General features: G+C 40.3%; 2 protein-coding genes across 3 annotated transcripts; one reads left to right on the top strand and one right to left on the bottom strand.

Moving 5' to 3' along the window:
* Nucleotides 1–641: 641 nt before the first annotated feature.
* Nucleotides 642–9,897, bottom strand: cdk7 (cyclin-dependent kinase 7). The gene is made up of 12 exons (XM_088335062.1): nucleotides 9,751–9,897; nucleotides 7,078–7,137; nucleotides 6,950–6,983; nucleotides 5,522–5,589; nucleotides 5,356–5,424; nucleotides 4,312–4,422; nucleotides 4,054–4,172; nucleotides 3,819–3,918; nucleotides 3,655–3,741; nucleotides 3,420–3,569; nucleotides 3,204–3,342; nucleotides 642–888 (listed from the first exon to the last, which is right to left on the bottom strand). The coding sequence occupies exons 1-12, from the start codon at nucleotides 9,814–9,816 to the stop codon at nucleotides 863–865; spliced, it is 1,029 nt and encodes a 342-aa protein (XP_088191188.1). The 5' UTR covers nucleotides 9,817–9,897; the 3' UTR covers nucleotides 642–862.
* A 28,767-nt stretch (nucleotides 9,898–38,664) lies between these two features.
* On the top strand, nucleotides 38,665–118,359 carry setbp1 (SET binding protein 1). Of its 2 annotated transcripts, XR_015850495.1 has the most exons (8): nucleotides 38,665–39,395; nucleotides 56,473–57,057; nucleotides 101,253–101,641; nucleotides 104,081–106,027; nucleotides 106,101–106,305; nucleotides 106,395–107,442; nucleotides 113,415–116,519; nucleotides 116,601–118,359. XR_015850495.1 is itself a non-coding variant. In XM_088335977.1 (7 exons), exons 2-7 carry the CDS (start codon nucleotides 56,632–56,634, stop codon nucleotides 113,897–113,899), a joined length of 4,500 nt encoding a protein of 1,499 aa, XP_088192103.1. In that variant the 5' UTR covers nucleotides 38,665–39,395; nucleotides 56,473–56,631; the 3' UTR covers nucleotides 113,900–118,359. The 2 variants fall into 2 exon arrangements, 1 of the variants encoding a protein (XP_088192103.1); XM_088335977.1 differs by having other exon boundaries at nucleotides 113,415–118,359.
* Nucleotides 118,360–144,179: the final 25,820 nt, after the last annotated feature.

Genomic DNA, 144,179 nt, shown 5'->3' with positions numbered 1-144,179 from the left:
TTGAATATTAATATCCATTATAATAAATATACTTATTTTCCTCTACTAGCTCACATATATAAAAATAGTAATCTGCTGGAGTTACCCGAGATGTGCTTCCGCCTGTTTGGCAGGAGCTGAATTACCGACTTGACGTATGCTTTGTCTCAAGCGGTGCTCATATTTTTAGTTATTCATATAATCCACATGCTTTTGAATATCTCATTCAGTTTTGAAAGATTTAATTACATTTGCCTTAACCATGATATTTACATCTCAAAGGATATCACAATTTTTGAAAAACACAGGTTTCCCATTCTTTTTGTCCATTTTATTAATTACATAGAAAACATTTATGTACCATTTGTTGTCTTTTTAGAAAAGAAATCATACTGTACTTTGTTAAATACTAACAATAGTATTGAAAAGAAATCTCAGAACACCAATCAGTGCTGAGTCATCACTGCTTGCTAGTCCACCATGAATATAAATTCCTCATGCTACACATGATTCTGATCTTCCTGCTGAGTGGGGGAGGTTTGAGGAATGGCGTCTGAGCATGACTGAGCCCCAGTGGACAAACACAGCCAGAAAAGGACTGGTAAAGCCTAAGGAGGAGTTTGGTACACAAAAACAATACAAACTGTGATTCTTTGAGTCTATCTGGTAGGTACTAATGTTTTAATACATATTTTCAAAACAGACACCTGGCTTGCTAACGCCGTCCTTTTCATTTTATGTAACAAAAAATTCCAAAATCCAGCTGGAGCTTGGGCATCACGGAGCTGTTGTTGACCAAAGGTCGCACAGTTCATCCCTCGCTGGACTGCAGGATTTTGCAGCACGTCGCAGTACACATCAGCCCTGTGCCGTGTATAGATTATCAGAAGACCAACTTCTTCTTGGTAGCTGAAAAACAAGGACAGAATATTCATAGAATAAATGCATCACGCACCGTCAGATTTCATGTAAAGACAAAAAAATGTGTTTAAATTGTTGCCGTAGTATAAGACAGCTTCAACCGTTAGGAATAGTCAACCCAAGCATTTTCCAAACCGCAGGAGGAGAAGGAAAAGCTTTGAACCTCCCACGAACACCCAAGTAAAGCATGCTCTCCCACAAGCCACTTGAAAAGCAGGAATGCGTTTTTTGTGTCCACTATGTAATGAATCGTGCAGCCAACACCCTTTTGAATTACTACCTTCAATGAAGCGATGTACATCTTTGATATAAATAGCCACCATTGGGGCGTGTTATTGGAAAATATAGTTAGCAAACCACAATTCGCTACTTGTTTTTTTTATACATTCGAAACACTGCGGCTTATAATACAATGCGGCTTATTCCTTTTTCTTTTTCACGAGGTGGATGGGCGCAAAGGTGTCGGCGGCGACTTTGCCGGTGTGCAGGAGGCCCTTTCCACTGATCCCCTCAGCCACAGTGCCCATAAGGGCCCTGTCCAGTGGTGCATCCCCAGTGGATCACCTCAGCCAATGCCTAGCAGCTGGTTTAGAATTGTGGGGACCAGAAACAATGCATCACAAGGGCACGTGGCAGGTGATGACATAACGTGATTTCTGCCGAGTACTCTGAATGTCAAAGTGACTGTGGAAGTTAACTATGACTCTAATTAGTGAAGGCATTCTAATGGAAGAACAAGATTTTCAATGTTCGAATATAGTAAGATCACAATCTTGTTTGGCAGAATCAGCGGGGAAATGGCTAGTAACACGTTGTGCCATGATTAAGGCTAAGTTCACGATGCAGGGAAATCTGATTTTTTTTTGCACAGACGTGACCTGTATCCGATCTGAACGGAACATATCTGCTGTTTTCAAACCAGACCCAGGCCACTTTCATATCTGGTCCTACATCAGATACGTATCCCATCTTTTGGAATGCGACTGCTGCCTGAAAAGTCACGTCACATTAAAACGATCTGCACGTCATTGATGCGCGGCAGACGTCACTATTCTGCCTTGATCCAGGCAGAAGGAAACAGAAAAAATAAACAACAACGGCAGACAAAAACACTTGGACACTGGTTTATTTTGTAACCCATGAAACACGACAACATCGCATGACCGCTTCACAACATGTCGCTCGAGTTTATTCTTTAAACGATTGTATCATCTAGTCGCAGTTAACAATATTTACATTCAAATCCCACCACACAGACAGTATTTAAGGGAGGAAAGCGAGGTTTTGAATGTAATTAACACGTGTCCTCTTGAGCGCATGCGAGACAGTTGTGGAGTGTTTACAGGGGAAGATCAAGTTGCATTCAAGACGTATTTGGTTGGTCATGTGAACGATCTCCCCAAAATATCGTATTTCACCCAAAAGTCTGAATTGAACACGAAGCTTTGCAGTGTGGACTTAGCCTAAGACACTGTGCCCGCAGCTGTCAATCTTAATTAACTATCGCAGGAGTCAATATTCATTACATTGGCATCAACACATACAACATTCTCCAAAGAACTCATTTTACAGTACTGACGAAAATTCAGAAGGTTGTACAATCACACAACATGTGCAATTGCTGTGACATGCGACTAATATTCAATTATCCCATTCCCTGTGCACATAAAGGGATAGAGAGGACCCCAAGTATTGATTCTATTACATAAAACATTATTATACATGCAAACACTAGTTACTAGTTTGTTAACTAAGGCGGAGTACACAATTATTATCAGGCTGATAGTTATCGGACTGATCAGAACCTAATATGACATCACAGTTTTTGGCCCCATATGAAAATATACCTGATGATTATTCATCCGCTGCCACACTAATATATTCAATCAGCCGATATTACTGGTTAGAAACATTCCAAGAATTTATGTATAATGATCATTGTTGCACTTCGCAAATATGTTAATGCCCATTTCATTATAAATGACCGCTGCGCTAGTTGATTGAGATTGACAGATGTGGACACGGTCCGCAAAGGAGTGACTTAATCGCGGCAAAAAGTATTGCTTTTCCCCCTGATTTCTTTAAAATGTAAGAAATTGACATAAATTAGTTCATTTTTTCGGTTGTTTGAGCCTGGGGCTTACAAAAATTAAGTTGAGTTTCTTACTTAAATTTGCACATTTGGCTTTTAATCAGGTGTGCTCTGTAGTTCGGAAATTACGGTAAACATCCCGCCGCCCATAAACGAAAGCACCGATTTACATAAACCAAAATCATCAAGTAAGTGTCTTTGTTTGCATTACTTGTTTCCAAGACTTCCAGTTTCCTCTTGAGCCCGACAGATTCCTTCTCGCGCAAGATTTCGGCCGAGCAGTTGGGTCGGGGAAGTTGGGGCCCATGTGTGGGACCGGGCCGATTGCTGAAGTACTTCATATTCAGAGCCTGTTCAGATAAAACATTACAGTCTCGCTGTGTAAACCAACAAATTAAAAAAATTGTACGATAAAACCAAGATCAACCTGTGTGGCTGTTGTCCTAGTTGAAGGGTTGAATGTAAATAAGCCAAGTAGTAACTCTAATAAATCATCTGTAGCTGCGCTAAAAATATGCTCAAGAGGTTGGCCAGGCATTTTTTTGAAAGGCATATAGTCAGGTAAACTGCTTACTCCCTGTAAAGTGAAACAAACATGAACAATGATATTTTAGAAGGGAATATGGGTGAGTTAGAGGTGAAATTAACAAAACAATGAATACCGGCCATGTCTCTTCTGTAGGTGTCCCGAGGGCCTCAAAGATCTTGCTCAACTGTTCAAGATCAGAGTCTCCAACAAGAAAGGGAACCTATGTATTATAGAAAACGCGCATGCAAGAATTATAACAAAATGTTTACAACGATTGATGAAATAAAATTGCAGTACCCGAAGGAGTAATTCAGCCAGGATGCATCCCACCGCCCACATGTCAACACCTACGCCGTACATTCGGGCACCAAAAAGAAGTTCAGGAGCACGATACCACCTAGGAAAGATCAAACATTTTATCCTAAACCAGCTAACAGCTCTAAAAATGTGGCACTTTATTCAACTTCATTTACGCAGCACTTAAAAAAGCAACCACTTTTCTTCCCCCTTGTCCCCATTAAACAGCACAGACCTGGTTACAACTTGATGAGTGTAGACACGGTTGGGACTGCCAAATGCTTTGGCCAGACCAAAATCTGCCAACTTTAACACTCCGTTACCGTCAAGAAGCAGATTATTGGGCTTTAAGTCCTGGAAATTCAATAGGACTCAGGTTAAGCTCATTCATAGTGTAGCGTTTTCTTAGCTAAATCCCAACATTAAAATTATTGATTTTCCATACATGCAAAACAAAGTGTACATGTGCATATGAAGAGTATTTCATCTTTACCCTGTGTAATACCCAATGTTGGTGCATGTATTCTAATCCCTGTAGAGTCATGAGGATGTAAGCCTTTATGTGGGCCGGAGTCAGGACAAGGCTGGTGTCCTTAATTATCACCTTTGGCAGGAAAAAAAATCCAAATTAAAATAGCATAAAAAACAAATAGACAATACAGATACAGTCACAGACTGAAAGCTCATGAAAGATGATGTCAAAGATGCTGTGTGGCTAAAATACCAGATTCAACTCTAAAATATTGTTGGTTTTACCTACAGTTTAATGAACGCAATCCTTCATCTTTTAAATGCCTGCTATGACAAAGCTTTTAGCATTGGGCTCAAGTATAGCATCATATTTCAGAAGCGCTGCTAATGGGACCGATTTAGTGTTAGCACCAAGCGTGGAAAGTTATTGATTTTTTTTCAAGCACTCTAAATTGGTCATAATTTAAGCATGGTGAGCATTTCTCGAGAGAAATGTATTTAAAATCTGAAAGAATTTTATATTGATCAATATGTATTTGAAAAAATATTTTTTCCTTGCAGTGGTAAACCAAATAAGCCAAAATATGAAACCAATAGTGAAAGCATATTTGAGGAGATGAATGTTTAGCTCAGGGGTTTCCAATCTTTCTCAAGCTGAGAGCTACTTTTTTTGGTCCCAAATTAGCGCAAAGGGCATTCATTTTGATAAGCATTTTGAAAATAACAACTTATGTTATTACTATGTTGTTATTATGTTATTACCAGGTTAATTGTTGAAAGTAAGGTTAAATAGATTAGGTCAACCACACAAAAAATAATTTTACAAGAAAATAATGACCCTGCACTGTGGAACTTTTTTCAGGACATGTCGGCAGGCACCTCAGCTACTCTGAGTGGGGCACTCTGGTGCCCGTGGGAACCAAGTTGGAGACCCCTTGCATTTAATCAATTAGAAAAATATCTTCATTATAAACGCAGAATGTTAAAAATTCTGGTTTCAAAAAACAGTGATACAACAGCTTTTAATTTGAAGGACAAGCTACTGCAAACTGAGCTAAAGATGTACCTCAAGGTCAGTTTCCATGAAATCAAAAACCAGGCTGATGTTGGATTTGTGTCCAAATACATCCAGCAGCTGAAAGACCAAAGTATAGCTTTTAAGTCATTTGCCAATGCCCTCAGGAGTAACAAAAACATGAAAAAATAAAATAAAAACGGGATCAAGTATCTACCCCAATAATATTTGGGTGATGAAGCTCCTGTAGTAGCTTGATCTCTCGTAGAGCAGTCCTGTTTATTCCTATAAACATAAAGGTTTACATTCAAGTTGTGTTCCAAATTATTCAACCCCACAGGTAGTTTTGTGTTTTTGTAAGGTTGACATTTATATTTCAACTTGTTTATAATTACATTAAATAATAAATTATAAATACAAATACCCAATAATGTTTGTAACACACAAATTAAAGGTATCTCTGTCATAACTTTATTGACCAAACAATTTAAATACGGTTAAAATTATTAAAATAGGTCACCGATTACGTTGTCACATAACATGTTTTCCAGCTATATTAACTTTATTATTTCATCATCACATCACTACTTTGATAATCACATTATACATTTTAGTTATTATAAATGGTAAATGGTCTGCATTTGTATAGCGGCGAGACACACCGGAATGTCCTTACGTCTTCAGTACTTAGTACAGCATTGTTGTGCAAAAATAGCATGATTTGGATGTGAAGCATAGCTTGACACAAGTTCCTTTCAGGAATCCACACGTATCTTTTCCCATTTCTCTTGGGCAAAGGGCTCCAGTTCACCAACAATTTTTGGCTTGCATGCAACAACTGCCTTCTCAACTTTCTCCAGAGATTTTAATTAGGGTATAATGTAAATCTGATGATTGTGATGGCCACTCCATAATCTTCAGGTTCTTCTTTTGCCACCAAATTGCGATAGATTTTAAGGTGTGCTAAGGATCATTGTCTTACTGGAAGGCCCAATGTCTTTAAAGCCTAAGCTTTGTTACGGAGTACATGACATTTGAATCCAAGATCTCCTGTAAAAAACTCAACTCATAATACTTTGCACGTGCTAAAGATTTTTTGCACTGAAAGCGGAAAAACCCTAGACTAAAATATTCAACCCCTTCTCTTTGTTTGTATTTATATCCTTTCTTATGAAGTGATATTATATGGTCCTTAAACTTTCTTTCACCATTCCTTAGACTTTACCATGTTGCAACGACGTCATTAAATGTCAAGAAAAGCCATGCTTTTATAATCTTCGTATTTGCTGCTGATAGGGGTTCTGTTCACATCTACTGGTGTTTTAGCGGCTTTTTGACTACACCTGATGAAAACCTCTGTTCCTAAAAAGAAGTCGACTAAATGAGGATGAATACTGTCAAAGAGGTAATCAGAGAGAGCCCATCTAGTGGAATATTCCCCAAAATAGTTTTGTCATTACAGTTGTATTGATCTTTGTTACGTTTGATTATTTTATGTGGTTAAAAAAACAGATGAAAAATGAATGTCAAATTTGCAAAAAAACTTGCTGTGGGGGTTGAATTATTTTAGCACAACCATAAAAGTGGAGAGTTGCTACAGTCCATCATACAAACTGAACAAATTTTAACACAAGTCCTAACTCACCATCTTTGGCTTCAGTTCGGTGGCCAACTTTAATCTAAGGGAAGAAGGGATGTGTGAATGTGGTTTTTGACATTCAGAAGCATGAAACAGCTCAAAAATTTGTCGATATAAAATATGCAAACCTCTACCTTTTTAATGGCGACGATGGTGTCGGTTGTTTTGTCTCTTGCTTTGTACACTGTTGCAAACTAGAGAACAGAGATTGATAGACGGATGATTTTAATAACTCTGAGGTTATTTCATTATATAAGCAAGGTTAAATTAAACTTTTTTCAAATGTATATTAAATGTATCACACTGCATAGATGAACATGCAGCAACGAGATATTCAATTTGGTACTTCCCTTAATGGTATCTTTACCCGTGTGGCACTACAAAAACATGACTAAAAAACTAAATACCATTTTCAGATTTGCCATCAGCAGCACTCAAACAAATGCTCTATATGAAGCAGAGTTACTCCCCCTCCCTTTTTTCTTTTTTTTGTGTTTTACATAGTGACAACAGGTAATTCATTGGTGGGACAGCTTTACATTCACTACCATTTTCAACGTATATGCATACATTTATCTTCATAGGCTGTTGCTATTCCACTTTAATAACTATTAGTATATACAGTAAATAAAAACGTCTCTTTTCTGCAGAGGTAAGTGAATGTCTGATGTAAAACATGATTTGAGCTAGAACTCAACAAGTAAAAATGAAAACAAAGTCATATAGATTGTTTTCTATTACGGATATGAATGCTTTATTAATTGAACGTGTTACTTAATGGGACAATGTCTATTATTTAGCACCCGCTAGTGGTGCAAAAAAAAATAATGTATTGATTTAAATATTAAGCAAAAACAAATGAACGATCCTAAAAAATGTGCATTTTTAAAAATACTCGTAGGTCAAGAAATTTGCATTTATTTTACATTATAACAGACAACTAGAGGAAGGTTATATAATCTTGCTGCTGCAAAAATCTATTGAAAAGCTGTACAAAGAAACTACAAAAAAATTGGTGGTTTGGTCACTTAGTCTCTGTAGTTTGAATTCTTGTGTTTTTGAGCACTTGTTTTCTGTTGCCCGGCACAATACAGCGGCATCAAGTGGTATTATTATTATTAAATAATACACACTGTCCCTTTACTTTTAGAGATGTCTGATAACATATTTTTTGAAGACTGACAACCATACCAGGTCTCAAATTACAAAGGTCAATATAATTTCCTTTAATATAAAACTATAAAGTTTGAAAAGATTGGGGGTTTCAAACCTTTTAAACTGAGAGATATTCTTGTAACTATTTAGCGCAAAGTGCTCTCAGTTTGATATCAATTGCTAAACTTAGCGAGATGGCTTGCTAGATGGCTTACTAAATAGCTGAAAAAATGTAACTTGATAGTTAGCGAGAAATATAAAAATACTAAAAGGGAGCAAGATAGTTGGCTAAAAGAGTAAATAGCCAACTTAAGACCTGGCTAGAAAGCAGGAAAAAATAGAAAAGATCTAGCTAGCTAGCTAGGAGGCCAAATTTTAGCTTGATAACTTGCTAAAAAGTAAAATGTTAGCTAGATAGCGTTCATCCATTATCTACACTGCTTATCTTCAGTAGGGCCGCGGGGTTGCTGGGTTATATCCCAGCTATCTTCGGGCAGTGGGCAGGGGGACACCCTGAACTGGTTGCCAGCCAGTCGCAGGGCACATAGACAACTCACTAACTTGCTTATTCACACCTAGGAACGATTTAGACCGGCCAATTAACCTGACATACATGTTTTTGGATTGTGGGAGGAAAATGGAGTGCCCGGAGGAAACCCACGCGAGTACGGTGAGAACATGCAAACTCCACACAGGAAGGTTCGATCTCATGACCTCAGAACTGTGCCGCACACGTGCTAACCACTGTGCCGCCGTGCTACCTCGTTAGATAGCATGCAAAGTAAAGTAGCTAGATAGCTAAAAAGGTAGCCAAATATTGTTGTAGAATAGAAACTTGCATTTGTAGAATAGACACTGCATATGTTTTGCTCATTTGCTTTATCAAACCCATAAATTGGAATTTACTTTGTGATAATTCCTGTAAAATAAATCAAAAAAATATATAAATGAATGAATTTGCTTAATACATAAACAAATGCTCGTACTTGCTTAGAAATAATTATCATTACTTGAATATATGTTTTATGTTCATGAAGACTGGAACTGATTTATTTGAATTTCTAAAATAACAAACGTATTTTCACTATATAGTTGCTGTGGGATTACCAGGTTAATTATTAAAAAATAGGGTTAATTAGATTTAGTCAACCATTTTACTAGAAAATCACAATGACCCAGCAATGGTATGCTATTTCCAAAACGGGCACCGAAACTGTCCATAGGGGGCACCACGTTGGATACTCCGAAATCCCGTTTTATTATTTTCGTGATTATCATTAACGGTTATTCATACTCATCTAGATATACTTCTTCATGTAAAATGTCAGTCAATACTCAATAATTCAGAAATGAGCACTTACGAAATCTTTGACTTAAATTACTTTTTGCTGCAGCCTCGTCACCAAAAACACAAAACTATCATTACACCAAACCTGATGAAATCAACAGAGAATTGCAGTTCATATTTTGTAAGAACGTTATCTCATTTGAAACAAGTGTTGATCATCAATGACTTCCATTTGAGCTTTTGTTGACATTAACAACCGGATTGCTAGCATGCTATAAGCTAGCTCCAATGTGGGCAAAAATCTAGTGCAAGCAACCAAAAAAGCTTTTAATGGAAATAAAACAGACAGAACCAGATCGCTCACCTGACCCTCTCCCAGGAAAGCTAACTTTTCATAACGCTTGGCCTTAGACTTTACATCAAATGCCATTGCAATAAATTGATACAGCTAACCCCATAAATGTCAACTTCCGTTTTTTTAAAGTGACGCATTAGTGTTTCCGGGTTCAAATAAGAGAAACAGCCTTCATTTGGTGCAGCATTGACACCTGCTGGTTTTTCCATGTCAACACATCGAGTCCCGTACATTGAAACTTGGGTGCTCATTTAGCAAAAGAAAAAAAAAGCTTGTCTGTTATTTACAAAGATGTAACACATTTATTATGACACGTCTCTTTTATTTTTGTAATTATTCATTTATTACTTATTGCCCCTTTTCGAAAGCCATACAATTACATTTGTTTTTATGACTCTTTTCACATCAACATGCTGGTACATTTTGGATCACCGATAGATCAGTAAATAGATTATAAGACTGATTATGTTTTGACTTGTGCTGCTGCATACATATCCTAACAGAAACAGAATTGGAACCATACCACATATTCTAGTGGTAATGTTATTTGTAATCAGGGTTAAGTTTTAATATGAATAAAATGATTACTCACAACACGTGGTAAGCTTTCTCTCCTGGCTTTGATCTCTTTGATCTCCGGCAAAACTAACATAAAATGCGACAGAAACAAAATGAAAATAAATCCAAACAGCTTGCCAACATAGTTTTTGCCGTTCCATGTATTCCGTTACTCCGTAAGCCTGCACAAAATTTAATAATTTTATTCATATTTAGTTTCTTTTGTCTTTTATTAGCATATTTGGTATTGGAGTAATCCAAAATTAATTGAAAGTAATCCAGTTAAAGTAACCCTACTCAGTCCTGTTTGTAATAGTTACTAGAGTAATAGTTGTCGTCGTGCAAGACTAATGGCCCTATCGTTTGTAAATGTCTACATACTGTTTGAATTTTGAAATATGTCAATGTCTACATTTAGTAGGGATGGTATAATTTCCTCTTTCATAAATTCTTCATTCTTTAGTCATTTATAATCATTCAGTGGACACAACTGTAAAGGAGGTGTGTAAACAAGCACATTCCTGAGTGCCAGCACAGACTTGAAGGATCACCCAAAGTCAAGCTCTTGTCACTGTTAACAAAACACAATGGATTTCCATAGGCAAAGGTTGAACAACTTGAGCAAGATTTCCCCAGGGATGACAAGGCTATCAGCAGACACTGAACCCCTAATACCCCCAATAAGCAGGTTAGCGCCTTACATGGCTGCATGGCCGCTATTGGGAAATGTGAAGCACACTGTAAAGCGCTTTGGGAAGTCTTGACTTGAAAAGCGCTATATAAATGCAGATCATTTCATTTCATTTCATTTCATACCCCAAATTTAGGATTTTATTCTCCATCTGCACTCAGTCTTACGCTTTGGGTTTTCCATTCTCATGTGCCAATAACTACCAAAAACAGAATGCCACCTAAAAAGAGTTTCACGTCTCAACGTGAGTGATGCTCTAATGGCATGCAGCCATTACAGACGCTCCCCTCCTTACGACCATTTGACTTGCGTAAAACGGTAGATACGATCATTTTTTTCGGGATGTGGAAAAATATACGGACATTGCTGTGAGCTAGATTTCGTATTGTGTGCACCTTTTTCCGAATACAGTACAGGACAGTACTGTAGTGCTTCTTTCTGCCGCTACCAGCGTGTGGTGGCGCTGTGAGAGGTCATCCAGCATCCACCCCAAAGAAGAAATCCAGCTTCTACTTCCTGGTTCGTGTAAACGTAACAACATGCACTGTATTGCTAGCACGCTAAGAACTTTTTATTGTTTAATATCTAGTGCATCCATTCAATATGGTTGGTGTAAAGAAGAGGTGAGCCGTTCCATTTAAAATAAAAGTGGAATAAGCTTGGTATGGTTGAAAAAATGATCGGAATGCTTTTTTTCGGCCACTTTTTACCACGGAGGAGGAAGTCGCCTAACTCTTGAAGCGCATTTTCCAAAAGTAAGTTAAACTAGTCAAGTCAAGTCATGTTTATTTGTACAGCCCTTAATCACAAAGAGTCTCAAAGGGCTGCACAGATCAAAGACTATTGCAATCTATTATTACAGACTATTATGACACCATCCCCTCATCTAAAACCTACATGAAGGCAAACGATACACAAATTATCAACATAAAATATACATTATTCATACGCTATAGAATAGAAGTGTGTTTTAAGCTTTGATTTAAACTTTTGCACTGAGGTTGCAGATCGAATCTGAGGGGGATGAGCATTCCACAGCACCGGGGCCCGGATGGAGAACGCCCTCGAACCTGCGGATCTCTTCTTGGCTCTTGGGATCACCAGCAGACCAGTGTTTTCAGAGCGAAGGCTCCGGACCGGAACATAGGGGGACACTCAAACTCAAACTTAACTTTATCTATCTTTATAGAGCATATTATTTTATGGAATGTTAATTTTTAGTCCAAAACAATACAGGTTACTTATGAAAAATAATTATATAAACCTTAAACATACAAAATACAGCACTGAAGCAACTTACGAACAAATTCAACTTACAAATGATGGTAAGTTGGGCAGCGTCTGCACAGTGTATTTAATTTTATGTGTATTTTTGTATTTAATTTACCATCAGCTTATAAACCACCATTTTGTATACTAGGCAAAAAGACTATGCACAAGTGAATTCCTAGTGTTTCTGCAGCTCATTTGAGCCCAGAATATTCTGAAATTAAACTTTGAAAGGGACAGCTCGTCCTTTTTTTGATTCTTTTTTAAAACCTACATCTTTGTGGAAGGAAAATAAGACAACTTACCACTGTACACAATACAATGCATTCATTTTCATACTGATTTCCAAACATGAAAGTTCGTAAGCTGATGTACTTATTTTGAAAAGTTAAACCACAATAAACGAATTCCTTTCTGAAAGTGTGAATCAAAACTGTATTGAAATAGAACAATTGTATGAGTAAATAAATTATACACACGCTACATGGCTAATATTAAACATCCTGTTATGGTCCTCAAATTTTGGCCTAAAATGAAATCCCTTTTCTTCCTTTTACAGATTGACATTGCTCTCCTGGGAGGTTCTTCTGTCAGAGGGAACGTTTGTGATCCATGCACCGCTGAACACATCTCTACATCCCATCTCCATACACAGTAGATGCCCTCACATCCCACAGGATTAGGCACGCTTCCTCTCTCATGACCTGCCCTGCTTCTTCCTCTCTCCGCGTCTCCCCTCTCGCATACACACACCCACACCAAGCTTTCATTTTCATGTCGCGTTTGACAAGTGTGAAGGATAAGCGGAGTCTAATACACCCCACACTTTGCCTCCCCTTCTGACAGCCCACCGAGGTGACTGACAGCGCCGTATGTGCTCATGCAAGCATTCCTTTTTTTCACATTTTTTCACGGCAGCTTTCGCCGGCATCCCATTATCAAGCTCTAGAGACACACAAGCAGACATTAATGCGGATCATAACTGTCCAGTGCTCGACATAATTCAAAAACACTTAGATCAGGGACTCTTAAAACAAATGTGACATGTTGATACCCTTGTCTAATTCAGCAATGATTTGACTTTACGCTCTTTCCTCTCACGTCGTCTTTGTGACTGCAGCTGAGTTATAGAGGCCTAAGTGCTTCTGCTGACGTTTATATAGTTTGCCTCGGTAAATCCCGTTATAGCTACGGTAACGATACGTACACTAATTCACTCTTGTTATGTGTCAGTTCAGCAGATGGTGATGCAGTTGAGCTGGTGTGTGTTTGAGTGTGTATATATCGGGCTGGGATGAAACCACCAAACTGTCCATCAAACTTGTTGGAAGTGGCTGTTTTGGAGCGAGCGCTTGTCGTCGGACCACATCCTGTTCAGCGAGGCTGAAAAAGTGGCCACAATAAAGAGACAAGAGTGGTTTCGGTGGGTAGACCCAAGTGAAGGGAAGAAAGAACTGAGGAAGCAGTACTCAAAAAAGAAAGGTATTAGATAACATACATACCAACCTGTATGTTTTAGCCGTATAAAGTATGTTTATTATGCATTTTCAGACGTGTACGACGTACAAGAAAATCTGTATGGAAAAACGCAACTTTGTCAATGATGGGTACCATCCGGTATACACAGACTATCACGCAACGGCAAATCAATCAAGTCTAATGAGTTCGCCGCAGAAGCCTCTATCTCGGTATCGTTTTTTTTCGTTGCAAACGAAGCGAGCGGTTTGATGCTACTGTGCGCATGCGTCCGCCGCCTGGGGATTTCCCGTCATGCATCATTCCGAAAAAAAAATATATGGTGTATGATTATTTTGTATTTTGTAAGGGAAAATATGACAGTTTGTACAGGCATGGCGCCGTGGAGGTTGTGTCATGGTTGCCACGGCGCCCAATTGGCCCCACCAAATGACACCAGCTGAAACGCGTTGACAGATTGCTGCCGGACTACTTAAACGCGGTCTTGCGAGTTGCTTGGGGTCTGAGCGTCTCCGAAACTTCTGCTAGACGCTGTGTGATATGCCAAGTCTTGTGAATCTCCGTTTTTGCCTGTGTTTTAATCCTGTTTTATTTTTGACCTGATCTGTTTGATTTCAATCTACTTCCGCGACCATCGATCCCCGGAATCGAGTGTGCGCGCATTCCTCTTCCCCCCAATAAATTGTGAGTAACGTTACGCGATTGGGTTCTTATTCCTGTTTCCTGTCCTGGTTCGTGACAGAACCTGGCGCCACACGGCGGGGACCAATTGGGCGCCATGGCAACCATGACAGGTTGACAGGTATGAGATAACAAAGTAACAAACAAGGGGCCAGAAAAAGACGAAATGTCTAAGAAAAAGCAAACCTGCCAATAACCCAATCTGAAATGATGACCAAAATGGAAACACATGGAACAAAGTAGCAAACAAAACAAGTGACTATATTACAACTAACAAAATGTCCAATCAAGAAGCAGGAACATAAAACAAATCTGATGTAGCAATGATAGTGGATACCAATTGACCCGATGCCACGCGCCGTCCGAGCAGTCATTATTAGGCGTCAGGATAATTTGGAACAAGTGTGTGGTGATTGGTCATATCTGTGCCCAGGTCTGAACCCGGTTGGCGCCCTCTGGGGATGGTGGTATACCAGATCCTAACAACAAGTACGTCATTGAATTGATCAGCTTTGTTTAGATCAGGGATTTCAAACACATTTAGCTTGGGGGGCACATGGTAGAAAAAACATTCTATAAAAGTGTCCCTAACCTGGAGGGCCGGGGGTCTTTTTGCAGGCTCACAAATTAACTATGGTTCAGGGATGTAAGATTTGATTATAAAACGATTGTCCAGAAATATTTTTCTCCAATATTTTTTTCCTTCATTAATATTTAATCTATTGTAGTGTTTATTAAATATTTGTTTGTTTAAAAAAAACACACAAAATAAGAAATGAATTCATTTACACTCAATAATGGGCTGTGAGGATAAAAAGAGAGAAGCTCAGCCCGACCCCAATCTACCGACCGGGCCTGAAATTCGGATCGGGTCAGGGTTGGGCTCGAGCTTAAGATCTTACCTCTGGGCTGAAATTGGTGGACAAAACATTTTCCCGCTTGCAAAAGGTTTGCTCGCTTTACAGTTTTCTGACCTTTCGCTATCAAATCAACACATCATACTGTGTTTCCTATTGCAGCTCTCCTCTTCAAGTTTAACGGCTGTTGGCGTAATTGTTTTGGTGCATTACCGCCCGCTAGCCATAGTTTGTGAAACTGGTGATGTTTCTCAAAGCCAGCTAGCCTGTGGTAAGACGCCAACTCAGAATCTGATTGGCTAAACCTGTGTCCAAACGTTTCTGAAAGCGGGCCAAATTCCGTTAGATGAAAATGTGAGAGGGACAACTATTCAGCCTGGAATTCTTTGCACAGTCTTTAATAAATTCAAACTCCGCTAAAAATTTGCAGCGCTTGGCAAACAGCGTTGGGACCTCACAGCTCGCCTTTGTAGAATTTTTTATTGACATGCAAGGTCTCATGAAAAAGCGTTGCTTCAGTTGCTTCACCTTTTCAAGGCAATACATTTTCAGTTAGCTTTTTGTAGTCATGATGTTTCATCTGACGGTGCCTCTTGATATTTTTTTGAAAACAGCCACAGTCTCTTGGCAAATTAGGCATACGCATTTTATTTTTCTATTTTGGGTGAAATAAATCCTCCATTTTTCACTTGTCCCGTAAAAATGGCCCTCACAGTCAACTTTATTTTTTTATTTACTGTTTCTATGTCAGAAACGGAGTTGACTAAAATTATCCCAAAAAAACAAGGACATACAAATGGTTACTGCTGTCATCTTTTAAAATTGCGAATTTTTTGGAGGGGGTACAAATTTATTTCATTCTGCAGTCTGTCACAGACCAGAAAAGGACACAGGACTCAATACCGCACGTTTCTCAGTTTTTATTTGAAAAGAGAGGGAGAGTAAGGCTTGCTTGCTTGATTCGAGGACTGACGGACAACAGGAGCGAGCGAGGCGGGAATGACACTTCCGTGTCGGACGGAGACAGGCGGGAATAGTGAGTCGTTGGCCGGGGCTGGAGATCAAAGGCGATGTCGTGTTCGTAAGCGAGGTCCTTGGCAGGAGGCAGGCAGGTAACGGGGCAAAACGGGTCAGGTAACAGGAAGCAGGCAGAATGGGCGTAATCAGGTCCAAAAACAGGTCAATAACGAAGATCATGCAGGAAAAAGGCTTGGCAAAAACGGAGTCGGACGAGAAATCTCACTGAGCGGAATGCAACAGTTCGCAACGATCTGACAGTCACCAAGAGGAAGCCGGGGTTTAAAAAGGGAGTGTCCACCAATCAGCTGTCCGGGCTGTTGGCGCTAATCAAGCCACCGCAGGTGCGCCAAATTGGCAATCACGACACAGTCAACATTACTCACGGGCCACATATTATTAATTTTATGACAGAGGCCGCTGGCCAGAAAAAAATTAGTTAACCAACGCCGGGCCGGACTTTGGACATGCCTGGGCTAAACCAACAGCTTTCTCTATAACTGATATTATGGGACACGGCCCTCAGGATATTTTGTTCATTGTCTCTGTTTATAGAGTCTTGTTTAACTTAATAAATGAAACATTTCTCATGCCCAACATTTTTGTGCTGTGTTTATCTTCATTATACAATAACTCAAGGGGGGAAAGGTTCAATTATTCACCGATCATGACATTTCCAAGTAAAAAGTGTCGGATCAGTATCGATCGAAAATACTAGGTATTGAAGGATTTAATACATTTTACCATAAAGGATTTTATATGATCAAATACAAATTACATTTAAATGCAAAATATATTCACTGGCTGAGCTGTGGGGCGAGGTCAATGCAACCCTAGTGGAGAATGATGTTTACAGGAACGGCGGGTAAATGGGACAAAGGGCCGATAAGATAAACAGCACTTCTCGACGCAGACGGACCTGATGACGTAGACACTCTCTCCTGTTTTAAGTTCCAGACATTGAGGCAAGGGGGTTTGGACCCTACGTGGGGGTTTTCCGGGCACGCCCATGGGAGGAGCCGGCACACTAGCTTGCGGAGAGACGTAGGTCGAGAGAAAAAAGGAAGCGAGAACATAGAGAGAAGAGGCTTGACGGAGACTTGAGCGACACTAATTTGGCTAATTCGATGGAGTTCACTTAATTAAATACTTTAAGAAATTAAATCTGCCCCCGTGTGAAAATGTCGGCTATTTTTGTCCATCTTTTCCCATCAAGAAACGAGCGCGCATTGTTAGGAGAATGCAGGTTGTGTTTGGTTAATGGAGTCAGAAAACCAATTCGAACAATTTGGTAAATGGCACATTTTAATATATTTAAAATCTAACAGTATTTACTCGGATTTGATCGATACATAAATTCCCAATATCGCCCACCCCTAATAGCCGAGCAGTATTTTCGTTAACGGTCGGATATGGGAGGATTTTCACTCAACCCAAATGTAGTTCCCCAGAATGAAATACAATCATTGTTTTAATCACTAGGGCCATAGGGGCAACATTTCCTGTGGTGTGCTTTGGGCAAGAACAGCCTGGTGGCGCCCACAATCATCATACAGCTGCTACACAAGCGCTTTTGTTTGCTGGCTTCTTTGTCCAGAACGGAAACATCCGCACACCCACTTGTGCAAGACTTCAAGAGGAGCCCATTTGATTGAGAGACAGACAGAATTATGATAATGTCTTCATGAGTGGTGGGGGGATGGAAGAGGTGTCAACACTTTAGGTTGATAGACACAGCATGCAGCCCAGTTAGAAGGAGTATTTAAGATCGTGTTTACCGTTGCCTTGGTTACCACCTGCATTGCTTTTGTGGTTCTGGTCTGCAGCTCCTGTCAGACATGGTTAACTCTCTCATTAGGGGGATTTCTACAGCCAAATAGAATCCTCCGTGGGTTAGTGTCTTGTGAGTGTGGTGCACAACACATAGTTTGAATTTTCTATCCTAGTTGAGAGTTTCCATTGTCGTAATGTATTTCTTAACCCCTTACCCTAACTACAGTATAACCATTCAAAGTGATTGTCTAACCCTCAGCCTTACTCTAAACCAGGTGTCTCAAACTTGCAGCCCGGAGACCAATCACGGCCCAGGGATGACAGCTCGGGGCTACTGCTTTAATATTAAAGTTTAAAGGGACAATGTGTAATATTTAGTACTTTGGGGGGAAAGGAGAAGGAAATAGAGAGAGAGTGGAAGGGAGAGAGACAAACAGAGAGAAAAAAGAGAGCACGATAGAGACAGAGAGAGTGAAAGACAGAAAGATTGAAGGAGAAAGAGAAAAAAATGAAGATAACAGAGGGACAGAGAGAGAGAGAGAAAAAGTGTGAGAGAGAGAAAGAGTGAGAGAGGGGAAAAGAGAAAGAGAGAAAGTGTAAGAGAGAGAAAGAGAAAAAGAGAGAGGGAGTAAGAGAGAGGTAAAGAGGGAAAGGGGAAGGAGAAAGAGTAAGAGAAAGAGGGAGAAAGAGATGAAAGGAGAAAGAAATAAAAACAAAAGAGAAAACAGGAGAGAACAAAAGAGAATGAAGTAGAAGAATGAAAGGAATTGGGAAAGAGAGAAAGTGGGAGAGAGAGAGAAAGAAAGAGAGAAAAACAGAGAGAGAGAACAAGTGAGGGAAAGAGAAAGAGAGTGAGAGAGACAGAGAGAAAGAAAGAGAGAGAGACAGAGAGAGAAAGAAAGAGAGAAATATAGCAATAGAGTGAAAAAAAATAAAAGAGGAAAAGGGAGAGAGTGAGAAAGAAAGAAGAAAAAGAGAGCGAGAGTAAAGTCAGAGAGGGAATAAGAGAGAAACTGGGAGAAAGAAAGAGAGAAAGAGAGAGAGAGAGAGGGTGAGAGTAAGAGAGAGAAACAGAAAGAGTGAAAGTGAGAAAGAGAAGGAAGAAAGAAAAGGAGAAAGAAAGAGAGAAAGAAAGTGAGACAAACAGCCTTATTATGAAAGTTAAAATGGGACAATGTGTAATATTTAGCATTAACTAAAAAATATGCAAATATGTATGAAGGGGCATTTAAAAAAAAATACTTTCAAGTAGACACATTTGCAATTATTTTACACAACAAGAGCCCTACCTTGAGGAAGCTGACCTAATTGTCTGACGTCTTGCTGCTACAGGCACCCAAAAAAACCAAGAACTTTGCCAAATAACGGCTAGGCTAAAAAAGGAGTAAAACCATGGTGCGGTTTGGTCACTTTGAGGTTCTTTCGTTTGGATTCTTCCTTTTGCTTTGCAGCACTCGTTTTTGGTTGCACTACACAATACAGCAAAATCTAGTGGTCAAATCGCACACACTGTCTGTTTCAGGTCAAGTCAAGTTATGTTTATTTCAGGTATGTGCAGTACTAATTCTCAATTCTCTGTTTTTAATTTTTTGTCTTATTATGTAACGATTTTTTTAAATGGATAATTGAAGAAAGTGAAATGATTTTATCTTGAGCTTATTTATGGAAAACGTAATTTGGCCCCATCAATTTGGCCTCCAAAGTAAATTGAGTTTGAGAGCCCTGCTCTAAACCCACCATTACTCCTCTTTTCCAAAGTAGAAAGATTTGTTTTAAAAGTTTTTTTTCTTACATCCCTAGTTCGCATATAAATGTATTTTTGGTGGAGCAATTTGAAAAATAATTGAACAACCTCCATTGAAAAAATTGAAGAAAAAGGATGCTTAAAATCCAGGAAGGATGGAAGCAATATATGACAAATTGTCTATTAGATAAGATGTTTGAAAAAAAATGATGGTGGAAAAACAACATAGAGAAGCAGTCCGGGCCCTGGTGCTGTGGAATGCTCCTTCCCCTGAGATTCGATCTGCAACCTCAGTGGAAATGTTTAAATCTAAGTTTAAAACACACTTCTACTCTATAGCATATGAATAACCAATATTTTATGTTGATAATATGTGTATTATTTGCCCTCATGTAGGTTTTAGATCAGGGGATAATAATAGTCTGTAGTTTGCAATAGTCTCAATAAACTGGCTAGGAAAGCGAGCTCTGTTGTGGGCAAAGAGCTGGACAGCCTAACAACAGTAGCTGAGAGACGGGCACTGAAAAAGCTGTGGTCAATCATGGACAATCCATCACATCCACTACACAGCATTATCTCCAGACAGAAGAGCAGTTTCAGCGACAGACTGCTGTCACTGTCTTGTACTACGGACAGACTGAAGAGATCTTTTCTTCCTCATGCCATGAGGCTCTTTAACTCTACCCGGCAGAGTAAAAGCCCACAGTAAACCACACCACCTACATTGCATATTACCGAATCTTACTGCAATATGTATTCTGTGTAGCTCTATTTAGTTATTCTATATAACACGCTACAGTGGGCATTTGCACGTCACACTGGGTATTTGTATATTGTATTCCTTTTGCTTTATTATTGTATTGTTCTCAGCTCAGGGATGCTGCTGGAAATGTGAATTTCCCTTCGGGGATAAATAAAGTATCTATCTATCTATCTATCTATCTATCTATCTATCTATCTATCTATCTATCTATCTATCTATCTATCTATCTATCTATCTATCTATCTATCTATCTATCTATCTATCTATCTATCTATCTATCTATCTATCTATCTATCTATCTATCTATCTATCTATCTATCTATCTAACTCTCTATCTATCTATCTATCTATCTATCTATCTATCTATCTATCTATCTATCTATCTATCTATCTATCTATCTATCTATCTATCTATCTATCTATCTATCTATCTATCTATCTATCTATCTATCTATCTATCTATCTATCTAATCTGTGCTGCCCTTTGAGAGTCTTTGTGATTAAGGGCTATACAGATAAACATGACTTGACTTGACATTATTACACTTACTGAACACGGTGAGAATATCCATAAAATAAAAAAAGTCAGTAGATTTTAAAGTTTTGCTTTGACATTACTATTCTGATCATTTGATGCTGCTCGTTTCGGTTTTAAATATATGGACACCTGCAAAGGCGATTGCACAGGATGCCACAGTTGTTTGTTATTTTTACATGTATTCCTCACTGTCAATTACTATTTTGACTGTTATGCAATGGTTTTTTTTTTATTATGCCTATAATTTTGCTGTTCTTTGATATTCCACACCCTTTAGGGCGGATCTGCTTTATGTAAGCTTGGAGATTTAAAAAAACAAAAGGGATCAGGGTAGGACCTTGAGAACTGATTTGAAATATTGCATCATGAGGTTTTTTTTTTACAGGCCTCTCCTGTTCTCCTTGCAAGTTCAAAATACATGGATGTCTTCTCTCCTTTTTTGAGTGTCTATTAAACCATAAACTTATCACATTCCATTAGGTCATGTCAAGTCAGGTCGTGTTTATTTGTATAGCCCTTAATCACATGGAGTCTCAAAGGGCTGTACAGACCACTGATTATTGCAAACCACAGACTATTATTACACCATCCCCTAATCTAAAACCTACATGAGGGCAGGGAAAAACTCAAAAACCTCAACGTGAGGAAAATGAAGAAACCTTGAGAAGGGACCGCACATGAGATAATCCCCCCTTCTAGGATGACCAGGCAAGAACAAATAAATAAATATAAATATATGTCATTCATATAGAAGTGTGTTTTAAGGCTAGATATAAACCGTTCCACTGAGGTTGCAGATCGAATCTCATCGGGCAGAGCTTTCCACAGCATTGGGGCCAAGACGGAGAACGCTCTCGAACCTGCGGATATCTTCTTGGCTCTTGGAATCACTAGTAGACCAGCATTTTTAGAGCGAGGGCTCCGGACTGGAACATAGGGGGAAATTAAATCTGAAAGATATGAGGGAGCGAGTCCATGCATGATTTTGTATACGACCAACAGAACCTTAAAATCTTAAGCTAACAGGGAGCCAATGCAAGTTAGCTAAAATTGGGGTAATGTGATCAAACTTTCCTTTCTTAATTATTTGGATTTGGATATTGGACTTCGGGAGACCGGAGAGTAGTACATTACAGTAATCGTGACGGGAGGTAACAAAGGCATGAATTACAATCCCCGCATCAGAATGGGACAGCAATGATCCGAAGATGGGAAAAAGCGTATCTAGTAATATTCTCAACATGTGTTTGAAAGGACAGATTGGGGTCAAATGTGACACCTACATTATTGACTGAGTCACTCTGAGTCAGACCTGGGCACTCCGGTCCTGGAGGGCCATACGTCCTGCCAGATTTTGAAGTTTGCTCTTCTTTAACTCAGGTGATACAAATTATAACCTCGTTAGCAAGCTAGCAAGTGCGCGTTAACGATACCGGTGATTGGAATCACCTGTATTGGATCAGAGAAACCTCAAAAATCATGCAGAACATACGGCCCTCCAGGACCGGAGTGCCCAGGTCTGAGTGATACTCCATTTGTCAATATTCAGAGCAGTTTTTGAGAACAATTCACGGCATTTAGACGTTGCAATAATTAACATTTCGGTCTTTTCTCACAACAGAACTGACAGTTAAATCTTAAAAATGACTTCACAACGGCCTGTAAAGGCTTTGTTAATTCCGTTTGATTGCAGGTAAAGCACTAAATTGAGCACATCACATTTTAAAAGTCTACAAAACGTGAAAGAAAGTCCCCCGCGTGAAACATAGGTATCAATTGTCTTGAGAAGGTCAATTATGTAGTAGGTACTAGTTTCACACTGGTTTGTGTCAGCGTATCAAGAGCAAGCGATTGTGTTACCGAGGAGTCATTTACTTCATTAACCCAGCGAGACGGCCGAGGCCTCGCAATCAACCTTGTCACACGTCTCATTAATTCATCACTCTATCAGCGTGGCGCTCGCCTCCTCTCACTTGCATGCACGCAAACACAAATTGCATCTTCTTGCCACACAAAAACACACCACATTATCACACCAGACACGCTCTGTTTTTTTCATTTGTCCATAGTCAGACTCTGTCTGGGCCAACCCCATTAGCTGGGTCAGTCCCGTGGGTTTTTCCCCCCCTTTTTTTCAGCTCTGATGAACCCTCTGCTGCCCTTTCAGATTAGTGGACTCCCTGAGAAAAGCCTTCATTGATGGGATCCTCTTCCCCTCTCCCAATGTCATCTCAAGGTTAGCATAATGACTCTCGTTGCTCTCTTCGCAGACTACTGATGGGAATTCTGGCTCATTTTAGAGAACCGTCTCTTTCGGCTCAGTTCACCAAAAATAGCAGGGTTTTTCGGCCCCCAAACAGCGCTTTAGATTGATTTAGATTTGGGGGGGTTTAATTATATATGACCAATAATAGTCAAGTCATGTTTTTTTTTAATAGCCCTTGATCACAAAGGGCTCAAAGGGGCTGCAAAGATCACAGATTATTGCAAACTACAGACTATCATTACACCATCCCATGATCTAAAACATACATTAGGGCAAGGAAAATCTCAAAAACCTCAACATGGGGAAAATAGAGAAACCTTGAGAGGGTACCGCACATGAGAGAACTGCAGGTTCGAGAGCGTTCTCCCGGTGTTGTGGAATTCATCTGCCTCCCAAGATTCGATCTGCAACCTCAGTGGAACAGTAAATCTAGACTTCAAACACACTTCTATTCTATACTTTTGAATCACCTATATTTCATGTTGACAATATCTTTTGACAATATATTATTGCAACATTCGTTGCAGCCCAGTCATCCTGGAAGGATGATTTATCAGGAAACCAGAACAGACCAGTGGGCCCCAGAGCATTCGTTTAAGTCTTTTATTAAGGAAGCGTTCAGGGCTTGCTGGAGACGTGATGGCCGTCAGACGTCAGCAGCGGCGCCGGGTAGATAACTTCGGAACGAGTCCAGAATCGTAGTGCGGAAGTCAGGCAGGTCGTGTTTACCGAGGCTGGAGAGGAGATCAAAGCGTGGGACGGAAACAGGTCGGATCAGAGGCAGGATAAGCAGAGTTCTAAATGAACGGGATATCAGATAGATAGATAGATAGATAGATAGATAGATAGATATTTTATTCATCTATCTATCTATCTATCTGATATCAGGAGAAACACATAGAGTTACAAAATGTACGCTCTGACACTGCTCTAAGGCACTAAGAGAGAAGTGCCAGCCAATCAGAAGGCGCCCACCCAGGCGCCGCATGATTGCTCCAGGTGATCTGAGTTAGTAATCATGACAGGATTACCTCGTGAAACATTATGCACCAACACAAATACTTTTTAAAATGTATTATCATATAATTTATTATTTATTATACTTCTATATTATTATAGGGCAGCACGGCGGCGCGGTGGTTAGCGCGTGTTCCGCACAGTTCCGAGGTCATGGGTTCAAATCTAGCTCCCAACCTTCCCGTGCGGAGTTTGCATGTTCTCCCCGTGCTTGCGTGGGTTTCCTCCGAGCACTCCAGTTTCCTCCCACATTCCAAAATCATGCATGTCAGGTTAATTGGCCGGTCCCTAGGTGTGAATGAGCGAGTGAATTGTCTGTGTGCCCTGCGACTGGCTGGCAACCAGTTCAGGGCGTCCCCTGCCCACTGCCCAAAGATGGCTGGGATAGGCTCCAGCACCCCCGTGACCCTACTGAGGATAAGCAGTGCAGATAATGGATGGATGGATCGATATATTATTATAAAAAAAATGTAAACATGAAAATTAAAGATAAAAAGAGAGAACAAAATTAAAAAGGCAAGAAAAAAGAACTCAATAATGGGCTGTGAGGATAAACAAGAAAGAAAAAAAAACTTTCTTGTTTACTGTAGATATTGAAAAAGCCCCAAAATGACTTACTTAGCTCATTTGGTTTTGTTGATTCAGCATTCTTTCACAGAAAGAAATTTCACACTTGACAATTGAATGTAAAAATATCTTTTACATGTAGTCGGGTAGGTTGAAATGAAATGAAATGAAATGATCTGCATTTTATATAGCGCTTTTCAAGTCAAAGACTTCCCAAAGCGCTTTACAATGTTCTCCACATTTCCCAATAGCGGCCTTGCAGCCATGTAAGGCGCTAACCTGCTTATTGGGGGTGTTAGGGGTTCAGTGTCTTACCCAAGGACACTTCGACATGTAACACGGACGAGCCGGGATTCGAACTGGGATCCCTTGATCCCAAGATGAGCGCTCTACCTCCTGAGCTACTGCCGCCCCCAAGGTTACCCTAGACGTGAAAAGAAAACACCCCAAAGCTGACTCAGCACTTTTGGTTTCGCTGACTCAACATTTGTTTCCAGAAAGACATTCCATTCTCCCAGGCCAGATTGACATTGGACATCAACAGCATTTTTACAGGTGGACCAGTAAGTTGCTCCAGATGTAAAAACAGCCCCAAAAAGCTGACTTCGCACTTTTGGTTTTGCTGACTGGGCAGTTTTTCCAGAAAGACATTCTACTCTCCCAGAAATGAACGACATTGAATATCGACATGTTTTGAAGGCAGCCAGGTAGGTTACCCCACATGTTTAAACAGCCTCAAAAAGCTGGCGTTGCATTTTTGGTTTTGCTGACTGGGCTCAAAGACATTCTACTCTCCCAGGCCAGAACACCATTGGATATAAACATCATCTTTTACAGGAAACCAGGTAAGTTAATCCACATGTGAAAACAGCCACAAAAAGCTGACGTCACATTTTTTGTTTTGCTGACTGGGTAGCTTTCCCAGAAAGACATTCCACTCTCTCAGACCAGAACAAGTTGGGCCATGATCACAAACATTTACAAGCAATCAGGTCGGTCACTCCAGAGGTGAATGACGCTGCCAAAAAGGGTAGTAGGGTTATACAAATAGACATGACTAGACCTGACTTGACATGTAACATACAAGGAGCTTGGGTGTTTAGGGGTATCCATAGCAGCAAGATAGCCAGCAATCATGTCAGCTCCAACTTGGTGAAAATAAATACCGAATTTTTCACCACACATATTTGAAAAAAATGCATATTTTTAAGATAATTTGTGTGTTTTTACTTATTATTCAAAGTTTTATTTTTAGTAAATACAGATCTAGGATTAGGGGCTGCTAAATAATACACACTGTCCCTTTAATGAAAGTATAGTCCTCACAAAAGAAGGATTCATGTACTACTGATTGATTGGCTTTCAAATTCTGGATTTTTGTGTTTTAGATCTTTTTTTGTGTAGAAAACTTTTAGAAAGAAATATAAGAACAGTTGAATGTTTTTCTTGCTGATTTTGGTTAAACCTCACTCAGGTTTGAGCTCTGGCACCCCCAACTCAATCATCTTGAGACCCCTGCAACAAAACATTGGTGCTAAGCACTAATTAGGTCAGAGGAATTATTTACTTGCGTTATCACTATAAAAATAATAATCATGGAATCGGAGGCGAACACGTGATGGTGTGATAAAGAGGGAGAACGGAGAGACATGTTGATTTTTTATGTGACCCTAAACATAAAGTGATTCCTCACAATCGTGATCAAAGAGGAGAACATCATGGTTGTCGGCCCGTCTCTTCCTAGCCCATCATAATTCAATATTTACAGTTTTAAGCTGGGGAAGTGCTCCCTCCTGGCTGCCCTGTATCTGGTTTCCATGGAAACACATTTGAGAAAGGAGAGTGCCATCTGTATGTGTCCGCGTATCCGTGCGTAGTGTTTTCTGATACAGCGCCATTGATTGCTTGTCGGGGAGCAGCTGTTGACTTCTTGGAGTCTCGGGGGTCTCTTTGTATTCTTGCACTTTTCTCAAATCAATACACACGCGTGCACACTGACAGACGGGTGACAAATTCATAATTAATGGCTTGAGAAACATTACAAATGCAGATGTGTCTTGGCCGCAGGGATGGCTGAATGCTTTAGTGAGCCTGATAGTGAATTACAGGAGTGAGAAGGTCCAACGCGGCCATCTCAAACATACGGTCCGTGGGTCGGACTTGGCCTGCTGGATGATTAAAAGTAAGGTCAGTGTTTCTCAACTGGTAGGTCGCAGACCCGTTTTCATTGGGTTGCAGGCTCTTGCCTTGGCAAAAAAATGCTAAGAAAAGAGAAATAGAACGGAGGGTCAATTACACTCCTTAACATTAGATGGTGAAGAAGGATCGTGGTTTCTGATCTTGTCCTGCGCGTGTTTGTTGAATGTTGGTAAATTAAGAGGCTGGAGGTAAACTGCTTCTCGAGAAGTTTTTATTGTCAGAATATATTCCGGAGACCATCGCAATACAAATCTTCGATTGGAAAATCTTAGCAATCGTCTCTCGATGGCATTTGGAAGCAAGATTGTAATACCTTTTTTGAGGCGTTGTATTGGTCAGTTTTTTTCAACCACTTTGCCGCGACACACTAGTGTGCAGTGAAAGATCGTCATGTGTGCCGTGAGAAATTATCCAATGTCACTTTTTAAAATTTAAAATTTTATAAAACATTTATGAATCATTTCCTGCAAATATTATGTCATTGGCAAGTGCTGTAAAAAACTGGGGGTAATATAAATTATATTGTAATTAAACATACTGTTCAGTGTCATTTTATAATATGTTTGATTAGTGGTGTGCCGCAAAATTTTTCCAATGTAAAAAAAGCGTGCCCTGGCTCGAAAAAGGTTGAAAAACACTGGTATAGGTCAACAGGAAACTGCAACTTCCGTGTTCTGCTAGTCACCAGCTAATTCTCAAAGTTTCAGTTAGTTTTTATTTTTGCACCCTGGTCTCATGGTTTCTTGACATCAGGCTGAATTTTGCTCCTTCGCTTAAAGTTCCTGACACTAGTCTGAACCTGTAGCCTGCATTCCAACCACCATTTATAATAAAAGATGATATTCTTCATGTAGGGTGGCACAGTGTATGAGTAATGTAAATAGTCTTCATTTATAGAGATTTTCAAGTCACTGAAGACCTCCCAAAGCACTTTACAATGTGTTTCACACTTACCCATTCACACACCGATAGCAGTGTCAGCCATGCAAGGCAACTACCGGCTTATCGGGGGCTTTGGGCATTCAGTGTCTTGAATAGATGTCACTCTACTATTTGCGCCTTAACTCTGAAAAGACTGAAATGTTAGTTATTGATCCATCTAAATTCCGCGACTTGTTCTCCAAAACTGCTCAGAATATTGACAAATGTAATAATTACCCAGAGTGACTCAGTCAAAAATGTAGGTGTCACTTTTGACCCCAATCTGTCCTTCCAAACACACATGAAGAATTTTACTAGAACAGTCGGATGCCAAGATTATAATTCATGCGTGTGTTACTTCCCGTCACGATTACTGCACTACTCTCAGGTCTCCAGAAGTCCAAAATCAAGACCCTGCAGCTGGTACAAAATACTGCAGCAAGGCTTTTAACTAAGACAAGGAAGTTTGATCACATTACCCCGATTTTAGCTAACCTCCCTGTCTGCTTAAAATGTAATTTTAAGGTTCTGTTGGTATACAAAATCATGTATGGACTTGCTCCCTCATATCTTTCACTTTTAATTTCCCCCCTATGTTCCGGTCCAGGGACTTCGCTCTAAAAATGCTGGTCTACTAGTGATCCCAAGAGCCAAGAAAAGAACTGCAGTTTCGAGAGCGTTTTTCCATTCGGGCCCCGGTGCTGTGGAATGCACTGCCCTCTGAGATTCGATCTGTTTAAATTTTTTTCTTATGTTGAGGTTTTTGAGTTTTTCCTTGCCCTCATGTAGGTTTTAGATCAGGGGATGGTGTCATAATTGTCTGTGGTTTGCAATAATCTGTGGTCTGTGCAGCCCTTCGAGACTCCTTGTGATTAAGGGCTATACAAATAAACACGACTTGACTTGAAATATAACTTTATAACTGCCATATATATCCCTCCATTTAATGCCAGACTTAATGCCTGCAGATTTTATATATATATATTTATATATATATATATATATATATATATATACTGGTATATATATATATATATATATACTGGTATATATATATATATATATATATATATATATATATATATATATATATATATATATATATATATAAATAAACACATAAATGAATCACGTAATACCTGAATATATGACATAAATTCAATTCATTCATGTAGTTATCCATTTAGTCATTTATTTTTTCATCTATTTCTGTTTTTTTATTTTGAATTATTTTGTTGCATATTTTGTCAAAACAAAATCTTATTCAAATGGAGGGGTATGTCAAACGGGCTGAGCACCAAAGCGAGACATTAGTAGCTGGAGCCACCTCCTCATTTGTATATCATGGTGAAAAATACACAACAAAATAAATGACAAATTTCACTATGAAGCACATGACAAAATGCACGACACAATACATGGCAATACATGCCTTTCCACCAGCTCCCCTGTTATCTCTTACTTTTTGTGATTTTTTGTTTTATTGTCTGCTTCTATCTTCTGTGTTTTTCTTCCCCTTTTGACAACTACACTATGGATTACTTTCTATCCTATGGACATGGGTTTTAGCGCGCAAAAATGCGTTTATTCAAGGAATCAACTCCTTGCCCTGAAGAATTCTCGTGCCGGCGTGATGAAGGGGCCTATCGTGGAAGAAGAGCCGGAGCTAGCTAAGCGGCTAGCGGCGGTATAAGTCTTCGGTACCATCCATAATCATTGTAAATGTGAACTCACTACCAACTAAGACGAGTGCTGGTGGAAAACATCGAAGCGTGCTGGTGGAAAACATCGAAGCGCACAGGGAGCGCAGTTGCTGTGTTTTGCGGAAACATGGCTCACGTTTAGCATTCCAGACGCTAACGTGTAGCCACCCAGAGCTACCCGGAGCTATACGGCTTCAGCGCCGCTATACAGAGACACGAAAGCCTGCGGGAATCGGAGAGGAGGCGGACTTGCTAACACGAGGTGGTGTATCCCTGAACACATAGAAAAGATTTCCATCTGCCGTAGGGATGTCGAACTTTTGGACTAGCGTGTGACGTCATCCACTCCGCTACAAGCACCCCTAGGGCATCATGTTAATCTGTTAATAAACAACAGGGTAGACTGCTGGAAGTGTGAATTTCCCTACGGGGATGAATAAAGTGTCTATCTATCTATCTATCTATCTATCTATCTATCTATCTATCTATCTATCTATCTATCTATCTATCTATCTATCTATCTATCTATCTATCTATCTATCTATCTATCTATCTATCTATCTATCTATCTATCTATCTATCTATCTATCTATCTATCTATCTATCTATCTATCTATCTATCTATCTATCTATCTATCTATCTATCTATCTATCTATCTATCTATCTATCTATCTATCTATCTATCTATCTAAGGTGGATACATGAAAAAATGCATAATGAAATTAATGGATTGCAGTTACAGTGTGTCATTTATTTAGGTAGTATGTTGTTAAATTTCAAGTTTAGTGAACTCTCAAAATAAGGTGAGAAGACATCAATGGATTTTGCCCTTGCGAGGAAAGCAGGGCAGAGAGCCCAAACTTCAGATAGGAAATTCCAACCTGTTCTAAAAGAACTGTTCCCTTTCTTTTTATTAAATCTCCAACTTTACAAAAGCAGATATGCCATACAGGGTGTGTAAATGTAAATGTTAATAAAAGTAAATGGTCTGTATTTAAATAGCGCTTTTCAAGTCAATGAAGATCTCCCAAAGCGCTTTACAATGCGCTTTTCCCTTTACACACTAACTAACCAATAGCAGCGTCAGCCTTGCAAGGAAACTACCTGCTATTGGGGGAATTAGGGATTCTGTGTCTTGCCCAAAGACACTTCGACATATATATATTCCAAGATGCGCGCTCTACCTCCTGAGTCAATGCCGCCCCATTACATAGATTTCTAAAATGTCCTACATAGTCTGCCAAAGATGACAGGATTACGATGAAACTATCATGCTCCCATTATTATCTGTGCAGCATGATTTAGAGTCTTCAGTAATTTCATTCAAAGGAAAAATGTTTAGGTTCCACCAAGACTTGAACTTGGATCGCTGGATTCAGAGTCGACGGTACTAACCATTATACTATGCAACCATTATCAAATAAACAGCAATGTGATTGGCCGATGTGGCACGGCGGATGGGTGGTTAGCGCGCAGACCCACGGTGCAGATGTTCAAGGTTCGAGTCCAGCTACCGGAGCCTTCCCGGGCGGAGTTTGCATGAGTGGGGTTTCTCCAGCCACTCTGGTTCCTCCCAAATTCCAAAAATCATGCGTGTCAGACCAATTAGCTGTTCCACAAGGTCACTGGGTGTGAATGAGCAAGTGAGTTGTAAAAAAATGGTAAATGGCCTGCTTTTATATAGCGCTTTTCAAGTCAATGACCTCCCAAAGTGCTTTACATTGTGCTTCACACTTACCCATTCACACACACACTCATACACCAATAGCGGCCATGCAGCCACGCAAGGCGCCGACATGCTTATTGGGGGCATTAGGGATTCACTGTCTTGCCCAAGGACACTTCGACATATAACACGGAGGAGCCGTAGTTGTCAAGTCTTAAAAACATATATTTTTTAATGCTCCAATAGGTAATGTTGTTGCATTTTGAAATAATAACAATGAAGCCATTTCATGATATGGATGATATGCTATTGTTTTGTTTTTCATATAAAAAAGGTTTTGTAGGGGTTTTATCAAAGAAAATTATAGTCATTTTTAGAAACAATATTTTGCACATCGATATTCTTTTATTTTTTGCCATTGAGTTGTCAGTCTCTTGTCCATTATCAAAAACAGAATAATTGTATCATATAGGATTCTTTTAATGTGTCTATTTATTTATATAGCATATATTTGTATGTATATATTGATTTGTAAATGTATTTCTACATAAAAAAGGAGCGCTCATCTCTGTTTTCAAACTCGGAGCACAACATCATGGCGGCGCCCCTGTTCGGCTGCGGCTGCATCGGCTCGCAACAGTTTTTTACACGTCGGCCATAAGATCCAGTCTTCGACTCAGTTTTGACGGCGCACAAAGTCGGCTCGAACTGCAGATTAAGATACGATCGCAGTTTTTTTTTTTGCTGGATATGCGATCATCCAGACATCAAGCGCTCGGTGCTACGACCACTCGGGAGTGTTTATTAGTCAAGTCAAGTCAAGTCATTTTTATTTGTATAGCCCTTAATCACAATAAGTCTCTAAGGGCTTCACAGATTAGTACACTATGTTACACAGACTATTTTTCAGCCGACAAGAAGAGTAGGTTATTATTCATATGCAATGGAGTAGAAGTGAGTTTTAAGCCCCGGACTGCTATCTCAACAAGACCCAGCGGCCTACAAAGCAGCGAAGCAGAGTGGTTGTCGGGCCGTGCTAACAGCTAGGCTAAAGGCTAAACGCCTCTCCCATCCATTCTCCAACGTTCGCTCTCTGGACAATAAACTGGACCATTTAACAACTGGAAGTGGCATCGAACCGCAAGATGACGAACTGCTGCGCTAAAATTCTGACAAAGACATGGTTAATCTTATCTATCCCGGCTGACGTTCAAAGTAACTATGCGGGTCAGATGTATCGACATTTCGTTCTGTATACACGTGTATACGAATGACAATAAAGTAAATCTGAAATCTGAAAATCTGAACATAGCACGGCATATGCATACATAAAATATTGTTTTATTTTTGAAAAGTTCAACACGGTAAAGTTCAACAGGTTTTTTTTTTAAATCAAAAATGGTTTGAACCCGTTTTATTTTAAACATGAATAATCTAGTTGCTTTGGATAGTGAACCCACAAACACTACACATAGAGGAATGGAGGAATCTTTGGAATCAGCCAACGTGGTTCCGCGAGTGAAGAAAAATGAGCCAACTTTTAATGTGTATCTTATAAGGGAGGGCGATACTGGAATATTTTGCATCGATCGGATACAAATAAAAACAGGGTAGTATCGATCGATACCAGTCCGATACCAATACCGTTTGCATGAAAATCATGATAATTGAATAATTGAGCCCCATCCCTCGTGAGTTAGTTTATAACTACCATAAAACAGCCTAAAAATTGTTTATTAGATAACTAAAACGGCTTAGTGGTTAGCGCTTCCACGCCACAGTTCTGAGGTCATGGGATCAAATCCAGCTATCAGCCTTCCTGTGCGGGGTTTGCATGTTCTCCCCGTGCATGCGTGGGTTTCCTCTGGGCACTCTGGTTTTCTCCCACTTTCCCAAAACATCCATGTTGGGTAGATTGGCCGGTCCGAATTGTCTCTCGGTGTGAACGAGCGAGTGAGTCGTCTGTCTGTGTGCCCTGTGACTGGCTGGCAAGCAGTTCAGGGTGTCCCCTGCCCACTGCCTGAAGATAGCTGGGATGGGCTCCAGAACCACTGCCACCCTACTGAGGATAAGCGGTGCAGATAATGGATGGACGAAAGGATACAATTCAAACTTTAACAGTATAAAAATAATAGATAGAAATATCTATTTTATGACTGTTTCAGAACAAAAGCCAAGAGAGTCAAATAAAAAAGCACCAATGTAACGAAATATAAAGAATATCACAGTCAACATGACAAGTATAATAACTCCCATTGGCACAATATTTAAAAAAATGAAGACAAAGTGCAAATAGTGTTAACAATATGATGTGAAAATGTTTAACAGTATAAAAAAATATATATGTATTCCAATAACAACAACTGTTTCAGGACAAATGTCAAGAGTTGAAACCAAACATAGCAGCAATTTAACAATAGTACAAATACTGTATAACAATGTTAAGAGGACAATAAGAATACTTTCCATTGCCCAATATTTTGTGTCAGTAGTGCAAGTTAAGTATAAACACAATTGGATACAATTTGAGAGCAGCACTGCAGCGCAGTTGTTAGCGCTTCCACGCCACAGTTCTGAGGTCATGGGATCAAATCCAGCTATCAGCCTTCCTGTGCGGGGTTTGCATGTTCTCCCCGTGCATGCGTGGGTTTCCTCTGGGCACTCTGGTTTCCTCCCACTTTCCCAAAACATCCATGTTTGGTAGATTGGCCGGTCCTAATTGTCTCTCGGTGTGAACGAGCTAGTGAGTTGTCTGTCTGTGTGCCCTGTGATTGGCTGGCAACCGGTTCAGGGTCTCTCCTGCCCACTGCCCGAAGATAGCTGGGATGGGCTCCAGCACCCCCGCGACCCTACTGTGGATAAGCGGTGCAGATAAGGGATGGATGGATACGATTTGAAAGTTATGGTGTATGCATAACCTTCCAACCATAGTGAGAGCTGTAATGGGAACACGGTCTTGATCCCAAGACAATAGTTTTAATCTGATCCAAGTACTAGCTCCGTATCGATAATATGAACACCTTTAGCAAATCCCACTTAAAGCAATGAAATCCCCCCAAAAGATGAAGCTGCTCCTGTTCACACAGACAAGAAAGGTCACCTGGTATCATTTACATTTTCTTGTTAATGTTAAACGGATGTTTTCCATATAAGAAGGTCAAGTTTTGCATTGGAACACAAAATATTTGTATCTCCTGACAATGATAAATTGACTGTCGGATCTACACCTCTCCGGGTATCGTGCTAGAATTTAAACAACGAGTTGTATTGTCTCATCGGAACACATGTCCAATTACTCCATGGTTATCAGCATCATCTATAGTCATTTTAGTTCTGGTTAATGAGCCAAACATGTCCTGCGGAGACAAAGACAATAAAACATGTTTATTGGTTCACCTCAGGGTTTGCATAGTGTTTCTCATAAAAAATACACCATAAAACGGCATATGCGGAGATTTATACGTTTATTCAGGACCCAAAGAGATTGAAGTAGTGTATGTGCATTTACATGTTAGGAGGTCTCTCTTTTTTACAGAAAATGTTCCAATATAATTTGGACTTGCAAATATGAATCTCCAAATGCCAATAAAATGTGATACATACAGTAAATCCAAGTTATTCATATTTTAAAAGTGAAGTCAGACATTAATTTTGCGCACAACCACCCAGAAAGTGTCTATCTATCTACCTACCTTGGTCATATCCCTCAATGAGGGGTGTCCGACAGCAAGACAAACACATACAAAAAGAAAGAAAATAAAAAGGGAAAAAGTAGCAAAAAACACCCACCACACTTTTTAGACCATGGCCAACCCAAATACCCAAACAAGTTCTGCACCTCTGCACCTAAGTTGGTCATGCTTTCGTCCCTCCAGATGAAATGGGACACAAGAAAGCGGCCGTGTCACTTGGGTAAGGGTGACACAACACACTCTTCTGTTCAACAGCAGGGTCCGACAGCTTTCACTGGTTTACCCCTGCCGCATCATACGGGTGCGTCCAAACATCCCACTCCCAGAAAGTATAAGATTGAAAAACTGTGCAACCAGCCATATCTAGCTTATGTCATCTAGTTTACTTTAAATGTGTATCTTCTAAATGTGATATTTGAAACTTTACTTTGATCTCTGACACTAAGCTGTGTTTGTTAAAGACGCAGGGTGATGATGTCACTCGGCCTGTATCAGTTGAAGGGGCAATTTCTTTTGGTTTCTTTAGAAAATGGTGTTGAGCTTCTTGTTGTACGGAAACAAAAAATAAACATTTTCAAACCTCATTTTGTTAAAATATGATATAATGAAATTGTGAATGTGTTTAATTGCTGTTAAAAGTGTCAATAAAATTGTTCAAACCAAAAGATATATCCACCATAGTTAATTTCAATTATTTATTGGACCCGACGAAGAACTGTTGTCAACTTTGCGAAGTGGTATGGTCATCAGGACTGGCCATGATAATTCTTAAGGACACAGTCCGAGGGGGCAGGAGGAGAAGAAGACCCCCAAAAAACTGGGCCTACAGCATTGAGGAATGGACTAATGTCAACTTTGCCATGACCCAAGAACAGGCCAGGGACCATCAACAGTGGAAAAGGCTGTCCAGAGTTGCATCCTCATTGGTGCCTCGACGTCCCAAGGCACCCGTGGACCCTAATTTTCATAGTAAAAAGTGTTTTACATTTCAGATTTTTAAGTACTTATCAGGAAAGAGAAAAATGCAACAATTAATGTTGTATTTATATGTTTTTTCTATCTCTGGGAAGTAACAATGGGAAGATAACTACTAAATTGAAACTTACAAAAAAATAGTCTAGGTATGCTTCTCCTCAGCATACAATACTGTTCTTCATTTTGGAATTAAACGAAAAGTCAATCGTATTATTGATGGGTAAATAATTTAAAGTACAGCACCCCTAATGTTCGATTATGTCAAGAACCAGAACAGGATCAGGACCCAAACGCGTGATATTCTCACTCAAGCCTTTTATTTTACGGGAAATGGGGAGTCATGCACGTTAGGCAGCGGTCTGGCGTGGAATGATAGGAAGCCAGAGGCCGACGAAATCGATACCAATTGCCTGAGCAGATATCGGACGGATAGGGTCGATACCGAACAGGACAAACAGACAGGATTAAAAATGAAACAGGATATCGAAAACAAACATAAGAAACTAGACGGGGCGAAAACTGGAGAAAATAATAAACAGGACAAAAATAGACAGAAACAAAACTGGAAACCGATATTAAACAGGACGACAATACCTGGAAATACCAACAGGAAAACAGAATTGAGTCAGAACCCAAGTCTTGCGGGGCGGAGGTTCGTTGACGGACTGACACAGTAAGAGAGAGCGCACTGAGCTTAAAAAGACGGAAGGCCAATCTGTTAATAAGCCGCAGCTGGTGCCACATGGGCGGGGCCAATTGGGCGCCATGGCAACCGTGACAGATTAACCTGTAAGTACTCAGACTGGGAGGTCGGTGGTTCGCGCCCCGGCCGAGTCATTCCTAAGACTTAAAAAGTGGTCGGCGGCGCCCTCTGTTGGCTGCGGCTGCATCGGCTCGCTACAACGGGTCAGGTGCAATCGACATTTCGTTCTGTGTACATTGTTACACAGAATGACAATACAAGGAAATTATTATTATTATTATTATTATTATTATTATCAGTATAAGCGTTACTTGTGCAGAGCCAATTTACCAGGTAATATATGAAAGTTCGATACCATACTTCTTTAAGACCATTTCGAAACCTACAGTATATCAAATACATATGCAAAACAAATCACTGATGTTTTTAAGGAAATACCTTTAAATTCGAACATAATATTTTCCCCTCATACTGTATATATTAAATGTTAATTTACCTTCCGAATCAAGTTTATGAACGTTTAATGTCGATACTGGTATGGGTTACCATCAGAAGTATAGATGACATAAAAAGGCTGCTATTGCTATCAGTAGTTGCCCAAGAGCAGAGGCTTTATTAGAATGAAGAAATTGGAAGAACAGTGTTTGATTGGTTTAATTTTAAGGTAAAATATTTTGAAAGCATTATAAGCACATTTCTTTCCTCATCAGACTTTTTTGGAAGGGAGTACATTTATACTACAACTGGTGGTAACATGCAATGGTATGGGCATCAGCCCCTACTCAAAGGTTGAGGGCCAACATCTTCTGGGAAAAAGTAGCATTTTTATTACCCAGTATCAAAATGTCATGTAATGTATTGCAACTAAGGAGTTCTTTACCCTTGTGTTGTCCTCATTTTAAGGACCATCTTTGAACTTTCTTTTATACATTTTACATGGAAATGTGAATTAAAAACAACATTTATTTTCTACTGTGGGATCTTTTTTCTCTTTCTCTACCTTTTTCCCATGCTTCCTTCCTCTTTTTTTTCTTGTGTAAGAACGTCACGCGATTGGGTCCTGTATCTGTTCTGGTTCTGACATTTTTACAATCTTTCCCTTTCTTTATTTCTCTCGATCAGTCCATCTCTTTCTTTATTTTTGTCCATCTATTTTTGCTCTCACTTTCTTCCTCTTTCTAAAACTCTGTCACACACTCTCTTTTTCTTTCCCCAATTCTATTGCTCTGTCTTTCTCCTTCTATCTTTCTCTCTCCCCCGTTTTCTTCACTTACTCCTCTCTTCCCTCTCTCGCTTTCTTCCTATCTTTAGTTCTTTCTCCCTCACTTTCTCTTTCTCTTCCCCTCTTTCTCTCTCTGTTTAACTCGTTGAGTCTTTATTTCTCCCTGTCTCTCTCTCTCTCTCTCTCTCTCTCTCTCTTGCTCTTTCTCTTTTTCTCTTTTACTCTTATCTTTCTCTCTCTCTCTTTGTATCTCTCTCGAAGGTGCTTGTGACGGGTCAATATGAGTGGTGTCAACTCTGTATTTTTTCGTGCTAAATATTAACAATTTGAAGTTTAAATTTGGTAAAAGTGCCACGTTATATTGATACAACAAAGGCTAGATTACTATAGTAGCACAATGCATTTTAAAATAAAAAAATGGGTTGCATAATAATGACTTATTATTGATAATATACTGTATTATTAAAAACAAACAAAGAAACGTTTTGGAGCCGAAAGAATATCGGTGAGCCGAGCCGAAAGAGTCGATTCCCAAAAACGAGCTGGAATTCTGATCACTATTTCGGCGAGTGACTCGCAGCGTGAGTTTCCGCCATGTGGAGGCAATGTCGCTCCTCTTGTGCGCCATTCGCCTCCTCTCCCCTCCTCGATCACAGCTCAGCTCCGTCTGCTAGTTGAGATCATGACCACAGAGCAAACTCAAGCGGGCTCTGACATTCACCCATCGAGAGCACAAGCGAGAGAGTTCATTGAGTCCCAGTCTTGAACGGCGGTGGTCGGGAAGCGCAAAGACACTTTCGATCTCGCCGATTCCTTCACGCTCCAAAAGCTCGCTCCCGTCGCTATCATTTGCCCGCTCATTGGAGCTCAAAATCGGACACGGACTGCACGGACCACCCTTCGCACTCTCCTTGTGGAACGGATTTTTAACTTGCCGGAGCTCTGCCAGTGGCCGGCGGTCCTCCAAGGGGCCCCGGGGACGCTTTCTGTCCGGCCGCCAGGCAAGCCACAAACGGCCCCGGAGAGATCTTCTTTCAGCTTGGAGTTGGACATAAACGTCTCTAATTGGATTCCTCCTCCTTTGGCGGCTTGCATTTTTTTCTGTCATCACATCGGCTGCACACTCCACTCCATTTCGCTTTCCGTCCCTCTCCCGTTTCAAAGCAACGTTGACGCCATTTTCCTCGGGGTTTGTGTCAAAAAGCATCCAAGTAGATTCCAGGAGCGCGTGACAGCTCCCCGGGAGGCTGTCATCTCATCACCCGCTTGTGTAAAAATGTGGCTAAATGGATTGTAAATGATCCAGATAAATAATTTAGCCGCCTGAGCTGCGCGTGTGACAATATTAGACATGGGTAAGTAGCCTCCTTTTGCACCCGAAGACACTTCTCAAATATTGAACAAAACATTTTGTGTGTTTACTATTGTATTCGATTTCCATGTTGTGATCCCAGAAGTGGATTTTTTTTTTGGTTCCTGCCTGTTAACAGTTTCAGGAACATGTGCTTGCTTCCCATTGGAAAAGCTGCAGTGGCTTCAGATGCCAGTAATTTAACCTAGGGAGTCTATTAGTTTTAATTGTACCTTTAGGGGTGGAAATTCTCTCTAAGACCTTAGATGAAGTCACTACTAACGGTGAAGGGTTTTTAATTTATGAGAAAATGTTGCACAACCTCTAAAGTCAGTGATGTAAAACTCTGTTTGGCTCTGGGGCCAGATCCAGACATTCTGTTCTGAGGCGGCCGGCGTCAGTAAAAGAATGTCAACTCCAAATTGTTACCAGTTTTTCAGTATTATGCTTTATCACTCATTCAGCATACCCATCCTACATATGATAATCACGGATGAAAATGTGTTCTAAACAAGGGGAATCACAAACAAGGGGAAAAATATTTTCATGTTTGACATTGAATGTGTTCTTTGGTTTATTTTAAAAGTTGAGTGAATGTTTTACACCTGAACCAACTCACTGCGCTTTATAAACTAGATACTGCCCTCTAGCGGCCGGAAAGAGAGAGACTGGTTTGCAGTCGTTTAAAAAAATGTAACTTTTGATAGAATTGACACAAAGACTCACTCCTTTTTTTGGCATCCTAAAATATTTATGGAAGGCCGGATCCAGCCCGCGGGGTGAGTGTTTGACATGCCTGTCTTAAGTCAACTGCCCCTAAAGTTGTACAGTTCTGGATCACTCAAAACACATCTCTGAACTTAAGACATACATAGAAGACCCTGGACAAAATTGCCTATTCTTTGTAAGATCTTAGTTGAGTGAGTAGTAAGGTATGGACTAAATTTGCTTCTGATTTTGCTTTTTTTGGGTGGTGGGGGGTTAGTACAAATTCCAACAGCAGGAGGTCCATTAAGCAGACCACAATGAGAACATACTCAGAAAATTGCCATCTGCAGGATCAGATGGTAGTTAGGACAGAGTTGTGTTTTGCAGATGTTATTATTGAGGAATGGCAAGCAATTAAAAAGTTACAAATGCATGCACTTGCGTGAACTTTAAACATTATTAAGGGAATTTAATACCTGTCAATCTCAGCCTTTTCCCTTCCCCTTATTAAGTGATCATTAACCTTACTAACACAATGCGGCACCTAAATACTCACAGCAACAAAGACCATGTAGAATACTGCGCCAATATTAGTAAAGGACAATGACGATGTCGTCTGCTACCAGTAACAGAGACAATCTCGATGACAGTCAAAATGGGCAAGATGAGATAGGTCTAGCAAAAACATTTTTTTTTTAACTCTCGTACAGAAATTGTAATACGATGTACACAGTTTGAAATCATAAAAAAACAAAATACGGTGAAAATATATACATTGACAAGTATGGAATTTGATATTGGTATTTATTCTGTTGCTCATAACATAGTCATAATTCTCTTGTTTGAGTGGATGAGGGAATGGGTTTTTACCAATGCATTGCAGTCCTTTTTATTGGCTCGCGGAATTGTTTGGTTTTGCTTGGTCCACCCCGAATGTCATTCATCAGAATCTGACGTCTTTCACGTGTGCCATGACGCCACCCAAAATTATTATGGTCTCCATCTGCAGGTGAGGCCCCAAATGGGAAGGCAAGCAGGTTTCATGAACCTCTGCCCTGCAAGATAAATAAACATGCACGGATTATCCCGAGGAAAGTGTGGAAAATTTCACAGGTCTGTTGGATATGTGGTATTTGACGTGTCGAAAAATATGTATGGCAAAGGTGTTTGTAAAAAGGTGAAACAGGTAGGATCTGGGTAAAACTATAAAGGTGTTTTGCAGTGAAGAGGGCTCAATCGCAAATTACTTATGAGGTAATGGGTTGCCTGTGCAATCTTTAAATGAAAGCATGAGAAATCAATAAGGTGCATCCTTATCCGAGCAGGACACTTTGGGTGGAAATAGGATCAGAGGGAAAAGGGGGGGAGGGAATATTAGAGGAATCCAAGGACAAACACAAGTGTTGGCACCCTCTCGTAGCAGAATATCAGCACCGAATCACCTTTTAGCAGAGGGGGAGAGGGAAGAGCGTTGAGGTAGCGTGGAGATGAGGGAAGTCGGCAAACGGGAGGTGAGGAGGGGGGAGAAGGAGGCTGTGGGGCAGTCGCAGAGGTGTTTTTTTTTCTTCTTTTTTTGCTGACAGCCATTTTGTGGTTTTGCTGTTGGTAGATGTTAGCACTCATCTGCCAGGGTAATAAGGTGAGAATGGTGCCACCTGGTATGCACTTTAGTGGTAATTGTTGGTTTAATTCAGAAAAAATGGACATTCCTAACAATAGCATTTGAGTGCCATATTTTAAGGACTATTAGGCGCACTTAAAAACCTCAAATTATCCAGAAGTTTGAAACCCGGTGTGTCTCATATATTGCAGAATATGGTGGATAAGATAAGTATATTTTGATCAAACAATATCTGTCACAGCAGTGAGAGCGCCAACACTTGATCCCCAGACCACGAGTGATGCACAGTGATACAGATGACATACAAAAGGCATTAAATGTTATCTCATTATAACACATGTTTTACTCACAGTGCCAGACATAAATGTTAAAGACTGGAAAATACAGGAAGTCGTCCTCAGAAATACAAATAAATGCGAAATCCGGTTCATCATTAGATACACGAGTTGTTTCCCTCTTCGTGCTTTTTTGTGTGTTTTTGTAAGTGATCCGTAGCACTATTGGTTAGGTTTAGGCGCTCTCACCACAGCAACCTGGGTTCGATTCCCAACCTTTTGCAATATATCAAGCAAAATTTAACAACTGATAGATCATTGAGCTAATATAGTTATACCAACCACTTATACACGAATATAGTAGCTCTAACTGTCGTTTTAAATGCACGTGGCCTAAATGTGAAAAAATATATGACAAACTACTTTTTTACTGGTGTGTGCCTTATAGTCTGGTGTGCCTTATAGTGGGGAAATCACGGTAAATATATTTGACAATGACTTGGCTGATATAATACAGTTTAATGTACTTTTAACCTGGAACTTACATGAGCTGTAAGTGTGTTCTGTTTCTCACTTACATAGTAGTTTCCCTATCAATACTTACGTTGGATTAAAAGTATTCAGTTCATGAGTGCTGTCTCTTTTACCGAGTGCGGTGCTAACCAAATTCATGTGAAAATTGTCATTTACACTCAGGCACTTGTTTTAGGTCATATCCAATTCTGTCGTAAGCATACTTAGCGACTGCGATATGGTGAGAGCAATATTGGTGAGTAACAGCCCTTATAATTTTTAATAGTCCTAAATTGAGTCTTGTGATATCACAATTTTGGTCTCAAAGTGATCACACGTTCTGAACCTCAGAAAAGCTGATATTAAAACCCAACAATCATTTATGCATTTTGTTCATTTTTCTTGGCATTGCTATTGGTAGTGAGCACACACTGAAACAGTGAGAACTTTTTCAGCACCTCAGGGTGCATTTAAGTCCGTGGATCAATGGCAAATCTGCTCGGTTGGAAAAGAGGTGGAAGAACAGAGTGATGATAAGCGATGGACTTTCTGCCTTAATCTTGTCAGTCAAGGGAATCAAGATGGCAACTCTTTAATCACAAGAACTGAGGTTAACCGCCTATGCAGAATTTTTTGTGGTACCTTTAACACCTGCTGCAGACCAAGTGATGTCACCAATATATACTGTGGTGTAGTTTTTATTTGTCTAGTGTTCACTTGTTTGGTGTTCACATTCGAGTGTCTGATGATATTTTTACAATAATCCAGATCCGATGATTTTAGTTGCATCATAGAGAGGGCTTTTGTTTGATTGCCTTTTTTGTACTCAAAACATTTGGGGAAGAGAGTAGACTAACACAAAACAACTCTTTTGTCAACTAATATAGTCTAATGAGTGCAATTGTTGTTTTGTGTGCCCTTACCACCCACCACCATTTGAGCCATGTGTTCAAAAGTCCATTTGTAAGTTTTTTATTTGTTTTGTTTTATTTTTCAAATTTAGATCAGAATGTTAAGATAAATATGGATGAAATTTGTTTTGTTGCATCTGGGTCACCTTTGTACAAATTACCTTGAAACTGATCCAGATCCAGGGAAATTCCACTGGTTGGTTGTTGTCTACAACACGTCAAATCATCCATCCATCCATTGTCTGCACCGCTTATCCTCAGTAGGGTCGCGGGGGTGCTGGAGCCCATCCCAGCTATCTTCAGGCATTGGGCAGGGGACACCCTGAACCGGTTACCAGCCAGTCTCACGGCACACGTAGACATACAACTCACCCACTCATTCACACCTAGGGAAAATTTGGACTGGCCAATTAACCTGACGTGCATGTTTTTGGAATGTGGGAGGAAACCGGAGTGTCCCGAGGAAACTCACGCAAGCACAGAGAAAACATGCAAACTCCACACAGGAAAGTTCGATCTCATTACCTCAGAACTGTGTTGCACATGCGCTCACCACTCCGCTGCCGTGCTGCCCCACGTCAAATAAATTTTACTATATCTAGTTGACAACTGTGGGATCTAAATTCTCAATATGTCAGTAATTTTTAACGTAATTCTTCCACTTTGTTATTAAAGTCGTTTGAAATCTAAAGGATTATTTGTTGTCCCTTGCAAAATTTCGACTGTTTTTTAAATTGATATTTTCATAATTGAGTGTTCTTAGAGACGTGCATTTGTGTGTTGGGTGTGATCACATCCATCTAACCTCCACGCCAATAAAAGCAGCTTTTATATTTTATTTCAAATGAGCGTGATAGAGATATGACAGTCTTTGACATTTCTCGTTGATTTCCAAGTGAAGTGGAAGTCCATGCTGGACTCAATAGATCAATGAAGTGAACTGAAACAGAGAATGCCTTCCAACTTGATCATTCATGTCCATATGAATTATTCAGAATATCCAATGCATGCTGTTGTCAAATCTCTGAGTGAAACATGGTGACATTTACCATGGGATTGAGAATCAATGTGTCCGCAGCTCCATCAGGTTAACCATAATCATGTTACATAATGTGCGCCACAATTTTAACATGGTACGTACTGGTCTAAGGTTGAGTCTACGATTTAACTATCAAATTTTTAGGTGTGCTTAACTTTTGTTTGGTCTTTGGTTTTCCACTGACCTGTACTCGGAGAGAGTCTAAAAAGTGTAAAATGAATAATTGAGGGATCGTGTATTGGATATATATATATTTTTTTAAACTTTGTAACCTCTTTAGAAAAAGAGAAAAAAAAAGTAACACAAATTGTATTTTTTAGTAAAGGTTATTAAAAGTGGGCGGCTGGGTGGTTAGCGCACATCCCCAGGGTTCAAGTCCAGCTACAGCAGCTTTCCTGTGTGGAGTTTGCATGTTCTCCCTCTGCCTGCGTGAGTTTCCTCCGGGCACTTCGGTCTCCTCCCACATTCCCCAAAAACATGCATGTCAGGTTAATTTGTCCCTGTGAATGAGTGAGTTGTCTGTCTCTGTAACTGGATGGCAACCAGTTCAGGGTGTCCCCTGCCCACTGACGAAGATGGCTGGGATGGGCTCCGGCGCCCCCGCGACCCTACTGAAGATAAGCGGTGCAGATGATGGATGGATGTTTATTAAAAGTCTCAAAGGCCTAAATCAAACGTATTATAAGAAACGTATTCAAGGGAGCTTAACAAGGTGATCAAGAGATTATAAACTATTTGAATGCAAATGTATTATTTTTAGTGTATTGTATTGCTGTTATAATCATCTAAACAAAGGTTAACGGAAAAATGCATTCACTGCAATAGGCTGCCAAATGTTCAAATTGACTTGCACGAACACAAAAATCAAGATGTGTTGGTTCTAAATTTAGTGTCCCAAGTGTCATTTCGGGATTTAACTTGTTCTTAGTGAACCAATGTTGATGGGTTTCAAGAAAGAGGCCCATTGTTCCATGCCTGGAAAAGACAGAACGTCATGGCCATAGCTGTTCTTTTTCTTCGGGCGGTGGGGGGTGTGGTTGTGGTTTTGCTTGTCATAATTTATCTAGATTTTTATCTCAACCGTTTCAGAGAGAAGAAAATAGAATAAATATGAAAGTATATGAAATAATATATGCAACAAAAAGATTGAACAACTTTCGAAACCTTGCTTTTTTAACGAGGATTGGAATGAAAGAGGAGGCTCAAAATTTGAAAAATAAGACTACCGTATCTCATTCGCCTGCAATTTTTAGAAGCTCTGCATGGTTTACAGGGTATTCACCTTGTAAACCATACAGATGTGTATGCATGATTGATGGATGAGAAAGAGTTACAGAGGTACCTTTTCATATGAGCTTAATTTTTTTTTCCCGGAATAGTGCTCGTAGCTCAAATTTTCCTGATATGAAATGATTAAAAACTGCGCTCCCAAAAGCAGGGAAGTGAACCTTAAATAACTATAAAACACATTATGCTGATAACTTAAACACATTAAAATTGTAACTAGACATGAATATAAAGTAATAACATAACTAAGGAGATATTAACGAAATAAAGTGTGAGTTTATTGTAAGCGCCATAACAATTGTGTGCGTGTGGTGCGGAGAAAAGGGGGCGGTCGCGAGGAGGATTCACAGAGATTGCATCCCTGTCAATTCCTATATTTTCCCTCTTTCATATATGTTTTTTTTTATCATTTGACATTGTGTACGCCGTACAACAATTTTTATATGGGCTAAAAAAAGGCTTATCTCATCTTGACCAATTCGTCTTAATCCGGAATGTCTCTGTCACTGGTAGGAGACGGGCGTCATTGTAGTTTGTGTCTGTATTCTAAATGGTCTGCCTTTCTGTGAGTAGGTGCCTTGTTGTGTTTTTAAGATTAATTATCGCTTAATAAATAGTATTTGCAAACAATTATAAGGGGAGCAATTGACGGAGGTTGACAGATATGAAAACAAGAGACTGTTACTTACTGTACATCAAAGCTACTGGAACTTTAAATGAACGTACACACAAAGTATTTTTACCGCACCTTATTTTTTTGTGGCTGCAGTAGTTTGCATGTGCAAACTGGATGAGATGATGCTGGCAGTAAGCATTTACCTGCAGTGAACAGTCTCTAGTGGTCTCTTGTGGTCTGTAGTGGTAGCCTATTCGAACTGCTCGTGAGCAAGATTTCTGTTATATGTATGTTAAAAAAACCAAAACAATAATATATAATGTAATCAAAATTCTCGTGTCAAAATGTTCTTGTATAAAGCGGGATGACTGTATTTTGTTAGTCCACCTCCAAAGTAGTGGGCTGCTGGGTATGAAGCCTTAAAAGGCTGTGTTGCTGCTGCCATTTCTCGCTCCCCATCTCTCTCACTATCTATCTCTTTCTCTCTCTCTCTCTCTCTCTCTCTCTCTCTCTCTCTCTCTCTCTCTCTCTCTCTCTCTCTCTCTCGCTCTCTCGCTCTCTCTTTTTCTTAGACACACACAGACACATGCATGTTTTTCCTGCACTGTTCATTCTTTCAGCTCAGTCCATCTGCATTTCATCATCACCATTTTATCATAATGGTCTCCAGAGCGAGAAGGAGGCGAAATTGATGCGTCCTATTCACATCCAGCTCACTTGGGTGACCTTATGTTATTTGCGAGAGAATCCACTGTAGTACTGGTAGTTTGGAGAACATAATAAAGCTATTTAAGTGACCAGTCTGGCCCGTCACAATACTGCCGCTGTCCCAGGCGAGCCGAATTGCATACACGTATTCAGACAGGAGTGTTTGTGCATGCGAGATGGCCTGGATTAAAGGACGGAGGCCGGTGCAAGTCTTACAGAAAGTGTTGCGTCTGACTTCCAGTTGGACTGCAACGATTAGTCAAAGTTATTGAGAAAAATCGATCATAGAATTAGTTAACAATGAAATTCATTGACTATTGCCGCCAGACACGTTTTTCCAACAGAGTGAGACATTTTTACATGAATGTAATTTCTGCTGAGAGTCGCTCAAGACTAATAGCCATTAGCGTCTCTGTCTCGAGCTGTAACATAAACATACACAAATGGTGGCGCCAGTATCAATTACATGTACCAGAACTACTAAACGGCAGCACGGCGGCGCAGTGGTTAGCACGTGTGCGGCACAGTTCTAAGGTCTTTGGAACCTCCTGTGTCGGTTCAAATCCAGCTACCAGCCTACCTGTGCGGAGTTTGTATGTTCTCCCCGTGCTTGCGTGGGTTTCCTCCGGGCACTCCGGTTTCCTCCCACATTCCAAAGACATGCATTTCAGGTGGATTGGCCGGTCCAAATTGTCCCTAGGTGTGAATGAGCGAGCGAGTTGTCTGTCCCTGTGTGCCCTGCGATTGGCTGGCAACCAGTTGAGGGTGTCCCCTGCCCACTGCCCGATGATTGCTGGGATGGGCTCCAGCACCCCCGCGACCCTACTGAGGATAAGTGGCGCAGCTAATGAGATGAGATGAGATAATGAGATGAGAACTACCAAACGTATTGAGCATTTTAGCCTGTACACTGCGAATAAAAGATACTTGCAAAGTTTGCAAAGCAGACCTTCCGCATCATGGCGGTAGATAAGTGATGCAAGAACATTTAACCAGCACGCCGACCAAATGAAGGAAACTGAGTCTGACTCGCCTTAGTAATATTCAATTAACGTTCAAGCCAACGCATACATGATGACATGCATTGCACATTTTACACATGTATATTTTGCTATAAAAAGTGCATGAGCGTTATGCCAGACTATGTCTGACAAACGAAATAAAATACTTGCAGTCTGAAGAGCAAACAAAATACTATTTGGCAAAACTGTTTGAGTTGAAACAAGTGCGAATCGTTAAGTACCCTTGTTACAGACTTTGTGTATGACCACTAAATATACTTTACAAAATGGACATCATATTTATTTTATGTACTTGTTCTATGGCTGCTAATGTTCCTGTTCTTGCTTTACAGGCATAAAAAAATCTTCACTTGATTTAGATTTATTATTTAATTAATCTTCTAACAATGGACAGAGATTTATTTATGTATTTAGGTCTCTACTGACCGAGCACAGAGCCTAATAGGTTTGAGTGCATTTTTATTTAACTTTTCTACAAATCTGGAGTATGTTCAATAACAGATGTACTTACAGTTGTACCCATTTTCTTGTGTTTATCATTATTTGCCACATAATTAAATCAACTTCATCTAAATTTAAGAAAAAAAACTGTTGTTTCAAAAGTCGGTGACTAGTGGACTATTAAAATAGTTGTCAGTTGCAACACTAGCATCCAGTAACAGAACGTTAACAGAGCCTAGGGTACCCACATGATATGAGGAAAGGCAGACAAGAAAGACCCAGTTGAGTAGTTTATGCAGTTATGACCCAGAAATGATGATTGTTATAACTCATGTCCACGTTTGTTGTCACGCCAGTCGTAGTAACTGGTGTGAATTCCTCTTTGATGCCTGTGTATGGATGGTTGTGTCTTTGTAGGGATGTTACAGTTGGCAGCTGTCTCTCTTTCCTGTCATTGTGCTCAGTCACATGAGAGCCCGGATGGCTTTCACACATGCCAACAGGGCGAGTCACTAAACTGACTTTAGTGACAGGGAGGCTCCCGAGGAACAGACAGGGTCACGCGGGTTTTTAATCCGCTGCGTATTGACTTTTGAAGACTTTGCTTGCACCAGACGTGGTTGCGTTTGATCATACCCCAGTACTGGAATTACGGAAAGTTGATCTTTTGAAGTTTATGTCGGAAAAATAAGTGGGTCGTTTGAATGCTTGGCAACAAGTGTCAAATTAAACCAAACAAATCTTTAGTCGTGTGCCCAAATTTCTTGGCACGACCAGATAGGCTGATTAGTGGAAGTTTTTTGGGTAGAAGAACCACTTTGACAAGGCAGCCAAAGAACAATCATGTCCTACTAGGCTAACATTTCACTTATAATGGTCAACATACAGTTTGAAGGTATTTGTGCCTGGTGATGTCATATACAAAACAGATACACTAATTGACATATGTAATTCTGCGGCTTGGTGCCGAAAATCAAATTAAACCCTTATGGGAAATTGCCTTAAGTTTTTTTTGTATGGATTTTGGGCTCGGAACTTACCTGATTGCTCCATACAAAGGGATAGAGGCCTTTTTGTGTTTTGTGGTATGTAGGGTACATCATGACAAGAATAAAATGGCACCTAATTGTGTACAACAGGGGTCAGGAACCTTTTTGACCCAGAGTCGTGAGAACCATATATATACAATTTGTCTCCCTCCTGCAGTGACTTAGAGTATTGAGGTTCATTTTTAATGTCATTCATGTCTTCACTCATTGTTTCAAAATAAGGTGCAAGCCAATTTATTTTGTATAAATGTCACAAAATATTGCAAGCAAGAAGGGAAGCTTATTTCCCTTTGGCACAGACGCACTGGGCAGAGAGAAGGATGTGTGCGTGCTACTTGCGTTTTTTTGGGTGTTTACTGTGGGCTCTGTGGGTTTTCATCACAAAGTGTCTCAATAGTGAACATTCATTGTTTAATGAGCTTCTAGGTTTTTTGTTTCTGTTTTTTTTGCAATATACAGGTAAAACGGGTCTGTTGATGTGACACGCTGACTGTGAACTGTTGTTGAAACGGTGCCCTATATATCCTGGATCGAACTTGTTGAAACGTCTGTGCTGATTTGGCTTTGCATGTACAAAACACGGCTTCTCACGTATCTAGTTTGGTGCAACATAATGAAGACATGCAAGAGCTAAATTGTATCTCCAAGCCAGATGTACTCATGAAAAGCGCCATATATGAGCAATAGGTTTCGCGACCCCTCGTATGCAGTATATCGGTTTGGAGGATTTAGGTCTAGAAAGTAGAAAATACCAACACGTAAATAATATCATCTCCACCTTTTGAGTGGAAGTTGCTGCATCTGAAGCTCAGCTGCAAATACGTAACATTTACATTACATCTTGAATTTTAAATGGCTCACAGCCAATGTAAGGCAACACTGAGATTTCTCTTTAAAGTGTATCGTATAGTCTGCACTTAACACTCTGCTACTTTGCTAACTTGGTAGTTATCATGGCAATCATGAAAAGTTATGTCTCATTCTCGTTTAATTGCAGCAATACTCAGCATACTCACCACCATTGAGGTGAGGGCTGAAGAGGAACAACATGGTACAGTGGAAAGACAATAGTTTTTGGTCTGTATAAGTTATCACACAACAGAGCCAGTTAGCTTACCGTTAAGTAGTAAATTATAACTTGAGGGGCTGTGGTGAATTCAAAATCCCAAAGGCGTAGAACCACCAGGAAAAGTATGTGTGTGTCTGTGTGTGGAGTCAGACTTTGGAATAATTTGCAAAATGAGATCAAACAATGTCCAACTATCCATGTGTTCAAATTTAAATACAAAAAAGCATTACTGGCGAAATACAGGGATGAAGAAAATGGGATATGAGGGAGATTGGAAATACTGCATTTCAAACTATGGTTAACTTGTTGTTATTGTTGCTATTATTACATCAGAACTGTTATAAGTATTGTGTTTATTTTTATTGTTATTATCACTGGTGCCGCAGTGACATTATGCGCATTATGACGTTGAGGGATGGGTATTGCGAAGATTAGTGTATAAAATATGTGATTATTGTAACTATTATAATTATTGATATCTGACCTATGTAATAAGTATATCCATGAGATTTTGTTGTATTGGATACAAGAGGAGCTATCTATAAAATGTATTTAATAGGGAAGATAAAGGGGTAGGAAAAATAAGCATCTGCTTCTGACTACCCCTTTTCGAACATGTTATGTGACATTATTTTGTTGTTGACTCATTGTTTTTGTCCTGTTTTTATTTTTATGTTCGAAATAAAAGTTTTCATTCATTCATTCATTCAAGTAGTAGAGACCAAACTATCGTGGTTGGAAAACAGGTTGTTTATCTTTAATACTGCCACCTGTCCTGGTTGAGAGGCCGCCTTTTCCTGGTGTTTTATAGCAATACTCTGTAAAATGGTGCAAACACTGGATTATAGTTTTTTTTAAAGAATTTTCTTTAAATGCATTTAATAAATAACAAGTAACACTCCTCTAGTCTCTATATAATATTTTTTAAATGGCCATTTTAGGGCAGCTGATATTTTGTCATTCAAAAATACGGATTGTGTTAAACTTCAGTTGAATAAATTAATTCTCCAAAATAAATACATACATTTAATGCTGGGAAAGGTTCTCTACAATTAAATTGGCAATCTGACAAGGTGTTCCTCATTTATTTTTCAGAGAGTTGACAACCCTACTTCACACACCCCTTCACACACTCCTAGAATCCTAAGGGCCAACCTACCTTCTCAGACTTGACATTAATCTTCCGGAAAAAAACAAACCAAAAGAATGACTAGGCGTATCTAAAATGTGTATTTTATTGGGGACTGAGATGAAAGTACTAAATGTCGAACAGCACTTAGGGTGTTGCATACTCATTCACCTGTTTCATTGATGCACACAGGCATGTGCAATAATCCTTGTTTTGGTTTGATTATTTATGTCAAATAGTCTTACCTTGTGTGTAATTAATGAGATTAAGTAAACAATGGCAAAAGAAAATGATGTTAAATGAAATATAATCATTTTCAGGTAAGGAAAGCAACAAGGCGCATGTTAAAAGAAAATCACAGCTTTATTTCTGGATACATATTTGAAAGTAATAGAAAATAAAACAGAAAATACAGTAATAAAGGCTTAAAAAATAAATACGTGAGTGGAAAAATGTAAGAACAACTAAACAACAACAGGTTTTAAGAGTAAAAAGTGTCAAACTTGGCTGAAAGGCAGATACTTAACTAAAGTTTTGTGCAAGGTGCATCCACTGTACTTTAAGCTTCAATTTACAATCTCAAAATATTTGTGTGTTCATTTTGAGCCCCGTCCTCCTAATGAGCAAGGACGTAGCATCTATACTGTAGCAGCAAACTTGTGCGGGCTGCAATAACATGATTTTTATATATAACCAAGGGACACAAACTTATCATTTTGCGCTAAAGCAACTCTTGTTTTCTAATCGTTGTATCAATAGGTGTCCCGATCTCTGAATGGCCATGTTTAAAATTTCTGTAGCATTCCAACGGGAATGTTTGATGGAAAGTAATAACTCTGGACTTGGTGGGGCCATACAGCCAGCCAAGGTCTTCTCCCTTGTGGAGGAGGTTTTGATGCCTGAAATTACAGTCGACCAAAAGAAGCAGCACAAATCCAACTGCAACGACAAATAAACGCTGTTCGGCCGGGACACTGCGTTGTTCTCAATATCTACATCTCAATAGCTTTTAGGAAGACAGGAAATCAATCATATAATGTAGTATTCAGAGTGTAAAGTAAATTGATGTCAGTAGTGTTGGAGTTCAGAAGGTTAAACATGCAAAACTGCCGCAAGGGTTCTTTACATCTTCTTAATAACACACATGGGTGCTCTGAACCTTTGCGAATAATGTTTTATACATTAGAAAACACAATTGTTCAGGGGGATTTTTCTTGACGTAGTACAGAATATCCCCTTAATACTCTGCTGGTGGATTACGCTCCGGTTGTGTGTGGTCTTGTTGGAGTACGGATTATGATTATTCAATCACACTGTATGCATGTGGTGTAAGAGCTGTAGGGTATTACAATGCAGATCAGCTGTTAGTACAGTAGCTCGGACTGGTACTGAGAGAACAGCCTAGGAGGGAGTAAGTAATTATTGCCCTAAAGCTTTTCAATAAAAATCTATTAAAACCGTTATTTAGACACCTATTTATCACTTGATTCACTTTGATTAATTTGAAATGTTTTTATCAGAATTCTTATAATTTTGTGGGACCACTTTTTACAGTATTTATGGTATTGCAATGTAGGTGTGGACTGTGCATCTGTGTTATGTTATTCAACATCAGTGACCTCTCCCAACATAGTCATAAATACAACAGACAGCCATTCTAGAAGAGAGAGTACAGCTTCTGTAATATTTGACTATAACAAACAGTACTTAACTTTCGTCAGTGTGCATTATTTGGACGTAAACTTCAGTGTGATAACTCAGCCATTTATGAATATTTTTTTACTTCCAACCCCGCAAATTATTCAGCGGCATCAGACCTATCCATACACATATAGGTTTTTATTTATTCATTCCTCCCCCCAGCTTTTAGGACAGTTTCCTGAAGTGACTATAAAGAAAACTAACTGATACATATACATATACATTACATTTATAGGAGAATATTTCTTTTGGGCTAAATAAAGCTTTGTTTTAGTCAAAAAGTGGTGACAATTGTTTTTTTTTTTACAATAGACGTTTCACCAAAAATCTCCCACAATGCATGTTGGTGTTTATTATTTGGACGTGACCTTGAAGTGTAATAACTTAGTCATCTATGAATATTTTTTGACTTCCAAGCACTCAAATTGTTCTGTGGAATCAGACCCATCTATACGTATTTAGGTTTTAATTTCTTTATTTACCCCCTAAACTTGATTTACATTGTTGATACGAACATCAGACGACCCAGTTCCTTGACCCACAGGCTTTGTAGACTCGTTTTTTTTACTTGTACATTCTAGCGGAAATGAGGAGTGCTAAGCACGCACGGAGTTTCTGTGCGATCATTGTGGTCCAGAGCATAATTGTTCTCTCCCTTTTTAAATTAGTCATTGCGACGATGTGGTCAATAATTTCCTTTGTAAAAAAAAAAATGAGACCTGGGCTACTGATGTGGGCACTGGCGTAAAAAGTTGGCCCTGGGTCCCCCAGTTTTGTTAGCACAAAGTGGTCAGTCACTTTCTGTGATGTTGACCACATGATTTGTTCATTTTTGGATCGCCAAATTTTTTGTCCACAAACGTCGTCTTCCACATCATCTTGCACATTTTCATCACCCAGATCATTCTCCATGTCTTCTTCCTCCACATCGTCACCGGTTCATTGTCGTCAGAAAACTCTTTTGTTTGTACCCCTTCTTCCAAGCAATCAGGTTCAAAATGCTCTTTGGAATAGTCTGAGGTGTCAGAGGAAAAAATCTTCCGGTTCAGATTTTCCTTCCATGACCAAATGCAGTTCATCATCGGCTGAGTATTTATTTTCCATCCTGCCCAAGTCAGTGCTGTTAGGTAGTTGTTGCTGGGTTGAGTTAGCCCTGTATACACATTTTGCCAAAGAGGTCTTGATTCAAACAACTGAACAATAAAAGTTGAGAATTGAACCAGTTTCTATTTGAGCTGTTTACCTTTTCCACCGGAATCATTCAGATAGTTCTTTCCCACCAATCAATCAGTTGTTTATCTTTGAAACAGTGCAGGTCGAACACACCCACAAGTTCTTTAGCTGACACAATTCAAGTTCATGACACTTGATTTTGCAACAACAACAAGGTAGAAAGCCCAACAATTCTTTTGCATTGCTTTGCAGAAGTCTCTGCAAAGCAATGCAAAAGAATTGTCACGCGAAAGATGCACCCAGGTGGGCAAAACCAGCAATATGGGGGCTACAGTCAGTGGTTTGCAGGCAAGATTAGTGTCATCATTATTGTTATTATTGTATTTAGACTTTGGTGCCACTTAACAAAATGTTTTACTTGGCATACAATTGACTCCAAGGCACCAAAGAGAAAAATATCAAAATCCCACAAAATGCATTGAAATACACCAGGTTTATGATAAGTCTAGGATTATGAATTATAATCGATGTCTATACGTCCAAATAATGTACATAGCATGCTTTGTGTATAGTATGTGGTTGGCTCTTAAATGCAATATCATATAAATAGCACCACAATGCCATTCTGAACATCCACATGTTCTCACAACCCGAGGAGAAATTGAGCTCCCAAGTGTTTACTTTAATGTTCTGTCTTTGATTGCCTGACATCAGTTTATTGATTTATTTTTCAAACTAGTGATAAACTTTTTTGTGTGTTGTCTGTCATGGTGAAAAGTTTAGTTCATCATATAATATACAAAATTGTTTTAAATAATTAATTTTAATTAATTGATATATAATATAATGTCATCAAAAAGCTGCAGATAAATAGTATTTAGATATTTTTATAAGTACTGTGTATTTTACGATACAGAATTAGACATTTAAAATAAGTAAGTATCAAAGCTTTAACGTTTTATGTACACATTTCTTGCTTTAAAATAACTGAAAAACTGAAATAACCCCATTTTTAGAATAATCTTTTTGTGACACAGCACTCTACACATGTAGTCCAAATTATTGGGTTTATGCTTGAATGCATGCACGCACACCAGTCCAATTACCTCAACATAATGCCTGCCACAACCTTTGTCAAGAGCCTCAGACTTGAAAAGGAGCACAAGTTTATACTGTTACTTGCCCAGTTATTTATTTGCAGACGCGCGCAATGATTTTCTTTCTATGCAAATCCGTAGATATGCCGCTGCATGCATGTGTAAAAAAGTTCAGACGTTTTTTTTCCAGAGCAGCTCGTAAACCACATCTGGGGAAGGAATTTAGATGTTTTTCCCCCTCTGTCTTTCTGTGTTGTCTTCCCATTCCCCTGTGTAATTCCCTCCCTCTTCTGTTGCTCTGGTGAAAGGGAGAAGGCAGAAGTTAGCTTTTTTCATTTTTCCTCCTTTTGTGTCCTCAGGGTAACTTCAGCCCGGGTTTAGAACAGAAAAGAGCAATGTCTTATTTTGCAATGATCACTCGTGTCTGCATAGCTTTGCTTCACATATGCGGGAAAGCTCAAATGAGGGAAGGAACAAGGGAGGGGAGATTAGATGCAAGCGATGAAAGACCAGAGCAGGGGGAGAGGATGTCAAGCGAGGCAAAAAGTTTGTTTTTCCTCAGGAGGAAATGTAAATTAGAGCATTTCAGCAGTCTTGCATAGTTCTGTGACAAGTTTGTGTGTTTTTCTAAACGCATAACACAACAGGCTGGCCTAATATAGGATATCAGGCCTTGGGGAATCGTCATTCTTGATTATATCTTTCACTTGCTGTCTCTTCAGATTGTCCCTGGCTTCCCAGCGTGTCAGTGGGCCAACCAAGCCAACCCTAGTTGCTGATTGACAACCACCCAGCTGCTCAACACACTCTGGTCCTCTTTCTTCACGATTGGCTGGCTGCCACAGTTTCCCCCATCCTGACTGCCTCCGGCAAAAGAGTGGATGGAGCCAAGGGATCTGGTTGGCTCGGCCCGACCCAAAGAGGCGGAGTCACAGAAAGGCGAGGCAGCGTCGGATGAAGACGGAGCGGGAGGTATCGTCCCGGTGCACGGCAGTGATGTGATCCACCCTGGCATTACTGAAGGGGGGGGCCTTGAAGAACAGGTAGAGGGGATCCTGGAAGAGCAGGAGTTTTCCATCAAGGAAGCGAGTTTTCAGGAAGGAAGTCTCAAGCTGAAGATCCAGACCACCAAGCGTACCAAAAAGCCTCCTAAGAGTCTTGAGAACTACATTTGTCCACCAGAAATCAGGATGACGATAAGGCCTCCGGCTGGAGAAGGCAGAGGTGGGCGGCAGGGACGAAACGGAGGCGTGGCCATGTCAGGGCGGGCACAAAAAGATGAGGACAGAGGACCGCCCAGAAAAAGGGTAAGTCTGACGCCGACGCGATTAGCTTAATGCTCTTAAGAGAAAAGCACAGCTCACGTTTTTTCATTTCTGTACATAAATGAACTGTTCCCTGCTCCCACTCAGTAGTTCCGCTCAACTGCTTAGTTACACAGGGTCAAAGTTTGCTGTGTAATTGAAACCAGTCATGGCTAGCTGAGATCACAGCGACACACACAAACACAGGCGCATATGCAGGAGCTGAGAATAGGGCTGACATAAGCAAGTGACAGCTGGTGTCTGCTCTCTCCATTTGTGGTCATATGCAGACCCCTCTTTTTTCCTCCCCCTTTCTACTCCATCACACCCGTTACACACGCACTGGTGTTTGGTGCGTGTGACACTGTGTACGTACAGGTCCTTAGGGGAATCTAGTGTTTGCCGAGTGTGTTGACCTACACTGTGTAGAGCGTGCATCCGTGTGTGCCAGTCCAAACCTGACAGCCATCAAAGTGGCTCTGAGCTCGACAGGCTCAGCAGGAGTAAAGTTCACATGTAGTCCAGTGCTCTGCAACCACTGGACAGCGGACCGGTACTGGGCTATGGGTTGTTTGGTACCGGGCTGGACAGCTTATATTTCAAATGGGGGTTGGACAGACTTTCTAGGCGCAACTGTGGCATCAAAAGGGTCTGGTTTGGGGGCCTCAGCATGGCATCTTTGCTTTTTGCAGATGATGTGGTGCTGTTGGCTTCCCCATGCCGGGATTTTCAGCTTTCAATGGAGCAGTTCACAGCCAAATGTAAAGTAGTTCAGATGAAGATCAGCACCTAGTCATTGATCACATTGTTCTCTGCCAGAAAAGGGTGTCATGCTCTTTCCGGATTGGGGATCAAATCCTGCCCTATGTGGAGGAATTCAGGTATCCCGGGGTCTTCTTCACGAGGGAAGGTAGGATGGAACAGGAGATCGACCGATGGATCATGCAGCGTCTAAGTTATGGTGAAGAAGGAGCAGAGCCAAAAGGCAAAGCTCTCGATTTACTGGTTGATTTATGTCCTACGCTCACTTGGTCACAGATTGTGGGTCGTGAACGAAAGAACAACCTTCCAAGCACAAGCGACTGAAATGTGTTTTCACCGAAGGGTGGTTGGGCTCTCACTTTGAGATAGGGTGAGAAGCACGGTGATCCATGAGTGACTCAGTGTAGAGTCGCTGCTCCTCTGAGAGGAGCTATCTGATGTGGCTCAGTAGGTGTTTCTGGCATGTCTCACTGGCAGGAGGCCCCAGGGTCGACCCAGGACATGCTAGAGAGACTACTAAGTTGGCCTGGGAACTCCTCAGGATCCTGTGAATTGAGCTGGACAAAGTGGGTAGGGATCGGGATAGGGAGGTCTAGGCTTCTCTGCAGAGGCTGCTGCCCCGTGACCCGATCCTGGATAAGCGGAAGATAATGGCTGAATGGAAGGATATTTTTTTGCTTATACTGCTTCTTTTTCACCCCCTAAAATGTGGGTGCTCTTGAGCTATGACTGATCAGTAGACAAATATAACTGATCTCAATAGCTCAACTTTGGAGGCTATGGGAATTCAAACCCGGGGCGAATTCCTGGGCGCGGCGGTGAGAGAGGCAAATCCTGCCCACAAGGTCATCACGATTATAGATGACAAAGGAAGAGGTATTTGATATTATCTCATCATCGCACTATTTTTCACTCACGGTGTCACATTGTTCAACGATGTAATGAAGCATTATGGGAAAGGGTTCAGCCAAACGTGGTACCTTGAATAAAAATAGTGCGGTGATGATGTCATTAAGATCCCTAGCGGTCTAGTAAAAATACTGTGGATTGGGCTTATTATTATTATTATTATTATTATTATTATTATTATTATTGTTATCTTTACTCTTGTTATTATTGGGTCCGGCCTCGAGAATATAGTCAGACATTAAACTGGTCAGTGGTACAGAAAATGTTGCAGACTACTGATGTAGTCAACATGATGCTGGAGTCAGTTCTCTTGTATTTGCACAAATGAAATTTATTGAGCTTGTTGTAATTGAGGCCCTTCATGATTTACGTTTTTACAAGCAGCTTATGTTTTAGCCATGAAGATATAAGTCTTGAAATGATTTCATCTGGATATGGTCTGTATACTCCCTGCATAGTAATTCCTCCCACCGAGATTTCAAATTCTACGCTTCCAACTTTATGGATATAATTTCTGTCACAGCACGACTGCTGCAGCCAACAAGTCAGGTCGTAAAACACGTCTGGATGAGTTTGGTAGTGACGGATATGAGAGGCCTGACAGAGAACACAGTCAAGACATTTAGGATAAGCTACAGCAGTGAGCATCTCTGTAATTTATTGTTACTACAACAAACTCTTAACTGAGACAGGTTTTATGCAATAGAACATAAAAAATGGGAAGCTTGCTATAATTGTGTCTGTGAGGCAGGAAACTTTACATCAGCTGCTTGTGGCTAATATTTCTCTAACAGGTCAATCCAATGGTGACCTTTTTGTCTAAGATCTAATTGTTTCTTTATAACTCCTGTAGCGAATTGAAAGAAGCTGTTAAACTATGGTTACAGTAGTATACCCGTTCAAAGTATACTTAAAAGTGCACTAGGGGATCTCAACACCTCTTTTGATTTGATGGATTCTTGTCCTTGTTCATGATTCAGATGGAGATTATTTATTTATTCATAACCATGAAAAGTATAGCAACATTACAGCTTTAAGATAACAGCATTGAAAATTCATTTTTTTGAATACATTGGTTTAATAAAACTATTTGCATGAGCATTATCCTTGTCCTTCAGGCTCACTCATAAAATTGTATTTTCTTTAATTTTCAGAACCATAGAAAATTATCAACTCAGAATAATGTAAGCTGTGTTTAGTTTTATGTTGGCTAATTAATTTCTAATGCTTATGACTCCGACAAGAAATACAATACAGTATACTGTTAGTTTCGAATTTTGTATCAACGAATAAGCCGATAGGAGAGAAATTTTGGGCATAGACGTTGTGTAGGCTGCCAAGACTAATCTGGCACCAGCAGTCTCCAATTTGACTGTCACTGTATGATTGACAGGGGTTGTCATAGTGACAGTCTGAGGGGTAGGAACAGGGGGAGTCTTCAAGCTGGTCCCAATTGAGGTTTAAGATTGAAGGACGGGAGGGGCTTGTTGGATGCTGTGGTGTTGATTCAAATTCAAGTTTTGAGACTTCATCCCTCACACTTAGTCTCCCCCCAACCCCCAACGACATGCAGTGTTTCCCTTAGAATTTTGTGATCCCACAAAGGGTGGACCTTCCAGGCCCTAGGGTGTCCGAGGGCATGCTCCTCCTGAAGAAAATGTGGTACTTTTCAAATTCAAATGCATTGATCAGGTGCATTTTAGAGCAAATTCAAGAAGCTAGATTTATGATTAATGTGTGCCCTTCTAAACTGTTGAATCATAAACACACTAGTTAAGAAAGGCAATGGCACAGCAAACAACTCACACCTATAAGGGATGGTGAATGAGACATGGGTTAAATTCCCCAAAATCTCCTGGTCATTTAATTAGACTAAAAATAACTAATGTTGTTATGATGGTGTCTATTTTCAAGCTATCGTTCTGGTGAGTAAACAGACCAAATTCAGATTCAGATTCAGATTCAGATCTACTTTATTGTCATTCTAGTACACGTGTATACAGAACGAAATGTCGATGGATCTGACTCCCACAGTTTCCCTCAGTGTCCTTCAGTGTACAGATATAAATAAAGCTGTATTGTGTTATTTACCATAGTGCCGATAGTGCAAGAAGAGACGCTAACCAGATGTGCAAGATGGGCAGTCAGGTTAACAAGTCAGGTACACAGTACCATTATATTGTAAACAATAACACTGTAAGTAATAACACTGTAAGTAACAATAGTGCAGAGATCAAATGTGCAAGGAGTGGCAAGCTATAAAAAAACTGCCACTAGTGCAAAAGTCAAATTAGCAGCCGTTTAGATTTAAGTTAACTATATGTTAGATTGACCATTTAACAGTCTAATGGCCAGGGGGACTAGACTATTGCGGAGCCTGGTGGTCCTGCACCGCACACTGCAGTACCTCTTCCCAGAGGCTAGCAGAGTGAATAGTCCATGATGGGGGTGAGAGGGGTCCCCGGTAATGTTCTTAGCATGGGATAAGCAGCGCTTCTGGCCAATGTCCTGAATGGAGGGAAGTGTAGTCCCGATTATTTTCTCCGCTGTCCTCGTTACCCTCCTCACACTACCCCAGTCGGTAGCGCTGCAGCCTCCACACCACACAGAGATACAGCTGGTCAGGATACTCTCTATGGTGCCCCTGTAGAATGTGATGAGGGATGGTGGGGGCAGGTGGGCTCTCCTCATCCTCCGCAGGAAGTACAGGCGCTGCTGTGCCCTCTTAACCAGAGATGCAGTGTTCACGGACCAGGTGAGTTTGTTTGTGATGTGCACCCCTAGGAACTTGATACTGCTGACAACCTCCACAGCCTTGTTGTTGATGCAAAGTGGGGCATGGTTGGGCTGGTTTTTCCTAAAGTCGACAATGATCTCTTTAGTCTTGTCAACATTCAGGACCAGGCTGTTGTCCTTGCACCAGCCCACCATCTGCTCCACTTCCTCTCTGTAGGCCAGGTCGTTGTCATCCCTGATGAGGCCCACCACCGTTGTGTCGTCAGCATACTTCACGATGTGGTTTGTGGCGGACCTAGGGGCGCAGTCGTGTGTCATCAAGGTGAACAGCAAGGGGCTTAGGACGCAGCCTTGGGGGGAGCCCGTGCTGAGGTAGATGACATCTGAACTGTTCTGACCTATCCGCACAGATTGGGGTCTGTCACAGATGAGGTTTAAATGAATTTAAATGTAACACCCAGATCTCTGATTTGGTAGTAGCAGTATTAAATATCAGTAGCACTGCTTTTGTGATAGCTGCTATGTCAGGATTCCAGTTCCTCGATGGGGTACATAAGGTGATGGTAACACGCAACTTAGGAGCTACAGTTTGGGCACATGTCCACCAAAGGATTTTCCTGCTCTGAGCAATTTTTTGTAATTGCTTGCAATCACAGCGTCGCAGTGTGTGGCAGACGTCAGTGCGATGAGGCGTTGGGCGGCTTTTATACGTGGAACGCTTAGCGCTAAACATTTTTTCTTGGCGCCGATAGTTTGAAAACATTCAACCTAAAGAAAAGGCGAAACTCATCAATGTCACATTCAACCCTGGGTTCTATTTACAGTGAAAGTGGGGCAAGACAAACTCCGCAACAACAAGATGTCATCTTTGCAAGTGATAATGAACATTCTAAAAACACAGGGAGGGGCTGACTGACCAAGATTCCTTCTGACTGACAGAGATACGGAGCACAACTACACACCATAATGTTTGTGATCCTTTATAAAATGAGTCAAGTCAAGTCATGTTTATTAGTATAGCTCTTAATAAAAAAGGAGTCTCAAAGGGCTCCACAGACCACAGGTTATTGCTACAGAAAACTACAGACTATTATTACACCATCCTCTGATCTCAAACATACATGAGGGCAAGGAAAAACTCAAAAACCTCAACATGAGGAAAATTAAGAAACCTAGAGAAGGGACCACATTTGAGAAATCTAAAAAAAAAAAAAGACGACCAACTTTGCATTTTTACATATTTAAAAGTATTATTATATTTTTTTAAATTTCAAGTTTATGAAACTCTTGCGGGACCAATTAAACCCTGGTGGCCTGCCAGAATCTTCCTATGACATGTTTTCCCTCCATCTACTCATCACCTGCCAACGACAGGCTGTATTACCATAAGCTTCAGTGGAAAGGAACGGGTTAAGGAGAGATCCCAGGCCGTCTCATGTGTTCAACATCCCCCTGCCACAAATACACACACATTTCCATCTTCCGTGTGTGCGTGTTGAGGTTAAATACTCTCTTTGTGACGTTCGTGTGCTGTGTGTCACAGAGGGGGAGCAGATGGACAGCCTCTCGGCTTTTCAATTGTATCGCGTCTATGTTGATTCTACTGCTCCCTATCTCTTTATCTACGCCTTGGTTTTCGGCTTTATCTCACTTGGTGTCTCTTCTTTTCCCGCCACGTTTTTCCTCTTGCCGCTATCTCTTGCTGTTGTCTTGTGGCAGATGGCAGCATGGGGCAGCAACACCAGAGCAGAAGCCAGAGTGTGAGGAAGGGGATGGGGAGAGAAGAACAAGGAGGAGGGGTCAGGCATATGGAGAGCCTGGTTAAGGGGCCCCTCTCACAGGGAGCGTGCATGCCTGTGTGCGAGCACGGTGCATAGGGAAGGGGGAAAAGTTTGGATACAATAGCTTCACATTAATATAGAGATGTGACTCGGATAGCTGGGGAAAGGCAAAAGCTGGAGGATATTAATGAAGAGTGTCTGAGTGACTGAAAAAGAATTGAGCTAACAGATGTGTAGAAGGGATTATGATCACATGTATTAAAAAAATAAATTAAAACATAAACTTATTTTCAAATATAATTTATTTTTCAGATAAGCAAGATTTCGAGGATGTTAAAGCAACAGGTGACATAATAAACCCCCAAAATTTACATTCGCCTTTTGTAATATTTGCTCCACTGAAGAAATGAATACCATAAACTCCGGACCACAAGCTGCTAATTTTATTTCTACATTTTAAACACTGCAGCCTATAATACAATGTGGCTTATTCTTTCATGCTGAGCCATGCGACTGATCTTAAGCTCTCCCATCCCTTAAGCACATATGTGTACACATGATAGAGAGGAGACCAAGTATTGCTACTACTACATAAACATAATTTTACACGCTGACCCTAGTTACCATCTAAGAAAAAGTACACGATAATTATTGAGCTGACAATTGTAGGAATGATAACAGCTTAATATAACGTCTCTGTTTTCGGCCCGATTGTAAAAACATACCCAATTATTATTTACCTGATTTTATATTAAATTATTCAATCAGCAAACACTATTTTTTAGAAAGCAAATATTTCTAATGATTTTTTATGTAGTAGTAGCAATACTTTGTCTCCTCTCACACTTTGTCATGTGTCCATGGATGGGAGAGCTTAAGATCAGTCGCATGGCTCAGCATGTGTAGAGTGTACAGGCTGGTGTGATTATACAGGTTTCTGAATTTTAGTCAGTACAATACATGACTTCGTGACTTAGTGACTCAGGAGCATGTCTAGCATTTGAAGTCATACTAGTAATAGCTAACAAAGCCTGCAGCAACTGAACTATTAGCTTTTTTTTACAAGTTGACATATCTTAAGAAAATATCTTTGTATTCCATATACATGAAATCATACTTCATTTTAAACAATGCACTGAAAAGTAAACATGAACTCTATTGTCAGTATTTTTTCTGTAAAGGTTTGTTCATTTACAAACGGCTCAATAAGTTGTGCGAGATCTTTTAAATGCCTCAATCATTTTGACATGCTGAAAATTGGGCCATTAACAGTCTAGTGCGTTAAGAGTCTAGTGCGTCACTTTAAGAGAGAGAGAGAGGCAGAGAGACAAAGGAGAACAATGCCGGTATGATTACTAAAAAAAAAAGGCATGGAGAAGGAAGCCCGGCCTTGCCCTACCTGAACGTAACAATTGCCATTTTAGCCCCTACCAGGCCTGCAATCCGAGTAGCGCATAAGATCTTACCCCTGATCCACACCATTCTCTATACTTAAAGCAAGTTTCGTAAATTTAACCCAAAAAAATCTGGGCACGTGTGTCTAGAGGCTGGCCTTGTAAGCGCCTGATATTTCATGGCAGACATTTATAACTCCTAGTGTCAGGGGACAAACCCACACGCAGGAGTAAATGGGATATGATGCTCTCCCCTTCTCTGTCTCCAGCTGACATCACACACATGCTGGACATCCTCTCACACACGGTTCTTTGTCTGGCCACGCTGTGTGTGTTTTCGAGATGAATGCATGCGTTCTAACCGATCGGGTCCCGGGTCAACCACCGCATCAGTCTTCCAGACGCGCACGTCATGTCGAGGCCAGATTGCCGTCGGAGTGAGTGTTTCCCCGGTTATCTGTCCGGTTCTCAGGACGCACCAAATGTGGCTCTTAATCCATTTCGCTATCTGGGGGGAGAGATAAGCCAGGGCTTTTTCCCCCCTTCCCTCCAGTGATGCATCCCAGCCAGTGTGTTATTAATGTTGTTGATGTCCTTTCAGGTGTATGTGTGTGCACATGTGTGGTCATAAGTGTATGTGATGAGAGACACACACTTATCTTGTCTTCACAGCCCCCTCAGCTAGGTGGTCCCCCCGGCTATGTGTGCATTGCAGCTCGCCGTCTCCCAGCGGTGTTTAGTGTTATTATGTGTTCCTCGAGTGCATTCACAAGGAAATGAAGGCAGCGCGCGGTGGCTGTGGCCAGTGTGAGTGTGTGCGTTAGCCTTTTGATGTCAGCTCTTTATCCTTGGCAGAGTTGGCGGTTGGTGACCTGGGGGACTTGATGAGCTCATAAAATAACTGCATGTGTGTGTGTGTCCGTTTGTGCCTCAGTGTCAATTTTGGAGCAATCTGTAAGTGATTTATTGACCAGGGTTCCTGTGGGTGCTAGCAATCTTTGGAAATGCTTGAATTTTAATGTTGTGTTTTCAATGTTTAAAAATAATTTTGGGTCAAGTGCTTGTAAATACTTACAATTGTTTCCGGGTTTCTCAATTGTCTAAATTGACCGACCGCGCACTAAATGAACAAAACAAAACAGCGAGTCTGCTTAAAAATTACACAGGTGCTGCTTTGGTTTGCCATTGCATTCCCTCTTCCCTTGTGATTAATGGCAACTGGCATGGCGTTGTCATGTGAAGCTTCATCGCCCTCTAGCATCACACTCAAGAGGACAGGTGAAAAGACCAAGAGTCCGTGAGGCTTCTGGTTAAATGAACGAAGGCTAGGAAACAGAAAAAACAAACAATGGCTAAAACATGGACCAAATCCACGCACAACATGGAGAGTAAGCTTATTTCAGTCATATGGAAGGTAATTTAGGAAGACGACTAGCTTAACTATGGTTATTTATTTGCTAACCGTTTGCATCATCTTCACGTAAACAGAGAACTATGAAATGTGTTTTAGCGCAAGGACTATCTATCAATCATGGACATTTGAAAAATTTTGCAACCATGGTAAAATGTTATGGGAAGAACTTGCAACTATGAATACAAGATACACGCTACTGCCATTTTTACCTAGATTTGTATCAAACATTATTTACACACGTATTGTTCAGATCCACAATCATACGCATTGTTGAGGCAGAATGGTGGAATTCAGTTCAGTTTATACCAGCTAATTGACAGAAAAACATTTAAAATAAGCACAATGTATGTGCAAGCAGCAAGATAGTAATTTTATTTTAGTGATCAAAACAACCACAACAACAAAAAGCTGTTTGAGCAGCTCTACTCATTGATTGTGCGATCCACTCAGTGGCACTTTTGTACATGACTTGTTCGCCTCATGGACAATGCCAGTACATATTTGATAAGTAATGAGTAAAATATCTTTTTATGCCACCATGTGAAATAAACAAAAACTGTGGCTCTGATGAATCAGTTCATATTTACATTAGCTTACTTCAGACATAAGTTAAACTTTAGAAGAATCGACTTAGCATCCAGCTTTAATACATTTTTAGTCTTTGTAGGATCAATAATTTCTTCTTTGAATGGTACTGGAGAAATTGGAAAATTGGCTTTGAAGGTCCTCAAAAAGTGCTGGAATTTGGCCATGAATAAGGTGTAGAAACCCTGATTTTTGTTCATACAACCTAAACACATGCTTGTGTTTTTTGGACGATTCAGGTTGTCATCTTGAGGAAAATGGCCAGCCTCTTTCATTGTGTCGTCAGTTGGAAGACTTTTGGAAAGCGAGCACTGGGAATGTTAGAAGGGGCGTTTCTTGATGCTTGAAGGGGGAAGGGATGTATGTATTGGGTGTGTGTGCGCACAAGCTGGGGAGGGGTAAGTGATTTAGCACCACTGAAACACCAGCTGTCCATCTGTGCCTGACCCCCATACACACTCTACACACACTTGAAACACACACCGACACCCTCGAGTGACACACACACACACATTCACACACCTCATGTCTAACCTCTGATCTGCTTTTGGCCTACTCTCAAACCCGAAGAACTGTCCAGACATACCACATTCTGTTCACCGGTCCTCTCCCACCAAATGCACACGCACTAATACACACACAAATGTGTCTTGCGCAGTAAGCCTTAGAAAAAAGTAGTTAACTTATTCAGTGCCCAAATGTAGAATACAGTTTTCTGTTGTTTTTTTTATATACATACATACATATATATATATATTATCAAGTGTTTGGCGCAGCTCATTAGTAAGTATTAATCCTCTGGGAATGATTTGAGTATGATAAATCATCAGGTGGCAGGAGTGGCTTTGATCAAATCTCTGTCCACACATTGAGAAAACCCCCGCTTTCTAGTGTTGTTTTCCTGCATCAAGCAATTGAGAGTGTGTTGGCAACCCCATGTGGCGAGTATGTGTACTAAAGCAGTGTAGTGAGAGAACGGAGCTGTTTCCCTTTAAAAAAATAAGACGTCATAGTTTTGTCAGACAGGCTCGATTTTTTTTTCGTGTACATCCGCAAGAATGCCGTCGCCTGAGGGAACGCAATCTCCATGATGACCGAAATTGTGAGATCACGTCACCGCAAACATTGGGCGCTGAAAAGTTCTTGCAAAGTTCATGCTTTTTTGATACAGTTCATCCATCAGTTCAGTGTTATTGCAATAATATGTTATTGTGTTTGTGGTAAGCATTGTTTAGATAATGGAGCTATCACAAATGCAAAAAAAGCACTGAAATGAAAGTTCTGCTTGAAATGCATCGTTTCTTAAAAAGACGTTTTTCTCAGACATTTTTTTGGAATTGAGTACTATTGTTTTCTAAACAATGGCAAAAGCTAAAAACATACTTTGGCTGACACCGGCTCTTCCCATTTGTGAGAAACATCTGGCATTGAAAGAGTTGTACCATTAGTATGCCTATTCATACTAGTATACTGGCTTTTACGGGCGGCACGGCGGATGAGTGGTTAGCGCTTCCGTGGCACAGTTCTCAGGTCATGGGATCGAATCCTCCTGTGCGGAGATTGCATGTGCTTGTGTGGTTTTCTTCCGGGCACTCCGGTTTCCTCCCACATTCCAAAAACAGGCATGTTACCTTAGCTGGCCGGTCCAAAATGTCCCTAGGTGTGAATGAGAGAGTGAATGCTTGTCTCTGTGTGCCCTGCGACTGTCTGGCAACTTGTTCAGGGTGTCCCCTGCCCACTGCCTGAAAATGGCTGGGATGGGCTTTAGCACCCCCGCGACCCTACTTAGGATAAGCGGTGCAGATAATGGATGGATGGATAGTGGCTTTTACTGAAAAGTCCAAAATAAACGTAAAATGTACAAATAAAAGTTAAGTTTTAAATATTTATACTCTAAATCAGGGGTCGGGAACCCAAAATATTTGGAGCTGCAAAAAATTAAAAGCTTTATATATGCCTTATAAGTATGGCAACACATACTGCATACAAGATGTATTATTTACATATCTATACTCATTGGAAAGCGTTATGGGTGTTTTTGTCATGTTGTCCTCCTACAGAAACCATATCATTTTCCATTATCAAATTTTTTTGAAAAGGTGTCAAAGAGCCACTATATAGCGCCAAAGAGTCGGATACGATTTAAGAACCACTCGTTTCTGATCTCCACTCCTAAGTGTCAGTATTCACAACTATGGGTTTCAGTATCATAGAATGTAGCCCAAGTGTGAACCTTTAAATAAGTTACACAACAGAAGTCCAAAAAGAATACAATAGAATTGTCTTACATATTTACCATTGTCTATGAGATTAGATAGAGTATTCCAGGAAGATAAACACATAATGAAAAATTTAAAAGAAAAAAATAAGATGAAAAAATGTCAGGATGAATAGGCAAAAATATTTATAAGGTAGTGCTTGGAGACTGGCTTAAGTTTTAAGTGCAATCTTTCGTAATAATGGTGGAACAAAAGATATATATCGTAACAATTGTGAAGTGAAAGGTAGTGCAATAACACTTAGCAGCAACAAAATTCCCTTATAAGTTAATAATTAAGATATGAAGACCTATTTTCCTACACAATAACAAGTTTTCGATACAACTAGCAAGAAATATATTTTCAAAGTCTTGCACGATTGTTGAGGGTGATAATGGCCCTGGGGAAGAAACTGTCTCAGAGCCTGTTAGCCTTTGTTTTAAGGGACCTGTTACGCCTACCAGAGGACAACAGGTCAAAGTTGTTGCAAAATAGCAAGTCATTTTTTAAGCTAAGAGGAATATCAGCGGACACGAAAGCTTGTGTGAATCCCTGTGAAAGACAATAGATCGAGTGACTTGGATCTGCCCAGATGTGCTAAAAAAATACTGACTGGATTTGGTCAGAGCCAAAGCTATTGGATAACTTTAAAGGCTAGCGGTACAAGCTACTGAAAAGACCAAAACAAATTTGCAGGTGCAAACTAGAACGGGAATCAGTGGAATGAGTGATGTTCACTCGCGTGACCAGCTGTGTAAAGCAAGTAAGACGAAGTAAGACGAAGCAACCTTTATATATACAGACCAGCTATCAATAACAAGAACCACTAGTGGTGATCCATAGGCTGCAGCCAAGTGGCTAACATGTCAACTTCTTAAAAGGACGTCTTATGTTATGCAATAAATTTACAATTTCAAAATCTACAAATGTTTGAAAACCTTTTGTCAATGTAATAGTACACAGGTGTTTGCCTAATATTTAAATCATTTGTGTTTTTTTTTAATTAATGAAGTATTTTCACACCACTGGATGTGGATTTATATATAAATATATAAGCATACTGAAAATGAGTAAAGCCAACTACAGTTTTTACTACATTGACAACCACAAACATAATCATAATTCCAGATCAGTTCAGTGGCACATTTGAAGTCCCCCATATTTCCTTAACTATGAATGGTAGTAAGTTTCAGAGTTGTACAAATTTTAAAGCAAATTACATCACGTTTTTTTGTAAGCCTATTAATGTTTTTAATCCAAAAAAGGTGTTTTGTGTGCTTGACTTTGCACAAACTGAATTATAGACTTTCTTTCAACGTACATTTTGCAGAAAATTTGGAGAGGAGCCACCAGGAGCCATTGGTCCATCTCACTATGGACCTATGGAAGTCCATAGAGAGATGGCATGGAAAATTTTAAACGGATGGGTATTTATGCCCAGATAAAAAAAAAAACGGACGCCCCTCAACTTCAGGTGATGTGATTGAACAAGTTCAAATTGCTTTCCAGTAGGGCCCTGGTAAATAGATCAGAATAGCCAGTATGGAACTTCAGTCTCCTACAACGACTGTTTGCCGTGTCTTAAAAAGATGACTGCACAGTTAACCAGCTCGTCATGACTTTTGCATTGAAATGCAACAGATGATGGTAGATGACAGATTTGACAACCAGCCCGCTTTTCGAGACGAGCCAATTTTCAATGTAAATGGCAAAATCGACAAGCACAACAGTCTCATATAGAGTTCTGAGAACCCACATGGACCTCTTGAGCACTGACAAAATCCCCAAAAGTGACCCTGTTTTCTGCTATGTTTACGGACAATACTTCTTTGAAAAAACAACACTAAATGGTAAGACGTACCTCGAAATGCTGGAAAACTAGTTAATGAATACATTGAGTGAGAGAGAGTATAGTGATGTAATTTTCAAACAGGATGGTGCGCCACCACACTCGAGCCTCAGGGTTAGACAGTTTCTGAATACTGCCAGACAGATTGATTGGACAGTCTTGGCAGAATGATCATGATCTCATGTCCTGGCCACCCTGCTGTCACAACATGCAAGTTCTTTTTGTGGGGATTTATGAAAGGATTGGTCTATGTGCCTTATTCCAAAAGACAAAAATAAGCTGAAGGCACGAATAACAGACGCTGCTGCAACTATGTAACGCTGGGATGCGTTTGGCAAGAATTTGTCTATCGGCTTGATGTATGTTGTGTGACCAATGGTGCTTACATTGAACATCTTTGAACAGTACATGTAAATTTAACAGATGTCGATTTACTTTTTTAAAACTTTGTTCCAATTCAGTTTAAAGAATTATTGAAGTAGTAACTTTTGATACACTGTCAGCGTAGTGGTCTGACTATTAATAACCAAACTTATAGTTGATTTTACTTCAATATACACTGTGTATTATTTGATCACTCAACTTATCTGTTTTGCGCACGATAATCAGCTCATTTGTGATGATGCTCTCGTTCATGTGATTGGCGTCCCAAAATTTTAAAAGAGCCATATTGGACCACAAAAACAAAACAAAAAAAAATTAATTGGAGCCACAAAAATAAAAAGCCTTATATAGCTGTATTAGCCAAATTTTAAAGTAATGCAGCGCAACCTGTGGAGAATAATGAACCTCGTGACTACTCAAGTTCTTTACAATATCAATGAATTACAGTATATTTCATTGTTTTAATAAAAATTCAAGAAATGCAATATAAGAATAACATTTCTGATGTATTTTTATTTTGAGGGAAAACAAAAACAAAATAGAACGTTCATAACGTGCCCCTTATCTACGCAAAAAAAAAGAGTGCAGTAAAACGCAGCATGGACTTATGAAAAAAAAAACATGGCGTTTTAAATAGGTAAAGTAAATATAATTACATTAATGAAGTTTAAGTTTGATCTATGTGTCGTTGTTTTTCTCTTTTTACCTTTGGTTTCCATGGCCAATCACACACTCGTCGTTATATAGCAGCCACCTGCCTGGCTTGAGACGCTGCACCTTTAAAAGGGTTGGAACTTGGATAGCCACAGCTCAGCTCTAACACAGAAGACACAAGAGAAAGAGGAAAACAAGCAAGAGAGCAGCCACAGAGTTAAGCATTGAAACTACCGTATTTTCCGCACTATAAGGCGCACCTAAATCAAAAGCTGACCATGCGCCTTATAATACAGTGCGCCTTATTTATGGATCAATATTAAATCGCAAAGTCTTCCAACTAACTTGCAGCCGCCGACTAGATTTTCCCCCGAACGCCAAGTAGTTCGCGGTGTATGCTGGGATTTATTTACCGGCGTTTCATTGGCTAACCAATGTGTCAATCATCAGTTGAATCGATCACTATTGGCTAAAGTTATTCGGAGGTCAAGGGGCGGATCCTTTTTATCATTTACAGGCTGGCATCGGCTGAAGAGGCAAAACAAAGCCTGCAATTGGCCGAAAAAGATGTGTCAATCATCAGTTGAATAGATCACTATTGGCTAAAGTTATTCGGAGGTCAAGGGGCGGATCCTTTTTATCATTTACAGGCTGGCATTGGCTGAAGCGGCAAAACAAAGCCTGCAATTGGCCGAAAAAGATGTGTCAATCATCAGTTGAATCGATCACTATTGGCTAAAGTTATTCGGAGGTCAAGGGGCGGATCCTTTTTATCATTTACAGGCTGGCATTGGCTGAAGCGGCAAAACAAAGCCTGCAATTGCAAAAAGATGAATAGCACATGGTTGACGGCATACAGAAAGCATTTTTTTACTGTTCTGTATTTGTAAATATTTTATTCTCCTGGATTTACTAAACTCACGGATATAAGAGGACCATGGCTGCACATTATTATTGAACACAACGACTTCGGTGAGCTACTTCGGCTATATATTTTCCCTGTATCTTGTTTCAGACTGAACTCGATGTTTCTGTGATAAGCGGTGCAGATAATGGATGGAATGGAGTGTCTATTTTTAAATTAAACTCAAGTCCAAGTGTTTATTGTCATATGCACAGTAAAGTTGCGAGCGAAAATAGAAACTAAGGAATGGTTGGCATTTCTTGAATCCCAAGACTTAACCCTTCCGAATGATGGAACGATGCATTTGAGTGACATCGTACGGACACCGCATCCGCACGTGTTCTCGACACGTATTTGCGTCTTTGCAAGCTTTGGGAATGTTAAGGGGGTAATAAGTTTGACTGAACTATCTGACTGTTTTGTCGACGTTCCCATTGTAGCACCTTATAATCCGGTGCGTTTTATGTATGTCAAACATAGGACCAAAAACTATTTTTTCGGGGTGCGCCCTATAACCCGGTGCGCCTTATAGTGCGGAAAATACTGTAAGTTCTCCAGGCAGAAGTTAAAGCCTGAGAGACACAACTTTACGTCGCAATATTTGAATATGTTGCGTTTATTGCAACAACCTATATCCCATCTTTTTACTACCCGGTACCAGTGAATCAAATTTGTCATATTTGTCACTTCCCATTCATCAACTCATAGCATCGCTACTTGAAATGTAATATTTGTTCTACGAATTTTATAGCATTGGAAAATGTTGTCATGTTTGTCCACCTACAGGAACAATATTTAAAAATACATAAATAATCAAAAAGAATAAAAATAAGAAAATGTTCAATTCATGGGCAGCACGGCGGCGCAGTGGTTAGCGCATGTGCGGCACAGTTCATGTCATGGGAACCTCCTGCGTGGGTTCAAATCCAGCTCCAGACTTCCTGTGCGGAGTTTGTATGTTCTCCCCGTGCTTGCGTGGGTTTCCTCCGGGCACTCCGGTTTCCTCCCACATTCCAAAAACATGCATGTCAGGTGAATTGGCCGGTCCAAATTGTCCCTAGGTGTGAATGAGCGAGTGAGTTGTCTGTCCCCGTGTGCCCTGTGATTGGCTGGCAACCAGTTCAGGGTGTCCCCTGCCCACTGCCCGGAGATGGCTGGGATGGGCTCCAGCCCCCCCGCGACCCTAATGAGGATAAGCGGTACGGCTAATGAGATGAGAAATGTTCAATTCCAGCTGCTGCGGCTTCCACGTGTGGAGTTTGAAATGTTCTCCCTCTGCCTGAAACATGCATGGCAAGTTAATTGGCCGGTCAGTTTTGGAAAGGCGCCAGGGAGCCCTTCGGCAGCGCTTAAGAGCCGCCGACGGCTCCTGAGCCACGGGTTGCCGACCCCAGGTCTACATGAATGACTGCAAGGACACACATTGAGCATACACACACGCACGCACTGGGTGACACAAAAGAATGCTGAAGACAAGATGAACTGTGACCCTAATGGACATTCAAAAGATGAGGTGATAGCTGGATTCCACACTTGTGTATGTGTGCGCGCATGCACGTAATTGTTTGTTTGTGTGAGTGGGTCTGGGGAGAGACAACTGGAGTCTGGCCTTTGCTTTCTTTCCCTCGAGGCTGGATTTGCTTTTTGCATGTGCGGTTTTGTGTGTACGTGCACATGCTGACCATTTGGTCAGGACTGTAGCTAATTCCTCAATCAGACACACCAAAAAACCTTCTTCTCGATGTATCCTGGAGGTCAAGCCTCATTCATTCACCATTGTGGCTAGTTCAAGCAGGTCGTTTTTGATTTTCAGGCAGATGTAGACAAACCATAATAAGCCAATTAGCCTAACTTTCCTTACAGTGAATACCTTACCAAATATGCAAAATGAAAGTATTTTACTAATATTTATGGAGCAAAAACATTTTTTTTAGAAACGAACTATGTTCTCGATCTAATCCTTATGTATTTTGAATGGGATTATTACACAACCATGTTATGTGATTGCCCTCATAATATCACAGCTTTATCACAGAGTCTATGTAGTGGCCTGAAGAGACGGTCCATTAAGGATTTAGACGAGTATGGGTGAGGGTTGATGGAGAGTCAGGTGCAGTATTGACTTTCGCTATGTCTCACTTGAACCCTAAGTGTGTTTGTCAGTGAAATCTGATGGCCCCCATCAGCTGCCTGAGACATGCCTGTCAGAAGGTGCATATGTGTGTGTTGGGTTGCAAGAGAGGGATTTAATCTGAAACCCTGATAACACAGTGGCTTGTGTTGTCCAACGCAATCTTTGTTACAAAACACAGCCCATTTGTGGTCAATGCTTTTTTTGTAAAATCTAGAGCACCATTTACTTGAGTGCAAGTTTAAAACATTTTTCTTTTAAAAAGTTTCCAGACTGACAGACAACCTTCATTTTTCCACAACAGTCCTTGCACTTGACCTGATTAGCGACTAAGCTTTTTTACCTGCTCAAATCCTCTGCCTTGTTTTCACACAAGGTTTGACAAAGGTACCGGTTGATCATTCTTATGCAAAGTCCATAGTTAGTAGCAGCTATAGCCGTAATTAAAAAAGAAAAAAAAGAGGACTGCTAATTATATACGTATTTATTTGTGTTTCCAACACCATAGGGAAATTCTGGTGGGACCCGAGGGGGTAATTGGTAAATTTTTATTGTACATTTTTAAAATATATATAAATGTGAAGTTAATCAATATAAAAATTTATCATTGTATAAATGACCGCAAACGCCATGGTGTTTATTTGTGCTATGTATCTGAAGGTCAGCCCCTGCCACCGTGCTGTAGAGCATTCTCTCACTGATTCGGTTGTTGCAATGATTGTCCTGCCCCATCTGCTCTGTGATTAGATTGTTGGGTAAAATGTGAGATTGACGAGCTTCTCGTTTTCCTCAAGTTGAACATTATTCAACTCAGGGTGACCAGAAAAAAGGTTAAGCGCCCCCTGGCGGACAGAAAACCTGCCTAGCACCTCGTTGCACTGCCGGCGTTTTCAACAAAGTGTAAAAACGTGGCACTGTCATTGCATGCAACCCTAGAGCAGGGAAACACTTTGATGGACACAGGCCCCAACTTTAGCACATATATTGCACATTAAAATAACCTTGTGTAAACCATCGAAGAAGAATGGCATCCTGTCATAGGAGCAATCACAAACGCAGCGATACTGATCGTTAATTCTGTCATTTACAAGCTCACCGATACGAGTTTTATCTTAATTAAATTAAAAACTCACATACGTTTTTGGTCCGTTAATTCGATACAACACTCTTTATTTTAGTCTAATGAGATGACGAGCAGTTTTTTTTTGTATTTAGGATTCAATAGTTTACAAAAGGACACATTCATCGTAGATATAGCTTCTAGACTTTGCTCTAAAAATGCACCTAATTTGTGAATATAAAATGTACATAATTTCCTTCCAGGAAAGCCTGCCCCCGGACCTTCCTAGACATTTGACCCACAAAATGGTTGCGAAAATATAGACATTAAAGAATAGTTTTTTTCTTGGAAATTCTCAGGGTTACAATACCAATGAATGAAATGATAATGAAAACACACCTTCTGATGCGTATACCTACTATTTAAAAAACAAAACAATTTCTTGATCTCATTTTCTGTTCATGCCTCTCACACAGTTTGGGGAAGCCCCTTTTGCAAAACCCAGTCCAATCCTGCTAAACAAAAACACAGTATCTGTCAAAATATGACTGAAAGAGTAGAATTGAGTGAGTCAATGCTCCCTCCCAGTATCCTGCTGCTTTACTATAACACTTTGTAAAGTAATCCCCCTGTAGTCCACTGTTTACTTATGCTAGTTGTCTCCTAAGAAATTATTGTAATTGTGTCTGTCGGTCCTTCTGTCTGCGCGATCGTCCCTTGAGACCGCTCAGACTAAACAAACAGCTGTTTCTATGAGGCAGGAAAGAGCCAGTAGACTCTTCTGCTTAGTGGTCCGTTGCCCATATGTGCACACGTTTCCAAATCCCCTGTTTCTCATCGCCTACCTGCTTTGCTCCTGTAATTTTTGTGACGGGCCCCTTGAGTTTTCGGGCCCTTAGCGTCGCTCTATTTCTCAGCACTCACTGCCATACTCGTTTGCTCTCAGACTGAGAGGAATGTCGGTCCATGTGACCTCTCACCTACAACAAGGAGGGGAGCCATTCTAAAGGAGGGAACAAGAGGGCAGCTGCAGTCATGTGCCGGGCCCTGGAGGGAAACACACATGCTGCGTGCAGAGCCACATTGTTAGCAAAGTGCACATGCTGATTAAATCGTTTCGGGAAAATGTGCAAATGTAGCCTGAGATATGAGATAAAAATGTTTGCAGGATGATGCTGTGATCTCCAGCATGTGGAGCAGCAAGTGGAGCGCAGCCGTGCACAAAGCCGTTTATTGTTTAGGCCAGGAGGGCCCGAGGGGAGGCAGGCCACGCGATTGGTTAAGACTATTGTGTCTCACTTTGGCTATTCTCCCTGTCATGGAGGATGTCATTACATCGGCTTGCTAACCTGCTGCCATTCCCCACTGACAAGCAGAGGATCATCTAAGGACTTTTCAGAACTGAATCATCCTTGACATAATCAATTAAAGCTCTTCGTAATTCCGCTCAGCACATTTTGATTTTTGTGAGCTTCGCGGCTTTTTAAGGGGAGGGCAAGGGGGTAGAACATTAAAGAGAAATATCGGACGGAAATCAGTGCTTACATTTTTTATGCAATACTAAACTCAAATTTGGACAATAATAAAAAAAGTGCAATACACCAGGGATGTCAAACTTAATTATGCTCTGGGTCCGAATCCAGACTTTCTGTTCTCAGGCGGGCCAAATTCGTAAAAGAATGTCAACTCAAATTTTTCAGCTAAAAGTATTCAGCCTACTTCAGTACCCTACCCTACATATTATATTCGTGGATGGCAAGAAATCTTTTCTAAGAAATAACACATTTATTCGCAAAAAAACGAGAAAGTTTCATGTTTGGCATTGAATGCGTTAATTGATTTATTTCAACAGTTGAGTGAATGCAGTTTTCTACCTGGCTGTAAATGTAAATAGTCTGCATATCTATAGCGCTTTTCAAGTCACTGAAGACCTCTCAAAGCGCTTTACAATGTGCTTCACACTTACCCATTCACACACACAATGAAAGCAGCGTCAGCCATGTGAGGGATTCAGTGTCTTGCCCAAGGACACTTCGACATAGAACACGGAGGAGCTGGGAATCGAACCTGCGGCCTCAAACCCAAGTCGGGCGCTTTACCTCCTGGGCTTCTGATTCGTTACACTTTATTTTCATAAAAAAATAAAAAAAAAGAAAAAAAGGAAAAATATGAAGATAATAAAACACTGGGCAACACGGCGGCGCAGTGGTTAGTGCGTGTGCCGCACAGTTCTGAGGTTATGAGATCGAACCCCCTGTGTGGAGTTTACATGTTCTCCCCGTGCTTGCGTGGGTTTCCTCCGGGCACTCTGGTTTCCTCCCACATTCCAAAAACATGCATGTTAGGTTAATTGGCCGGTCCAAATTGTCCGTAGGTGTGAATGAGCGAGCGAATTGTCTGTCCCTGTGTGCCTTGCGATTGGCTGGCAACCAGTTCAGGGTGTCCCCTGCCCACTGCCCGCAGATAGCTGGGATGGGCTCCAGCCCCCCCGCGACTCTACTGAGGACAAGCAATGCAGATAATGGATGGATAAAACACTGCAAAAAGTCCAGGCATGAAACTGAGACTAAGTTTTGGTTTAAAAACAAACTTATCGAACAATTAAAAAGTAAATAATCACAGATACATTTAGTAAAACTAAGGAATACGTTGCATAATTACAATTGTATTTCAATGCAATTTATGTTGAACACTACAGGGGACAATACTGAAGTCCGGGGGGTGCGTTACTGCGTTACTGCGTTACTGCGTTACTCGTATTATTTTCCTTATTCGCATTAGCTTTGTTTACATTTGCCACTTCCGTTCACTCTACTCTCTTCCTCTGTGGTCTCATTCAGATTCCACACATGCAGCACACTCAGGAGCTAGCCCCACTGAACAACTCGCTATGCCATACAAACTCAAGTGGGAGCTATGAAAAAAATACGATTTTATTGACGTACTGGTTTGAAAAGGAATAAAAAAGAAATATGAAATAAAAGTTCTAGCCGTGATCACAAGATTAAAAGATCTAACTAAATCACACCAAAATACCAGGCCTACTAAAGACGAGGGTATAGCCTTTACTGCTCTCTAGCGGCCAAAGTTAGCATTTGGTTTGCATTTGTTTTAAATCCTAACTTATGATATAAATGACCTGGAGACTCGCTTCTTTTTCACATACTCAAAAATATATGGCAGGCCAGATCAAAACATCCAACGGGCCAGGGTTGTAAGTTTGTCACATTGCAATACACCTTACATCAATACACTAATGCATCTTCAATATTGGACTTTCTAAGACTGTCTTAAATGATAAAATCACAGCACGAAGGCTGATCCTATTTGAATTGTGGCAATGTTATGCAACGTTACTGTCGCTATCACAAAGTTGTAATAATGGCTCCGCACAATGCTGGCCCAAACGGATCACGGTGATGCAAATGATTTTGTGGTTCTCTACAGAGTTGTGATAGTGTAGTGCTATGGAGTGCTTAGACATTTTAAGACAAAGATTGCGTGATTTGCGCATATGCAGATTTGTTTGATGAAAGTGTACATTTCATACGCAAATCACTTCAAAACACACTCAAGTCGAATGCAATTTGACTTAACTGTTTTCCATTTTACACATCAAGTAGAAAACAGTAATTACAATGATACAATGAATAACAATGGGACTCTGTGGTCTCGTCCAAACACGGTAGGTTACCGATGACATATCTAGGCGTGAAACTTTGCTTTCAGCTGCATTAGAAAGCATGGTGGTTTAAGTGGGTTTCCTGTGGTGTAAAGAAAAAAAGAAAACATTTTAGACATTCTGCATAAGGGTTAGGAGTACAACTTCTCTAAAAAACACTGTCGGTTATTATTGATCTCAGAATACTGACCTTTTTTTTTATCAAAAAGGACAATTTTTAAGACGGCAGATAGATAAGAGACTCAGTGTCTATGCATGCCACTGGTGCGTGTAGAGTTTAATTCAGCCAAAGAAAGTGCTGCAAAAGTTCTTACTCCTGTTTTTCAGGCGGTTTATAAAAAAAAAAATTGAAGTAAAACGACGATTACAAGATTACATTCTAAAATTAATCAATTCACATTTTCTTCAAAAAGTCAAAATGCATAATCAGAAATAAGTTTCCCTAACAAGACAGTGATGCATTGCATGAGAATAAGTAATCAGTCAGGTTTGTCAGAAAGGAAGTGTTTAATCTGGCCACAGCTCCTGTTTTGAATTACCCATCAGTCCACACAGGAAGTCATCCCTTTGGATTTAGGGAAACTCATTGGCTCTTTAATTGTTTCCGTTCGCGCAGAAGACATCTGATTGGGTGTGTAGACTTTGTGAGTGAGTGTGAAATTCTTTGACTTCACTTCCCTAAACACATGCATCGATTATACTTCGACATGAAGCAAGTGCTTGTGTGTGAGCGCCTCTACACATCTTCGTATCCTTTGGGACGAACAAGTGCATGAATAATTCTCTATACTGGATTGCGGCATTGACTGTGAACGAAGTAAATTGCTATCCATTGTTGCAGTATTCAAAACACCCACATGCATATTCCTGCAAAACAGACTCTCACACGCACTGTTAAAGCTAATAACGGGCATTAGATGTATACTTTGTGTAGCATGTAAGTGTGCGTGTGATTACTGCCCATGAGACAACCTCTAATTGAGCCCTAATGACATGCTGCACTTCTGCCAATCACAGGCTTTTCTTCTGATTGGTTAGTTTCGGTTTGACAAGAAAGGCTAGGGTTCTTTGTTTCTATCTTTAGCGGCACTTCAATCTGCAGTATTATTGCTCTGTATGTAAAGGGGAAGTGTTTGTATTATGTTTATTTCACTGCTGTCCATAAATCTGGCTTCTGGGTCGCAGCAAATTTATATCAGGTTGAAATAAGGAGAGTAGTAAAAAGTGAGTAAAGATTCCGAATTAATTTTATGTGTGTTTAAACATGTATAAAATACCCGTACATTCAAACTGTTTCGTTAATACATCCAGTGTAGTAGCAGGCTAAATGTCAAAAAGATATCGAAATGTGCCGTAGATTTTGAAGAAAATTAGACTGAAAAAAAACGATACAATAAACTATAATAATTACAACTGAACAATATTAACTAACCTATCTTACAAACACATTGATCATTCAGCCTACTTTAGTGGCCAACTCTACATATATTAATGGATGGCAAGGAATCTTCAAATACACATCAAATTCTTAGTAAAATATCATTAATTTACTTGTATGTATCAATACTATATTGCATACCATCCATATTCACAATTTTGAGTGTACATGCAAGTGTTTCTCAAATACATTGCTCAAAGATGTTAAAATGCTTTATCAATTTCTACTTTGTCCAAAAATTCATTGTATCCGATACAGTTTGCAGTGAGATCTTGTCTGGTGTGCAGCAGGAATCTAGACAATTTCAACTTCTAGACCTCGGAAGTGTACCTTTCATACGCCGCCTATATTCAGTCGGTTGCAGCGCATCACTATTTTAATATTTTTCCGATACAATTCTAATATGGAGACAGTGCAGGTAAATAATTTTGGCTACTAGTTTTGTCTGGAGGTGCACACTGATAACACAGCCCCCCTAAAAATCTCGTTTCGTCATATTCAAAGTATTATCCTCATTTTAAAAGATTTAAAATGTCGTTAAAGCCTTTCTAGTCAATTTAAATGCTAAAATGCAAAACTGGAGCCTAACATGACGTTTATTAACACTGTCTAAGGCCACCCCGCGACCTTACTAAAGATAAGTGGTGCAGAAAATGGAAGGATGGATGTTTAAGAGCTATGTGCCTTGAGCTTTTTTAAATAAAAAATTGTAGTTGAGAAAATGTTGAGAAACACTGCTATAATCCATCAATGGTATTGAGGTTCACATGTGCAAATCATGCACTGTAAAGATAATGATGAATCATAACATTTACAATAGGTTCACATTTAGCTTAAGAGCTTGATTGAACTAACCCTCAAATATGTTTACTGTACATTCGAACTAGGGCTGCAACAATGAATAGATAAAATTAATCAAAATCGATTATTAAAAGTGTTGGCAAAGAATGTCATCATCGATTTGTTGTCGCCTCTTATGTATTACTCAGCAAGTTAATTTGAGGCAAACAAGAGTGCAGTGAAATTCCTGGTGAAGTTGCAGTGTAGTTGGAATGTTTAGGGGACATGCTTGCTTGTACTACCACTTTCATCCACCGAAGGTGACTTGAGATCATATTTATTTGGACAATGTCCTTTTGATCCGGCGATGAACTTGTAGTAAAACTTTGGTCCAACAGAGGACGCTTTAAGATCGTATTTTGATGCACAAGGTCATCTTGATCCAAATGTATTTATATAGCGCTTTTCAGACATCAAAATGCAACTCAAAGTACTGTATACAGTATAATCAATAAATGATGACATTCGACGAAGTACTCACATTTTCCACGATGTTGCCTCTTTTTTTGCACTTGATAAAAAAAGTACCTTACATATCTGCAGGTATATATATCATACATTTGTATGTATTTGTTTATTGTTATTGAACTTCTGTCAACCGGTACAAGCAGGGGACCCAAATGCGAAGCGTTTCACACAATGCTTTATTAAGGGATCAGGGAAGTCAGGGCTAGAGGAATAGATAGCAACCTGGTGCTCGCTGAGCAGGAAGAGCGTGAAGCCCTCGCGATCGAAGCATGGTCGGAGATCATCACAAGCCGGGCAGTCGGGACAGGAGAACGGAGCGTGATCAGAGATTGGAACAAGTCGGGTAGCCAGGACGAGCGGGAAGTCAGGGATCGGGGATCGATACAGGAAACAGAGTCAGGATAGGGGTAGCCGGGACAGGAGAATGGAGCTTGGATCAGGGATCGATACAGGAAACAGAACCAGGATACGGATAGCCAGGACAGGAGAACGGAGCTTGGATCGGGGATTGATACAGGAAACAGGTAAGGATCATAACGGGAGCCAGAGTCAATAGTGCTTGCCTTGCATGCGCTGAGGTGTCGTTGACGGACTGACCAGGAGTGTATGAGAATGACGTGTTTAAATAGGAGGAGAACTAATTAGGAAACGAACGGCACCTGGGGCTAAACGAGTGAGCGCAGGTGAGAGCAATAGGTAAATCATGACAACTTCAATATTTTGTGTGGCCACCATGAATTTGCAGAACCACTTTAATCCTCCTGGCCATGGATTTCACCAAAGCATCACAAATTACCACTGGAATGCTCTTCCACTGCTCCATGAAAACATGACAGAGCTGGTGGATAATTGAGATCTTGTTCTTCTCCACTTTCAGTTTGAGGATGGGTCTAAATCTGGAGACATGCTTGGCCAGTCCGTCCCCTTTACCTTTAGCCCCTCTAGAAAAGCTTATGTCATCTTAAAGATGTATTTGGGTACATTGTCAGGCTGGAACATTGCCCTGCGACCCTGTTTCTGAAGGGAGGGGATCATTCGCTGCTCCGGTATGTCACAGTACATGCTTGAGTTCATGTTTTCCTCAATGAAAAGCATCTCCCCAACCCAATTTGCACCCATGTGGCCCCAACCCATGACATTTCCAACACCATGCTTGAGCTTGGGCACGACACAATCATGTTTGTACTTCTTACATGGTTGCCGCCACACATGCTTCATACCACCTGAGCCAAATAAATTATTGTTTGTCTCATCAGACCAGAGATAATCTTTACAGTAAGCCATGATCTTTGCTGACAGACTTTTTTTCATTGTGTCAAAGCAATTTTTCTTTAGTGATGTTTTTTAAACATTATAATTAAATCCCTGCAGAAATGTTAGGGGTGTACTCAACTTTGTCACATACTGTAAGAGAATACCCTAATGTTTAGTGCACTATTTTTCTATCCGTCCAAAACTTGTACATTAAAATCAAGAAGAGGAAATTTAAAAAAATTGATTCATCGGAAAATTGAATTCTTGCAATACTTGCAACTTGAAACATCCAAATATACAAGTATTTCATACTGTAGGACAAACACAGAAATCTTTAAATCCAGAGCCATTTTTTGAATCGAGAGCCATTTTTCAAGCTTTCCCACCCAACTTTCCCAGAAGATGCTTTGACTGGTGCGATTGTCACCAGCTCGCAGATAAGTGAAGCTTTGTCTGGGGGCACAACAAAAACACACGTGCACGCGCATCCACACAATTTTATGGCGCTCTGCCCTGATCCCAGTGATCTGCCGTGTTCCACCTTGACACCGCCAATCCCCCTCACTCCCGCTAAAACCCCTTTTCCTTCTCCTCCCTCTTTTCTCTCCCCTGCTGCGGGTCTCCTCAGGCTCATGAATGAAAGTCTTTATTCCCGGGAGAACTGGTGGGAAGAACTGGGGAACGGGAAACGGGGATGGGGGAAGGGGGTGGAGGAGCGCATTGCGTTTGTGGGGGTGGTGGGGGTGTCCTGTGAGAGTGACCATAAGATCAACACAGTCCTCTCTCTCTTTCACTCCCTCTTTCTCTCATTTACTTCCCTTTTTCTTTCTGTACAAAACAACCCCGCCAGCCCCCCAGTCCCCTGTTCTAGCCACTTTTCAAGTGCTGAGCGTACAAAGCTGCGTTAGAATTCATGGTGTTTGTTTGCAGAAGGGCAGTGTGTGTGTGTGTGTGTGTGTGTGTGTGTGTGTGTGTGTGTGTGTGTGTGTGTGTGTGTGTGTGTGTGTGTGTGTGTGTGTAGCTGTCAGAAACACAGATCACAGAGAAACGGCGCCCTGAATGGAGCAAGGGAGAAGTGGTAGTGGTGGGGAGGACCATGTGGGGGGTAGTAGAGGAGGTGGTTGTTCCCACAGGGGAATAGCGGTCATGTCCTAAAAGAGAAAAGTGGATAAGGAATAAGAAGAGTACAGGGGTCTTCAGGGTTGCGGGGTGGAGGGGTGGCAAGGTTGCCAAAGGCTTCTGTCCCAGGGTTGTGGAGGACGGATAATATCATGATAAGGTTTCAGATGGAACAAATGACAAATGTTGTGAGTAGGAGCATCAATCCAAATATCAATATTATCGATACTAAGCAAGTACTTGGATCAGATCGATACTATTGTCCTGAGATCGATACGTTGCTGCCTCACCAATTTCCTCGAAGCCCCGCCTATCTAAGTAGCAGCCCATCTCTCTCTCACCCAGCGCCTCGGCTACTTTTGAAAGTTATGCCTGAGTTGTGACTGGCAGGCACCTCTCTGTACCTGGCTTGTTGCTGCATCCTGACTGCAAGGCAGAAGAGAGGGCCAAATTGTATACGCCTACTCGTAGAAAAAAGAAAAAGATAACAGGCAAACAGGAAGCGCAGCGCAATGTGGCCTTTTTTCACCGACAGAAATTGACAATACCAGGTGTAATAAGCTTGGTAAAGTGGTCTGCTGTGGCAACACTGCAAATTTACATAAACACTGTTCCTTTTACTGTTCCTGAATAAAAACCTGTAACTACGTTGTCACTGCGGCAACAAAGCCAATGAGAGGCAATTGACACTTTATTTGCACTACTTACTTTATTTTCAAAATATGGTGCAATGGAACCTATTCTGGCTCTCTAGTTGGCATTGCTATACAGCCCAGTATTTGTATATTAGTAACAATGCGCTTTTTTGGTTTGACTCTCTTGTTTTTTTTTCTGGAACAGAAGAAGTTTAGTAATTTAATTAAAAAAAATAGTGCCTAAAATCATTGTACTGTTTTTATGGTAATTCTAAACTAACACAAGCGGAGGAAGGTTCAATTATCCAAAGATAATGATATTTTCAAGCAAAAAGTATCGGATCAGTACCGATCGATCTTGTCATGTATTTACTTAGATTATATGGTAACCAAAATTCCCAGTATCTCAAAGGCTCGTTGGGGCAAAATCAGTTTTTGTTTTTCTGCTGATCCTCTCTCTCCCTCCCTTTTTGCTGTTCTCATTCTTTCACTATCCCCCACTCCTCTCTCTTTTTCGCAAAACCCCCAATCACCTCCCCTTCATACCCTTCTCTCCTGCTCTCCCTCTCTCCTCTTTGTGTGTCTGTCTGGACAGCTGCCCAGTTCCTTACACGGGGAAAAATGAAACACTCTAACCACCGGGCAGGCTGCCAAATAAAGGGCTACGAAAAACTATTTGAAGGGCAGAATGTTTGTGTGTGTGTGTGTGTGTGTGTGTGTGTGTGTGGCTTGCCCTGTGCATATGTGTATGCGATCTGGGTGTGCCCATGCACTAGGGTATTCTTTCCCAGCATGCACCAGTGCAGCCAGGGAAAAGTTGTCACTTTTATAAAATTGAAAAGCAGAAAGGCTACCACAATAGTAACATTGATATATCGAATTTTCCGGACTGTAAGGCGCACCTAAAAACCCCAATTAGTCAAGAAATTTGCAAGTGCTATTAATAATCCGATGCGTTTTATATACTGCAAAATACTGGTGCCTTATTTGAAATGCGTGCGGTATCTATTCATGTGTGTTACTACGCAAAGTTTTACGGTATACTACCGTATTTGTGCTATTATTGATCATTCGAAAAACATTGCTGACCATTTTACGCAATGGTAATCAAACTTCGGTCACAGCCGTTAGAGCCCCAAAACTTAACCACTAGACCACCAGTGATACAGATAAGACATTAGATTTTTTTGTCATTATCACACTATTTTTACGGTGCCAGAATGGAGAAAGTAAAACGACGCCCTGATATAAAGTCACAAGATACACCAAAGAAGTTGTTTCCTTTGTTGTACTATTTTGCGTTTAGTTATACCTTTAAGGAATTTTTTTCTGTTTTGTCCTTTCCCTAACATTTGTTTTTGGCACTGAGTAAAAAAAAATAGTGTGACAATGAGACATAATCTAATGCTTTTTCCTATGCCATTTGTATCACTTGTGGTCTAGTAGCTAGGTTTTGTCACTCTCACCGCCCCGACCAGGGTTTGATTAATGGGGAATGCAGACGCTGCCCTACTTACGAACGAGATAGGTTCCGGACGATCATTCGTAAGTTGAATTTGTTCGTAACTTGCTTAAGTGCCATATTTTGTATGGAATGTATGTTTAAGGTTTATATAAGTATGTTTAAGGCTTGTATAAGTAACCTGTATTGTTTTGAAACTGAAAAATAAACGTTTAATAAAATAATATGCTCTATGAAGATATAAAATCTAAGTTTAAATTACTTTCGGAAGATAAACTTCAAGAGCTAGGCGATTTCCTCCTCCGTGGTAGAAATTGGCCAAAAAAAAAAGCGATCCAACCATTTTATCAACCGCATCAGGCTTTCTTATTCCACTTTCATTTCAGAAGAAACTGCTCGCCTCCTATTTACACTTTACACCAACCATATTGAATGGATGCACAAGATATTAAACAATAAAAATGTTAAAGTTTTTAGTGCGCTGGAGATACAGTACAGTATGTTCACACACGAACTAGGAAGAGGAAGCGGAATTCTTCTTCGGGGTGTATGCTGGGTGACCTCTTACAGCACCACTAACCGGTAGGGGCGGAAAGAAGCATTACAGTAATGTCCTGTACTTGGAAAAAGGTGCACACAATAGAAAATCTAACTTACAGCAAGGTTCGGATATTTTTCGACATCCCGAAAAAAATGATCCTATCTACCCTTTTTCGTAAGTCGAATGGTCGTAAGTAGGGGAGCGTCTGTACAATGTTTTGTGAATGGGGTCAGTGACACTTTCCAACAATCGTTGCACTAATATAAGTCCATAGTCGGCAACTATCGGGGATCAGACGAATACCGCGTCGTGGGTCATTTGAAAAGAAAAAATGCCCTAGATTTTGCCTTACTAAATTAAATTGTGTATACACACATTATTTTTTTCGGTCCAAAATAAAATCAAAGCCAAAGTATGGGTGCGCGTTACACCAAAGTTTTTGTGTCTTATAATCCGGTGCGGAAAATATGGCCATATTATTTTGCTCATCCATTGCACTGTCTGTCAAGAGACGATACTCTGGCTAGAACGTCTCGCTCAAGGTTCTCAGTCACTTATTATCCATGACCACCTCATCTGCGCTTGAATGGTTACATCACCACTGGAATGGAATTTGTGCATTTCCATATCTGCCTTTACCATTTGGGTGGTAAAGCATCTGTGAAACTAGCGCGTGTTATTGCAGCGCTGACCCAGAGGAAAGCGTGCGAAGAAAAAGGTTGTTGACCTAGAAGAGGAGTATGACCCCTTAACCCCTTGACACAGGGCTGAAAGCCTCCAGGGGGAACCTGTGTAATGCAAGATCACATCAAATAGCTTGTTTTAGGTGTGGCCTTAGCGGGATAGTAAATGCATATTATGTCGATTTGGCAGGGAATGAGCAGTGTGGAAGTGGTTCAGAACCTCCCAGTCACGCTTGTGATTTCTAGTGGTACTGTGGACTAAATCTCTGCCCCCTGCTTCGAGTTGGTGGTAGTGCAGTTACCTCTAGAGGCACATTTCCAAAAAAGAGCATGCAGAGAAGACAGACCTCTACCAAGGCTTGGACACAAAAAAATGAATGCCCATGATTTAGTACCTTCAAAGATGAAAGGGAGTGAGGAAATTCAAGTTACCAAAAACTATTTATTGTAGACAAGAAGAACGCTTGGCTTGACAACACTTTACCCACTGGATCCCTTAACCACTAGGATCGTAGGGGCACTGTTTCCTGTGATGTGTCTTGGGCAAGTACAGCCTGGTGGCACGCATCTCTCTCCACATGTTTCCACTCGGTCTTGAACCGGGGACCTTTCGCGTCCCAGGTAAATGTGCTAACCACGACGAAGACACGCTTCAAAAGGAAAGTCTGTAATAATCAGGGATCAGAATTTTCCGCGGATCCGCGGATTTCCGCTGTTTTTGAACCCCAAAGGCATTCCGACTTTTTCACTTTTTCTCTTGCGTAGCAAACAAATTCAAAATCCGACTGTCTCACTCTTTCCTTTATTGCTCTGGCGCACCCTGGCGGCCGTTAGAAAAATTGGCCGCATTGTCGCACAAGCTGCAGGGACTGAACTGCATTTGAACTTATCTTGCAGTATTTACAAAAAAATCAGTTATGTGGGCAAATTATTTTAATCTTCTAAAAATGTTACTTAAATGATAAATATAAGCATGGTTTTGGACAAGTAAATTGCCTAAAACCCAGGTTATTTTTTTCGGGGGGGGTTGCGTTGGTGGGGGGGGGGGGGGGGGGGGGGGGCTCCGCCCTGGTTTATTCCTGGACGCTGGCTATTTCAGCTGAAAATGAAAATCTCCATTCTGATCCCTGAATAATTAGTGCGTCCTAGTGGTAAAAAAAACTTTGATTTGAATATTGGGCAAAAATACAACTACCACAGACCGATCTATTGCCTAACGATATTGCCGAATGGCCCAAAAATATTAGTGTTGATAACAATAATTATTAAGATAGTAAGCCTAATAACACTGTGTAATCACGAGCCCTATAAGGATGTAGATGACATAGGAAAAGGCATTAGGTTTTATTTAAATATCTCACTATTTTTAGTCATGGTATCGTAGTGCAGTGGTTAGCACATTCGCCTGACACTCAAGAGATCCCCGGAGACCAAGTGGAAGAGATTGTTGGCCCGGAAAGGGATGGGCGCCACCAGGCTGTACTTCCCAAAGACACACGACAGGAAATGGTGCCCCTACGACCCTAGTGATAAAGGGATATACCCATACCCACCCACTTCATCCTGAAATATATAACTAAACGCAAAAAAAGCATGACGAGGGAAAAATCTGTTTGTTGTATGTGATGATGAATCGGACTTTGAAGGACATCAAATAATTGTTAATCTTATTTTGGTACTGTGTTCATAGTTTAATTGTCAAAAATTATTTGAATCTTGGCCCCCGTGTATTCAACAATGTGGTACCGTAAAAAAGGTATGATGAGAATTTTTTTTAAAGCCTTTTCCCTTGTCATCTACATTACTACTTGTCTAGTGGTTAATATTGGGCGATCACACCATGATCCATGATTAATTTCTGTTTCATCCCATGTTGTGCAAATCATTGCTTAAATACAGTAATATGCTACCATAAAACTTGGTGTGCCCGTTATAACACAGAAAAATGAGCAAAAAAGAAGGCCATTTTTTTCCTGTGCGGCTCATTACCAAACGACCCAAAGGCCCGAAACAGGTCTGCGGACCAGTGGTCCTGGACCACCGAAATAAATCACACAAATCCCCTAAAATCTATACATAGCTTATTCTGTATGTGAACCCTTGTGCTCTTTGCAACATGATGTAATGATGCTCAACATTTTGATGCTGTGCAAATATTTTCAAAGGAGTAAAATTATCAATACCCATAAATAAACCACAAATGGCGGACCATCGAAAAAATATATACGTTGTGTAATCTTTTTAGGGACAGTGTGTATCAGTACCTTTTAAAAGTCACCTTGCATTGTAGTTCATGCATTTTTGCTTTTTAATTAAATCACTAATGTTTTTATTGTTGAATGAGTATTTTTTTTTACCAGTAAGAGGTGCTAAATAATACACATTTTCCCTTTAAACTCACTTCACACTATGTTCTTCACACCATCATGTCAAACATAGTGGTTGCTTGTGGTTTAGCTTGAGCACAAATATTATGGACGACCAAAAGCTAAAATGAATAAATAAAATAGTCAATGAATGAATTAACCAATAAATGTGAAAATAAATATATATACACTTAATGAATAATTAAAAACACAAAATATAATATTTGAATTGATTAATCTAAATAAATATAGATACAATAAAAAATACACAAGTTCTGAAAATAAACGGAAAAATACACATGGACATAAATACACAAATAATTACAGTGTGATTAAATTCAGTTAAATACCATCCACAAATAAAAACAGTCATGCTGTAAGGCCTGTAATCATCTGTGATCAGCTTATTTTCCATAGCTGATCAGTTTTTATCCTACTTTTAGCAAAGCTGTTTGGGGCGGAACACTTTGGGTTCCAGGAATGGGGGCTGCAGGGAGTGCTGGAGAGTGATGTTATGCTCGTCCCCACAGGTTTTCTTTTTCTATTTATCAGCGTAGCATGAAATTGGTGAAAGGGGCAAGGTTTAAGTACAGTCCACACGCCAAATCAAACCCCCAAAAAGATGAATAAGAGGAGTTTTTTTGAGCCTGTCTAAGAAATGCACATACTTGCATGCGCATCATGAATTAGATGACTGAGGCTGCAATAAAGCGAGGAGCTGGGAGCAGAGAGTAACAAAGTTCCAAACACCATACAGCTTCTTTAATAGTTTCCTATGTATTTATGGGATTTTGGTGGGTCTTTCAATGGCGAACAAAGGCACGGTTTCCCTCCTTAATTTTGAACACTTGGATGCCCATTTATAAGCTTCACACTTCATAAGCAAAGGATACTCTTTGCATGAAGTGCAGATGTTCTCCCATTTCCCAAAAAACAACAGTATGACAGCTTGTCTTGCAACAAGCTGTTATGATGACTTGGTGCTATTCGCAGTGTAGATGTGACCAGAAGTTTCAATTTATTTCATCATTCCGGTCATGAATTGTTCACATGGCAACAACAGCCCTCGCTGCTGGCCGTCTCTCGACTATTCATAGTTATTTGTGTGACTACGAGAGAGTGTTTTCTTTGGAAATGAATCTCGGATTGTTTGTGGCATAGAGGAAAGGGTAGAGGCGAGGAAGCAATGAACAAAAAGCTGAACTGGTGCCAATAAATCTACCTCAACTGAAAAAATGGGGGATGTTGTTCTCCTAGTGTTTCTCTCTCCTTTCACTGGTAAGAAGAAAATCCATATGTCTTGCCTTATTATCGGCCTGTGGCCACTTTGCGGTTAGTGGAGGGAATCCGTTTTGTTAGCATGTTTATGTTTGTGTTTGTGTGTACGAGTATCTATTTTAAAAACCTCTTGACCAACATTAATCTAAAGCAGTAAGAAAAAAGGATTGTGTGTTTGTAGAACAAATGCTTGGTCACAGTCCATGGACCTCAGTGTTTGCAGTAATATGTAAAAGTAATAAACCATAGATGACAATTTTCCTCATTTTTTTCAATAGACTGAACCTAACATAAAAGATAAAGATATCAGCCTTGAAATAAATGTTTTTGTAACCATTCAATGTGAAAACTGTGAATACCGTATTATCAAGAGTATAAGATGCAGTGGAGAAACCCAAATTGGCCAGACATTTGTACGTGCATTTTATAATCCAGTGTGCCTTATGTCCAGAAAAAAATTAGAAATCTCAGTGTATTATTTGTTCCATTAATAGTTATGTCAAAGGTTTTTGCTGACTACAATTATACAACAATCCCGGGATAGCAATGCCAATGGTATCCTAACCAGCAGGCCACTAGGAACACATATGACATAGGAGAAGGCAATGGGTCTTATTTAATTTTCACACAGTTTTTAGTCACAATACAGGATACAAACGTTGGATAGATAAGACGCAGAAAGTGAGTAAAAATTTGTATAAAATTTGGTTTTACTTTTTCTTAGCTCGAACTAAGAATTGTATGTGACAAACATTGTTGAATGTGTGCGGCCACGTGATTATATCTTTCTGGACGACCAAATTACTTCTCTCCATTCGGTTCAGAATATCTTGCATTAGCTTGTTCGCGGTTGCTTTCAGCGCAGTAGTAAATATGTGCTCGTCTTTGTAGTGGCCATCTTGAACGCTCACATGATCTGAAAACACATGATGTAAACAAATCAGACCAGAACTAAAAAAAAATGACGCGGCTGAAAAACTGCGTCATATGTGCAGGGGCATAGCGCAGTCACCGTTTTGCAGCCAAAGGCGTCAATGCCTAATCCAGACGTGGGTGGCGCCACGTGTGCACAAGGTTTAAGATGTAAGAAATCGACTTGAATTTTTTTTTATGGTAGTTTATTGCTTTGGCTTTAAAACTGGTGCGGCTCGTACAAAGACCAAGTTGAGTTTTTTTTCTTAAATTTGACTCGGAGATTGTAGAAGACTAGGCTATATTTGAAAGTTGGGATAATGTTATTATTGGGAGTGCTTGAGAATACTGTAATTCTTTGGAAAAAAAACATAAACTACATTTAGGTTAATAAAACAAAAAATTGAAAACAAAAATGATTGTCAACATTTTCATCATGATTAGAAGTAAAACCTCAACACAAAACGAAAAACTTTCAAACTAACCCTGCTCGTTGACCTTTGAGGCTAATACAACTCACGATGGCAACAAGCAGCAAGAAAATGATCAACTTTTTATGTTTGACCAATACATACTTTCAGTCCGCAAACAAGGGAAATATCCTCACGAGCTTATGCTTGGATTGGATCTGGGCTCCTTGTCAAGCTCACTTTGGGTAGATTTTCTCTGCGAGCAAAGCGTGTATGTGCACCCGAACAATCTGCTGTTATTAATCATTCATGCTGCTCAGTGTTTGCGTGCGTATGTGTTCTCAAGCTCGCGTGTTTTGTTAATCGGGTTTCTCATGCTCATGCCATCCAGCCACAATGAAAAGCCCCTACAGCAAGCTGTGCTGCCTGACCGAGGGAGAGTGAAAATGGGGCTAAAATTTTGACATTGGCAAGCATAAATGTAGAAAATAAGCACTTTCTCTTTCAATACCGAATTTTATCGACTCAGGTCCGCGGACATCCCAAATGGGCCAGAATTTGAACGTGCGCCTTATAATCCAGTGTGCCTTAATATACGTACCAAATTGGGTATGCGTTACTAGAATTGGGCAATTATTGACCAGTAACAATATTGGCAGTGGGGATGGAACCGGATAGCAATGGTAAGAGTACCGAATCCTAACCAGCATTCCCTTAGCGGCCTGGACATGGATGGCTGTTTACAATTGCATGAGATTGGATGCAAAAGGAATTGAAGCCGATTCACGGCGAGAAGAGGCACTGGATCCTATTCACTAGACCACTAGGGATACAGATGATATATGAGGAGGCATTATGTCTTATCTCACACTGTTTATAATCACAGTACCAAATATGTCATAGAAACGAGTAAACAGAAAGTGATTCAAAATCGGTTTCACTTTCTCTTAACTCATACTAACCATTGTAAGTGACAAGCGTTTTGAATACATGCAGCCATGCGTTTATTCATATCTTTCAGAACTACCGAATAACTTACAATTTATTTCTCTTCATTCAGTTCAGAACGACCGAATTATCTCCCTCAATGCCTTTCTCCTTATTCAGTTTAGAATCTCGCGCGCTTTTTCAGGATATTGTAAGTCAGTCCCAAAGCTTTTAGTTAACATGGACCGGTTTAATGTCTTACAATATTCTCACGGCCCGGCACAACAATAAAATCAACAATTTGGTACCGCGAAGAAAAAATAGAGTGACGATAAGTTAAAACCTAATTCCTTTTCATATGTTGTCTGTCGTCTAGAAGTGTAGTGGATGTGACATGGCGTGCTTCCTACCGCGATCCTGGTTTGATTCCTGTTGTACCCAATGTTATGCAATGGTGATCAGTGATATATTCCGACTGATCAATCAATGCACATCAATGCTATTAGCCACTATTGTAGTTTTAATTCCGTGAGGTGCGCCTGATATATAAAAAATAGCACAAAAGACTATTATTTGAGGTTGCACTTTATAATCTGGTGAGCCTTATGGTGCGGGAAATACGGTACTTATAGATGACCATATTACATATTCAGAGTTGGCTGTGTATGTATATCAGTCTGCAAGAAGCTCATTATCAGGCAAGACGCTGATTAAAATTAGTGTCCCGGCTGTGCACATTGACGTTTTTGCAAGTGATCGAGCAAAGGGAAGCGTACAAATCGTGGCCGGTGTGCATCTTTGACGCGCGTGCACTGTGCCCATGTGTACACGCTGTGAGGCTCGCCTGCGGTTAGGTTACATCTCCCTGTAGCGCGGCAGAGCGGTGTTTTGTTGCATCATACTGAGTCTGTTAATAACAAGCTGAACCACAAAGGCTGTCGGCCGCTCCATTTCTCATCTTGCAGCCGACGCTGATTATGCGGCCATGACACGTTAAGCGGTGTATTGTTGTGTAACACAGCATGTCGAGCCTTTTCATTACCGGCTTGAAGTGGCTGCTAGAAACGTAGATGCGGATTGAAAAGCAGGCTGGGACTTTAAAGGCTGGGTGTCTTAAAGATTTAAGTTTGTCAGTTTTAATTTTACTCCTGGTTAGGGAGTAACAGAATACATGTAACGGTGTTACGTAATTAGGGCATAATAATTGCATTCTGTTACAGTTAGAGAAAAAAAGAATTGTATTGTCTTTTGTCATTGATATCAACGTTCTGGAACATTGTCTGCAACAAGATTAGACATGGAACTCTAGGGTAAACGTGTAATAAAGACTTGAAAGATTAAAAAAAACTGAAAAAGACTATCTTGATAAAAGGCAGTAAAAATCTTTACAATATAGTGCTCAGAACCAGGCCCAAGGTTCAATTATCGTGCAATATGTGTGAATGACAAAGAATAGTGTATCTTAACAATAGTTTAATGAAGAGTGCAACAGCATTTAGCAGCAACAAAAAAATAAATAAGTTATAGGATATATATTTCCGTGCAATAGTATATATTTTCATAGTGCCACTTCATGCAGCTAGAGGTGGAGTTCCTATATGATCACTGTATGTGCTCTTAACGTAAAACTGAGCTAATGTCTGTTTCATTTTTGCTTTATAAACTATACTATATGGTTAAAATTTGAGAACTTTTTTATAGGGCTACAATCAACTACCTGACAATGGTTTCCTCCAATTCTTTTTCAAGATGACATTGATCATTTCTCTTGGATAAAATTTAGTTATTTTATTTTTACAATGTTTATTTTGTCTTGCATTCGCATTTTTGTTATTGGGGTAATCGAGAAGTAATTGGAAGTAATCCAGTTACATCACTGCAACATTATTGGATTACGTTACTGAACTAATTTTTCAACAGTAACTAGTAACATTACATTTTAATGTAACCCTCCCTACTGTGGTCATCATTTCTTTATTTTCCTTTGCTGCTACTTCACAGACTGGATATTTTTACTTCAAATAAAGTGCCGGAATTAAACTTAACTCAACACATCTTAACATTACTTATATAAGACATGTAAGTATGAAATTCAAAGGGGTTTACCAGAACAAGGAGCCTTTAATATGTCACAAAAAAGGACATAACTCATCGCCACAAAGTATGTTTATCAGCAAAAATATAAATGCCCCAAGTGATGCAATGTGTTTTGTATGACAGACCTTACCAAACTAAGGGATCAAGCTTTTTTTTATCAGTCATACGCATACCAGAAGGCTTTGGGGCAAGGTCTAGCTTGTTTCCTAAGAGCGGGAGGACACTTTACAACGACAACAACAGCAAGCAGATAATAAAGGTGCTGTATCTGAGTCAGATCAGGAGGTGTATCCTGCTACTGGTAACCATAAAAAACAGTACTATGTGTTTTATGTGGGGCAGCCAACCCCAACCACAATAAATAGCACGGATAGAGATGGGCGCCGCCAGGCTGTATTTGCTCAAGACACACCATAGGAAGCGGTGCCCCTGCGACCCAGGCAGTTAAAGGATCCGAGATCTGTAAACGGTGATGTTTTATTTTAAAAACGCTGATATTGAAATATCTATTGTTATCCTAAATGTATTGTGTAGTACAGTGACCTATAGGCAACTTTCATTTCAGTAAACAAAGACTCATGGGCTTTTCCTATCCCAATCCCTTTTAAGACTAAAAATAACCATTTTAGTTTTATTCACTTATAGATGTATTCAATGAAAATAATATTGTGTTTATCCAGATCTTTTCGAGAGAACCACACAATGTATTTTAAGAGGAAATTCAACAAAACCGCCGAACCAGCTAATTCTTAGCCTATTTTATTTCCCTCTGTGATCTTGATAACATCTATGAAAATTTGTCTCCTTCTCGCAGTTACTTAAGAGTGTTGAGGCTTATTTTTGTCCTAAATAATGGTTTCCAAACTAAGTGCAAGCATAGTCTATTTGTAAAAATGTCACAAAATACTGCAAACGTGGCTACCAACGTATTTACCTTTAGTGCGGATGGCGTGTGCACGCCCTGTTTTGTGTATAACTCCGCCCATTCTGTGGCTTTTCATCATGAAGTGTTTCAACAATGAACATAGATTTTTTTAATGAGCTTCCATTTAAAGGTATAATTAGTGATTGACAGCCAAAACAAGGTCTGTTGGTTTGACACCTCTTCGGTTACCAGTAGTTGAATAACCTATATTTTGTATTGACAATATCTGTGTATTACTTGTTATTGCAACATCCATTGCATCCTGGTCATCCTGGAAGGGGGATTACCTCATGTGCAGTCCCTTCTCAAGGTTTCTTCATTTTCCTCATGTTGAGGTTTTTGAGTTTTTCCTTGCCCTCGTGTAGGTTTTAGATCAGGGGATGGTGTAATAATAGTCTGTGGTTTGCAATAATCTGTGGACTGTGCAGCCATTTGAGACTCTTAGTGATTAAGAGCTATACAAATAAACATGACTTGACTTGACACAGACCCAGTAAATTCATTGAGCTGCTGCGATTTGGGGACATTGATATTTTGACGGTAGGGAACCATTTGAGCCAGATGTAACACATACAGAAGGAAACAAAAAGGTTTAAATGATTAGTGTTAAAATTTACTTTTTTCCAACATTTTGACGTTTTTAGAGGAATCCAGGATTCTCCTCTTTTTAGGGGACTAGAGGTACTGTAAAGGAGGAATATAAGCCCTTTCACAATACTTTATTGGCAATGAAAAAATCTTTCTTAGCTTTGACGCAATGGTAATGCCTCTTCCCATTAAAGATCATTTATTTTGATGTGGAAGATTCTCACTTGAAAAATAAGACACCTCATTGGAGAAAGCCACACCACTCAAAGGCAAAACAACCAGTCACATTCCGCACTAATTTGCGCTTTTAGAGATAGATATTAATATGAAATTAATTTTATTTTATATCTGATAAATGCTTAATGTTTTACTATTTTGTGAGCATGGCTGAGAAAACACAGTGAAAGCTCCCGATTGGTGAACATACCTAAGCCTTTTTCACCCTTTAATCTATACATTTTAAGTTTTAACAAAACACCACATTGACCATGTTTAGGTGAAAAATTTGCGTCTTGAAATGAACAAAAACATCAAAAAGTTGATTCAGCCATACTCGTTCCCAGGGTTTAGGAAACTCGCCTGACTGGTGTGCACAGTCGATCAATTGCTATAAATTTGTTTGAAATCTTCCTAGCAGTTTTGAAAAACTCAAATGATGTTAGGTCAAGACAGCGACATGATCTACTGGCTGGAACAAATCTGTTAAGAGTTTCTTGATCCACAGAATCTAACTCGGTGACAGTGAAACTTTCCATGACTATTTCAATCAGTTTGTACTTTTTGTTTTTAATGTCAATGTGATTTGTTGTACTTTTGAGTGAAATAGCAGGCTAGTCCATGCAACGAATGAATTATCTGTTTAGAGTAGTTTTGCCATCTAATTTGTGATCTTGTCGGCGACCGCCATAGTTTGTGGCTATTGTTTAGCTTCTTAAGGTCATAAAAGTGTTTTCCTTACAGAACACTAGCTAGTGAAGGGTATCAGTACGGGTCAAAAGTTGGATTTTAATTTTTTCTTTACTTCCATTTCGGCTTTTCTGTACTTTTATTTTAAAGTATTGAACACATCTCCCTAGTTTTTATGTTGGCACGAATTGGTACTATGGCATTGCTGCAAAGTATGGTTTGTCTTTGATTGCATTGTTTTAGTTAAACACTAAATATAACAACAGTTAACAATTAATTAGGGATCAGTGTCGAATTGAAATGAATTGTCTTTATTGTCATTGATATCAACGTTGTGAAACACTGTATGCAACAAGATTAGAGATTATACTCTAGATCAGTGTTTTTCAACCTTTTTTGAGCCAGGGCATGTTTTTTACATTGGAAAAATCTTGCAGCACACCACTGACCAAAAATGTTATAAAATGACACTGAAGAGTATGTTTAATTACAATATAATTTATAATACTCCCAGTTTTCACACCACAGATACTTGACAATGACATAATATTTGCAAAAAACGATTCATAAATGTTTTATAAAATTTCCAATTTTGAATACATGACATTGGATAATTTCTCACGGCACACCTAAGGATCCCTCACGACACGCTAGTGCAGGGGTCGGGAACCTTTTGGACTCAAAGAGCCATAAAAGCAAAAAATATTAATTTTATTTTGGGAAAGAGCCACACCATATATTATGAGACAAATTTACTAAATTGCTAAACCCGTGCCCCAGACAAAAGCTTAGTCTTCAGCACATTTATTTTTGATGATTTGATAAAAATTATGAAAAGAGAATAATGCCAGAGCCCCTGTCCCAAAATCAACAAACATACCACTTTAAACTTGTCTCTTTCTTGCAATTACTCAAGACCCTTTTTTTTCATACATATTGGTTTCAAAACCAGATGCAAGCAGTTATTGTGTAAAAACGTCACAACATTCTGCAAATAGGGAGCCTGATGAGCTCACTTTTGGCGCAGACGGCGTAGGGCGAGAGATGGGAGGGAGTGCTTGCACTTTTTGCATAGCTCCACCCATCCCTCCCACTCACCCAATCAAATGACTAAGTTCTCTTCCGGTGTTTTGGCGTATTTACAGTTCTGTGGATTCATCATAAGGTATCTGAACACTGAACACAGATTATATAGTGAACTTTTATATAAAGGATTCTTTAGCGTTGTACAGCCAAAACCAGTTTTTTTCCCCCCTTTTTTTGTGTGACACCTTGACTGTAAATTGTAGTGAAAAACGTGCCCTATATATACTGCGAAGTAATGCCGTGATATTTAATATTGGTTTGGCTTTGCGTGTACCTGAATAGGATAGACATCTCAAGTTTTGAACAGGATGGAGAAATTTTGCATGCAATCAAATTTGTCTCTGAGCCACAGATACTCATAGAAAGAGCCATATATGGCTCGCGAGCCATAGGTTCCCGACCCCTGCGCTAGTGTGTCGCAGCACAGTGGTTGAAAATCACTGCTCTAGGGGAAAACATGCAATAAAGACTTTAAAGATAGAAAAGATAGACAAAAATGTTTACAACGTAGTGCTTAGAAACTGGCCTAAGTTGTATAAGTTGTAGTAACAGTGCAATGAAAGATAATAGTGTACAGTATCAATAGTGCAATGAAAAGATGTGCAATAACATTGACAAAAAGTCAGAAGGTATCTAGTTTTGTGCAATTATATATATTTTCACAGTTTTCATTTAGCAGCAGCAACAAAAATCGCCAAACTAGTTGCAAAGTATATATGTCAGTTTTATGAAATAACTTTAACAGCAGCAACAAACACAACAACACTAAGTCCCAAGATGTGTTTTTACTACTTTTTTCCCTTGTGGTAATGGCCCGTAGGAAGAAGCTGTCTCTGAGCTTGTTTGTCCCTGTTTTAGGGGACCTTTAGCAGCTACCAACAGGTAAAAAGAGGGCAACAGGTCAAAGAGGTGGTGGCCGGGTGTGAAGAGTCCTTCATAATGTTGATGGCTTTACTCCGGTATCCCTAAGCTGGCAATGTCCTCTAGATCGGGCAAAGCCCAGTGATGATTTTCTGGGCTATGTTTATTACTCTGAATGTTATTGCTGCCCGTTGCCATGCTCCCAGCATTCAACACCGTGACACAAATTGCACTTATTCGTACAGATCCTCATTTCCTGCATATTCCTACTATGCCTTTTGGATTTGCCTAATATCCCCCAAGAAATGGAGAAAAATAAGCCAAATGTCTTCTTGTTAAAAATTCACGAATTCAAGTCTTTGAAAAACAGATAAAAACGAGACCCCACCATGGAGGTTGTCATGACAAGAATAATAAAGCAATAGGTGTTACGACTATGTGTATGCTTGGAGAGAAAGGGCATTCAAGGACACAGCTGAGTTCCACAACTGTTTTACGCACTGTGTGGTGTCAGACACCCCCCGTCCACCCTCCCCCCCACTTCTCACAGCGTGCAACATCCTTGCCACAGGAATTTAATTGCTCTGTAAACAGGCCTTTTGTTTGGTCTGCTCATGCACACAAACTGTATTAAAAGCCGCGGTACCCAGCCCTGTAGTAAAAAAAGAATCACAGCTCATGTCAATGACCCATTGTGTGCCGACAAAATATTTGGTAAACAAAATGCAAGCTGAATGTCCTTATCAAACCATGGAGCTTAATCTTAGGAAGGCAGGATTTTTTAATTGTTAAATTATCACTTGTTGTTATGGTATCCGATTGTCTCCTTTTTATCTTTGTTTTTTGATGTTGTGATGAATGCTGTGATGCACTCATGGTTCATTTTCTCTTTTCCACAGACATACGAGCGGCAGTTCAGAATGCCTGAACAGAGAGAAGGAGGCTTACTGCAACTACTTGGAGATCCCTCTCTGCCCAAACAGCAACTCCGAAACACTCTTCTTCCCACACCCATCCTCTCCCCTGTCCAACCTTTACAACAACCCCCCACACAACAATTCCAAGAAGTCAGCCCAGACTGGATCACGTTCAGAGCACCTTCGGTTTCTCCAACAAATCCTTCAGATTCCGAGCGAGGGCCAGAATTATTTGGAGGGAATTCTCTGATGGACTCAAACTTGCAACTAACTGTGTCTCAAAGCCAGTCACCTCAGCGATCTTTGACTCCAGATCTTCAGATGCCAGTCGTTACAGATGCCAGTATTTTAAACCTTACCTCTCTCAGCAGGTACTTGCCTTATTAAGGATAAACACTTCTACCCGTCTCACAAACCCAAAAATATTTCCATAAACCTACAATATAGTTTATAAATTGATAAACCTTGTGCGCCTTTTGAGCATCACCCGTTGAGACACAAAACCATTTTTGGGTGGCATTGCCTTTTTGGGCAGGGTCTTTGGCACATGAGAATGGAAAACCCAAAGAGTAGGATCGAGTCTTGACGGAGCCTTAAAATCCTGAAATTGGGCTACGGATAGCCCAAACATGTTACTATCATATACATATACACAGTTTTGTTTGGGAAAGATATACCTCGAGACTGGAAGTTGATAGGCAGCTGTTCATTCATCTTCTTGCTCTTTTTGGCTGATAAATGCTGAGTCAACAAAAGTCAGCTTCTTTCGGACATGTTTCACATCTAGAGTAACCTACCTGACTGCTTTTGTAAGATGGTGGTCATATCCAAACTCCTTCCCCCTTTTCTTGGGTGGACAGACACACTAACAGAAAATCTATCAGACCTCATCACCCTCGCATTTCCCGTGGGCGATTAAAAAAATAAATAAAAAAAAATAATGTGTGGACAATACTGTATATACTTTTTACATTTTGTGTTCAAATATTTTTCATATTACTGTATGAAGTCTAATGATTTTATACAACAATAATAATAATGATAATAGTAATTATGATAACAATAATAACAATAATAATAAATGAAATAAATAATAATACATTTTATTGCTTACAATAATACCTGACCAAGTTTTATCTTTTTAGTTGTCCCGTAAAAATCACAGTTATTTTTGCTAACCTTATTGTCAAGCATATAGTTTCAAAACAAGAGTTTGCTAGTAAAAATGTGCACATAAGTAGGATGTGTTTTCTTTAACTTTATCACTGGGATGCAGTCGTGTATCATTGTAACCTCTGGAATCATTCATTCTACATTCTGCTTTAAAGCCGTCAATTTTCGACATCTTAATTGTCTACAAGTATACGGCTTAACAATAAATCGCTGCTCACTGATTCATCATGTTTAAAACTCCTCAAGGGGGTAATTGATCAATACCATAATTTTTCCAAAACTCAAAATCTTGATTTCTTTAAAGGCTTGCCCAGAAATTCCAGAAAATGCTGCAGGGCCTTCATCACACTCATGTCTACAGTCTGACACATTTAATTGGCCAATGGACAGAGATTTAGGCAACAAAATAAAACAAAAACACATATGTGGTTTGAAAGAGAAAAAAAATTGGGACCCCTCTCACCCCCATCATGGACTGTTCACTCTGCTAGCCTCTGGGAGGAGGTACTGCAGTGTGCGGTGCAGGACCACCAGGCTCCGCAATAGTCTAGTCCCCCTGGCCATTAGACTGTTAAATGGTCAATCTAACATATAGTTAACTTAAATCTAAACGGCTGCTAATCTGACTTTTGCACTACTGGCAGTTTTTTTTATAGCTTGCCACTCCTTGCACATTGCTCTCTGCACTATTGTAATTACAGCGTTATTGTTACAGTGTTAATGTTACTGTGTACCTGACTTGTTAACCTGACTGCCCATTTTGCGCATCTGGTTAGCTACTCTTCTTGCACTATCGGCACTATGGTAAAATACTATACGTAGCCAAAATACAATACAACATTATTTATATCTGTACATTCAAGGAAACTGTGGGGGTCAGATGCATCGACATTTCGTTCTGTATACACGTGTACTAGAATGACAATAAAGTAGATCTGAATCTGAATCTGTTCCAGTAGTATACATATTGTAATTAGGTCCAGGCCTAAATATATAAAGATTAAAAAATAAAATATTAAATAAATGCCAGGTTTGTTAAAACATGATTTGCACGTACTTGTAACTCAAGCAGTGTACTGCTATTGACACAAGCGTGTACAAGTAGGTTTATGGGTCTTGCAAGCCACTACCCACTGTTAAAAACATTTTTCAATAAAGCCAACACATTACCTCATGCAACTAAAATGAACGCATAACAAGACTTATTCTTAAGTAAGATAGGATTTATTCTGAAAGTTGTCCTTCCCCTGTTAAACATAGTATATCAACCAGCGTTGGCTTTACTGTATTCAGGATTTTTCTGATGGTGTACACCCCAAATAAGGGTGTTTTCTAGGCCCAAAATGTTCTTAATCACTTTGTTTTAATTTAATCTTAACTCAAATAACTGGAGGACTCTTCTCTGATCAGTAATAAGTGATCAAATCAGGTTGAAACACAACAGCTTTACCCAAAATCAAAACAATAAAACCATGATGAATGAACTGTAATTTATTATTGCATAAGCGCAGTTGATTTGGTGAAGTAATGGTTAATATATTTTCTGCGATAATCGGATTAATTGTTCAGTTCTTGTAGTACATGGAACAATATTCCAACAGTCAATTTTCTAATTCATATTCTTATGTGTTCTGCAGGGGGAAAGGTATGCAAGAAGTAAATGAGCAGCTCTTTGGGAACATCAAGCGGAAATATGGCAGGAAGGACTCCCAGAAGACGCTCTTTAATCCCCACAGTGCAGACACGGTGTGGGGAAGACCGCTTGAAATAGAAACAAGAAGCCCATCTAACTCAGACGACAGGCAGCGCTACAGACAAGAAGAGTCGACTGAGCAATTTCATGAAGAAAGAGAGCGTAAAAAGAAGGACGAAAGAGAGCGAACAATTAACGGTAAGAGAGGGACTGAAGAGGACAGAGGGATACCAATGCTGACAGAAGAAGGAAAGGGAAAAAAGAAGCGGAGAAAGCCTTTTTTGGAGGAATCCTTTTCAATCAAAGAACAATCCATAGTTCTGCCAGATTCCAACACAGCAAAGAAGTACCAGCATAAGCCACCAGGACCCAAAGTAGCACATAAATTAGACATTCACAAAAACGATTCCAGAGTTACAATTCAGGAAGGGGCCTGTAGAGAAAAGACAGAGAAAAGTGCAAGACCAGACAAAGGTAACAGAAGAGAAAAGGGAGACAAGTTAGACAGGACAGAAAAGGATGAATTAGTTAGGTGTGGGACTGACCTAGAATCAGCATTTAGTATGAACAGGATGAAAAAGAACCCGATGAGTCATCCTAAGAACAACAATGATGCATATAAAACGAGAGATCTGGCCCTGAACATCAGCAAACAAAACCTCTCCACAAGTCCTAAAATCTCTAGTCCGTACCCCAGCCCTAGTCCCAAGGGTAGTATGAGTCCAAGTTTAAGTCCTAAACCTAGGCCAAATTTTAGCCCCAGTCCCAGACCGAGGGCAACCCTGAGTCCGAGTCCGAGCCACAGCACCATCTCTACAGTCAGCTCTAGATCAAGCAAGGTTAAGGACAGATGGTCATACCTTAAAACGAAAAGTCAAAGCAGCATCAACTCACCCCAGACAGACAGTTGCAGTAGTCCATCAACAATATTTGACCCCCCGTCAGCCTTCCCTATAACTCCCTCTAGTCCACTCTATACAAATACTGACAGCCTGACAGTCCGTATGCCCGTCAAAAGAAAACGAGGACGCCCCAAGAAACAGCCCCTTTTAACTGTAGAAACCATCCATGAGGGAACATCCAATTCACCCCCGAGCCCGCTTGCTCAGGAAACTTACGCCGCGCAAAACCGCAGGAGAAAGATTAATCCTCCAAACGCAACAACTAATACAACATTAATGCAAATGTTGTCGATACCTACCAGCTCTAAGTGTGGGAGTCTGAAAGTCAAACGTGGGAGAAACAATTCAAAGCCAATAAATAAGGTCAAGTTTGGAAAAATGCAAAGCATTTTGAATGAGATTCTTTCAAGCTCCAGTAAGAACAGCACTCTGAAGTCCCCTTCCGCACCTGTTACTTCTGCTATGAATGCAATGGCATCAACCATTGAGGCTCGACTGGGAAAACAGATTAACGTCAGCAAGAGAGGCACCATCTACATCGGTAAAAAGAGAGGCCGTAAACCCCGAGCTGAACCACAGGGCTCTAACGTAGCCAAAAGCATGAAGGACAAACCCCCCATAACTATCTCCACACTTAATTTGTATGAGAGCTCTATTGGGACCACCACCCCTTCCGTTCCCACCTCCGGTGCTCTATTAATGAGAAATAGCCATTCTGATGCCACTATGCCTAGTCTGCAGCCCATCTCAGCCCTGCCACCCAAACCTTTAGTGAGAGGGTTTCTCTCCGGGGGATGGAAATTGTCACCCCCACGTCTTTTGGCTAACTCACCCTCCCAGCTCTCAGAAGGTGCATCAGTGAAGGAGGTCACCTTGTCTCCCATCAGTGAGTCCCACAGCGAGGAGACTATTCCCAGTGACAGTGGGATTGGGACTGACAACAACAGCACTTCGGATCAAACTGAGAAAGGCCCTGCCTCACGGCGCAGGTGCAATATTGTTTTCATGTATAGCGTTAAACCTCACAGTTATCCTGTTGCTAAATGTTCTCTCTTGTGGCAGATATTCATTTGATTTGTGCGGGTTTGAGGCAGCTGAGGCTGCTGTTCTAGAGGCGTCGTCCAGGGGAAACAGAGCTCGGGGTGAAAGACAAGCTGCTCTTGACAGCTTCATCTGTCAGCAGGACAAGAAGCAGAAACATAATCGACGGAAGAGGAAGTGTCTTGAAAGCTTGGATCATCATCAATTTCTTGCTGAACTTGAAGAGGTTCGCCGTATTGTATTAACTTTAATTTTTAATTTCTGTGATTTGACATATTCAAATCTGTAATAATCCTGTCTGACTTCACTCCACAGGTTGTGTTAAAGCTCCAGGAGCTGCGAGTGTCTCACAGGAGATATACCTGTTACCCTCAAAATCCGTATCCCTCCATTTTCCGACTTAACTTTCATCATTACTACCCGGTCACCTATGACCCCTATCCCTGTGACTCCAGTTCATATATTCGTAGAAGTGCTGATCTTAAGGCCAAAAGGAGAAGAGGGCGCCCAGCTAAAGCCAGTGAGCAGATCGCCTCGAAAATACCTTTCGTTCAAGGATACGGCTATCCACTAGCGGGGGGAAATTACTATGCAGCGCCATATGCCATGCCTTACACACCCCATCTAAGCCTTGGCTATTTCCCCCCTGCGCCTCAATTCTACCTGCCTCACCACTCCCTTGGTCATATTCCCCCATCACCTTTTATGAGGCCTGCTGTCCCACCTCCCAAGGCTTTCCACCACACTGTACAGTCTAAGCTCCAACCAGGAGTAAAGCATCGTAATAGTCAACTTCAAGGATCCTCTGCAAGAGGAAACGGATTGGGATCCATTGGCAGTAGTAGTGCGGGTGGTCTTGATGGTGTTCGCATTCATAAGCGAAAGCATAAGCACAAACATAAGCACAAAGATGCATCCTTACTTTCCCTGCAAGGCCGGCATGATTTGGGTGGGCTTTTTAGTGGGGCCAAAGGCAATTCCCATTGTAACATGTCTAGCGACTCATCTAATCAGGGCTCTTCAAATAATCAGGAGAAGAAGAACAATGGTAGAGCCTCAAGCCTCGAATCCTCTTTGGGGATGTTTGAATCGGAAAAGCTCCCCTTGCACTCGCTTTCTGATGGGCACTTCCACTTGCATCCAACTGGACAGCCCACTAATAGCTTCATGAGAAGCTACAGTAGCCAATCACAGCCACAGGAATCTCCATCCTTCCTCTTCTTGGGGTCACAGGAAAACGAGTGTGGTTCAAGGAGTCGAAAGATGAGGCAGACCGTGTTCGGAGATCAAGGCCTGAAGTCGCTGCAAACGGCCAGGCAGGAGCCAGTACAAATGAAGGATTGCTCCAGTCCACCTCTCTCTGGTAAGGACCACTTACTGTGCATTAAGATAATGTAAACTTGAGTGCTTAGTACATGCTAAGTACTTAATCGCTTCATCATACTTAACAGACAAACCTTTAGTCAAATTCTAATGCTGAATTTGGTGGGATTGAATGCTAAATACTTATACTCCTACAACTTTAAACAATTTCTGAATTGATTTAGTGAGTAAAGTTAGTTAGTTTGGTGTATCTTCATACCCTGCAAAGGAAACAAAGTTGAAAGTTTTCCTGATTTTGAATGAATATGAAGGAGTTACTTGTGCAGCTTTGAAAGAATCATAAAAGGTGGCATAGTTCAGAATTAGCACAAACAAATCAACATTTTTGGTTACGTTCTAAATTTTGCCTTTGGGCACATCTGGCTTGGGATCGAGAGAACGTAATGCATGGATGGAGACAACAATAATTCAACAAACTCTCCTCCCCTATCCCCCCCATTACCCCCCTTTCTCTGCTCCAGCCAAAGCCTTTGCCAGAGATATATTATTCACACAGTGTGATTTATTTTCTACAGACGCGCCGTAAAAAGCCCTTGCCTGTGTTAAAAGAGCTGGCTGACAGCCACGGGTTTAATGACTGGGGCCTAGTCCAGTGGTGGGGAGGAGAAGGCAAGGACTCGGTTAAAATGAACCCCACACCCCTACATCCCCCCAGGGTATCAAGGAGAGATGATTCATACATATACACACTACTGGCCTCAAACTAGCACATCTCTTTGTCCATGTTCCCTTTCCAGTTAATGTCTTTTTGTCCTCCTTTTACATATTTTCCCCTTTTTTTACTATGGTTTGAAATCCACACATTCATATATAGACTGCTCCCCCCATGTCCCTTTTTCTTCCAGGACTCCCCTCCCCCTTGTTCCCCCATTACCCTCGCCTTTTCCTATTCCCGCTTCCCCTCCTCTAGCATGACTTACTGCTTCACTTCACAGCTTTAGTCCAATTAAAATACAGGCACATGTGCACGTATGTACATTGTACACACACACATGTATGTATGCATGTATGCGCAAAAAGCACATTCTATATAAACGGGTGTTTTTTCCTCAATAGCTATGAATTGCATACTGTCTTATGAGTTACTATTATTTGTTCATTGCTTCCTGCTTATTCTCATACATACCTACGGTAAATGTTTGTGTGTTGAATTCATGAGGACCATTTCCTGGAAGTCACATTCTCACGCTCATGATGGCAAGAAAAGATCTTATAAAACAACAGTCATTTAAGATCAAACCTGCATCGTATGTGCAGCAAGGGCTTCCTATTGCGCAGGGAAACAGGTCGTCAGCGCTATATGGACCCTCGCACTGCTGAAGGTCACCCGTTTTATGTTCCGTGCATGCAGCTCATAAATTTCATCTACTTTGTGTGTGTACGTGTGCTAGTACATGTGTGAGACAGAGCTCAGTTGAGCTGATAACGTGTACAGATCATAAACTCTTGATACTTATAGCTTTCTGCATTAGACTAATTTCATCGCCTGTCCTGAATTCACAAGTAACAATATAATGTTATGTTCTCTTTTAAAATGTTCAGGCCACATTGTATCTCTTCTCCAACTTAGTTAATTGGTGACTAATACCTTAGAGCGCAACTCTTGATTCTCTGTGACATGAATCAATTACTGTCTAAGTACGTTTGTGGATTTTAAATGTGCAAGGTTTATGGAAACCTAAAGTTTAAATTGGGATTAAGTACTGCCAGCTATGTTGTTCACATATTGGTATTTTTTCCAGCCACACTACAATTCCTAAGATTAAATCGTTTGCTGCAATACACAGAAATCCTAGGAAAGTGTTGACAGAAGAGTAACGTATTGCCATAATCACAACTCCACTATTCTGGTTAAAATAGCTTGTTAGCTAACAAATGACACAATAGACAAACGAACCACAATGCAAAATATCTTGTTAACAGACTTCCTCGCCGAGGTCAATGGTCAGAGTGACATTATAGCAGTGACGGGCCGTGCATTTCACACCTTGGTCTTCAATAGTGCTATGTGTGAATTAATCCAACCCTCTATGATGAGAACACATGAACAGCAACTACATCTACAGGGCTAAAATGTCTGTTCAACAGAAGCAGTGGATATTTTTCGTCACCTTTTCTATGTGATAGTGCCATTACTGCCCCCGTAGCCCATCATAGTTTGTGAAATTGCTGACGTTTCCCTAGGCCAGTTGGAAAATCCTGGCTCCGCTAAGATGAAAGCTAATTGACTAAACAAACAGCTTTATCAACACTTATTTTATGCTACAGGGCCTGCAGAACTGATTGTGAAGGCCTCCGGGTAGATCTCTGACACACAATAAAATAAGCAATAAAAGGAAATTGGAAAGTTGGAATTACTTAACAAGTATTCATGGCCAAACTATAGTTAACATCACATGATTCCGATATTTTTAGGCCAGCAGAAAATGCCTTGCATAGCCGGACGGCCCATAACTGCATTGTAGTCACATTTGCTTATCGTACTACTGTAAAAGAGATTACAACATTACAATTTTTTTAAATCTAAGGCTGTCAGTTTTAATCATCAGTATTCACACGACTTTGATATAATTTTGTGGTTATGGTAATTGCAAATGAATTATATATCTCTTCTAAATGAACAAAGAGTGAATAAGTGTCCTATAATTAGTTTATGTGTCCAAATGATGTGTTGTGTAACCTAGGTTAACACAGCATTGTTCAATTTTGGACTGAAAGTCTGGTACATTGTGCTGTACAGTACCATAAAATATTGCCATCATATTAATACTGCTTCTAGCGATCTTGTGTGAGTCTTTTTTTGAGAAATGGTGGAAAAAACATTTATTGGGGAAGTGATTGGTTATCAACAGCCAACTCGTCCGTTAAGGTAGCCTATAAGTATAAAATTACTGTCACCAAAATTCATAATTACATGTGCAGACTTGTGTTAACCAATGTCACAAGGAATGAAATCTCAAAAGTTTTTGTTTCTTTATTTGACATTACACTTGTCAATGTATTACAATATTTTCCAGACTATAGGGCGCATCTTATTTTAAGGCCCACTTTATAAACTAGTCTTTTGTAAAATGTTTTGCACTGAATCCAGTGCAAGACGCATAAAATTAGAACTACTCTAAGAGGTTGGGTTGCGTAGAAAAACTACGTACCAAAAACTTTCCAAAGAGACGCCCTTTTGAATTTGGGGTTTTAGGTGTCCTCTTTTGTCCAGGAAATGCGGTATATTTTTTTAATCTAACATGTCATTCTTAGTAAACTATATCAAATGGACATTGTGTATTAATTGTGCATTGGAAAACACAATGTTCATCTGAATAATAAGCAAACATATTTGATTTGTCATCCAAACGTGCATTTTTTAAAATACTGGTTAATCAATAAATTTATATTTATTTTACATTACATTATTATTCTCTAGTGAAAGATGAAACGATATTCGGCCATCTTACCTCGTCCAACCAGATCCCCCACCCCCCCAAAAAATAAAATCTCCTGAAAAGCCGGGAAAAAAATTAGAAGCAAAATTGTAACTTTCAATCTCTGTAGTTTGTAATCTTCCTTGTGCTCTGGAGCATTTAGAATAGAATAGAATATGCCTTTATTGTCATTGTTACAACATGGGATATGCTGTGACAACGAAAATGGACGACTCCAGTTCCACATTTACAGTGAGGATAAGGAAACAAAGACACAAAGGAACAAAGAACTAACTGACTTTGTTGTCCTCCAGGGGGGGTGTCAAACTGAGTTGCCGGACACAACCGAATGTTTGATCTTACGTTACACATAGTCCAGTGTTTTTCCGAATTGCTCAGTCCACAATTGAATGGATTTGGGAGTACAGTCCATAAACATGCCCGATTAAAGTCGCCGTCGACGATAAAGCTTTGTTGGGGTGTGCAAGCTGCTGTTTAGCAGCGGGCAGGAGATTTAGCGCTATGCTAACGTTAGCATCCGGTGAAACTGTTAGCGGTGGAAAGTATACAGCAAACACAAAGACCACAGTTAACTCTCCCGGTACATAGCTAGAAACTCCATATCGAGTGAGCAGTGTGTGTCAATGGTTCCGCTATTATTGTAGCGCGTAGTCTCCAACCCCTGTTTTTACCGGAGTCCTCGTCTCATTCGAGCCGGTGATGTAATGCGGCGTCGGGAAAGCCAAGACTCCGTGATGGCAAAAAAAACTCCTCCAATTCCGGACGTTGTTGGTGGCGATCCGCAGCTCAATTCACTCATTGTGGACGATGGATCTGACGTTCGTTGAACATGCTTGGGAGCGCTGGTCTGTGTGGTCGCCTTCTTAGCTTAGCTCAGCCTTTGCTCCGTCGTTGTCATTGTCGGCAGGCGGCAAATCTTCCAGGGAGATCCGGTGGTCTCTGTATATCCCTCGGGATGTAGTGGATATTATTGTAAATGCGAAGGGAGTCGAAGGGAAAATAAGAGGGATCAGGGGACACTGTTTCTTGACGCAAGACAACGTCATATGGTTGTGAAATATTACACAGTGTCCCTTTAATCTAAATAGTTTTTAAGCTCATTGTGATAGATTTGTACTAGTGTAGCAAATAGCAAAGTGATAGGGAAGGTGAAGGAGTAAATACATTGAAGCACAAAAGCGCACTTTGTCTGCGAGCTGTTTGGGCACTCGTTGCTGATTTTTCATTTTCAATCCCGGAATTCATGCCCAGAACGAGGCTGGGGAGGATGTTTGGACTTAGAACACAAAAAGAGTGACAGACAAGGACCAAGCTGAGGAAGAGGTTACCGAAATCAAGAAGGAAATAGGATTTTGCAGCGTTAATTATACCCTGTTTGCGTTTCACTGACTTTTGGCAGCCTTTGCCTCGCAGGCACAAGGTCACAATTGCGTGGAAACATACGAAATACTTGACGGAGACGTTTCTGTGGCTTTCCTCCTCGCTGCTCCCGTGCAGACAATTACAGGATAGGATATGCTCTCCTGGCTCAGCTGGCCTTTCAAAGGCTTGCATGAATATGTCAAAATGAGCAGGAAGCTCTTGTAGTCAATGGAAAAAATAATCTTGAGACTTTCCCTGCATGAACAGAACTGGCATTTATTTCAGTTGAAACTCTTTATGACAGCTGTCGGTGGTACCGGGAATTTCAATATTGTTCTGATCCATGTGTAAAATAGTATTGATATGGGTAGCAATTATTTTTGTTTGTAAATGTCATGATTATTGAATAATTGAACCTTCCCACCTTGAGTTAGTTAATTTTACCGTTAAACACAGCACAATGATTGTCCGCCCCAATAATGTTTTATTTTTTTATTAAAAACTTAATAAATAGAAATATTTCTGTTACAACTGTTTCAAACAAAAGCCAAGAGAGTCATACAAAAAAGCAACAATGTAACAGAAATACAAATACTGTGTAATTTGTCTCTCATTGGCTCTGTTGCCACAGTGACAACCGATTCAAAGGCTTTTGTTCAGGAACAGTAGCATATTAACATTTTTGATTGCAGCTCATTGCTCTCTGTAGGGTGAGATTTTTGTGTGTATGTAAATGTGTGGTGTTGCCACAGTAGCTAAGTTATTTACCACACAAATTACACCTGACATTGTCCTTTTCTTTTGTTGGAAAAAAAATTACACACCACAATCACTTTCTGTTTGCTTCTGTCATTTTTAGCTTCTGGTAGGGGTGGGTGTGCAGATTTGGCCCTCTCTTATAACTGGCAGGCTGGATGCAGCAGCATGCCAGGTATGGAGGGATGCTAATATAATATAAAATAAGGGCTGCACTATCTCTTAGAGAAGCGACGCAGTGTGGAAATTCGTGGAGAAAATGATCAATTTCAGGACAATGGTATCGACCAAATTCAAGTACTTTCTTAATATTGATATTTGGACCGAGTCGCCCATCCTTACCTTTTGAATGTCGTCCTTCTATTTATTCACCTTGCTCGTTTATCTCCTGAAGGTGCTCCTGCTAAGCGAAGGTACAAGCGCAGTGAGGTGGAACAGATCCAAAAGGAGGTGAGGAGGATGCACTCCTTGAACATGGAACATGTGCAGAAGATTCTCCGCGCCAAGCGCCTCCAGCGACAAGCCAAAACAGGAAACAACATCATCAAAAGACGACCCGGACGGCCCCGAAAGCAACCGCCGAATGATGAATCGAGCCCCGTCGACGGTCACGGCTCGGACGCGCCGGCCGGCAAAAGAGCTGACGGTAGGACTCAGGGGATGCCCGTTCTGGAGCGCTGCGATGAACCGGCGGGTCGACACGGCCTCAGGCCCGCATTGACCCCGGAACCTCCGGAGTTTTCCCATCATGATTCCGTTTCGGCAACTATCGAAAAGGTGGTCCACAGGGCCCGCTCTCTGCCTGCGCCGGCCAAAGGGGCCAAACGCGGGGCCAGGGGCAACAGCAGGGACAACTTATGGGCGCACTCCAATCAATAGACCTGCTGGAGAGCAATGGACTCCAGCGCTTTTTCATCTTTATCAGATCTAGTGCCCTTAATCCGACGACCGCACTTTGATTTAGGAGAACGACACAGGTCAGACCACTTGCCGGCCCAGCCTTCACTTAAGAACACGAGCATTTTCAAGTTTCTTTGGACCTGAAATGAATACGGCACTCAATCCCAAATCTGCTATATAATTGTGTTGTATTATTGACTATGTAGGCTTTTATGTGACTCTTTATGTATCTTATACAGTGATGTTTGTGGTACTTGATGATACTGTATCAGAATGTGGCATAAGCCATATATTTACCAGCAAGGGGAGGGAGGGGCTTGGGTTACGGGGTTTGATTCTTGTAAAACTGTGCAGCTCAGCTTCTTTTCTGCCTTTCTGAGGAAGCCTGTCAAAGAGATCCAGCAGTAATTAAGCCACCTCGACCCTTTTTTTTTCCTTACTCTATTACTCTTGTCTTGTCTGTGCTACCTTCTCAGTCGGGGACTTTATTTTCAGCTTAGTTTATTTTCCTTGTCTTGGGATGTTGACTTATGGGCAAAACGATGGATAAGACTGAGCTAAGCTGTACATAGACGCAATTCCAAGTTTCGTTTGCCTTGTCCCAAAGGAAATCAGCTCAAGCATTTGGACTGGAATTCACTAGAACTGATTCAATTGTTGTACTATAGATGGTGAACGTTGCATATTGTTTCTATAACCAAAAACAGACATGGATGCATCACCGAACGCAAGACAAGATTGTTTTCAGATAGAAACCACATGCATTTAGCCATACGCTCATAATTGTGTTTGTATGCTGGGAGAGGGCGTTGTATACAGTGGGAGTTTCAGGTGTGTTTGGGTTTTTTTGGGGGGTTTGGCGTAGACTCTTAAAAGTTGTATTAATGCACTATAAAAGAGAGAAAGAAGCTCTACACTTGCATCAATCAAATGCAGCACTTAAATGCTTGTTCAAGCCTCATGGGGTTTGGCCTTGGATGGTGTGGATTTCCATTCCAGAGAGCATGCATTACTTTTAATCAATTTGTATATGCAGGCTACGCAGCCAAAAGCGTCAACCCCGAAGCCCGGCTAGCAATTGATAGGATGGGGCTTGTTCAAATATAATGTTCGGAATAGCTCACCCAGCTCTGTATTTGTTCATTTCAAAGGCAAAAAAACAATTTGTAACAAACACGATTCCAGTATTTTGAAACCAAAGTCTCAGTATTACTGTGTGAGGGTGTTTTAAGATAAATCAGCGTCTTGGTGGTGTCGGAGCCAGTGTAAATCACCACATCGTGAACTCAAGAATGTAGCCAAGATTGTTTTCATGTCAACGTGTTTATGTGTCCTTTTTCTAAATCTCTTCTCTCGTGTTTATTCCGTACAGTATATAAAGAAAAAATTATGCCGTGTTCCGTTTCAGGAGATTTTTTTTCACCTTGAAAACGGTTGGATTCTCTGTTGCAGCAGCTCAACGTGTGCCTTATGATTTCTGTTTTTCTTTTAGTGGAAGTGACGTTCGACCCGAGGAATAGCATTTAACTTTTGACCCCAAAATAGTCCAACGCCTCGAGTGTCACTTCGGTACATGATTCATTGCAACAGCAACAAGTGGAACAAAAATGGGCGACTGTTGGATTGACTGTTTGATACAACTGTACTGCATAGAAGTTCAATTTCAGAAAAAGAGTTTTACAATTAGGCTTCATGAAACCTTCTGCAAACTGCCTAATGTAATACAGCTAGAGCAAATAATTCCAAATATATGCTTTAGCCAGTCACCTATTCTTCAAATAAATCAGCCCTTATTTTGTTAGCAGCTAAATAGAGAAAAATCAAAAATGCTAATTATTTTTATAAATTATTTTTACTAAACTCTGAACAAAATTTTCAGAAAATGTTTATTAACAATTCATTTATATTTTCTATTAGCTTAATTGACAAACAATATCAATATCAACACCATACTTTACATGTCTACTTAGTAGCTATGCACATAGCCAAATAAATCTGTCTCATGTACGAAAAAACAACTGCAATATTTCAATACATTTCATCATCTGAAATGTATAAGTTGGGAAGGGTGACTCCCGATATCAGTATTGGACCAATACTCAGACGTATTTCGAGGAATTGTTACTTGCGACAGAGATTGTTACAGCTATCGTCTGTCGTTATTAGTACCAAACGAATTCCGTGCTGTATTTTAGGGTATAGTGACTTTGGACGGAGCTTGTTACTGTTATCGTTTGCCGTTATTACTATCAAACAGACCTCAGAGCTGTGTTTCAAAGAAATGTTATTTCCGACAGAAATTGCTACTCTTATCATCTGCCGTTATTACTATCAAGCGGCTACCGATCCGTATTTCGGGGTATAGTTTCTTGCGACGCAGATCGTTACTGGTATCGTTTATCGTTACATCTAGAAAACGGACCTTCGAGCCGTATTTCGACGTATAGGTATTTAGGACGGAGATCGTTACTGTCATCATCTGCCGTTATGACTATCAAGCAGATACCGAGCCCTATCACAAGGTTTAATTACTTGTGATGATGATCTTTACTGGAATCTCTGTTATTACTATCAAACGGATACCTAGCTGAATTTCGAGGTATGGCTACTTGCGATGGATATGGTTACTGGTATTATCTGCCGTTTTTACTATCAAACGGATACCGAGCTGTATTTCGAGGTGTAGTTACTTGCAATGAAGATGGTTACTAGTATTATCTGCCGTTTTTACTAATATACTGATAATGAGCCGTATTTCAAAGTATAGTTACTTGGGATGGAGATCGTTACTCGTATCGTCTGCAATTATTACGATCAAACAACCCTGCTCATTTGTACAACGTTAAATAAGTATATGAAATTCTTCTGAAGTAAATAATTTTGCCTAAATGAATGACTATTTTAGCTGAAGATTTGAGTTCCCGCTGAACAACAAGTGTTTTATCAAGAGCCTAATGCTTCAGCAAAGTGGCCCTGATGTTTGTTTGGGTATCTCTCAGAGTAAATCTCCCCCAGAATACACTCATCCCAGTCGCTGTTTGCTCAACCTTGCCCTTCGTGAACACTCACACCAGTCGGCAGTTATTTGACTGTAGAGTTGGACAAAGTAGTCTGTAATTTTTCCTGTTATTCGCCACCAGCCAATGCTCCGGTGCCTTCTAACACTGACAAGTATTGTCCTAAACCTGAGCTTTTTACACTGGATGGAATCATGACGAGGGTTCATAGCATTGAAAGTCGACAGGGTATCGGTGTGAAAGCCTCGAGAACAGAGCCGTCAAACATACGGCCCGTGGACCGGATCCATTTTGGGAGAATGTCGAAAAAAGAAGCGAGTCATTTTTCTATTTAAAGTAATGATTTTGTAAATAAATGTAATTCAAATACTCTCTCCGGCCGCTAGAGGGCAGTGTTGAGTTTGTATGGGTGGTGAGTTGGTTCGGATGAAAAACTGGATTCACTCGTTTGTTAAAATAAACCTGTTAACACATTCAACGCCAAACGTGAAAATTATTTTCTAGATTGTTGGTGAAGAAATGTGTTGTGTTTAAAACGATCCCCTGTATACAGTGATTATAATATGTTGGGTAGGTTACTAATGTTGGCTTGATGATGAAGCAAAATACTGAAAAACAAAGCTACAATTTGTAGTCTACACTCTTTTACTGATCTCAGAACAGAAATTCAGGATCCGGCCCCGGGGCCAAACTTGAGTTTGACATCCCTGTTCTAGAAAGTAAGCTCAGTTAAATTAAAATTTGAGCATCCAGAAAGACAGGGCCTCATACAAATTCCTCTTATAACAAATAAGGGCAGATGGATCAATGAGAAACCCTATAAATGTATTTGTTTGGAGCACAAAGTGAGGACATATTTTAGTTTGTATACATAGTAGTCAATTTGAACCTTTTTATAGAGTGGCTTTTCCTTCTTCGCATGCTCAACTCGATTGTAAGCTTAAGTATTTTAGACCAGCCGAGCAACACTTGTACATTGTTTGATATTTTCCTTTTTTTGTAATGGATTTTTTAATTCATGAAGCATTTTTGTACATTGTATGAATATTGAAAATATATTTGACCTATAAACACTAGATGCGCATGCATATGCATATATTCTTTACCGTATGTATGTGTAAATCTACACATATATTTTGTATTTGCATTTGCTAGCATACAGCTATATGTCTTTAAGCACATATATACATACAATTTATATGTATATCTATGTCTTACGGCATGCTTTCGGTCAAGTTTATCGTTCATGATCTTGTAGATATTTGTTTTGGGTTTGTTTCCCTTTTTTCCTGAAAAAGAAAAGCTCATTCTATTGCTGTCGTTCTGTTGACTGGCTGCGTTGAGCACTTAAGAAGAACTACATTTGAAGTTGTTCATGTTATCCATTGTGTGAAATAATAAATGACTTTATTGACATCTTAATGTGGTGCACGTTGCCTTTATTGTCATCTGCTGCATGTGTTATATGAGGGCTCTTTGCACTTCACCTTGTCACGTAGTGGAATTGAACGTAGCTTTACAAGAGAGACATTACTCTCGTCAGAATATGGCGCATTCTCTCTCACTCACACACGCATATTTCTCTTACTTGCACATTTTCCGTGCCTCCATCTGTAAATCCTCACTGCACTTGCCCATCGCCGTTACCTGGAGGTGGGCCGAGCTGCAGGCTGCTCTCGGATTGGAGGTGGCGAAGTGGGAAAACGTGGCACTATTGGCTGCAACCGACTTGTAAAATTCTTCTTGTTACCATGGTTGCACGGTGAGCTGCCCAAATGTGTTTCTGTGGTGTTGATGGAACCATTGGCATTGCCGGGGAAGGGAAAGGGGCGGGTGGGATAACCCTCTGATGGAAGTCAGGGGCTGTGTTAAAATTCTGCTCTCCTCTCAAACACAACTTGAAAAAAGGAAGTGAGCAACAATGACGCGCTTGCATGATTTGTAATTTATTCATGTATTACTAAACAAGGTTATGTACATCACCTGACTATGTGCTTGGGAATCCAGGATTCACAGCTGGACACAAGTAGGGGGGAAAAACAGAACTTTGAATTGGTATAAAGTGACCACAAATCGGACCAAATAATTGCTGTGCTTCAAATTTTGTAACAATAAGAGTTGGTTACGTTTTTAATGAAACAAACAATATCAACTAAATTTCCACTAAAGAGTTATGACTAATGTAAACATCAAGGGACCATAAAAGTACACAAATAGATTTGAACAAGACATTGTCCTTACCTGCAACAAACATTAGTTAAGACACGACCATACCCTTGCTTCCCAGCATGATTTCTGATGTGCTTAAAATTTAGTAGGCGATCAGAATAAGGAGAGAAGACAACTATGGATTTTGAACTTGCATAGAGTACAGGACAAGAAGCCAAACCTAGGATAAGAGATTCTATCATTTCCTAAAGCCGCTACTCCAAGCCCTTTATTTTTATTAAATCTCCTAGGTGACAGAAGAAGATCCGCCCTGAAGGGTGTTGAAACAAAAGAACAGCAACATGACTGGCCGATATTGACTATCATGTAAGCAGTTCATGATAGTCAAAACAAGATACTGGCATCCTAGGCAATCTCCTTTGCAGGTGTCCAGTATTAAAAACAAAAGATTCTTATCAATTTCCAAAGCGTATCAGGATTAGAACTTTTTCCACAAAGTTGTTAACGTTTAATGATTTCAGTGCTAGAATATGGAAAATATGCTTGCATATATCCGTCCTTGGCGCCACAGACCTGAAAACACGTTTTTTTGTTTTCGTGAAAACATAGCAGCACTATTTCCCAACTCCTCACGCCATCAAATGGCTCTGGTTTATTTTTTTAATGATAAATGACTACTAGATGACAGGAGTGGCTTTGATCTACTCTTGATTGGTCCAGGAAACGGGCTTTGTGTCTACGGGGCATCCTATGTGGGTTTACTAACATGCACAGTAGATGGTGTCTAGCAGGACCGAGGCAAGCCAAGACAATGTCTAAGTACCAGCAGAAAATTACTTCAAATATAAATATTGAAACAAAGGCGACAGTGTCACTGAATTTTCATGAGCGTGTTTGTCGGCTGTAGATACGTGGTCACAATATTGGCAGACCAGGTTTCAAAAACAGGTGGCTCTTTGGTGCTCCCTAGTGGCTTCTTGACGCTTTAAAAAAATGTTTGATAATGGAAAATGATATGTAGGAGTAAAAACATAATGCCATCTCCAGGAAGGTGTACTGCTAATCAAATCTCAGTGATAATTGTCTGTGCAACATAACCAAGGAGATCAGAAAAATATTACATCCAGAGGATTGTCGTCTACATAGTGTGGAGCATGTCCAGAATAAGGTAAGATCTTGCCAAACCCATTAGTTGATTGATAATTTGGTGCTCCGGGATATCTCGGTGAAAATATTACAGAAATAACTACAACTGCAATATTATTGTAGTCGTTTGCAAATCATGTTTCCCTCGATTTGTTCACATATTTTATTACCTCATCCAATCGAGTTTTGGCATTAAAAATGTACTGAAAAGATCCATATACATCAACAGATGAGGAAAGGATCTTGCATCGGTGCTGTTTTTTCCCCTCTGAAATCAAAGTTACTGTCAAAGTACAATTGGGGGTAGGGTTGTTTTTTTGATTCATGGTAAAAAAAATGTTTTGGATATTTAAGATATCACTGATTCATAAAATTTATATATTTGATGCATATCGATCCTTTCACAGAAAACCCTTTTGCTTTTTCTTCCTTAGAAACAAGCATTTTTACAATAATCAAGAGAGGTAAAGGTTAAAGATGTACTTTTTTCTGGTGAAGGGAAATGGATACATCTTTTATTTTGGTGAGTTCTACTCTTGTATAACTGGAGGACCTAACCCTTTCATCACCTAGGGGCGCATGTGCCCTAGTTTTACAAGCGACATTTGAATTATTGAACTGATATAAAAAAGAAAATTAATTGAATCGATGTAGGTCTCGAAAACACCTACAAGGTGGCAGCAACTACCACAATAATATCTTATAAGCATCCGGGTGTGGCAACCGAATAATCACTGGCAATAATTTACACATATGGTGCATCATAGGTAATGCATTTTGTAAAGCATTTTTTGTTACCTGTAACCAATAAAACACATTTAAATCCTTAAACATTTTATTTTGATTGTCAAAGTGGCAGTGAATCAGGGTACCACACAGGCCCATGAAACACCTAATCATGGTAAAAAATAATTGACAATCTATAAACAACTGAATGAGCAAGACTCAACAATGTTTTTTTTATATATTCATTACAGTTTATATTTACAGTTCATGTTGTCCTACAATGTGTTCATGATCAGTTCCAGTCTCTTCTTCATTATATCCATCCATCCATTATCTGGACCGTTTATCCTCAGTAGGGTCGCGGGGGTGCTGGAGCCCATCCCACCTATCTTCGGGCAGTGGGCAGGGGACACCCTACACCCTGAACCGGTTGCCAGCCACACAGGGACAGACAATGCGCTCGCTCATTCGCACCTAGGGACTATTTGGACCAGCCAATTCACCTAACATGCATGTTTTTGGACTGTGGGAGGAAACCGGAGTGCCCGGAGGAAACCCACGTAAGCACAGGGAGAACATGCAAACTCCACACAGGAGGTTCGATCTCATGACCTCGGAACTGTGTGGCACATGCGCTAACCACTACCGCTGCCGTGCTGCCCTCTACTTCATTATAATTGTGAAAAATCCAGGTCCGTCGTTTGTTCTTTTTTCATTTTAATCACTCCTAACATGATATCTGACTCTTTAAAGGCCAAAATGACACAAAAACTGAAACATTCCAAGCGGCCTGTATGAAACTTGGTCGATAAAGGGTTAACATTTAATAGGCCTATTAAAAAAAATGTCAAATTGGTAAAAAGCAGCTGGCACACCGCACTCCAATTTGAGACATGCATCTGCCACTGAATTAATTCAGAATCAGAACAACAGAAAGCAGCAGTCGGGGTTTCCTTTATAATTTAGAGAAACAATGAAACAAAATTCTCTGTTGAAGTCAAAAATAATTTTCCACCACCTCCTTTGTCAATTATTTTTGCATTTTCAATCTTCTTTTCACTTTGACTACATACATTTAACTACAAATTGCTTTTCAAGTACAATAAAGCTCACAAAATCATTATCTTATTGCAGATTTTTTTTTTTCAAAAGTTTTTTTTTTTCTGGAAAAAAAACAAAACAATAAAAAAACAATTCTAAATCTTAAACTATGATAATTTTAATGAAAAAAAAACTAAAACTTTATTTTAATGATTGCATTTTAACTTTATTTTGTCACCGGACTTTTATAAGTATAATGCTGGTACTTGAGGTTTTGGATCGTGGAAGGCCAACTTTTAAAGTTGCGAGCCACAAAATTGTTTTTTAAGCACATTTGCTTGTCAAAGGGGCAATGGGTACCCAGGAAAAAAATAAATAGCTGACCATATATATTGAATTGTATGTACATGCCGAGTGTCTTAAATCTGATACCCTGATAATACATGAGGAAAATAGATAAATAACCCAGTGTATTTTTTCCCGTTTTCTTTTACCCCCCATAAGTTTGTGTTTCATTGTTTAACCATATAATCCCATTGGGTTTAAAACACAAACTTGAATAAAGAATGGCAAATGAATATATCCCTTTTTGCGCACTAATCTTTATCGTTTCCATTACAAACCTCATTGCAATAGGGCTACTTCAGAAATGTTTTGTGTCATGAAATTTATTATCCTTATAAATAAAATTGATTTAATAAAAAAAATTATAGCAGAACTGGCCATAGGCTCAATGAGAAATATAGTTTTCATTGGGGTACACAAAGGGACACCCATTATCCACCCATCCATTATCTGCACCGCTTATCCACAGTAGGGTCACGGGGGTGCTGGAGCCCATACCAGCCATCTTCGGGCAGTGGGCAGGGGACTCCCTGAACTAGTTGCCAGCCTGTCGCAGGTCACACAGGGACAGACAATTTGCTCACTCATTCACACCTAGGGACAATTTGGACCGGCCAATTAACATGACATACATGTTTTTGGAATGTGGGAGGAAACCCATGCAAGCACGAGGAGAACATGCGAACTCTACACTGGAGGTTTGATCACATGACCTAAGAACTGCGCCGCACACGCGCTAACCACTGCGTCACCGTGCTGCCCACAAAGGGACACAGGATAAGAAAATCCAGGTGAGTGCATTCATATTGCCGAAAACAAATACTTGTTTTCAGTTCCTCTCTGTTTGATAAATGATAGACAGCATATACAGCGACAGTGGGTGGTTTGTAGTTGTGTGTTTCTTTAGCGACATTTAGTGGATATATGTAAAACTGCAGGTCATTATTTGAAGAGAAGCAGCTCTTTTTTTTTCTTTTTTTAAATGCTTCTCTCAGCATTGTCTCACTGGCAGGATTAAATCCGTTGGTGGGCCTGATACAGCCCTCGGGCCATAGTTCAGTGCAGTGCAGAGCATTTATTTTCATTGTCAAAGAACAAGGACACTTTGTTTGGAGCATCAGGTCATCCGTTCAGTTAAAAGAAAATACAAAAATCCATGAATTGATTTAATATAGATAAAAACTCAATACCCAAAGATAACCAAGAATACACATTAAAAGTAAAAGTGCAGACATGGTACCATAAAAACTTATTGGCAGCATAATTAAATCAGTCAATTATCAAGTGCAGAGTTTTAGACGTCCATCTCTTCTAACACACCTAATTCAAATATCTCATTCAGACAATCAGTTCATATGCAAGCTGTGCAAAGGTCTGACGTCAATCCGGAACTTTGGAATCTGAGGACAGAAATATCTAAAGCAGTGACGTGCGGTGAGGTTCACGTCTGGTGAAGTACAGCCAGATCTCCGAATAATCGAATCTACTGTGCAACTTATTCATTATTTGATGGGCAACATTTCATATATGTTGTTAAAAGAACCAGCATTTTTCCATTACAACAAACAAACTGTATAAAATGTTATTGTCTTACCTTTACTTATAGAGTGAATGTAGTCGCCACTCCTTTTGAATAAAGACATTGATGATAAAAAGTTCTTGTATAAAGTCTAGGTTGGAAAACTCCAATTTTGAGATATAATCCTCCATCTTTATAGATAAAGGCCAAGAACGTGACAACATTTTATAGATAGCTGCACTTTAAATTGCTGTGAACTTGCTTAGACTACTTCTTCTATTGATTGGCCCAGAGGGAGTGCGCCAAATCGGAATCACTGGTTGTGGTCTCACTATTGCCTCCTGACACGAGGCATGTAGTTCTCCTAATACCCCTCCTGGAGGCGATACTGAGACAAATGATTCTTAGCGATCACTCGCGCTCAGTAAAGGGCTACATCTACTTATGATTGCCTTTACATATGAATGTTTCAGGTTATGAAGTAGAGTGGAACCTCGGTTTTCGAACGCCTCTCAGTTCGAACAAATCGGTTCTCGACCCAAAATTTCGAGGAATTCTTGCTGCGCTTTTTGTTAAAAAAATCGGAGTTCGAACGCCGGTACGCTAGGGGCGATGCTGAGTGGCGTACGGGTGTAGATTGACCCCACCCCTCGTGAAGAACTGTTATGAAACGCACGCGCACACTTCTTTTCGCTTTCGCTTTAAATATCGATGAACGGAGTGTTTTAGCCCCTAATTATGCCTCCGAAGAAGGTCGGTGCAAGCAGCAAAGTTGCTACAGGTGAAAAAAGAAGGGTAGTGCGTACAACTATTGCATTTAAGAAAGAAATAATAGCAAAATATGAAGAAGGTGTGCGAGTTTCCCTTCTTTCGAGGGAATAGAGCATGGTTTCTGCAGACCTTCACAAAGGTAAGAAATCCGATTCATAATTCTTTTCTTTATCCTTTAACCGCTCACCACTTTTTGTGGAGACCCGGGTGCTAAATGACGTCTAAACGACCTGATTTTTTTAGTTGTACACGTTCATGTCAGCGTAATCTTTCGTACGGAAGATTACGCTAACGCGAACGTACGATAAGCCTGGGTTAGCCTCATGTTTACGTTCGTGGTAAACATTCAGGGTGTTGGAACGGATTAAAACAATTTTACATTACTTTTAATGGGAAAAGCGATTTTCGGTGATCGAACAAATCGGTTTTTGAACAGGGTTCTGGAACGGATTATGGTCGAGAACCGAGGTTCCACTGTACCTGAAAGGAAAAATATTGCATTTAGTTACAAAGGCGTTTCAGAATACGAAGTCAAAAATACAGTACAGTATGCGCTGGTAACAGACTTTCCCGAATATAAACAAACGAGCTGCGTGGATCCCAGCCTGCTCTTCGTGTCACTGTCACAGTTGAGAATTCCGATATGAGGAGGAGGAGGAGGGGTTCTGGCGAGATGGCAGTGAGGAAGATGCAGCTATCATTCACTCAGCTCAAATTAAAGATATTTTAGCAATATTCATGAAGTCATGAATTTGTGGAAAGGAATCACCTGGAATAAGTGTTGACAAGTCGGGCTATAATTTCTAATGATGAATTGTGTAATTTTGTAATTGTAATCTTGTGCAGTCCTTTGAGACATTTTTGTGATTAAGGGCTATATAAATAAATGTGACTTGACTTGACTTGACATGAAATCTAAAGCTGTAATGATAGATAATCGTGTCACTCTTGTCTCTGTAGGTTACCTCTCTCTCTCTCTCTCCTGAGTCCTTTCTCATTTGCCTAAAAGTTGTTGTCACCAGTCCTGATTTCCCTCCCATTACGACTCTCCCTTATCACTAAATAAAGACTCTGTCCCCTTTGCTTTGTGCTAGTTCGTTGTCTTCTTTGTGGAAAATGATATTGATTTAATTCATGCTGGAAATTGTATTCATTTGTTCGGTGGTTAACATCTTGTTCCAATAAAGGTAGGTCAGTTTGGCTGCTCAAGTGCTTGCCAAACAGTACAGAAAAACTCCAGTGACTTGGCCAACGAGGATGTTTTGAACAGGAAGTCTGCGTCAGATGATTGCATCATGTATTGCCTTAATATACTGTATTCTACCAATCAGAGTCCATCATCACCGAGTTTAACCAAAAAATGAATTATCCCCTATGTAAGTACCCGTCCCTCTGGTTCCTGGTCAATAAAAGTGTGAGATCATTGTTCTAGGATGCTTGCCTGGAATTTGATGTCTACATGTAATAGAGTATCAGCACATCTCTTCAACTCTGCATTTGTCTCCAAGTTGTTCTCCTGACCCTGAGGTGTCATGTTTGACAGCACAACATTCATGTCCCAAGCACTTTTGTCTTACCCAAAGTACCAAACCCTTGCCTGACCTTCCGGACCACAAGTACCGCATGACACACTGTTGGTCTGTCATCTTTGCCGAATGAGTTTACTGGATGACCGTCGCCTGCATCGTGGACCAGGATCGTTGCCTCGCAACCTGACTTCCCATGTACCGAACCCTGTCTGAATATAGACGGTGTTCATTTTACCTCTGAAAAGTGATGGGACTCGCATGTTCAAAAATCTATGGGTCCCAACAGATATCTATGGGTCCCAACAGATATCTATGGGTCCCCAAAATTTAGTGTTATATTGAAATTGTAGATCGGCGACAAATATATAATATAAATCTATATATTCATTCAGTTTTAATCATCACCGTTTATTGATAATACAAAGCAGTTATCACTTCAGATTTTTCAGTTCACAATATTGTACATTATACAAAATAATCTTGCTGAAATATTAATCTATATTTTCATTCAGTTTTAATCATCAGAGTTAATTTGTAATACAAATCGGTTATCACTTCAGGTTTTCAGTTCATATATTCTTCGTGGTTTGCTGTCCCGCCACAGTTGTAATGCCTTCTCCAGGACCAATTGCAGCAACGGAATTTCCATAGCTAATTTGTGGTTTTCATTGTCGTGGTGCCGATCGAATGTGCTCTTCTGAAAGTTCGTATTGCGAAATAATTTATGCAATCCAGTTTTTTTGTCACGCTGGGTACACGCATCACAGAACATGTAGCCTCCATTATCATCCTCCTCATAGCGTAACCAGGAATATAATTGAGACCATTTTGGCAGAAAAGTCCTTTTCTTGCTAGGAGTATTCTTTTGTTTATTTTCTTTCGTCGAATCGTTCGCTTCAACACACGTGCTTTCCTTGCCGGAATTAGTGCCGTTGTTATCACTCTCTGCATTATATTTCGACGTATTACTGACACTGATAAATGACCAATTTTGTGTTGATTTTTACCCAATACTCTTTTTTCGGAGGCATACTTAACCTTCACTCGACAACAAGCACCACAACAATGATGTAATCTCGAAAAAACGAAATCTTGTTTGCCACGATCGGCGTGCAGACGAAATCTTGAACTGCGAGACCAAAACAACAATGGCGGATCTGACTGACGAAAAGTTTGGAGTGCGATAAATCTTTGTTAAAAAAAAGTAATCGGGCAATAATGTCAATTTTGTGTCAAAAAAGTTGCGTCCCGGGGACACACGTTGATTCGACACTATGTGTCCCCAGCAAAAATGATGCGTCTAGGACGCGGGGACGCGGGCAAACGAGAACACTGTATAGACCTCATCCTAATCGTAGTTTCTGCATGTTTTTGCAACACCCCCAGTGGTTTTTCTTGACAAATAGAAACCATTTTGTTCCCACCTTTACGTGAGCAAAGTATTTAGAACTAATTGCCCCCCAAATATTTTTGTGCATGTTTGCAGTAGATATCAAATCAATATGCGGGAGGTCCCAGGAGGATTTAACTATGATTCAGGTTTGGACGTAAACTGTTGTGGCCATCAATTCAGTGCAGATAATGTTGCATTTTAGGCCAACTGGGAAAGACGCTGCCGTGTCATTGTGCAGAGCCTCTATTCATCTCTGTGGCTTCTACTTCCAAAGATGGATCGAGCTGGCAACGCTGCGTGCTCTTAACATCACCACCTCCCCCCACCCTAGCGTCCCCATTTCTCCTCACTCCACACACCTCCAGCAATGATTGAAGACACCACCTGGTGGACATGCTCACTAGTCCTTATCTCCTAGACTTCAAGGAGTCTAGTCTCTTATAAAGGGGTTTTATCTTTAAAGTGTAGTACTATAGTTTCCATAATTTATATATATAAAAAAATCTGAATCAGAGAGAACCTCTGATTGTAAAGAAAAAGATTGGTTTAAAGTTTTTTAAGGCAATAATTCAGTAAAATCAGGATAATAATAAGATAGATTGTATTGAAATATAAATGAAGCTAAATTAAAAATCTGAGCATAAATAAAAATACTCCACAACAGGCTGTCAAACTACACAAAACAAAGCTGAATCTTTTTAAAGTGACAGTGTGTGTTACCTATCGCCTCCTAGTGGTAAAAGGCAATGTTCATTCATCCCCCCCCCAAAAAAAATGATTTGAATAATTTGCAAAAATATCATATACACGTGCAATTTTTTTTCAAGAAACCTGTAGTAATTTTACATATCATGAAGTTCACCTAGGGCAGGGGTGTCAAATTCATTTTAACTCGGGGGCCACACGATAGAACAAACATCCTGTCGGGGCCAGTAGATTAAAGAGAAAGAAAAAGAGATAAAGAAATAAGAGAAAGAGGGAGGGAAAAGGAGAGAGGGCGGGACAAAAAAAAAAAAGAGAGAGAGGGAGAGAGCGTGAGAAACAAAAGATAAAAAGTCGTGAGAGAGGGGGAAAAGAAAGGGAGAGGAAGAAAGAAATCCAAAGAGAAATAGAAAGACAGAAGGAGAGAAAAGAGAAAATAAAGCGCGAAGGGTATGAAGAGAGAAAAAGAAAAGAGTAAAAAGGAAAAAAGGAAGTTAGAGCAAAAGAGGTCGAAAGACAAAGAGAGAGAAAGAAACAAAGAGCAACAAAGGAAGAGAAAAAGAGACACAGAGAGTGAAAGAGACAGAGACAGAGTGGGAGAAAAGGAGTGGAAAAGAAACAGAGAGAGAGAGAGAGAGAGAGAGAGAGAGAGAAATGAATACAAGTACAGTGTCTTTGTGAAAGGCACCTGGCTTTGGCAACATCAAGTTGACATATTCAACCTGCAGCTTGTTTTTCTCTTGCGCTTCTCTGAGTGTTGTCTCGCGGGCCGGGATCAATCCCTTAGCGGGCCTTATATAGCCCGCGGGCCGCCTGTTTGACACCTGTGACCTATGGGGAGCTGACATGATTGTTCGCCATCTTGCTTCTTTGGGTAAGTGTGGCTGTGGTTTGAGGTATCCTAACCATGATTTCTGGTTCTGACCTCTCTTCTGATATGACAGCACCATCCCATCCATTATCCGCTGCTTATCCTCACCTGGGTTGCGAGGGAGCCCACCACAGTGGGCAGGGGACACCCTGAACTGGTTGCCAGCCAGTGGCAAGGCACACAGAGACAACTCACTCGCTCATTCACACCTAGGTCAATTAACCTGACATGCATGTTTTTGGAATGTGGAAGGAAACCGGAGCGCCCGGAGGCAACCCACGCAAGCACAGGCAGAACATGCAAACTCCGCACAGGAAGGATGGTAGCTGGATTTGATCCCATGACCTTAGGACTGTGGCGCGGATGCGTGAACCACTTACCTGCCGTGCTTCCCATGACAGTTCCAATATATTCAAATTTGGTGACAGGTTCTACCTCTCTGTGGTTGATGGTTGTTTGTGGTGATACCTTGGGGATTGTTGGTCATCACAGTTTTTTCTGTGCTGATTTCCATCCCATACTAGCTTTATGCTTTGTCCTGGCAATTGACCAGATCTCTAAATTCCTGTCCGTCTCCTTACAAATTCAACAATATCATCAGCAAAACCAAGGTAATGATGTTGTCTCCCCCAATACTTGTCCCCCAGAGCTTCTGACATGATCCTTTACAGGAAGATGTTGAATAAAGTTGGCGAGAGAATGCAGCCTTATCGGACCATGACTGTGGTGTGCAACCATCTTCTAATGGTACCAATTTAAGTACCGCACTGTTGGGATTTGCATACAGTTGTTCAATGGTCTGAACTAGTTTCTGGCCCTAGTGTACTTTCATATGATGGGCCACAAGGCGGCCTGCCATACTCTGTCAAACGCCATCATGAAATCCACATTCGCGTTGGTGAATTTTCTCACAGAGGATGATGGGATTAAAAAATCCTGAAACCTGCCTGTTCCCTGGCTAGGATGTTTTCAGCCTGCGGTTTCAGTCTGTTCAGTTGGACCTTTGGCATAACTTTACTTGCATGGCTCATGAGACTTATGGCTCTGTATTTGAAGGTTTCAACGCACTACTACCTTTTCCAAAAAGTAACTAGGGTAGTAAATGAATTACTCTATCATAAAAGTATCCATTTACCAGGTAAAGTGACTATTTCCGTTACTTTACTTGTCGTATGTCAAATAATTGGAAAATTCCTGATCAATATTTGAGTCAGTTGAATAGAGAAGAACAGACATGAAGTTGTGTTCTAGAACCTTGTTATATTTTTTGCACCTCACCAGCAACAGATTTATCCTACAGTTAAAGTGCAACAAAAATAAACAGTAAAAACATACAAAATAACAATCAGCAGTAAAAAAATATAAAGTTTAATAAATTAAATGGAAACAAATGAAAAATTAAATGAGCTCCCATCCTTCCTGTGCTGAGTTTGCATGTTCTCCCCGTGCTTGCGTGGGTTTCCTCCGGGCACTTCGGTTTTCTGCCACATTCCAAAAACATGCATGATAGATTAATTGGCCGGTCCAAATTGTCCCTAGGTGTTAATGAGTGAGTGAGTTGTCTGTCTAAGTGCGCCCTGTCACTGGTTGGAAATCAGTTCAAGGTGTCCACTGCCCACTGCCCGAAGATGGCTGAGATGGGCCTTAAAAAAAAATCTGAATTATGTGACATTAATTATATTTTTTTTTCAACCTGATTTGTTCATTACTGGTTGATCTTGTTTTTTTGTGCTGTCCACAAATGATAAATCCCGTAATTAAAAAAAAATTGTCTGTCAGCTTCCTTTCATTGCTTCTCCCCTGCTTGCACTGCTTCCAGACATCTGTTTTCATATTTAAACATTTAACCAATCACATTTCAGCTATTATTGTTGCCAGGATAGAAATCTGCCTAGAGAACTTCAATGTTTTCAGTGAAGGCGTCCTGCAAGTTGACATAGGTTTGGTTTCACTGTAGCTTAAGCAAATAAAATTTCGAATTGGTTCAACTTACCCCTGAAGGTCAAAGGCATTTTTTTACGACAAACTTTTCGAAAACCGCTGGATATCATTAATAAATCGTAACAGAGAAAAGGTTTTGTCCGCCACTTTCAGCCCACAAACCACCAGTGCCCTGGCTCGGCCTCGCCAAAAGATTTATAGCTCAATGAGAAAAAGCGCATGAAAACAGAGCTCCACAACAAAAAGGTGTAAAAAAGAGGGGAAACAGAAATAACTTATTTATTTCATTGCTGAGAGATTTACGTTACCACCTGTCCACTAATCAAGTGTTGAGTGGGTTGCCTGGGAAATTACAAAATAACGTGATCACTGCTATCGCTGAAGTGATGGGAAGAGATCAGATGTGAAGTTAATGAAGTGCTGTTCGTCTCTGTTGTGGTACGTCACACCAATACCTAGCAACAACGAGATGTTCTGCGAAGTTCTGCTTCGATGAAGATGAAGGCCTAGTCTTTATGTCCTCAACAGTAGAGCGATGAGGAATCCTGGTAGGCTTGAGAGCTGGTTGGGACCAGGACCACAGGATGAGTGTTGAAGGAGAGGTTGACTGCTGGAGGCTTGAGGCTTCTCTAAGGTCGCTGGCTTTGTCCCATTGATTTGGCCGCTTTCTTGATTAAGCTTGGCTGCCGACCTGGCAAGGCTCTCCAGCTGCCCGTTGAGCTGAGACCTAGCCAGGACCGGCCAGGGCCTTGGTCCAGCTCCTCCTGTCAGTACATGCCCTCCTACCTTCCGGCTGGCCAAAATCCGACTGCCCTTGTGAGGTGAAAATGAAATGAAATGATCTGCATTTATATAGCGCTTTTCAAGTCAATTACTTCCCAAAGCGCTTTAGATTGTGCTTCACATCTCCCAATAGCGGCCGTGATCTGTGCAGCTATGTAAGGCGCTAACCTGCTTATTGCGGGTTCAGTGTCTTACCCAAGGACACTTCGGCATGTAACACGGACAAGCCGGGATTCGAACTGGGACCTCTTAATCCTAAAACGATCGCTCTACCTCCTGAGCTACTGCCGCTTTGTAACAACACACCTGTTGAAGCCCACACATTATATTCACATTCAGCATAATTTGAATCACTGTAGGAGGTGAGATATGTACCAGCTCTGGGTCCCGGTCTCCTGGGAGGAGAGGACCCCCTGTGGTGGAGTTGTCACGGCGACCTTTGATGCGAAAATGCAGCAATGTCATTTTCATCGCGAAACAGAATTCTGATCCTACGTTAAATACTCCACAAATGATACCAGTGGAGAGAGAGCTTATGACATTGCATGTCTAATCATCCTATTTATGGTGGAAAATGAATGTCTTGGTAAAATTGCAGCCCAGTGTTTTGAAGGTACAGCAGTCGTGTCTTCTATATTAAAAGAGGTGCAGGCCAAAGGTAAAGAGAGCCTCTGCTTCACACATTAACAAATTTAAATTCAACAACACAGAACGACACATCATTAATTCAGATTAGAAATGAAGGCCCGAGCGTAAAATTCACGGCATGCCGCTACCTGCGTTATCAGAAGTGCATGTTCGTGTGCATTTGCGTGTGAAAAGTAACCTAGGACTTGAAATCATTTTTAACACAAGAGCTCCCCGCGTGTCACATCATCTCATCCGCCAAGAGGTGTGGGTTGACTACAGGGGTCCATTAATAAAATATGAGTGTATCATATAATAGACTTGTCTGGTAAATTACAGGAGACATTAGGATGGCTTGTTAGGAGATTTGGGAGTGAGTGTGAAAAACGGGGATATGCCTACAGGAACGGTGGGAAGTAAAGAGAATATTTTTGATGGCTTCTTATCATAAAAAAAACACATAACGCTGTTCTTTTAGTGCAGTGGAAGACTACACGGTGACCACATTCAGCTGATTGACCGCTAGCTCCCTCATGGAGGCCGATGTCCTTGCTGGGGATTTTTTTTTCCAGTATAAAAAAAGTAAAATAGAAACAAAACTTCCAATTTTTAAATATTTAGCTATTTAGGTTTTCCTCATACACAGTTAAAACAGTCTCCAGAGAGCTGCACTGTCACCATGGCAACAGAGACCATCTTCTTTTTCCATGTCATTAAAATTTAAGAAGATCTCTCCACCAAGTCAATGCATAATCATTCATTCATTCATTACTGCCTGCATAAACACAAAAGTGATCCAATGATATGTAGCGTGATCATCATAAATGCACAGAAATGTGTTCCAGCTTCAACAATAAAGATCAATGAGAAAATATGCCCCAGAATGCCATTCTAATCGACATTGTTTTTCTTTTTCAATATCATCACATGGATAAACTCTATGGTGCTATCTGCCCTTTCAGTATGGATCAACGTTTGCCGATAAGTAATAAAAGCCTTTTATAATCCTCTTTTACAGTTTCTCCACTGACAAAATACGACTCGCTTATCCGCATTATTATTGTCATTGATAACAAAGCCGTGAACATTGTTTGCAACGAGATTAGACATGGCACTTCAGGATAAACGCTTGATAAAGACTTATAGATAAAAATAAGATAAAAAAGAATGTCAGGATAAATGGGCAAAACTATTTACAAGTTAGTGCTTGGAGACTGGCCTAATTTTTAAATTTTCATATGGACAGTATAAAGTTTGTGATGACGGTGGCCCAGGAGGTAAAACAGGTTATTTTCATTTTCATTTTGGTTAATATATTTGGCTGTAATTTTAGTACAATTTAGACCTGTTTTTCAAGTTTTGATGTATTTTCATCTTGGGTTTTTTCTAGAAAACTAACGAAAATAATACTTAAATTGAGCAAAAAGTAAGGACAAAAATAGTACACGGTTCTAACATTTTTTATTTTCGGGGGTAAAATTAAAAAAAATACTTAAAATCAACAAAATGATTTTTACTTAGTTATTTATTTTTTGTAGTTTTTTTTAACAGATTCTTCAAACAAAATAGTTCGGTTATGTCGAAGTGTCCTTGGGCAAGACACTGAATCCCTGATGCCCCCAATAAGCAGGTTGGCGCCTTGCATAGCTGCACGGCCGCTATTGGTGTGTGAGTGTGTGCGTGAATGGGTAAGTGTGAAGCACATTGTAAAGCGCTTTGGGAAGTCTTCATTGACTTGAAAAGCGCTATATAAATGAAAATGTAAAAATTTAACATTTAACATTTACCTTTTTATAACTTTTCAATATTAGAATAATTAATTCTGTAAATTCCATAATTTAACTGTTAGCACGGCCTTAACTACTTACTTACCTAGTATGTGATAATGGCTGTACTAACGTACTTTAAGGCAATTGTCACATACAATAATATTTTGATATGAAGTATTTTTCTTTAATGATACCCAACATTTATCATTATCGTATGAAAAATCTCGAAACAGACGACTATACAGCCACTATAGCACGGAAAAATGTTTTAATGAAGTATTTGCTAATTAGCAATTGTTTTAACAACACAAGATATGGTTGAATACTAATTGATTGGTCGTTTCAAAAAACAAAACTTATTAATAACAACTTTTTTTTTCCAAATGTAACAGTTTTTAGCCTCTTTTTAAAAAACCAATTACAGACGCTGCCCTACTTACGATCGTTTGTAAGTTCAATTTGTTCTTAAGTTGCTTAAGTGCTATATTTGGTATGTTTAAGGTTTGTATAAGTATGTTTAAGGCTTGTATAAGTAACCTGTAATGTCTTGTACTAAATAATAAACATTTCATAAAATAATACGCTCTATAAAGATAAATAAAGTTAAGTTTAACTTACTTTTGGAAGATGAGCTTCAAGAGTTAGGCGACTTCCTCCTTTGTGGTAGAAAGTGGCCGAAAAAAAGCGATACAACCATTTTTTTCAACCGCATCAAGCTTTCTTATTACACTTTCATTTCAAAAGAAACGGCTCACCTCTTCTTTACACTTTACACCAACCATGAATGGACGCATGAGATATTAAACAATAAAGATGTCAAAGTTCTTAGCGCGCTGGAAATAAAATACAGTATGTTCACACACGAACTAGTCAAGTCAAATCAAGTCACATTTATTTATATAGCCCATAATCACAAAATTGTTTCAAAGGACTGCAAAGGATTACAATTACACCATTACCTGATCTTAAACCAACATAGAGGTACTAGGAAGAGGAAGCGGATTTCTTTTTTGGGGTGGATGCTGGGTGACCTCTCACAGCACTCAAGAAGCACTACAGTAATGTCCTGTACTCTGAAAAAGGTGCACACAATACCAAATCTAACTTAAAGCAATGTCCGGATATTTTTCGACATCCCGGAATAAAGTTTGGCATCTACCGTTTTTCGTAAGTCGAATGGTCAAAAGTAGGGGAGTGTCTGTATTGTTAGTAAAGCTATAATGATAATAATGATATTTGAGTTATTTTGGGTTATTGTAACGAACAATCTTGCATTGACTTGGGATTTGACTACCGTATACAAGGCATGTTTTTTAAATACAGTAATTAAATCAAATTTTTAGTGCATATTATTCACAAGGTTTTACGGTAGTATTTTACCAAGAAGTGACCAGACAAAAATATCGCTGACCACATTTGCACAACATTGAATGCAGCGAGAATCGAACCCAGATTGTGCCAAACCCTTAACACTAGACCACTAGGGATGTCAATGAGGCAGCAAAAAGCAGTAGATTTGATCTCATCATCACCATTTCTTTACTCACTTTGTCGAATACGTGGAACCATGATTAAAACCTTTCTTGACAACGGAAACTATGAACATAAAATTCACAATGTATTATTTAAAGTCCTTCAAAGTCCGTTTCATCATCAGATACACCATAGAGTCGTTTCCCTCGTAGGGCTTTTTTTCTGTTTATTTATAACCTTTAAGACAACTTTCTGCTTTCCCCATTCTGGTACCACGAATAAAAATAATGTGATGATGATATAAAATCCAATGCCCTTTCCTATGTTATAAACATCCCTAGTGTACTAGTGATTACACAGTGGATTTGGGCTAATAATTATTGTGGTTATTGTTATATTTATTGTCATTCTTGATGTTTCTATTGTCATTGTTAGGCGATACCGCGAGAATATTGTCAGACATTAAACCGATCTGTGGTGTAGAAACTATATAATGTATTTAATTTTTGATCATGTTTAAATCTTTAAAATGAATGCCTAAAATATAAGTCATTATTAATGCATTTCTATCCCAAGGGCGCCAAGTTCACCAAATTGTGCACACCTTTGAGAAAGTGGAATGATAAATTAGCATTTGTTTAACACAGAATATTTTCGTTGCTTTATTTAAAAAAAAAAGGGTCACATAGCTGGTTTGGGGTCCAAAGCGTTGAGGTAAATAGAATTAGGGGCCAGTGGGAAACAAGAGATAAAATTGGTTGGAGTACGACTTTTTGGGGGGGAATTCTGGCTCTAAAGTGAGTATATTTCCTCATCAAAACTCAGATTTTTTTTGTAGTCATCTCAAATCAAGTCATAAATGTGACTTTTCTGTAGTCTGAGTATAAAAAGAGAACGAACACTTTAAAGGAGCTGTACGGAATTTGCAACTTTTTTTTATTTTCGGTTGCCACCTCTCACTTGCATCATCAGTGCAGTCTTATTGTGGTTTATTTTTCTCTTGTGCCTCTCACAGGTAGTATGAAATCTGTTGATGGATGTGGAGAAACAGTTTGGCTATTTTTTGATTTATAAGTCATCACACTGGTAATTCAAAGGCTGAAATCTATTGTATATAGAATTTCTGACCTCACAAATATTCTTCAGAGAGCGTCAGAATTGCAATTTTCAGCTCTGGTCCATTTCAGGACTGTGTTTTGTCCATGAGAGAAGTCAAACACCAACTAGGCGGTCAGACGGAGCGGCAGTTCGGATTAGGCAGGTCTCCCGCGGAGTTCTTGGGCCTCAAGTAGGTGAGCAGCCTCCATCCCTCTCCCAGCCAACACAAACACATCTCGGTCCAAGCCTTCACACAGCTCAGTCATAACATGAGCTTCCACACAAGGAAAATATGTTGAGCTGAGTCAAAGTGGATCAGACGGCCGTCTGGTGACACCGGGAGAAGATCTTAGCCTCAACCTCCAATTTATAACACTCGCAACAACACGAGGCAAACATTAAAAATCTCCAGAAGTCGGAATTTTCCCTATTTCACGCGCTCATAGACACACAGAGCTCTCACACTCAAGCATCTGCTTCCACTTTAAATAAATAAATGAGCTCAGATCCAAATTCCACTCGGCCGGCTCTGATGAGTTTTGTGATTCTAACATTTCACGACTGCAACAATCTGTCTAGCCTAACAACAAGCGTTTTTGCAATTTACTACACGGCTCTGGTCATGGCTCTGATGGTAAATGGTAAATGGTCTGCATTTATATAGCGCTTTTCAAGTCAATGAAGACCTCCCAAAGCGCTTTACAATGTCCTTCACACTTACCCATTCACACACACCAATAGAGGCCATGCAGCCATGCAAGGCGCCGACCTACTTATTGGGGGCATTAGGGATTCAGTGTCTTGCCCAACATATAACACGGAGGGGCCGGGAATCGAACCTACAATCTCTTGATCCCAAGACGAGCGCTCTACCTCCTGAGTTAATGTCGCCCTACTGATCTAAATAGCGATATCATCAATACTGAGCAAGTACTTGGATCGTAACGATACTATTGCCTCAAATGTTAATGTAAATGGTCTGCATTTATATAGCGCTTTTCAAGTCAATGAAAACCTCTCAAAGCTCCTAACAATGTGCTTCACAATTTTCTCTTTTACCCACTAACTAACCAATAGCAGCGTCAGCCTTGCAAAGCAACTACCTGCTATCAGGGGCATTTGGGATTCAGTGTCTTGCCCAAGGACACTTCGGCATATAACACGGGTCCCAAGACAAGTAAGCAACAGAACAAAAGTTCAGCCTAGAGCAGGTCTGGGCTTCTTTCCAAAGACCAAAGTGAGTCAAGCCCAAGGGAAGAAGCGACACCATCTTCTCCAGGAAGAGGTCCGAGCAGGTGTGGAGGAAGAGCGGGTGAGCAGGGCAGTCGGACTCTGGAAGCAAGGAGCATGGACAAGGCGGGAGAACACATTACAGCGCAAAGTGACCTGGTCGAACATCATGCAAGCAGATTGCCGTGTCCGGTTCCTTGCGCAAGCAGTTTCCGATGTCCTACCAAGCCCAGTGAACCTTCATGGGTGGGGAAAGAGCAAAACACCCCCCTGCCCCCTTTGCTCTGGAAGAGGCCACTTGGAACACCTCCTCAGCATCTGCCCAAAGGCCCTGGCTGATGGTTGCTATCGCTGGCGCCATGACCAGGTTCTGAAAGCAGTTGCTGAGTGCATTGCCCTAACAGTCAACAGGGCCAAACACCATCAAGCCACAAGCAAGGCAGTCAATTTCATCAAGGGGGAGAAACCCATGGCTTGTGCACAAACAACATCCGGACTTCTCCACATTGCCTCTGATTGGCAGTTGCATGTCGACCTTGGGAAACAACTAAGGTTCCCCCAGGATATATCAGCAACATCGCTCCGACCGGACATGATAATTACCTCAGAGACTTCGAAACACCTGATCATGCTGGAGCTCACAGTCCCGTGGGAACAGCGCATTGAGGAAGCCAATGAAAGGAAACGCGCAAAGTACCAGGAGCTGGTGGAGGAGTGCAGGGGCAGGGGCTGGAACGTTTTCTTTGAGCCAATAGAGGTCGGCTGTAGGGGTTTTGCTGGCCGATCCTACTGCAAAGTCCTAGGACGGTTGGGTGTGACAGGGGCAGCCAAGAAAAAATCCATTCAATCCGCTAGTGAAACTGCAGAAAAAGCCACCAGGTGGCTTTGGCTCAAAAGGGCAGATCCGTGGACTGTTACTGGGACGCAAGTTGAGGCCTGATCAACCTCGGCTGGGTCACCTGGGCGAGAGTGTCTGATGTTGCGAGACCCGAAACACTGAATGAACTCAGGATACATCACTGACGATGCGTCCCAGTTGCATCCAGGAGATGTATCTTTCAAGCCTCATGTCAAGAAACCATGAGACGTAAGAATAAGCAGAAAACTGAAGTTGCGGTTTCCTGTTGACCTAAAGAATGCCTCAAAAAGGTATAAGAATCCTCCTTCAAAATGTCATGAACAAACTATTGCTAATATTGTCCGATTGAAGACTTGTATTGCGGTGGACTCAAAAATATATTCTGCCAATGAAAACTTCTCGAGAAGCAGGTCATCTCCAGCCTCTTAATTTACCAACATCCTCCTCACGTGAAATTCAACGAACACGGGAAGGACAAGATCAGATTCAACCATCGTCCTTTAATACTCAAGCCTCCCATATCTGCTTGCTGAACCGTCGTAGACTCCTGAAGTATTTCAACGGTTTCTATTCATTAAGTGACTCCAGCTTGAAGACGACAAGCTTTCTCCTTCCATTTTCCAGCTTGGCTATAACTGCTACACTATCCCTTCCGCCTGTACACTCCTAGTCCTCACCATTATCCACCCGAGCCATCTCACTTACAGGTATTCCCAAATCCTCACCTCAAGATATTTCTTCACCCCAAGACCCCCCTCTCTGGTTTCCCTCACAAGCCCCCCTTTCAAGATCACCTCCTCAGCCATCCCGGTTCCGCACCTTCTTCTCACCAATACATTTTTTTATTCCTTTTTGAATAAATGTGCCGACGAGTCGGGGTCGGACCATATCTTTTGTGTCTTGCGTTTGGGTCTGTCCGATCGTCTGTGACACTTGTAGTCCCAATAATACGGTATTTTAACTGTCTTGTCGACGTTGTTCTACAGAATTTGTATTTTTCTTACATTGCTGCATTTTTGGTTTGAATCACTTGAATTTTGTTGTTGTCGTTTAGGTGTTTAAATTTTTATACCGGTAAAGGTTTTTACATCGTATTACTTACACTTTTTGCACTTCATTTTTTAAATATTTTGAAAATGATGGTATTTATATGTGTTATTTTGTCTTATATTATGTTATATTTATATTATTAATACTTTGCTACTTTTTTTGTTTGGACTTGACTTTTGTTCTGTAACAGTGGTAATAGAAATATTTGTGTTATTTTTTCATATTGTTAGAGCTTGCATTGAATTCATTTAATACAAATAAACTCCTTTTAGGCTATTTTTATTGAAATAATAAACTAACTCAGGGGGGAAGGGGGTTCAATTATTCAATGATCATGATATTTCCAGGCAAAAAATATCAGTAGCAAATCTGTATCGATTAATACTATCTATCTATCTACCTTGGTCATATCCCTCAAGAGGGGTGACCGACAGCAAGACAAACACATACAATAACAAAGAAAATAAACAGGGTAAAAAATAGCAAAAATACACACAAACATTTTTGGACCACGGCCAACCCAAATGCCCAAACACCCGTACAAGTTAAGCACCTCGGCACCTAAGTTGGTCATGCTTTCGTCCCTCCAGATGAAATGGGACACCAGAAAGCGGCCATGTCACTCGGGTCAGGGTGACACAACACACTCTCCCGTTCAACAGCAGGGCCCGACAGCTTTCACTGGTTTACCCCTGCCGCATCATACAGGTGCCCCGCCCATCCCTTAGAACACGTCTAAACATCCCACTACGCTCTTACAACACCTCTCCCCTCGTTCCTATCACCGACAAGAGCTCTAGTTTCCACTATATTTAGACCTCTTTCCTGCAGTGCACTCATAACACCATCCATCCACGTTAATCGCGGCCTTCCTCTTGGTCTCCTTCATTTTACTTCTGCTCTGTAGATCCTCTTCAACATTTGCTCCTCATCCATCCTCTCCATGTGTCCAAACCAACCGAGTACTCTCTTATCCACTCGCTTGCTCAGTTCCACTACTATCGATTAATACTACCTTGTATTTATTTGCATCGGATCAATTCGAAAAACCCCAGTATTGCCCAAGCCGTGGGAGATGTTTGTTTCCCACACTCCTTAAGGTTTTAACTCTGAATATAACACAAAAATCTTAAATATAAAAGAAAGAAAATGTTAAAGTAGATCCCCACCTTGTACCAGGCAGGGCATGTCATGTCAGGGTACCCCCACCTACCCCATAGGTGGACTATATGTTTGCTCATGCATGAACGCATACTGCACATGCCTTGCAATCAAAATTCCTCTTTAGGGGCCGGTCACACAGACATTTGCGGCTGAATCACGGCTAAAATTTTGCGTTTTTTTTTTGCCCGTGGTTGCTCGGGATGGAAAATGCGCAAAATTTGACAACCCGCCGTTCGTCTGTGGTATGGCCGGAAAAAAGACGCCGGCGACTGTTCCGCTTCCTCATCGCGTCATTTCTGCGTCATTTTCTCGTGTGGACCACGGGTATAAAAGCTCCCGAGCCGGTGTTGTGCCCAAATCCGACTCCTACGCAAGTTAAAAATCTGTTTTATTCCAAAGAAAATATTCTGATGTATACAGTGTATAGTAAAGGAAATGAAATAGGTCGAAAGTATTTTCTGCCATGTTAAATGTGGAAATAAATATCATAAAAGATGAGTTGGGTAAATCCAAATGTTCAAAGTCCTACACTTACATAACTATGTGCAACATATAGCACTTAGAGTCAAAAGAAATCGGTGTCTGTGTTCTTTAAAAGTGAAAAGGGAATAATCCAAGGTCAACTTTTCTTTCGCCCAATACAAAGTGGCAATATGCTGTGTCATTTCAATAAATTTTCACTAAGTAAAATGTCCTTAAATGTAAAAAGTGAGTAATCCAAGGTCCATTCTTCTTTCGCTCAATACGAACTTGGATATGCTAACATTTAATTGGATTATTTAGCATAGATTATGTGATGATGATTTCAAGATCCGGGCAGCACGGCGGCGCAGTGGTTAGCGCATGTGCGGCACAGTTCATGTCTTGGGAACCTCCTGCGTGGGTTCAAATCCAGCTCCAGACTTCCTGTGCGGAGTTTGTATGTTTCTCCCCGTGCTTGCGTGGGTTTCCTCCGGGCACTCGGGTTTCCTCCCACAATCCAAAAACATGCATGTCAGGTAAATTGGCCGGTCCAAATTGTCCCTAGGTGTGAATGAGCGAGTGAGTTGTCTGTCCCTGTGTGCCCTGCGATTGGCTGGCAACCAGTTCAGGGTGTCCCCTGCCCACTGCCCGATGATTGCTGGGATGGGCTCCAGCACCCCCACGACCCTACTGAGGAAAAGCGGTGTAGCTAATGAGATGAGATTTCAAGATCCTTCCTCTATTCTGCTTGGAATGTTTAATTTGGGGACTGCTGTAGTAGACTAGTATTCTTGGAAAAAAATGAGTCTTGAATCAATAAACGTAGGCCTTAGACTAAGCAATAAATTCCCAGTCCCTAACGTTGGATCCATTGGGAAATAGTCGTGGTTCAAACATGCTGTTCCTTCATTCACGGGGTCCCTAAAAACGAGTGCCAGACAGTATGAAAGGTCACAGTTCATGTACAAGCTACAGAATGTTTTAAAAAAAACGAGTTTGAAAACAGGAGGTAAACCCAAATTGCCTTTTCCGGCACATACTCTCGACGGTGTTTCTGCGCCGGATATCATTTTTAAACACATAATAATAATAATACTGTTTTGAGTCATGCTGATGGCAACCTCCAAATTTCCTTTGGATTCAATATTTCCTTAACGCTACAAAATATGTATTTTTGTGTTGAAAATGGCTTGGAGTGACAAAAAATGTCCATTTCTTCTTTTAATGTATTTTAGTTTAAAGTACTTTTCATGGGTGAGAACAGGGGTTGGCAAGCCAAAATGTTGAAAGAACTGACGTATTTACCTTCCGTGCAGACATTGTTGGGTGAGGAGGAGTGCCAATCAAATTGCTCTGGGTGCTTTGCCAGAATTTTTGGGTGGTCACAGTTTGTTCTGTGGGTTTTCATCATAAAGTGCTTAAACAGTGAACATACATTTGATGAAAATGACCTTTCATATAAATGATTCTTTAGCAATGTATAGACAAAACAGGGTCTGTTGATGTAACAGGTTGATTGTAAACTTTAAACTGTGGACGGTCAGTGCTGTCCCGATTTGACATGTGCTAAAAACAGATTTACATGCAAAAATATAGTAACTAGTTGCTTATTTATCTTCGAACCTGATTTACTCATGAAACTAACCATATATGGCTAGCGAGTTATGTTTCCGACCCCTGCTGTACAGAATCTGTATTCATCGGAAAACTTTAAGAACTTTTGTGTCATGGTTGTTCTACATATAACATACATATACATACAACCATATAATTTTGCATTATCAAACATTCTTTGACAAAGCGTCAGGGAGCCACTAGGAAGCGCTAAAGAGCCAAACGCGACTCTAGAACCATTTGTTTCTGACCCCCAGGTTAGAACATTTGCTGTAATCCTTCATCATTATCTTGTTATTTTGATTGCTCTACTATTTTTTTCTCAAAAGAGTACAGATGAAAAAAAAAAACTGACACAAAAATTCTAGAAGTGTACAAGAGGGGTCACTAATCTTTTTTGAAACTGAGAGCTTCTTTTTGTTTCTGGATAGCGCAAAGTCCCACCAATTTATTTTTCCTTTCCTTAAAGAGCAACTTATGTTGTTAATATCTTGTTATGGTATAGCCAGGTTGAGATTGAGGGCACTCTTTTAAATGCAAACCCCCCGAAAAACAAGAGACTACTAAATTTAGCTCGCAAGTTCGAAATCGATATGCTAGTGACAATTGATTATAAGCGGAATATGATAAAGAAAAAGATGAAAATATGATACAGTTCTAAAAGTAATAAAAATTTTAAATGTGTTGTCTGCTACTTGGAAAAATTCTACTTGGAGACGCCATCTTCTGGCTGAAAATAGCATTGCAGGCTCTGTCGACTTGCTGTTGCGGCGCATGCAAATACCTGGGATTTTTCGGGTTTTGAGTTCCCATATGGAGTGCATTTGAAACAGTCCTTTTCTTACTTTCACCATTTTCATCCTAGAATAAATCAAAAGAACGAGCACAAGCATGATATCACTATACACGAACTATGCACCTCAACTTTAAACCGAAACTCTAAGGCAGGGGGGTCGAAAC

The sequence above is a fragment of the Urocampus carinirostris genome, chromosome 5, assembly GCF_059441175.1.
Source record: "Urocampus carinirostris isolate Australia breed hairy pipefish chromosome 5, RoL_Ucar_1.0, whole genome shotgun sequence".
NCBI lineage: Eukaryota > Metazoa > Chordata > Actinopteri > Syngnathiformes > Syngnathidae > Urocampus > Urocampus carinirostris.
Note: the sequence above shows the minus strand (reverse complement) of the source record. Positions and strands in the feature narration are given on the sequence as shown.

Excerpts from the sequence above, each read along its gene's own strand:
- cdk7 (XM_088335062.1), bottom strand. The coding sequence starts at position 9,816 with ATGGCATTTGATGTAAAGTCTAAGGCCAAGCGTTATGAAAAGTTAGCT. Across the intron at positions 3,919-4,053 it reads ACTCATCAAGTTGTAACCAG|GTGGTATCGTGCTCCTGAAC; the intron begins GTCTGTGCTGTT and ends GATCTTTCCTAG. Across the intron at positions 3,742-3,818 it reads TGGCTGAATTACTCCTTCGG|GTTCCCTTTCTTGTTGGAGA; the intron begins GTACTGCAATTT and ends TATAATACATAG.
- setbp1 (XM_088335977.1), top strand. The coding sequence starts at position 56,632 with ATGGAGCCAAGGGATCTGGTTGGCTCGGCCCGACCCAAAGAGGCGGAG. Across the intron at positions 57,058-101,252 it reads GAGGACCGCCCAGAAAAAGG|ACATACGAGCGGCAGTTCAG; the intron begins GTAAGTCTGACG and ends TCTTTTCCACAG. Across the intron at positions 106,028-106,100 it reads GGCCCTGCCTCACGGCGCAG|ATATTCATTTGATTTGTGCG; the intron begins GTGCAATATTGT and ends CTCTTGTGGCAG.